The sequence below is a fragment of the Phocoena sinus genome, chromosome 2 (assembly GCF_008692025.1).
Source record: "Phocoena sinus isolate mPhoSin1 chromosome 2, mPhoSin1.pri, whole genome shotgun sequence".
Taxonomy (NCBI): domain Eukaryota; kingdom Metazoa; phylum Chordata; class Mammalia; order Artiodactyla; family Phocoenidae; genus Phocoena; species Phocoena sinus.
This window is the reverse complement of record NC_045764.1, coordinates 162,523,561-162,667,739: the sequence shown is the minus strand read 5'-3', so window position 1 is coordinate 162,667,739 and position 144,179 is coordinate 162,523,561. Positions and strand designations below refer to the sequence as shown.

The window sequence follows — 144,179 nt, the reverse complement described above, 5'->3', positions numbered from 1 at the left end:
TTTTGAGTCTGTTGTTTTGACTCCATGTGATGGCTTTCCCAGTCTGACAGGGAGGCAACTTATCTGTAAATCACAGTGATTAAAGAATGAGGTCTCCATGTGCCCCCTAGAGAGGTTGATTCTTAGAACAGTTTATTTAGATGTCACTTTTAGAAGGGACTTTCATCTTCATGTCCAGAACTCAGTAATACATTGAATTGCTTTTGTCCAGCCTGATTTCAGCCACTTTGGAACTTAAAGGCTTGAGTCCACATGGAAAGGGAACTACTTGGGTGAATCATTCTTTCAAATTACAATACAGTAATTAATCATGGACTTAAATCTCAATTTCCCACATAGTAACTGAGTGATATTGTGCAAGATTTTAACCTCTTTAAATCCATAGTTCCCTTTTCTTTGTAAGGTGAGGATAATAATTGTACTTTCCTCTTTGGGTTGTCCCCTGAATTAAATGAAATAATGTAAAGTTCAAAGCTCAGTTCCTGGAGAACAAGCTGCCCTTAGAAAATATTAACTAATATAATGATTGCAAAAAATAATGGGGGACGGAGAATCTATCAAATTCAGTTTCTTATAGTTCAAAGAGCTGGTAAAACAATTCCGTTTTCTTACTGTAATTGTAGATAGTAAGAATGTTTTGGGATAATGCATGACTTTAACTGGGAAGATTCAGCGGACTATTTTGTAATATAAAAACATAGAAAATAAGAAAAGGTTTAATTTTTCTGAGAATGAGTCCAATGTTGGCATAAATTATTGATTAAGTACAATTTTCTAAGGGTAGAATATAAAAAGAATTTATTATATAGACACATACGCCGCTTTTAGGCATTCGTTAGAAAATAGTAAATTTGAATATGTCTAGGATGTCCATCTTTCTCTCGACATCCTGACTTTCAGCAGAACTTCTCCCTCCCATACCCTGCGGTTGAAACTGAGTCACTGGATCTGTTTTGGCGTAAGCAGAATCCCACACTTTATTCTTGCTATGAAGTGAGAGAGTGACTCAGGTCTTCTTGTTCCTTAAAATTACTGTCTCAGGGTTAGATTTCCTGTAAACTTTGCTGGTTTGGGCTGAGTGGTAGTCTTCTTTGCAGTTCCTGTGAAGGATGATGTTTTATTACCTGGAGAAGTATTAATCCCCCAGATATACAGTCCCACCTAGAGCAATCTCAGTGATTAAGAGAAGCCTGTAGTCTAGTGAAAAGAGCAAGCTCTCTAGAGTCAGCCAGGTCTGAGTTCTTTTTCTTTTTTTTTTATTGAAGTACAGTTGATTTACAATGGTATATTAGTTTCAGGTATACAGCATAGTGATTCAGTATTTTTACAGATTACACTCCATTAAAAGTTATTATAAGATATGGCTATAATTCCCTGTGCTATATAATACATGCTTGTTGCTATTTTATACATAGTAGTTTGTATCTCTTAATCCCTTATCCCTATCTTGCCCCTTTCCCCTTTCCTCCCCTCACTGGTAACCACTTGTTTGTTTTCTAGGCCTGTGGGTCTGTTTCTGTTTTGCTATATACATTCATTTGATTTATTTTTTTAGATTCCACATATAAGTGATGTCACACAGTATTTGTCTTTCTCTTTCTGGCTTATTTCACTGAGCATACTATTCTCTAGGTCCGTCCACATTGCTGCAAATGGCAGAATTTCATTCTCTTTTATAGGTTGAGTAATATTCCATTGTGTATCCATTTACCACATCTTCTTTATCCATTCGTTTGTTGATGGACACTTGGGTTCGGGTTGGGGTTCTGATCCAGATCCCACATTGTCCAGGCTGTGTGGTCACGAGCAGATCTCTGCTCTTTCCGAACCTATTTCTTCACCCCTGACGTGGGAAGATACTATATCACTACATACATGTAAAGCTCCCGAAGGGTCCCCATTTTATAGTAAAAGCTCGACGTATGTTGTCTCTTATTATTAGGATAATTATGCCTCTGGTTATTGTAATCCGGTAAGTTCATTGAGACAACGTTGTGCTGCAATAATGTGTACAAAGCAACGAGCACAATACGTAGCTGCAGAGCAGGCTCTCGATAAACAACAACTCTTAATATTATCAATAATCTACTCCTTGCTCATAGACATTTTAAGCATTGTACTAAGTGTGTGAGGAAAGAGAAGGAAGGAGTAATCCTAATATGTTGATGTCACCTGTCTTAGGACTTTGAACAGAGTCAAACTCAGTTCCCCCGCAAGAGACTGGCGACGGCGATGATCGTGATGATGACGAAGCTGCTGAGGCTAGCTGGCATTTACCGAGCATGTCCTCTGGGACAGAGGGGAAGTTCAGCACGTTCTCTCACTTGTCCCTCCTGACGAACCTGTGAGGTGAGTACTAGCATTACCCCCACACTTCAGCTTGGGTCTCCCCAGTTCACATCTTGAGGCAAGGAATTTGCACGGGAGATAGTCTCAGGAGCATGGCGGGGGACTGGCAAATGACACAGGGAAGGCAGGAGGCCAGGAAAAGGTGAAATAAGGAGATAAGGAGTGAGTCTGCTGTGGGTAACTGGGGTCTAGAAGCACAGATTTCCCATTGGTCACTGGATATTACAGTAAACAAGGCCCCTTGAAAGTCTATTCCTTGGTGCCCAGACCCACGTGTTCTAACTACTGGGGACACAGTGCCATATAATGGTCGTTGATTTGGGGAGCATATTAAATTCTGGAGGATGGCACTCACCCTTGCAGGGTACCATCTCTAATCTTCTGCCTCATCTGTGCATTCAAAAGGCTGTTCCATTGCCCTGATGGTGTGGGATGAGTGATCCCAGCTCAAGTGCTCACTGCTAATAGCCTTTGCTGTAAAATGGTTTCACTGATCTGAAGTGAGAACATTTTCCTAACAAAGCCCCTCTTCCCCTTTTGAGTCCAGGTTAGGGACGAGCATCACATTGTGTATCCTTATCATTTATTGTCAGAACTCCCAAAGGACAGTTTTCCTTTGCAAGACTGAAGCAGCAGGCAGGTATTAGGAAACAATTGCACAGGTGCCTCTGGTGGGAAAGGATATGAATGCAAATGAGAGTGAGCTGGGCAGAGGGATGGACACAGGGTCCTTGGCCAAGAGGGAGGATGCTTGATGCTGTTGGTAGAGGCTCCCAACATAGGGAGTCCAGAGGACGAACATGAATTGGAAAAGAACAAATCCTGATACTCAGGAATTCAATTAAAATAATTATTATAACCAGCACTATTCTTGAGCCAAAGCTAAAGCAAAAAAGAAAAAGAAAAGTAAAATTCCGGAATTTATTCTAGAATTTTGTTGCAGAAAGGGATTCAGTTGTTCCACTTTATTGTATAAATGAGAAACACGGGGTTGGGAAGATGGCCCCACCGTCAAAGCAGAGCCTGTTTCAGGTACTTGGGAGAAGGCTGGGGTAGGAGGAATTTGTGTGGACATGAAATCATCAGCTCGAGAGGTTTCCTGAGTCAGGGGACGAGGTTCACAGAACACAGGACAGGGACTGAGCAAAGCCCAGCACTGAGGGAGCCCGTGGCAACCCAGAATAAAGAATGCTTGGGACACCGAACGGCAAATACAGATTATCATCACCACACCCTTCTCCCTGCTTTGTGCACTTGCAAAACTTTCGATAATAAATAGACAAACATGCAGGGCAGATTTGGTGGGTGAGGTTGAGGTCGGCCCCGGAAGGTCTGTGTACCTGTGAAGTTGAGAGCCTTGTGACCCGGGTTTCTCAGTGAGCGTGAACATTGCAGGCTTGTGTTTGAAAGCACTGCTTGGTAACTGCCTTCTCTCAGAACCATATGATTCAAAAATGAATGTTGGCCTGGAAGCAGAGGTACCCTCAATTTGGCCCTGACGTGTACAACTGAAGTGACTTAGGGAAGACCCCCAGAAAACACGTGTCTGGTCCTTGAGCCTGGCGCTCCGCCATTGCAACTTCAGCCTTTTCAGTGAAGAAGAGGTCCCTTATTAAAAAGGTTAATATGCCTGGGAAGGGCAACAGATAGTAACTGTTATCAGTCCTCAGTTCCTTGGGGCTCATTAATGCATTCACTGATTAGTTATTAAGCAGTTACTGTGGGCTAAACGCTAGGTGCTAAAAGGAATAACTACAAAAGAATAATGGTAACACTTTACATTCAACAGGGACTGTACTAAAGGACTCTGTATGCTTATCTAATCATTGTTAAAATATTAGATATTTGGGAATACAAAGATATATATGAACCAATTCATAGATATCATGGCCAAGTAGGAGAAACTTATGTCTAACAAAAATGAGGATGCAGTGTAGTTTGGCTACCACAAAGATCTGCCCAGGGCATTAGGGAAGCCCAGCAGAAGGACATCTAATGCAGCCTGTGGGCAGAGGGGTGGAGGTCAGCCTTTCCAGAGGTGGTCAGGATAGAGGTGTGTCTTGAAAGACAGCAATGAAGGAGCAAAAAGAGCCTGGCTGTGGAGTCAGCCAGACCCAGCTTCAAACCTCTGCCCCAACAGTAACCTGGTATAAGGTATGAACTTTTGAGCCTCATTTCTAAAAAGAGTTCTAACACCTTCCTTATATCGTTCAGATGAGGGAGCTGGTGCAAAGATGCCAATTGTGGCTGATAGTGTGAGGGGCTCCCTCAACACCCATTCCAACCCCTCTGTAGTATGCCTCCCTGGAAAACCAGGAACTACATTTCCCAAGCTCCCTTGCAGCCTGGTTCAACCTGTGACCCAGGTTCAGTCAAGCATTCCTACCTTCTTAAGAGTAGGAGGCAGAAGTGAGCAGTATGGCCTGCCATTGGGAGAGGGGAAGTAGCCTCTTGTGGCAATCAGATGGGGAGGCATCCGGCTCTTCTGGGGTAAAGGCTGTTGTTGTCTCACAGGAGCCAAGCAAAAAGCAGCAGTGATTCTGCTCCCACAGCGCCATGGAATGGCTGGACATTACTCTGGGCTACTTTGTTCCTGGCTGAGAGCCTTCCAACTTGGGTTTTCTAGCCCTCCCAAAGATTGTGTTGCCTCCTAATATCTTATTAACAAACCGCATTCTGCTTAACCAAAAAAGAGGATCTGGTTTCTACTGCTAAGAACCCAGGTAGATGCCATCCTTCTTCCCCTGCACCTCCAAATCCAATCTATCACCAAGTCCTGTTGATGCAACCTTTTCCATCTGTCCACTTCTCTTCTCTCCCTCTACTTCTTCCCTGGTTCAGAAACCACCATCTCTTGTCCAGATCCCATCCAGAGCCTCCTGCTGGCTCTCTCTGACCCCTGTATCACCCCACACGGATTCATTCTCCTCACTGACACCAGCATCATCTCCCTAAGATGCAATGTGCTCATGACACTTGCCAGTGCAAATTACCTGCCCCCCCCCACAATCTAGGCTTCCACCATAGGGGGTCACTTTCTATTACTAGTGTGTACAGGTGATCCTCTTATCACCAGACTTGTGTGAATTTACCCTTTCTACCTAGAACGCTCTTCTCTCCAATTACCAGGCGGAATTTTACTCATCTTCCAGGTCTTAGGTAAAGTGTTCTCTGCTTCAGGAAGCATTTCCTGACTTCTCAAGTTCAAGTTAGGGGCCTTTGTACTTCTACAGCATCCCAAAACGTATTTGACTTGCTGTTTATTTATCAGGATTCCCTACTACACAAAAAGGGCTGGGAATCTTTTGTTTAGTCGATAAGCATGCCTCCACAATCTGGCACGCAGCCTGAAATATGCGAGCACTCAGTAAAAGCTAATTAAATGAAGAATGGTGTCGAATGTCTTGGAAAGGACTAAAGTGTAAGAATTGACCATCATCCGTGAGTTCTGACAACTTAGAGGCTCCTGATGACCTCAGTAGGGGCAGTTTCTGTAGAGAAGTGGCAGCTGAAACCAGGTCCCATGGGGGCGAGGACAAAGTGGATACAGGAAGTCCACTGGTTTATCACATCGTTCCCCACTCCATAACTTGCCAAGATGTTCTGATGAGATCGGGGGGCAGGACAGGCCATGGAAGCAGGAAGGTACTAGATGCCCAGGATATTTGTGTGAAAAAAACAGCAAAAGAGCTAAAGCACCAACTTAGGCTGGATTCTCTACTAGGCACAGGAAGCAGTGTCTAGGACACGCAATACTTTTAGGGGCCCACAGAATTGTTTTAATTTCATTTTTAATAAGAAGAACAAAAGCTGGTGATGTAAATGTGCTTTTAATCATCATGAATCTGTTCTAGTGAACCCAGTTTGGTTTATATTCTTCTTTATACCAACACAATCATAAAATATAATTTTTTATATTATTTAATGGGGGAAGGGGACCCCATAGATAAAAGTGCCTGCAGCCCACTGCAGTCGTGATGCAGCCCTGAGCAACTTTGTTGACCTCACAGCATAGTCTTGTCTCTGAGATTCATTTGTCATGAATTGGGTCACCCCCTTTCTTCTTTCTCTCAGCCTCTGGCTCTCACGCTGGCTTTGGCTCTCCTACGCTTGCTTCCTGCATTGACCTGATGGGAGCAACCATATCCTCTGATATCTCAGGGGCTGTGGTTTGGAAAGGTCTTGTCAAAGGCCAAAGGGCGATACTGTTTTTCATGATTTTCAAGCAGATATAGGGTTCAGCATTTGGGCATGTCTGTTTGTTTATTTCTGTTTCCGCTCAGTTGTAAGCAAAGTCTGCAAGTAAGATACCATCTTTCCGGAACTGAATAGAGAGAGAGAAGACCAGTCAAATTGCCAACACAGCACAGGATCTGGAGAGAAGTGCTGACTTTGTTGGATGAAACAATTAGCAACTAGTGTACATGACCAGATAGATGAAGAAACCCTGGGAAAGTAACAGGGGACCCCGGTCAATGATTATTTCTCTCAACAAGGACAAAGAAAGCTTATCAGAAAACATTTTAACTTGCAGATGCCTTTCCCAACAAGGTAGCCTTTCTTCTAAAGAGAGGTCTAATGTGCTGTAGATAAATTGGGGAAGTTCTCAACTTTATAAGAATCTCCACCTCTTAGAGGAGGTGAAGTCTCTCTGTAGCCCTTGGTATTTGGGGCTGGGAGAGGGGTTGCAAGCAGAGGCCATAAAAAGGACTTTGTCTCTTAAGGCTTTTCTTTGGGAACCACCTGTAGCCAATGCACAAGGCCTCAGTTTGTGGGAGATGGAACTAAGGCACGCATGCCCCAGCCACCCCATTTCATGGCTGTAGAGCAAATGGTCTGTCTGATCAGAAGTTCTGCAGGTAGAGTTTATCAAATTAAGTCATTAATCCATTCATCCTCTTAAGCTCCTTCAAAGCTCCAAATGCTGGTGACGTAAGTGTGCATAAAACTCCATCCCTGCCTGCTTTGCTGGCACTTTTCTTTGTAACCTGATGTTTTATACGTTTACTTGTTTACTCTCTCTCCCTCCACCCTCTATCCCACAAGACTGTAATCTCCATGAGACTGGGGACTTGGCTCTTTTGTTCACTACTCTAAATCTAGTGCCTAGAACAGTGACTAGCATTGCTAGATAAATGTTTGTTGCACGATTTTTGATGAATGAAATTATTTTATGATAATTCTTAATCCTGAACAAAGAAAAAGAAAAGTCCATGAGCTGCATTCAAAGTAGTTTTGATTACCATTTTCCAAAAATTTGATTTTGAAAACATTTATAAAGACATGGTAAAATTAACATGGAAACACCAACACTTTTCTTTAATACAAACTTGATATACGTATGTAACAGGGCACTACCAAGCTCTACCTAAACTTATTAGAAGTTATTCACTTTGAGGAATTTGAACTTCACTTGAACTAGCAATTGTCTTTAGTAACTTCTAAATACAGCATTCACCAGCTCAGTAATGCAATTCACCTTTTAGTTGTTTGAAATTGTTCGTTCACACAAGTCTAGATCCCTTACTAGGAAAGATTAATCTGTTTGCAATGATCTCTGCATATGTTCAAGGCCTGTTTGGCCTGTTTTGACATTTAAAAAGAAAACAGACTTGTGCTGTGAACCAAATCAAACAACTCTCCAAGACTGAGCCATACGGCTTTGTAAAATAATCTGGTAGACAGAATTCGGCCTTAAGAGCATCAGGTATAGAAAGTCGTATGCAATGATTGTCTCTTGAGTTCCACTCTTAAAGGGTCAATCTTCTGGGTCTCAAAAAGCTTCTTAATCTTTGCGTTTTCCCCTATAAATTTGGGAGAACTAAATACTTTAAGCCGGCATGTCTTGAGCAACCAGACAAAATTATGAATTTGTGAAGTAGGGGAATACATAAAACAGGGAGTTGGTGGGGGGTGGGGTGGGGAAAGTGAACTATAAATGCTTATGCCTCCCGATTTCTGGCCAGCAGCAACTTTAGACTTTATATTTATTTATTTATTTATTTATTTATTATTTTTTTTAAACATCTTTATTGGGGTATAATTGCTTTACAATGGTGTGTTAGTTTCTGCTTTATAACAAAGTGAATCAGCTATACATATACATATGTTCCCATATGTCTTCCCTCTTGCGTCTCCCTCCCTCCCACTCTCCCCATCCCACCCTTCCAGGCTGTCACAAAGTACTGAGCTAATATCCCTGTGCCTTGCGGCTGCTTCCCCCCAGCTATCTACCTTACTACGTTTGTTAGTGTGTATATGTCCATGACTCTCTCTCGCCCTGTCAAAACTCACCCTTCCCCCTCCCCATATCCTCAAGTCCGTTCTCCAGTAGGTCTGCGTCTTTATTCCTATCTTACCCCTAGGTTCTTCATGACATTTTTTTCCCTTAAATTCCATATATGTGTGTTAGCATACGGTATTTGTCTTTTTCTTTCTGACTTACTTCACTCTGTATGACAGACTCTAGGTCTATCCATCTCATTACAAATAGCTCAATTTCATTTCTTTTTAAGGCTGAGTAATATTCCATTGTATATATGTGCCACATCTTCTTTATCCATTCATCCGATGATGGGCGCTTAGGTTGTTTCCATGTCCTGGCTATTGTAAATAGAGCTGCAATGAACATTTTGGTACATGACTCTTTTTGAATTTTGGTTTTCTCAGGGTATATGCCAAGTAGTGGGATTGCTGGGTCATATGGTAATTCTATTTGTAGTTTTTTAAGGAACCTCCATACTGTTCTCCACAGTGGCTGAACCAATTCACATTCCCACCAGCAGTGCAAGAGTGTCCCCTTTTCTCCACACCCTCTCCAGCATTTATTGTTTCTAGATTTCTTGATGATGGCCATTCTGACTGGTGTGAGATGATATCTCATTGTAGTTTTGATTTGCATTTCTCTAATGATTAATGATGTTGAGCATTCTTTCATGTGTTTGTTGGCATTCTGTATATCTTCTTTGGAGAAATGTCTATTTAGGTCTTCTGCCCATTTTTGGATGGGGTTGTTTGTTTTTTTGTTATTGAGCTGCATGAGCTGCTTGTAAATTTTGGAGATTAATCCTTTGTCAGTTGCTTCATTTGCAAATGTTTTCTCCCATTCTGAGGGTTGTCTTTTGGTCTTGGTTATGGTTTCCTTTGCTGTGCAAAAGCTTTGAAGTTTCATTAGGTCCCATTTGTTTATTTTTGTTTTTATTTCCATTACTCTAGGAGGTGGGTCAGAAAGGATCTTGCTGTGATTTATGTCATAGAGTGTTCTTCCTATGTTTTCTTCTAAGAGTTTGATAGTTTCTGGCCTTACATTTAGGTCTTTAATCCATTTTGAGCTTATTTTTGTGTATGGTGTTAGGGAGTGATCTAATCTCATACTTTTACATGTACCTGTCCAGTTTTCCCAGCACCATTTATTGAAGAGGCTGTCCTTTCTCCACTGTACATTCCTGCCTCCTTTATCAAAGATAAGGTGTCCATATGTGCGTGGGTTTATCTCTGGGCTTTCTATCCTGTTCCACTGATCTATCTTTCTGTTTCTGTGCCAGTACCATACTGTCTTGATTACTGTTGCTTTGTAATATAGTCTGAAGTCAGGGAGCCTGATTCCTCCAGCTCCTTTTTTCGTTCTCAAGATTGCTTTGGCTATTTGGGGTCTTTTGTGTTTCCATACAAATTGCGAAATTTTTTGTTCTAGTTCTGTGAAAAATGCCAGTGGTAGTTTGATAGGGATTGCATTGAATCTGTAGATTGCTTTGGGTAGTAGAGTCATTTTCACAATGTTGATTCTTCCCATCCAAGAACATGGTATATCTCTCCATCTATTTGTATCATCTTTAATTTCTTTCATCAGTGTCTTATAATTTTCTGCATACAGGTCTTTCGTCTCCTTAGGTAGGTTTATTCCTAGATATTTTATTCTTTTTGTTGCAATGGTAAATGGGAGTGTTTTCTTGATTTCACTTTCAGATTTTTCATCATTAGTATATAGGAATGCCAGAGATTTCTGTGCATTAATTTTGTACCCTGCTACTTTACCAAATTCATTGATTAGCTCTAGTAGTTTTCTGGTAGCATCTTTAGGATTCTCTATGTATAGTATCATGTCATCTGCAAACAGTGACAGCTTTACTTCTTCTTTTCCGATTTGGATTCCTTTTATTTCCTTTTCTTCTCTGATTGCTGTGGCTAAAACTTCCAATACTATGTTGAATAAGAGTGGTGAGAGTGGGCAACCTTGTCTTGTTCCTGATCTTAGTGGAAATGCTTTCAGTTTTTCACCATTGAGGATGATGTTTGCTGTGGGCTTGTCATATATGGCCTTTATTATGTTTAGGAAAGTTCCCTCTATGCCTACTTTCTGGAGGGTTTTTATCATAAATGGGTGTTGAATTTTGTCGAAAGCTTTCTCTGCATCTATTGAGATGATCATATGGTTTTTCTCCTTCAATTTGTTAATATGGTTTATCACATTGATAGATTTGCGTATATTGAAGAATCCTTGCATTCCTGGAATAAACCCCACTTGATCATGGTGTATGATCCTTTTAATGTGCTGTTGGATTCTGTTTGCTAGTATTTTGTTGAGGATTTTTGCATCTATGTTCATCAGTGATATTGGCCTGTAGTTTTCTTTCTTTGTGACATCCTTGTCTGGTTTTGGTATCAAGGTGATGGTGGCTTCGTAGAAGGAATTTGGGAGTGTTCCTCCCTCTGCTATATTTTGGAAGAGTTCGAGAAGGATAGGTGTTAGCTCTTCTCTAAACGTTTGATAGAATTCACCTGTGAAGCCATCTGGTCCTGGGCTTTTGTTTGTTGGAAGGTTTTTAATCACAGTTTCAATTTCAGTGTTTGTGATTGGTCTGTTCATATTTTCTATTTCTTCCTGATTCAGTCTTGGCAGGTTGTGCATTTCTAAGAATTTGTCCATTTCTTCCAGATTGTCCATTTTATTGGCATAGAGTTGCTTGTAGTAATCTCTCATGATTTTTTTTATTTCTGCAGTGTCAGTTGTTACTTCTCCTTTTTCATTTCTAATTCTATTGATTTGAGTCTTCTCCCTTTTTTTCTTGATGAGTCTGGCTAGTGGTTTATCTATTTTGTTTATCTTCTCAAAGAACCAGCTTTTAGTTTTATTGATCTTTGCTATTGTTTCCTTCATTTCTTTTTCATTTATTTCTGATCTGATTTTTATGATTTCTTTCCTTCTGCTAGCTTTGGGGTTTTTTTGTTCTTCTTTCTCTAATTGCTTGAGGTGCAAGGTTAGGTTGTTTATTCGAGATGTTTCCTGCTTCTTAAGGTGGGCTTGTATTGCTATAAACTTCCCCCTTAGAACTGCTTTTGCTGCATCCCCTAGGTTTTGGGTCGTTGTGTCTCCATTGTCATTTGTTTCTAGGTATTTTTTTATTTCCTCTTTGATTTCTTCAGTGATCACTTCATTATTAAGTAGTGTATTGTTTAGCCTCCATGTGTTTGTATTTTTTACAGATCTTTTCCTGTAATTGATATCTAGTCTCATGGCATTGTGGTCGGAAAAGATACTTGATACAATTTCAGTTTTCTTAAATTTACCAAGGCTTGATTTGTGACCCAAGATATGATCTATCCTGGAGAATGTTCCATGAGCACTTGAGAAAAATGTGTATTCTGTTGTTTTTGGATGGAGTGTCCTATAAATATCAATTAAGTCCATCTTGTTTAATGTATCATTTAAAGCTTGTGTTTCCTTATTTATTTTCATTTTGGATGATCTGTCCATGGGAGAAAGTGGGGTGTTAAAGTCCCCTACTATGAATGTGTTACTGTTGATCTCCCCTTTTATGGTTGTTAGTATTTGCCTTATGTATTGAGGTGCTCCTATGTTGGGTGCATAAATATTTACAATTGTTATATCTTCTTCTTGGATCGATCCCTTGATCATTATGTAGTGTCCTTCTTTGTCCCTTTTAATAGTCCTTATTTTAAAGTCTATTTTGTCTGATATGAGAATTGCTACTCCAGCTTTCTTTTGGTTTCCATTTGCATGGAATATCTTTTTCCATCCCCTTACTTTCAGTCTGTATGTGTCTCTAGTTCTGAAGTGGGTCTCTTGTAGACAGCATATATAAGGGTCTTGTTTTTGTATCCATTCAGCCAATCTGTGTCTTTTGGTGGGAGCATTTAGTCCATTTACATTTAAGGTAATTATCGATATGTATGTTCCTATTCCCATTTTATATATTGTTTTGGGTTCGCTACTATAGGTCATTTCCTTCTCTTGTGTTTCGTGTCTAGAGAAGTTCCTTTAGCATTTGTTGTAAAGCTGGTTTGGTGGTGCTGAACTCTCTCAGCTTTTGCTTGTCAGTAAAGGTTTTAATTTCTCCATCAAATGTGAATGAGATCCTTGCTGGGTAGAGTAGTCTTGGTTGCAGGCTATTCTCCTTCATCACTTTCAGTATGTCCTGCCACTCCCTTCTGGCTTGTAGGGTTTCTGCTGAGAGATCAGCTGTTAACCTTATGGGGATTCCCTTGTGTGTTATTTGTTGTTTTTCCCTTGCTGCTTTTAATATGCTTTCTTTGTATTTAATTTTTGACAGTTTGATTAATATGTGTCTTGGCGTGTTTCTCCTTGTATTTATCCTGTATGGGACTCTCTGTGCTTCCTGGACTTGATTAACTATTTCCTTTCCCATATTAGGGAAGTTTTCAACTATAATCTCTTCAAATATTTTCTCAGTCCCTTTCTTTCTTTCTTCTTCTTCTGGAACCCCTATAATTCGAATGTTGGTGCGTTTCATGTTGTCCCAGAGATCTCTGAGACCGTCCTCAGTTCTCTTCATTCTTTTTTCTTTATTCTGCTCTGCAGTAGTTATTTCCACTACTTTATCTTCCAGGTCACTTATCCGTTCTTCTGCCTCAGTTATTCTGCTATTGATCCTATCTAGAGTGATTTTAATTTCATTTATTGCATTGTTCATCGTTGCTTGTTTCATCTTTAGTTCTTGTAGGTCCTTGTTAACTGTTTCTTGCATTTTGTCCATTCTACTTCCAAGATTTCGGATCATCCTTACTATCATTATTCTGAATTCTTTTTCAGGTAGATTGCCTATTTCCTCTTCATTTGTTAGGTCTGGTGGGTTTTTATCTTGCTCCTTCATCTGCTGTGTGTTTTTCTGTCTTCTCATTTTGCTTATCTTACTGTGTTTGGGGTCTCCTTTTTGCAGGCTGCACTTTCGTAGTTCCCGTTGTTTTTGATGTCTGTCTCCAGTGGCTAAGGTTGTTTCAGTGGGTTGTGTAGGCTTCCTGGTGGAGGGGACTAGTGCCTGTGTTGTGCTGGATGAGGCTGGATCTTGTCTCTCTAGTGGGCAGGTTCACGTCTGGTGGTGTGTTTTGGGGTGTCTGTGGCCTTATTATGATTTTAGGCAGCCTCTCTGCTAATGGGTGGGGTTGTGTTCCTGTTTTGCTAGTTGTTTGGCATAGGTTGTCCAGCACTGTGGCTTGCTGGTCGTTGAGTGAAGCTGGGTGCTGGTGTTAAGATGGAGGTCTCTGGGATATTTCCACCGTTTAATATTATGTGGAGCTGGGAGGTCTCTTGTTGACCAGTGTCCTGAAGTTGGCTCTCCTACCTCAGAGGCAGAGCCCTGACTCCTGGCTGGAGCACCAAGAGCCTTTCATCCACACAGCTCAGAATAAAAGGGAGAAAAAGTAGGGAGAATTAGTAGAAGTATGAGTAAAGAAAGAAGGAAAGGAGGAAAGGAAGGAAGGAAGAAAGAAGCAAAGAAGGAAAGAAAGGAGGGAGGGAGGGAGGGAGGGAGGAAGGAAGGAAGGAGGGAAAGAAGGAAAAAAGACAGAAAGAAAGATGATACAGTAAAAATAAAATAAAGTATAATATAGTTATTGAATTAAAAAATATTTAGAAAAAAAAAAAAAGGACGGATAGAACCTTAGGACAAATGTTGGAAGCAAAGCTATACAGAGAAAATCTTACACAGAAGCATACACATACACCTTCACAAAAAGAGGTAAAGGGGGAAAAATCATAAATCCTGCTCCCTGAGACCACCTCCTCAATTTGGGGTGATTCGTTGTCTAAAGGAGGGAAGGAAGGAAGGAAAGAAAGAAAGAACGAAGGTAAAGTATAATAAAGTTATTACAATTAAACTTAATTATTACGAAAAAGAATTTTAAAAAAAAATCATGGACGGATAGAGCCCTAGGACAAATGGTGGAAGCAAGATTATACAGAGAAGATCTCACACAGAAGCATACACGTACACATTCACAAAAAGAGGAAAAGGGAAAAATATCATAGATCTCGCTCCTAAAGTCCACCTCTTCAATTTGGGATCGTTCCTTGTCTATTCAGGTATTCCACAGATGCAGGGTATATCAAGTTGATTGTGGAGCTTTAATCCGCTGCTTCTGTGGCTGCTGGGAGAGATTTCCCTTTCTCTTCTTTGTTCTCACAGCTCACAGGAGCTCAGCTTTGGATTTGGCCCTGCCTCTGCGTGTAGGTCGCTGGAGGGCGTCTGTTTTTTCGCTCAGACAGGACGGGGTTAAAGGAGCCGCTGATTCGGGGCCTCTGGCTCACTCAGGCCGGGGGTTGGGGGATGGGGGAAGGAGGGGCACTGCGTGCGGGGCGGGCCTGTGGCGTCAGAGGCGGCGTGACGTTGCACCAGCCTGAGGCCCGCCGTGCGTTGTCCCGGGGAAGTTGTCCCTGGATCCCGGGAACCTGGCAGTGGCGGGCTGCACAGGCTCCGCGGAAGAGGGGTGTGCTCGCACACAGGCCCCTTGGTGGCGGCAGCAGCAGCCTTAGCGTCTCCCGCCCGTCTCTGGGGTCCGCGGTTTTAGCCGCGGCTCGCGCCCGTCTCTGGGCTTTGCGCTTTCAGCCGCGGCTCGCGCCCATCTCTGGGGTTCGCGCTTTTAGCCGCGACTCGCGCCCGTCTCTGGGGTTCGCGCTTTTAGCCGCGGCTCGCGCCCTTCTCTGGAGATCCTTTAAGCAGCGTTCTTAAACCCCTCTCCTCGCGCACCAGGAAACAAAGAGGGAAGAAAAAGTCTCTTGCCTCTTCGGCCGGTGCAGGCTTTTCCCCGAACTCCCTCGCGGCTCTTCGTGGTGCACTAACCCCTTCAGGCTATGTTCAAGCCGCCAACCCCAGTCCTCTCCCTGAGCTCCGTCCAAAACCAAAACCCGAGCCTCAGCTCGCAGCCCCGCCCGCCCCGGCGGGTGAGCAGGCAAGCCTCTCGGGTTGGTGAGTGCCGGTCGGCACCGATCGTCTGTGCAGGAATCTCCCCGCTTTGCCCTCCGCACCCGTCGCTGTGCACTACTCCGCGGTCCCAAAACTCCCCCCTCCGCCTCCCGCAGTCTCCGCCCGCGGAGGGGCTTCCTAGTGTGTGGAAACTTTTCCTCCTTCACAGCTCCCTCCCACTGGTGCAGGTGCCGTCCTTATTCTTTTGTCTCTGTTTTTTCTTTTGCCCTACCCAGGTACGTGGGGAGTTTCTTGCCTTTTGGGAGGTCTGAGGTCTTCTGCCAGCCTTCAGTAGGAGTTCTGTAGGAGTTGTTCCACGTGTGGATGTATTTCTGGTGTATCCGTGGGGAGGAAGGCGATCTCCGCGTCTTACTCTTCCGCCATCTTCAAGGTCCCCCTAGACTTTATATTTAGAAGGATGACCATCTAACTGGGGCTGGGGATGGGATGGAGTCAAGGGTACTGGTGCTCGAAGCTAAGTTTGCATGGGAATTTACATAAAATAAACACAGCATCCTTTGCTCCTGTCAAAGCGGGGGTGGGGGTGTGGAGACGGACAAAGTACAGATGGAAATTATATGGGAAGAATAACTGAAGTTCTCCAAAGACCCACCTTGAAGCTATTCCTGTCTCAAGTCCATTGCTTCCCTGTGAAAATTGGGCCCAGTATTGTCAGAGCAGTTGCATTTTCTAAAGAAGCTGAAAACCCCAACTTTTCTGGGAAATGTCCTTGTGCTTGTGGTAAAGGTTTAGATCAGGTAGTCAGAAAAATCCTGATGGATAAGGTGATATCTGAGTAAAGTCTTGAAGAAACTGAGAAAGAGTGAACCACGAGATAACAAGGGATGAGGAAAAGAGTGCACAGCCCTTCAGCAGCAGTGTGCTTGTGAGTCAGCGAGTGGCCATTGTGTCTGGAATAAAACAAGTGGGGAGAAGAGTGGCTGGAGATGACGGCAGAGGAGCAAGGGGGGCAGAACATGGAAGTGCAAACAGGTCTAGTGAGGGCTTTGAAGAGACCATGATGGGAGTAGCATGGGAAGCCCCTGGAATGCTTTGATCACAAGAGTAGCATGAACCAGCCTGGTATTATTCTGGCTGATGCTGTGGAGAACAGTTTATAAAGGAGCAGAAGCAGAGAAAAAAATCAGAAGGCATATTGTCTTGAATGAAGCTCAGCAGGGACAGTGTTCTCCAAATAAGAGAAGCTTTAAGTAGAAGTTGGTTTCTCTCTCATTCATAAGTTCAGAGGTCTGAATCTAGAGGTAGATGGCAGCTTCATTTACCAAGTCCTCAGGGATTCAAGAACCTTCCAACTCATTGCTCTAAGGACTTACATAGGGCGTGAGTGCTGAGAGGAAAGAGTAAACTTAAGGCTGCCACCTGTCTGTGGGTTAAAGAGTTATCTATGTAGCAGGACGCAGGATGAGAAAAAGATGAAGAGGAGGCTACAAAAGGTACCTTATGACTATCTCTTAAGGAACGTTCCTAGAAGTTCCACAGACATTTCTGCTTACATCCCCTTGGCTACACCAAGCTGCAAAAAATGTTAGGAAATCTAGATTCTGGAAGACCAGGTACCCAGTTAAAAATTCTGTCGGTATAGAAGGAGGGACTAGAGATATTGGGAGGAAATAAGCAGTTTTGACCACAGGATACTATCTTAGTAATCCAGTGAGAGATGATGGTGATGGAGGTGGTGAGAAGGGGTCAGATTCTGGATATAGTTTGAGGTAGAGGCAAGAGATTATGCTGATGCACTGGTTGTAGAGTGTTAGGGAAAGAGAACAGTCAAGGAGGATGAAGGTTTTGGCTTAAGCAACTCAAATATGGAGCTACTTTTATTGAGCAGGCTTAAGGATAATCGTGAGTTTGATTTGGGGGAAAGTTAATTTTGATACCCACGTGAAGATGTCAGGAAGGCAGTTGGATATACAAGCCTGGGGTTAAAGAGAAACATCTAGCTTAGAAACAGAAATTTGGGATCCACCTGCATAAATATGGTCTCAAAAGCTATGAAACTTGACAAGATCCTCTAGAGAATGTGTGTACATGGGAAAGAGTAAACATAAGATACTGAGCCTGAGGCATTCCAACATTAGAGGCTGGGGAAGTGGACAAGTGACCAGTCAGGAGGGCAAAGAACCAAGAGAGAAGGGTCCCTGGAAGCCAAGAGAATCAAGTATTTCAAAAAGGAATGAGGGACTATATTAAATGCTGCTAACAGGTTGAGTAACATGTAGATCAATAATTGACCATGGGGTTTGGCAACATGAAGGTCATCAAAGATCATGATATCAGCTGCTTCAATGAAATGGTGAGAAAGAAACACTGTTTGGAGTGGGTTCAAGAGAGAATGAAATTAGAGAAAGAGTGAATATAGACAGTTTTCTTTTGAAAGATATATAAAATCTAGCAAAGAAATGAGATAACAGTTGAAAGAGGGTGTGGAGTTAAGTTTTTTGTTTTTTAAAATGAGATATATTGCAACATGTTTTGTGTGTTGATGGGAAAGATCCAGTTTAGAGGGAAAATTTGATGAGCAGGAGAGAAAGGAGAGAGTTGTTTGGAGTAAGACCCTTGAGTAGATAAGAGGAAATGGTGCCCAGTGCACATATGAAGGTTTTGGCTTTAGAGAGGAGCACAGACAATTCACCCAGGAGGGAAGACAAATTACATGAGAACAGATGAAGGTAGGCAGTAGAGGCCTGGTGGGAGCCAGTGGAAATTCTCCCCTGATTGCTTCTGCTTTCTTACTGAAAAAGAATTCAAACTCCTCAGCCGAGAGGGAGGAGGAGGGTCGAGGACCTGGCGATTTGTGAAGGGAGAAGGAAATACGAACTTGTTCTGTAGGAGACTGGATGAGTGAATGAACTATGGAAATGTAATGAGATTGCTGGGCACCACTACGGACCTATTTTACTTCAGCGGTCATGAATTTAAAGTTTGTGAGTATGGGAGTAGGTAGACAGTTGGGTGTAAGCAGAGCAGGGGATAAGGAGAAAGAGAGAGAGAGAGAGAGAGCAGTGGTGGGAGAGGGAGAGAAGAGATTCAGAGTGGATTATTCAAGGGAATCGTAAGAAATAAAAAGAGATCATGCAATCTAATCTCATCCTGAAGGGATGGATGGTGATGAGGGACAGTGTAAAGGTCTCAGATTCAATGGATCAGCTATAGCCTTTCTTGGAAAAATTGACAAATTGTGCAAAAATAGACACTACTACTTTTTAGCATGATGTGTTAGAGAATGTTAGGCTGTAGTTAAAATAAAATCCAAATATCGGTAGCTTACAAATCAAAAAGCCACTACAATAGCATTTGAGTGGATGGCACCTCTCTTCCACACAGCTGTTTAAGAGCCCAGGTTGACAGCGGCCCTGCCAACTTCCACATGTGATCTCTGGGAGTCATCCAAAACCTTGCCATGTCAGTCAGCCAGTAGGGAGAAAGGGCATAGAGGGACAAGAGTGAGAGGCTTTTATGGGCCATGCTTGGAAGTGGCATGTATCACTTTAATAATATTCCACTGAAGAGAACTTAGTCACTTCTCTTCTGGGGTTGTTGAGAAGCGAAGTCTAGCTGTGTGCCCGGAAAGAAGGGGAGAATGGATTTTGGTAGACCTCTAGTAATCTCTATCACAATTAGCCCTTTTGGTCACCATCATCCCTTACATAAAACATGCATACTCTTTAGGGGAGAAAACCCCAAATTTCATCCAGTTATTATATCTGTCTCAAAGTCTAGGATCTCCAGGTGATGCTCAGACCACTCCTTCAGATCCAGATATGGTCCCTCAAGGTCAGGCACCCTCTGTACCAAAAGATAATTTACCTGTGCTCTATCTGCTCACTTAACATACAAAAGTGGACAGGATAACCATAATAAAAACCCTCAAAGCAGTCCACAGCAATGATGGTCCACAGCTGGTCCACAGCTGGTCCTCAGCAATGATGGTCCACAGCTGGTCCACAGCAGTGATAGAATCCTGTTTGAGGGGGAGATATTGTAAAGAACCCCAATCCTTAGAAGGAAATGTCTTTTAGACTCTGCGTCTGTCCTTTGCAAGGAGCTTTCTTGTCCTTGTTCTTGGTGGCCCTAGTTTTTGCCCGCCTGGAGAATATTCTTGTCCACTGTGCTCATGGTCACCTATGGGGTGGATGTCGTGGAGTATGTTATAAGCTGTACATCTTTCAAAGCTCACTTTCTGCTACTGTATGAGGGTAATTTTACAGACCCAAGCTTGTAGTTTCTGGGTAATACAGTTTGCTCAAAAACATGACAGGCTTCTGACCTACTTGCTTCCAGTCAGTTTCATGTAGAAGAAAATAAGCTCCAAATTCTTTTCTAGATCTGTTCTAAAGTCTGTTTTTTTGTTGTTTTTTGCTCAGCCCATCCACTTTGCCCTCATGGAATCTACATTGACCTCTGAAACAATCGTCTTAGGTGGTAAGGCAACATCCTTGATATCATCTTTGCCACTGGGCTGGGTCTCCCCCCTTTTTTTATGACATACAAATCTTATCTTCTAGTATTTGAGGTACAGAAACCGTCAGTTTTCTCAGCCCTAGGAAACCCTGAAGTTTAAAAGTCTTGTTATTTAATTCCACTTCAGCTGTCAAACTAGACAATTTTTGCCTGAGTTCATTTCTTTCTTGTAATACTTTGCTAACAGTGATAAATAGGAGCCAACATACAATAATATTCTTGCTTTTTCCAATTGCTTTCCCTTGAGCTACAGGCTTCATAGGCTCTTGGTCTGCCTTCCAAGTTATCATAGATGATAATTTTATTAAGTTTTTTTCCCCCATGGATAACACGGGGCTCTAGCTTTCCAGTCTTTGATACCCATTTTCTTCCTTCCTTCGTTCTGAACACTCAGCTAATTCCATACATTTTAGGTGTTTACTATGGCGCTTACTTTCAGGTAATGATTTCAGGAAATTGATTAGGGAGTGTGGTAAACAAATAAACCCTTAAAGTTCAGTGGGTTAAATAGAAACGTGTTCCTCTCTCACTGAGGGAGTTTAAGTCAGCGGCAGCAGTGGCATAGTTTCTCAGGGATCCAGGTGTGATGGTGAGTCTGCCGTTCTCCACACATGACCACCAAGGCTTCCTATGGTCACCTTCCCAGTCACCCAGAAAGAGGAAAGCACGCGGAGGAGCACGAGTGGGGGCGGTTTCATGAGCCCTGGAGGGTGCATATTATTGCTGTTCACATTCCAACGGTGAGAACCGAGTCACCTAAAACAACTGCGAAGGAAATCGGGAAATCTACTCCAGCCATGGGTCCAGGAAGGAGGACAGAATGGATTTAGGTGGCCAGCTTGTGGTATCTGTTACACACAATAATAAGAGTGAGAACAAATAAATGGGACTAATTCTTCCTATAGAACGCCTTAATGTCTTTGAAGTGTCATGACTTCATGGGAAGAATTAGAAGAGGTTATAAGATTTCTAGAAGAAACCAAGGGTTAAATGAAGGGATTTTAAAAAAATCAATGACAGGAATTCATTAAAACAAGTGCCTAATAAAGATAAAACTTTTTGATTTGATCTGGTTTGCAGCAACAGAGATAGACGGGAAAACTATCTTTTGAAAGTGGTTGGTTTTTCCATTTCTAGAAGTTGAGATTTCCTTTGTTTTGAAAAAAACCCTAAGAGAAGATTTGAGAATAAAAACCACAGCAAGGTAGCTCATTTTAAAGGAGAAAACAGGGCACCATACACCTCAATTATATTTCAGAATAAAATGGCAATGCTTTGCTTATGACATGAATTAAGGTCAGCCTTAAACAGAGTATGCTTTGAATAGCTAAAGAAATGATTTTTTGAGACTTCCCTGGTGGTCCAATGGTTAAGACTTTGCTTTCCAATGCAGGGGGTGCAGGTTCTATCCCCAGTTGGAGAGCTAAGATCTCACATGCCTCGAGGCCAAAAAACTGAAACATAAAACAGAAGCAACATTGTGACAAATTAAACAAAGACTTTAAAAGTGGTCCACATCAAAAAAATCTTAAAACAAAAAAAGATTTTTCTTTTAACTGTATAACTGGACTCAAATGGTGGCATCCCCCATGTGGTGTTATTTTATTGAATAACCCAGACTTTGAGAAATATACTAACAGTCATTATAATTCCTTTGCTGCCCTGAGGTCAGGTTACATCCTGTGAGTGGAGGTGAGAGAGCTTATGAAAGGAAGCTGATGTTTCCACTGCCAGTCATTCTGGGGATAAGGATGAATGAATAGACTGGGGAAGGGTCTTATTGATGTGAAAGGGTGGGGAGAAGGTTAAAGAGGCTTACTACATATTTGGCCACGTTGGATTTGAACTAGTTTGCTCCCCTGAAACCCAGCAGGATCTAGACAGGAATGCAAAGGTTAGATTTTGGCTTGTGATCCTCCAAAGTGATGAATTTTAGGAACACTTAGTCATATTTTGAAAGCTTATCCCCTAAGCAACCAATAAAGATAAAAAATTTTTTTCATTGTAAAATGAAAACTTAGATACAAAAAACTCCATGATATAAAATTATACTTTAATGAATTATTAAAAGGCAAATAACTCTTGTAACCACTGCCAAGTCAAGAAATAGAACTTCGTCAGCTACCTCAGAAGCCCTCCACATACTGGATCCCTCTTCCCTAAAAGTAACCACTCTCTTGATTTTTATTGTAATCGCTTTCCTTTTTTAAGAGATCATTTTTTTTTTCACCCAATCTTGCAGCCATCAATGCTATAGTTTATTTTTTTCTATTTTTAGATTTGTCTTTTATTTTATTTATTTATTTTTTTTGCGTTACATGGGCCTCTCACTGTTGTGGCCTCTCCCGTCGCGGAGCACAGGCTCCAGACGCACAGGCTCAGCAGCCATGGCTCACGGGCCCAGCCGCTCCGCGGCACGTGGGATCTTCCCAGACTGGGGCACGAACCCGTGTCCCCTGCATCGGCAGGCAGACTCTCAACCCCTGTGCCACCAGGGAAGCCCTAGATTTGTCTTTTAATCTAATGTTTCTCCCCAATTCCCACTTTATCCCTTGGAAAGCATTTGTTGAAGAATCTAGGTTGTTTGACCTGTAGAGACTCCCATAAGTTGATTATGTCATCATGGTGTAGTTTAAGAGGTTCTTCTGTCCTCTGTATTTCCTATAAATTGATAATTGCATCAGATTTGGGTTTGTTTGTTTGTTTACTTGTTTTGGCAAGATTATAGGGGTTTTGTGCCCTTTCATCAGGAGGCATGGATTGTCTGGTTTCGTCTCTTTTTGTGAAATTAGCAGCTATTCCTGATCAATGCCTAGATCAGTGAATTAAGTAGGGGCTGCAAAAGGGGAATTTCACTTCTTCTTAATTTATTGACTGGAATCTTCCTTTGAAGAGTCACTTCTCCTGATCTACTATTTAGGTACAGAGGTACAATTCATATAGGAAAGACAGGATGAGTGCTTGAGTCTTTCCCCTTGATTAGTTTTCAAGATAATAAGTTAGTTTCCCAAATCCTTCTCTAAGTATGACTAACCCTAAAAACTCATATATTTAAGCACATTTGATATGTACTAATCTATTGTAGTTAATATCTTTATTAAAACTCAAATAGCCCCATATTTGGCCTTGAGGAGCTTCTTCAAGTTGGTTCCATTTAACATGACCCTTATGGGCTAAGAACATGGTCCAGGATCATCTTGTGTATTTCCTGCCACTGTTCTGAAATTAGTCACATCTCTAAGAAACCCTCATTTCAAATCATATTGTGGGTGTTATGGAGGCTCAGTGCTACTGGGTTGTGTCCTTATTTCCAGAAATTTTCAGTGGACAGATTTAGGACCAGCCCATTGACACAGAGCATCCTTTGCACCCAGAGTGTGATCTTGAAACGAGAGCTTCTTAAATATATATATATATATATATATATATATATATACACATACATATATATTCATAAATATAAATTTGAATTCTACTAATATACACTCATTCAATTCAAATTCAGGACAATTGAGTTTTTACTTACTCTCTTCTAGCCTACATCTGTCTCTTCTTTTTTCCATACTAAGAATCCTGGTTCTCCAGAACAGAGGGAATAATAGAATTAGAATAGGTCGTAATTACTAATTTGTTTCATCCTATGTCATACACAGTGTTTGTCCCATAATACTGATATTAATACTATCCATCAGAGGATTATGAAAACAATTAAAAGCTTTTTTGTGATGCTCCCCCCAGGCATTTTTTAGTTAGACTGTGATTACATCTTCAAAACATATAACTATTACACACTATAATCTTGTCTTTTTACTCTCATTTCAACTTAGTTCTATAAATAACTACATGCCAGTATTTATGACAAAGTCCTAGACATGTTGTGTGTCTGAAGGTTGATCTCTGGTAGATTCAGGAAAGGGTTAAGGGTTGAATATTTAGATGTTGATACTAAGTTTAGAGCTTTTGATATTCAAAGTCAATTTGGCTGGTTATACAACCCTTACGGCACATTCTTTTTCTTTGAGTGTCTTAAATATATTGTTTCATTTTCTTCTGGAGCGTTGTTTTTGAAAATCTGATGACAAATTTTCTTTCCGTTATAAGTCACTTGATCATCTCCTCTAGGTGCTCACAAATAAGTTTTGTTAAATAGTTTGGGAATTATGAGAGGGGATCATGTCCAAGCTTGGAGGAATCTGATAAGGATGTGGAATGCTCTGTGAGGTGGCGAGAGGGGCTGTGCCTGGCTTTGGAGAAGCAGTGGTTCAGAGCATGGGCTGCAGGAACAAGTGGATGATTCCAACAACAGAGAACCATTTATGTAGATACATTCCTTAGAGCTTCTCCAAAACCTATTGGAAAGTGAAATCCTGGAGGAAAATAGATTTCTGGTAGTCCATGCAATATGCCTAGTACTCTTTGTATCTTGAATACCAAAGAAAATAAAATATTATTTTGCAGTCACAGACTGCTGACTCTGATAATGTGCTGGATACATTTTAAAGAGCTTAGCAAAGTGATTAGAACTGAATGCAAGCATGCCTCCTATATTCCAGTATTAACTAGCAAGAATAGATAAAATAGAGACCTCATTTTACAATAGTAAGCAAAAATTTTTTTTTTATAAATTAAATTAATTAATTAATTTATTTTTGGCTGCGCTGGGTCTTCGTTGCTGTGCGCAGGCTTTTCTCTGGTTGCCGCATCTTTGTTGCAGTGCACGGGCTTCTCATTGCAAGTGGCTTCTCTTGTTGCGGAGCGCGGCACGTAGGCTTAGTTGTTCCATGGCATGTGGGATCTTCCCGGACCAGGGCTCGAACCCGTGTCCCGTGCAGTGGCAGGCGGATTCTTAACCACTGCACCACCAGCGAAGCCCAGCAAAAAAAATTTTTAAAGGACTAATCCAAGACTCCTGATTTTAGAAAGCTGGTGGGTCAGGTTAATACAAAAACTTGCATAACATGTAGAAATTCAGGATACTATATATAATATATAGAAATTTTTAAAAAGTGTGCTTCCCAGTTTCACATGATAGAAAGAAAATCTGCAGAAGTGAGAAATAAATAAGGAATGAAAAAACAAGCATAGGTCCAGATGATGTTATAGGCAAATTCCAACAGTTCTTCAACAAACAATTCTCATCTTATACAAACTGGTCTAGAAAATAGAAAAAGAGGGAAAATATTCCATCTCATTTTATGACATATGGTAATCTCTGCAAATTCAGAGAAAGCATTCATAATGCTAATACTAATTATTAATGCTAATACTAATTTATAATATGAACTTATAACAAATGTTTTAACCTGAGAAAGGAAATCACAAAGAAAGCCAAGAGCAAATATTACACTTAATAGTAAAATCTGACAAGGATGTCTGTTATGCCAGTTTTAATCAACATTATTATGAAAGACCTAGTTAGCAGAATAATATATGAAAATAGATAAAAGTTAAAATGATAGGTAAGGAAAAATCAAATTGTCATTATTTGTGAGCAAAATATTAATTTCTACATAGGGAACTAAAGGAATTGAAAGGCAAAAACTAGAGCTACTAAGAGACTTCATCGAAGTTGCTCGATACTAGATAACCTTATGAAAAATGAATTCATTCTTGTGCATCAACCACAAACCACAACCAATGAAAGGATAAATTTTTGAAAATGCCATTTGCAGTATCAAAAACTTGTGATAAAATCTAGAAGTGACCTAGCAATAAATCTAATATAGATGTCTAAGATCTTTATGGAGAATATTATAAAACTTTATTGAAAGCCATAAAAGATTTACAAAATAGAGACATATGCTAACTTCCTGGATGAGAAGTCATAAATATGTAAAATGTCCCAAAATATACCTGTAAAATTCAATGCAATTCTAACGAGCATTTCAACAGTTTCCTCCCAGAACTTGATAAATTGGTCCAAAAAGCCCAATGGAAGTGTAATGGGCCAAGAACAAAAAAATTCTTGAAGAACAATTAGTCAGGAGGGGGAGAATCTCCTTACCAGATATAAAGATTTATTATAAAACTATATGGTAATTAACGCAGTGTGGTGATGGTATAAAAATAGGCACAAAGGTTCAGTAAAAGAGGAGAGAGTGTAGATACAGACTTAGGTTCACACCAGAATTAAGAAATACGGGAAAAGTGGCATTGCGTCGTACAGGAGGGATGGCCATTCAATTAACAGTGCCAAAAAATCGGCTCCCCATGTGAAAAAAATAAAGATATTTTAACTTTTATACACATACTACTCATTGAACTAAAGTTTCAGATAGGCTCCTAAGTAATAATCATAGACTCCGCAACCTAAGAAAGTGGCATCCCTATCCACCTACGTGATGATTTATAACTGGGAACATGAAGAAGTGGAGCAAAGATGGTCCCAGGCTGAAGGACCAGCATTTGCCCTGATGCAGAAAGGAGCATGGCGAAAAGCAGGAGGCCGGTGTGGTGGAAGCTTAAGGAAAGGGGATAAGTGGCCAGAGTTGAGATCTGATATATCGTTAGGACTGTGTCAGACCACAAAGCTCTTGTGGACCATGTTATGAGTTTTAGAATCTGCCCTAAGAGAAGTAAAAGCCAAGAGAGTTTTCAGTGGGATGAGTCCCGATCAGAGTTCTTAGAAGATCCCTCTAGCTGCTGTATGAAGAATGGATGAGAAGACACAGGAAAGACCACGCTGGAGGTTCTACCAGTTGTCCAGGGGCTTGAATTATGGAGGGGGCAGTATTATGAGAGAGACATTTTAGAAGGATATACCTAAAATGGGAAAAAGGTCACATGAACAAAAATGTATTCTGTTGCAGTTCTTCCCATAATTTCACACAGGGAGTCTAAAGCCGCAAATGAAATGAACCTTTCAAACACTGCTAAGGTCAACAGAAATGTCCTGCTTCCCTATGTTTAGAGCTAAAGGACCAAAGAAGGAGAGAGGCCTCATGTTTGGGTGGGGGAGTGGAGACATGGAGAGAACGCTAGAATCACATGGAGAGCTTTGTTCAAGTTATATACATCCTGGCCACGCCAACCTTCCAATTCAGACATCAGAAATTCTAATAGGGAGACAAAATTAGGTGAATCATTGAGAATTTAATATGACAGCGTATGAAAATGCAAACATATTGTTGTCTTACTACTTCTAAGGAAAGTTATGCTGACCATTCTTGGGCGATGGGACAGAGGTTGTTGCTCTGGTAGAGACTGAGCTCTTCACAACCCTCAGAAAAATATTTGCCCCACTGTGAGAGCTCCAGTAGTCCACGAGGAAGTAAAGGGCAGAGGGAAAGAAGGTATCAATATGAACTTCAAGTCAGGGACAGCTGCAAGGGTGCAAGAGAGGACTAAGCAGGCGTGGAGACACACAGCCCTGGACACCACAACTGAGCAAGGGAGCATCATGGCTGGACACTCGTGTGAGTGGATAGCAACATCGCGTGGAGACTCAGGGCCTGGACCCCTCAGCCTTTTCCCAGCGTCATGTAACCTTCAACAGAGTAAGAAAAGGAGCCCTAGGAATGAGTAAAGCTTTCTCAAACTAAGCATCTCGCTATCTCTACCCCCAGGCCCACAGAGAATAGCGGCTGTAAAACTTCTGGAGCCTCATTGTTAAGAAGGGGTCTTTCCTAAGGAGGATCCTTTTTGTCCATTCCAAGTTCTCCAAGGTTTTCTCCAGTCACTTTGGAATGGCTTACATTTATTATCGTGCAGTTATCCAGATACACCTAGATTCAAACTGGAAGAGACCTGCAAGAGCATCTAAGCCCCACTTTACAGATGAGACAGCTAGGCATTTGGCCAAGGTCACACAGCAAGAGTATGAATCACTGGGACGAGAATTCAGGTCTCTTGCCTCCCACGCCAAAGCTACATCATCACAGTCTCTCCACTTCAGTAAAGGTGACTTGACCCAGAAGCACAAGCTGTTTCTAACCTCCCGCCAATAAATGTGAACTGCTTCTCGGTTTGCGGTCGACTTGTGAAGTCACATCATGAACGTACGATAGGAAAAAATTCAGCGGGATGAATTCTTTACTTTCGGGCTCCCTACTGTTCTCACATATATTACTTCAACTCTCAACAGGGAGTTGCAGTTTCAAGGAGTCAGTGAAATAACTATGCAGAGCCATTACATCATGTACAACCAATGGGGGATAAGCATCCATGGACTACACAATGCCTCGTGCAGGATAACAGCCTGTTTTTTGTTTTGTTTTGTTATTTTTTCCTTGGACAAACATCTTTATTTAGGATATCAAATAAATGCGGTAAAAAATTATGCTAACAGCTTCACACAAAGATACAAGACCAAACTTAGAATTACTTGCTCGGGTTACTCAGAATGGAACAAAATTCTTTCTGTGCTCGCAATTAGCACAGAAAATACCCAGTAATATTACTTGCTTTTCAATGGACCTTTACTGGTTTACTGTAAGATCCCACGCTGTTACAGTACAAAAGAAGTCACTCCCGCCCCCTCCGGTATGGTATACAGCCTAAATAGCCAAGAGCGCAAGGGTTAATGTGATGCAAGCTTTTCTTTATTTACAATTCTAAAACTGCCGTACAACTTTTTCCTAGTACAGCTATCAACGGGTTCACTTCATCTTTAGTTTACTGTCTGAGGAAAGGAAACATAAGAACATAACCTGTCACTTTGGTCCTAGCCTCCCACTTGACAAACATGGATCCAGGATTCTAGGATTACAGGAGGATCGCCGTTCCCCGTCTCCGACAGGGGCAGGCCTGTGGCATTTGGCAACACAAAGCTGTCTGCTCTGGCTTCTTGGCTTCTTAGTGTACATATACGACTTCTATGTATTCTACCTATACGTTTTCATAACATCTCAGATGTATAGATGAGCCCCTGTATGTGCTATCAACTTCATCCCCTACTGCAGAAGCTTTTGGGTTTAAATCTGCCTACCAAATCTTGACCATGACATTTGGAACAAGATCAAGCTATCTGAATGAGGAAATTCAAAAGCTTATTCTCAATTTTTAAAATAGAAATATTTCAAGATTCCCGATAAAGAACTCTTCATAAATAACACTGTTTACAAGCAAATATCAATCTGTTGATAATTGTAAGAAACTGATATACTATGTTTAAATGTGAAAGCAATTGCATTAGGTTTCGATAAATTGAGACTACAACTAAAACTTTTCCATGCTGTTTAATCAAGTTACTTACAATGTACACATTCCTGAGTATACCCTACTGTAGTGACACTGTCTACTTCCGAATTTTTTGCATTCAGCATAAAAGGTGTTTCTTCCCAAGAAACTGAACTTTTCTGTCAAATGCGCTTGACCAAATAGGAGAATTGGGTTCATAAAATGGATTCATTTCAAACTTTATGTATAAATCATAGACATCGATAAAGAAGTTCTTTATTCCGGCTTCTTGCCTGACGTCATGCCACATAATAAATCTCATATGACCCGCAGTGACGAATGCTGAAACAAACCATTCACTGAACTCGTTCCCCGTCTTCAGGTACGTGTTGTTTGACAGCCACATGTTCTGTCTACGAGGTCGATAGCAGTGTGAGCTACGAACTCGTTCAGATGGTGGTGATCGTCTTTGGATTCTGCTTTTCCAGCTGGCAGAAACTCCATTTCAAAAACTGGATTATCATGTGACCAACAATGACAACGTAGAAGCTTCCAGACATTGTCTTCAATAGATAGGCCCTGCGGTGAGACACCAGTAACGGAAATGCCCAGTGAATTCCCGTGGCCTAACAGTTTGTTTTGATGAAGGCTTATTTCTAGAAAAAGGAAAAACAACTTACTTTTGTTTCTGATTTAAAAAGAAGGCAAATTTAAAATGTATAAGTGCATGTACTTATATCTTTTTGTCTCTGTTCATTTCTTGCAAAAACATCTATTTGTCATCAGTCATTCATACATAGGCCTGTAGGAATGTTTCCCCAAATGACTCTCAGGGAATTGGGGTCTTTGAGGTATTTCATGAGAACATGCAGGAGAGCTGCAGTCTTGTTTCCCCTCTTGGACCCTCACCAGGCTCATTTAGCAAACTAAAGGCTTTGGAAGACCTTTCATTTAGCCCTTCTGACCAACGTCTTTGATCAGGAAACCCTTGTATATTTTTTTCATTTAATGTCCGTAGAACTCCAGTTCCACAGAACACCCTTTGGGAGGTGCTGGTTCATGATTACTCTCAAGAGCTTAGCACCCTGGAGGGGCATTTTTGGTCCCACTGGCTCTCTGTGGAGCCTCATAAGTGTAGCGCTAGCTGTGAGCCCATCACCAAGGTGATCTCCTGACATCAGCAGGTTCTTTTCTGTCACAATGGGACAGACAGCATCTTTCAACTTATTTTTGCAACTCCTGAATGTCTAAAATTACCCTCAGTGAATATTAGCTATTATCACATTGAGACATAGACCTTGGGAGAGACATTCCTGACCATCCAGCTCCTGTTTTCATACTGACCATGTCACCTGGGCAGAAACCTTAACACTTACTACCTAACCCCAAGCACTGGGAGTTGAGTCGTGGAAGATCTGGAGGCTCACAGCAGGCTACTTTGTGCTTTATTCTTTCCTATCCCTCTTCTTTACATTCTCTTTCCCAGTCCCACAAAGGCCAAACAATTCCTCTCCTTGTCATATGCCTGCGATTTTTGGAAACAGTTTTGTTTTGAACATGCCCTTGAGAGGACTCACCTTTTACCCCAAGCATCAAATATAAGTATTTCTACCAAACTGTTGGCATGTTCCTTCAAGGAGAAATCTGATTACTCTTTCCCATATCACTGTTATTGAAACTGCATGTGTATATAAAAAGGGAAGATGCCAATGGTAGTGCTTGCTCAATGAATGTAAGTCACCCTCCACCCTCCCCTCTCTGTTGGTCTGGAAGTGCTGTCATCAACCCTGGCTGCACATTACAACCATGCGAGGAGCTTTTAAAAACACAGATATCTGGGCCCCGCTTTTAGACATTCTGATTTAAATGATGGAGTCCGTACATGCATTGATTTTTTTTTAAGCACTGAGGCAATTCAGTTGTACACATCAGGGTAGAGTTTCATTGATTTAGAGCATGGAATCAATGAAGGTGGAAAATGCCATCAGTTACCGAATCATCAGAAAGAAGAAATGCTGAAATATTTCACAGGGAACGAATACACCTGAGCACCCACAGCACCTATTCAGCTATCCCCCTGATCACCAACAGCTTTCCTTCCATATGTTCAGAAAAGTGTGACAACATAGTAATTTATGCCACTGCACTCCCAGCTTGTGAGAATGGGAAAATGAATCTAGAACATTCAGGCACTTTCTTTATAGCTGTCACTGGTGTGATGTCACAGTTAAAATTTTACAACCTGGATGGATATTCAACCAACTCTGATGCACCCAGTGCAGGGTAATAGTAACTACCACTAGTAATCTAATTTGAAAATCCCATTCTTATGGTTTGCTTTCTAAGCTCACTCCTGATGCCAACCATTTAGCCTGGGCTCCCTTGGAAGCACAGCCTGAAGGCTTGAGAATAATCCCAGAGATCAGGACAAGGGGAAAGTAGATGTAAGGAGAGCTGATATGAGGATTCGTTCGCAAGCAGGCTGCCACTAGGTGTGACTGATCGCTCAATTCTGTGTGTCCATCCCCTGAGAAGACGTAAAAACTGCATCTTAGACCTGTCCGTTAGTCAAGGGAGAGATAGGAAATTACTCAGTAAGGAAGTGATGAACAGCAAGCTTGGTTACCCATTTTGTATGGGTGATTGGCCTTGAGTCTGGAAGGTAAAGGACTGGAGAACTAGGGACAAGCAAGTCCGGGGAAGAGGTATGTAGACTCACCTATAGGAATGGGCACAAAGTATGCAGATATTACTGTCCCCCAGGGAACATCCACTGCAGAGGGGTCTCTCAACGACCAGTGGGGAAGGATGATTCTGTGCTGCACAAAAGGTGCAAGAACAGATTGGGCGTGTGGCAGACGCTTGATGGGTCCCCACTGATCTAGCTAACGCTGCTCTTGAATGCCCAACCTGCCAGCAGCGGAGACCAAGGAGATCAGCCAGCCTTTTGGTAGCAGGTTGTTTACAACAGACATCTTCCACTCCAGGGAGACAGAAATTTGTCCTTACAGGAATTGATGTTTCATTTGAATATGGGTTTTCTGTATGTAGAGTCTAAACATAGCTGTATTGCAACATCTATGGCCCAACAAAGGCAAGGAAAACAAGGACTCAGCTTCCTCAGAGGTGAAGGTCAGTGTCACTGCACCAGCACGCCAACCCAGACCAGCGTCCTCTGGGACCTGGAGTCAAGAGTAATCATCTTCCTAAAGCACAAATTTGATCGTGTCATTCACTGGCTTAAAAATTTTAATAGCTACTTATTGACCTTAATAGAAAAGTCCAAATCATTTAACGGAGCTAAGAGACTCTCTAAGATTTAGCTTCTGCTTCTTGCCATTCTTTATCTTTTGCCACTTCCTCCCTCACAGTGCCAACAACGCTGAACTACTTTCATTTCCTTAAAATGGAGCCAGGCTTTTGTCTGTGTTGCACCTCAGCCTGAAACACCCTCCCCCAGCTTGATTAAGGCCTACTCAGCCATTAGATCTCAAAGGAGACAGCAAGTGTTCTTGGACGTTTTCCTAGACCCTCTGAGACTGAGTCAGTTGTGGTCATGCCCACTCACCCTTCTTACTTAACTCTTACTGTAATACTCACTATATTACATTGCTTGTCCCTGGATCCCCTATTAGACGAGAAGTTTCCCAGTACTCCTGGAACCCAGCAAAAATTAAGCACTTGACAAAAATTCATTAAAAGAATTACTAAATGAGTTGAGTGTTTTTCTTTTCTTTCTATTAAATTGTTCACTATCTCTTATATCATTTAAAAAGATGAGTGTGCATTTCTTCTCATATACTTCTCCAATGTGCTTAAGAAGTAAAAAATGGAATATGAACAGCTGAAATTGATGGGGAAATTCAGCAAGGTAAAGTTTATACCATTGGGCTTAACCTCTTATAGCCGTCATCTAGGAAAAATAGATTAAGTTCCGTATATAGATTCTCAGTCACTGAGCATTCTCCTACATTTTCTATATTAAAAAAAATCCTGGGCTTCCCTGGTGGCGCAGTGGTTGAGAGTCCGCCTGCCGATGCAGGGGACACGGGTTCGTGCCCCGGTCCGGGAAGATCCCACATGCCACGGAGCGGCTGGGCCCGTGAGCCATGGCCGCTGAGCCTGCGCGTCCGGAGCCTGTGCTCCGCAACGGAAGAGGCCACAACAGTGAGAGGCCCGCGTACCGCAAAAAAAAAAAAAAAAATCCTGTGTTATGTTTTTACCACAATAGTATATTGCAAAGCTGAGCACTCTGGCTTTTGACCATTTGTCTTGCAGATGGCCTTGAATTGTGATATCGCAATAATTAGAATCTAGACTTCATGGTGACTAACAGAGAACAGCAACTCAATACAGCTATTCCCTTCTCAGCTGTTAACATAGGGTCCTCAGGGGATAGTGGCTGTCCCTTTCCCAAAAAAGTATCAGCAATGTATCTGCAATGGGTACATAAGTGTCTTCTGAAATGAGAAGAAAAAAACTCCCTCTGCATCTTGAACCAAGTAAGACCCATTCTTCTATGAGGATCAATCGGATTTTACTATAAGAGAGAAAGAACAACATGGAAACAGATAGGCTATAAAGTATGGTGGTTAGGGTCACAGGCTTTGGACTCAGACATTTGGATTCAAATTCTTCTGCTGTAAGCCTCTCTAAGCTTCAGTCCTTTCACATACAATGGAGATAATAACACCTACTTCATCTGATATTGGGGAGATTAAGTAAAATATTGATGTAGAGTTCTTAACACATAGTATACTCTCAGTGCACCCCTGGAAGCTGTCACTGATGAGTTCTCATGAAACTGGGACAATAAGGGAATCTGATCAAGAGAATCTTAGGAACCAGGATATTCATAGAGGGAAAGGGGGAGGTAAGAGGGGATGAGGGGAGTGTTTCCATTTTCTCCAAAGTAGTTTTTATCAAACCACAGCTTCCAATCTGGGGTTTGAAAATCTAGGCAATTGTCCTAGGAGCCAGCAGTGCAGAAATACATTGTGATAAGCCTAGTTATATTATGGAAAATATCCTCAGCAAACTGCAGGGGAGAGTTAGAAGGAAGATCCATGGCTAATGTACAGTTTTTAAAGGACTCACAGAGCTCACTGGGACACAAGGATGTTTTGTGCCTTTGTCTACTCATAAACAGATAATAAGCACAGTGACTCACTTGTCAGACAGAAAACTTGATTAACCTTTTATATTTTTCCCCCAGCAATAAACAGAATCACAGTAAATCATCTCCTCAATGCAATCCTGGAGTAAACTGGAGGTTAATTTCTCATTAACTCATTTCAAATTTCACATGGTTAAAACATACTGCCACATATAGAATGCATCAAATGCACTCTAGAACTTTTCCTGATGTAAGAATTACAAAACTGCATAGCCATAAATAAAACATTGTATTACCTATGCTCACATACAAAGGCTGAAATGATCAATATGAAATTAGTACTTTGTCATTCCCCATACACTTTGTTTTTTGTTTTTTGCGGTACGCGGGCCCCTCACTGCTGTGGCCTCTCCCGTTGCGGAGCACAGGCTCCGGACGTGCAGGCTCAGCGGCCATGGCTCACGGGCCCAGCCGCTCCACGGCATGTGGGATCTTCCCGGACCGGGGCACGAACCCGTGTCCCCTGCATCGGTAGGCGGACTCTCAACCACTGCGCCACCAGGGAAGCCCTCCCCATACACTTTTATATCTAATATTTCATTTGTACTGAATGACAGATACCATCAGGTGGGCAAGGGAAATATTATCTTCATATTGACGATGAGGAAACTCCATCTCTGAGAGATTATCTGGCTTTTTCAAGGCCACAAAGCTAGCAAACAAAGGAACAAACACTCGAGCAAGTCTTATGACCCCAAACCAAAATGAAGCCCCAGTGGGCCTCGCTGTTGCTGTTGTCATGTATGTTCACAATCCCACATGTTTCAAAGGATTTCAATTATAGATGTTTAGCGGGCAATGCTGCAGTATAGGAGTTTAGACAAGGGCATACAGTCAGACATCTCATGGCCCATGAATAGGGTGCAAATGTAACTGAGAAACTGAATACTGTCTGTTCCTCTCTGGACCCAATCTTGATCCTTGTCTGTCCAGCATTGTGCTCTGAGAGGCTGACCTTATGATCCACAATGATGAGATTCCTGCTTCTGGCCTCCTGATGGGTCACCCAATAGAGACCTTCTACAGAAAATTGGATGGAGGGAGGAGAGGAAGGTTTGGGAATTTGTTGTTTCCCCAGCTCCCATTTTGAGACTGTATCCTCACTACAGGTCACAGCTTCAGTCCAGTTGCCCTCTCCAAGCAGTCCTCTGTGCCTCCTGGTTTAGGGGTCACCCCCTCCTCTTGCCCCTTCAGGGCCAGGGGGGTCAGGGAACCCAGACGTTACTACCCTCCAGGTACTGCACCATCTCTGTACCTCCCCTACACCCTTTGCTTTTGTAAATATCTCTTTATTAAACTCTCTTAGATTATCTGAATTAGAGCGAGCCCCTGTTGCCTGCCAGGATCCTTCCTGACATTACCTTCCAGAGTGAACATTGTGCAAGGTGTCTATTCTCCATGAAAAGAAGACCATTTTATCCCCTTTCATAAGATTAAATAAACTAACCTTCCTTTCAATTGAGAATAATACAAGGTGTGTGTCTGATGTCACAGGTGTATCTGGACCACACAGCCTAGAAGGATGCTGTCATAGAAACAGACTCTTTTCCCTCCTCCTTTTGGTAACAATATTCTGATTTTCCATTGAGAAGCCACTCTCTCTTCTCCTTTCAGTCTCTGAGCTTAGGGTGTGACTGTCTTATACTCCAGGAGCATGTGTCATCTATGAGAGAAGCTCTAACCACAGCGACTGGTTTAAAGCAGTGAACAAAGGCAGGGGAACCAGCATCTCGAGTCAGGAGAGAGACTCTTGTCTTCCCACTGGATTTTCTAAGTTGTGGAACCTCAGCCTGGAGGTGCCAGTAGCCATCTTTGACATGATATAAAAGCCAAAATAGCAAAAGGTGGAAAGGAATGATGGTGAAATATGTCTTCCTGGCAAACTGAGTTGAGCATTTGAATTCAGCCATACCCGAAATTGCCCCTGGACTTTACTTCTCTGGGCCAATAATTTTTTTTTCCCCCTCTGACAGTTTGATTTGTTGCCTGCATCCAGAGGAGTCTGCAGTAAAGGAAAAACCTGACCTGGGAGGCTTGAAAATTATTCCAGTCTCTGGCGTTTAGAAGTTGTGTAAATTATTTTACCTTTGTGAGCTCAGGTTCCTCATCCATAATAGGAGGTTTTTGTTCTAGATGTTCTTCAAATGCCTCTCTAGAGCAGAATATGGAGAAGGAGAAAAAGAGGCCAAACTTCCAACTCAGTTGGAACTAAGAGGAAAGTCATGTCTCAAAGCGAGCTCATTCTCTGTTCCCAGCACATCTAGGACAGCAGACAGGTAGCCCTGCTCTCCATCCAATAGCAGCTACTACAAAGTATGACCATACCCAGCCCTTGTCAGCTCCATGGATATTCCTAGGAGCGCTCATCTTGTCTTCCCTTCGTTAAATCAACCAAGTACACCACGTAATTTTCATGATCTCTCTCTTCAAATCTAATTAGCACATCGAATGACCAAATAAATATTCAATGCCTACTGTAAGGAAGCTGAGGTGCTAGGTATTGTGGTTATTAGCATTCTATCTTTGTGTGTATCCTCCTTGGGAGGGGCAATTCATTTCAACAGATGAATGCCAGAGGGGGGAAAAATGAGTTTTGTAGTAAAGAGGAAGGAAACTTTTGAAGAGTAGGTCATCCTCCTTACTATCTATCCATCCAATCTTGCCACACACAGTGTCCTGGATACTGTTTCTGGGCTGTTCCCAGTAGCTCCATTTTCTGCTATTATTTTCCAGTGGAAGAAACTTTAGCTTAAATAAACTAGGCTTATACAAAATGAATGTAACAGCAAAATCCTACACACTTTGTCACATTTTTGTTGAGTTTCAAGGACACATTTTTACATGGACATTTGGATGTGGAGAAGAAACTATTATTATCTTCTTTCTCCCCCCATTCCCACTGAAGGTGGGGAAAAAACTGAAATTTGCACATTGAGGGTATTTCAGGCTCTGCTGCTTAAACAGCCTTTTAGAGATTTGTTTAGTATCTTTTGGATAAATACTCAAAGTCAAGATTCCTGTTTCCTCTTAGGACTCACCTTAGATATCCACAAGATGACTCCTGGGTGGAAGGGAAGCTTAGCTGTCCTCTTTGTGGCGAGGAAAGGGGTGATGTCCACCTACGGGTCCTGATGCTGTCCCCTGGTCCCTTCTAGCCTTTGAGATGATGTCCTGTCCATCCACTGGGGATCCTGCTGGTAGAAACTGCTGACACTGCAGTCAGCATGACTTGCGATGTGGTGGCCTACTGGGGTCCAGGGTTTCTCCGTCACATTGGTCCTCACTAAAGCTGCAGATTCTCTGGGTCTCAGCCACCTCCCTCCATCCTGGGTCTATGGTTTTCCACCATATAGCTTCTGCCACAGGGTCAGTTTCCCCCTGCTCTTCCCACCACCCTCCTCACTCTTCCACACCTTTCCACCTCTGGCAGCATGTCAGAGTGTTTGGATACCTTCCCTGCCCCACATGAGCTGACCGTTCCCAGATACCTTTTTTTTTGCATCTCATGGCATACTACCATGTCTATCTTTCTCTTCTGTTGCCATTTTCTCTTTTTATTTTTTGCAGGAGTTCTCTGAAGGTGGTCTCCTCCTCAGGCCCCAAACAGGAAAGCCCCCTCTGCTCCTGCCTTTCCTCCTTGACCTCTCTTGATTTGACCCCAGGGGCATGTCCTCTCTCCTGCTCTAGCTTTCTCTACCTCATGGCTTCCTCCTAGAATCAGAAGGTATATCTGCTTCAGCTTTCTACCCAGTGGGACATCACTTAGTAATATCTTCTTTCATGAACTATGACTCTTTGATACCTCCCTCTTTTTTCCTGGGCAGTAAACTGAGCTTTAATGATGGATGGGCTTTGAGAGAACATCAGTCATATGAGAATAGAAAGTGTAGCTGTTTAATATCTTCTAAATGTGATTCCTGTTACATCTAGAATGTGCAAAACTTTATGTTCCTTTCTAGCAAGGGAGCTGAGCACGGGCTTGGAAGAGATACAGAGGTGAATAAAATGTGCTTTCTACTCTCCAACAGCTTCTGACCTGGTGGAAGAGACACAGGAGAGCACTATTGGCAAAAGAACCAAATGTAGCCTCCACTTCAGTGCTGTGAGACCGGAGAGGTGAAAGGCTATACAGGCCCTTAAAACCTGGCAGCTTTCAGTCTAATTGCTTCTGTTCAATTCTGCGAGTTAGAAACCACAGCCAGAAACCTACCTGGACACAGTTTTTGAAACGTAATGATTTCTGTCTCTTAGTAAACTGCAGGTAGGGACTGGCCTTGGGAGTGGGAGGGACCCACAGATATACTCCCTGCCTGCAGGCTGTATACATTTGTACCTTCACTGTGGGAGAGGCAGTACTTTTTCTCTGGTAGGTGGTAATTGACAAAGAAGATCCTGGGAGAGAGTGGCATGAGATTAGAGCTGCGGTCTCAGTGTGTAGCTCGCCCACATCAGGGTTACTGGGAAACATGTCAGAAATGCAAATTCTCAGACCCCACCCTAGCCCTACTGGATCCGAATCTCTGGGAATTGGGGCTTTAAAGGAAAAAACATACCCAGTTTTTCCTTTACTATGTGTGTTCCATGTGTCTTCTTTAGCACTCACACAAAACACCACTTCTGACACTTCTGGTCACCAAATGTGTGGAGGTTTTTCCCCCACACCAGGCAAATCCCGGCAACACCAGCTGGGTGTCCTCCAGTTTAACTCAATTCTGATACTATCTACATGGAGAGCGAGTCAGATCCCACACGTTAAGGGGTCAGTCCCAGAAGACGGCTCCTGCCTCACTTCAGAGGCCAGTCACAAGTAGCAGGAGCCCAGGTTACCCACAGCTTCTGTCCAGTTGGACTTCAGATCAGAGGTTCCTATAACCCTCCTTCAGGTTTGATTAATTTGCTAGAGTGGCTCACAGAACTCAGGGCAACACTTAGGTTTACCAGTTTACTAAAGGATATGAAGAAGGATACAGATGAACACAGGTGAAGAGACACACAGGGCGAGGCCTGGGAGGGTCCTGAGCACAAGAGCTTCTGTCCCTGTGGAGTAGGGGTGTGTCACTCTCCTGCCATGAATGTGTTGCCCAACTTGGAAGCTCCACACCCCATACTTCGGGGATTTTATGGAGGCTTCCTCATGTAAGCATGATGAGCTATGAACTCCATTTTCAGCCCTTCTCCCTTCTCAAGAGAAAGGAGGGTGGGGTTGAAAGTTCCAAGCTTCTAATCATGGCTTGTTCTTTCAGGTGACTAACCTTCATCCAGGAGCCGTTCAGGAGCCCACCCAGTCACCTCATTAAAATTCCTATCACCAAGGAAATTTCAAGGGTTTCAGGAGCCCTGGTTCAGGGATGGGGTCAAACGCCAAATATTAGAACACGAGATGCTCCTGGTACTCTTGTCACTTAGGAAATTACAAGAGTTTTAGGAGCTCTGGGCTAGAAACGAGGATGAAGACCAGATATTTCTTACTATAAATCACAATACCACAGGGGCCCAGCACTCTGTTTCAACAAGCCCTCAGGGTGGTTCTGTTGCACGTGAAAGTCCGAGAACCACTTTCTAGACTCTAAAACTGTGCAACTCAACACCCGGACCCAGGGCCTGGCAGCATTGGCATTACCTAGGAATTTGTTAGAAATGCAGTATCTCAGCGTCCACCTAAGATTTACTGAATAAAAATCTTTTAAACCAAGATTCCCAGGTGATTCTTATAAACATGAAAGTTTGAGAACCATTGCACTTGTGATTGGACCTGTAGTCAACCTGGCTTGTAGGTCACAGGTAGACAGGATTATTTTAAAGAAAGATATGTTCTCCTCTCTCTGTTCCAGTGGGCCCCCTTTAGTCAAAACCTGGGCATCTGAGAGACAATGATCACGCTGGTCTGAATCACCAACTTACTGGGTAGCAGGGAGCAAAAAATTATTTTCCTTGTGAATTAAAGATATATCCACTTCTTCCTGCTTAAACTGTCTCATTGGGTTAACTCAGTTACTTTGGGGTAGATGTTCAATCTTTCAAGTATACTCCACTTCTCCTAGCTCCTCCCATGAAGGCTCTGTGAAATGGAAGATGCTTATATAACCTTGTGGTGCCAGGGGAAAGGCAGGGTTAAGCTATTCACATGGCATTCTGTGCAAATTAGAAAAAGATGAGTCTTCCTTAAGACACTCTCCTTCCAGTGTTGGGACATTGTCACACTGATTTTGTTAGAACATGTTGCTGCCATATGCTCTAAAACTGCCATAATAAATGTATGAATCTATGATGTCTGTGAAATGAGTGTTGCCCTACAGACATGGATTTCTTGTGCAGTGCTCAACCTGCACAACTGTTGGCTAATCTTTAGTTTTGTACCACATTGCTGTGTATCAGGATGCATACGGGACTTCTCCCAGAGACTTGCAGCTCCCTGCAGGGAAAGCGGATTATTAGCATTGACTATTCTCCCCCACACACTCTGAAGTTTCTGCTGCTCCTCAGGCCATGAGGTTCCACATTTGCCTCTGCTGTCCTCACTGTAATTTCTACTACCTCCTCCCTACGGTCCACTGGAGTCAGGCGGCCAGGCTTTTCCATTTTCTTGCAAAACAGGAACTTTTGTTTACATCATGACTGCATCATCACTTCCCTTGGCTTAAAGAAAAATCCAAATTTAAATCATCCAGGCCTGGTTCTTGGTATGAAATGGGAGCCCAAGGGATTTTTAAAAATTCTTTTCTTTCTCCATAATGTCTAGCTTTTGAGACTCTGCTCTCGAGTGACTCACAATTAATATTAGCTTCCCTTTCTAGCTAAAATTCCCCCTTTTCCTGAAGCATGAAAGCATATTGCTTCAGGGGATAGGTCCCTCGGGCAGCAATATTTTCTAGATTTGAAAATATATCAGGAAAGGTCTCACAAAAAATTGTATTATTGTACCTTTCTCTTGTGGGACCTTATTGAGGGCTATAAAAAGAAGCCCAAAGACTCCAATGTCTTGAGTTTTTCCTAACAATTCCTTAATGGGAGAGCCTTGGTAGGCATTTTCTGAGTCCCAGGACATAGAAGAAAACAGTTGATGAAGCAGTTATTTTGCTACCATTTAGTAACAAGGGCTGCCAACATCGTTCTCAATGGTGAAAAATTGAAACCATTTCCACTAAGATCAGGAACAAGACAAGGTTGCCCTCTCTCACCACTTTTATTCAACATAGTTTTGGAAGTTTTAGCCACAGCAATCAGAGAAGAAAAAGAAATAAAAGGAATCCAAATCGGAAAAGAAGAAGTAAAACTGTCACTGTTTGCAGGTGACATGATACTATACATAGAGAATCCTAAAGATGCCACCTGAAAACTAGTAGAGCTAATCAATGAATTTGGTGAAGTTGCAGAATACAAAATTAATGCACAGAAATCTCTTGCATTCCTATACATTAATGATGAAAAATCTGAAAGAGAAATTAAGGAAACACTCCCATTTACCATTGCAACAAAAAGAATAAAATACCTAGGAATAAACCTACCTAAGGAGACAAAAGACCTGTATGCATAAAACTATGACACTGATGAAAGAAATTAAAGATGATACAAATAGATGGAGAGATATACTGTGATCTTGGATTGGAAGAATCAACACTGTGAAAATGACTATACTACCCAAAGCAACCTGCAAATTCAATGCAATCCCTGTCAAACTACCAACAAACTAGTTCTGTTTGTTCTACAGAACTAGGACAAAAAATTTCACAACTTGTATGGAAACACAAAAGACCCCGAATAGCCAAAACAATCTTGAGAAAGAAAAACGGAGCTGGAAGAATCAGGCCCCTGGACTTCAGACTATACTACAAAGCTACAGTAATTAAGACAGCATGGTACTGGCACAAAAGTAGATATATAGATCAATGGAACAGGATAGAAAGCCCAGAGATAAACCCACGCACATATAGTCAACCTTATCTTTGACAATGGAGGCGAGAATGTACAATGGAGAAAAGACAGCCTCTTCAGTGAGTGGTGCTGGGAAAACTGCACAGCTACATGTAAAAGAATGAAATTAGAACACTCCCTAACACCATACACAACAATAAACTCAAAATGGATTAAAGACCTAACTGTAAGGCCAAACACTATAAAACTCTTAGAGGAAAACATAGGCAGAACACTCCATGACATAAATTACAGCGATATCCTTTTTGACCCACCTCCTAGAGAAATGGACATAAAAACAAAAATAAATAAATGGGACCTAATGAAACTTAAAAGCTTTTGCACAGCAAAAGAAACCATAAACAAGATGAAAAGACAACCCTCAGAATGGGAGAAAGTATTTGCAAATGAAACAACTGACAAATGATTAATCTCCAAAATATACAAGCAGCTCATGAAGCTCAATATCAAAAAACAAACCACCCTATCCAAAAATGGGCAGAAGACCTAAATAGACTTTTCTCCAAAGAAGATATACAGATGGCCAACAAACACATGAAAGGATGCTCAACATCCCTAATCATTAGAGATATGCAAATCAAAACTACCATGAGGTATCACCTCACACCAGTGAGAATGGCCATCATCAAAAAATCTACAAACAATAAATGCTGGAGAGGGTGTGGAGAAAAGGAACCCTCTTGCACTGTTTGTGGGAATGTAAATTGATACAGCCACTGTGGAGAATAGTATGGAGGTTCCTTAGAAAACTAAAAATAGAAGTACCATATGACCCAGCAATTCCACTACTGGGCATATACCCTGAGAAAACCATAATTCAAAAAGAGTCATGTACCAAAATGTTCGTTGCAGCTCTATTTACAATAGCCAGGACATGGAAGCCACCTAAGTGTCCATTGACAGGTGAATGGATAAAGAAGATGTGGCACATATATACAATGGAATATTACTCAGCCATAAAAAGAAACGAAGCTGAGTTATTTGTAGTGAGGTGGATGGACCAGAGACTGTCATACAGAGTGAAGTAAGTCAGAAAGAGAAAAACAAATACTGTATGCTAACACATATATATGGAATCTTCAAAAAACAAAAAATGGTTCTGAAGTAGCTAGGAGCAGGACAGGAATAAAGAGGCAGACATAGAAAATGGACTTGAGGACACAGGGAGGGTGAAGGGTAAGCTGGGATGAAGTGAGAGAGTGGCATGGACATATATACACTACCAAATGTAAAATACATAGCTAGTGGGAAGCAGCCACATAGCACAGGGAGATCAGCTTGGTGTTTTGTGTCCACCTAGAGGGGTGGGATAGGGAGGGTGGGAGGGAGATGCAAGAAGGAGGAGATGTGAGGATGTGTGTGTATGTATAGCTGATTCACTTTGTTATAAGCAGAAACTAACACACCATTGTAAAGCAATTATACTCCAATAAAGATGTTAAAAAAAAAGTAACAAGGGCTGCTAATTTCATAAGCTAGAGCTGTCCCCATTGTCCTTTCCTTCAGACCTCTTCAGCCCTATTTCTTCAACAATCTTAGTCTGTAACTTACATCACCTTCACCTTCACTTCCATGTGCACTTCCACATTCCATTAGGACCCTAACGGAACCCTTCGGGGTTCAAGAAAGGAAAAAAAAATCTGACTCAGACTGATTTACAGAATAAGGAGGCTGATGTGGTCCACATAACTGCCATGTGCGGAGAATCATTGTCTCAGAAGACCCAGCTCCAGTGCTCTGATTCCCTGAGTTCTTTCTTCCGTGTGTTGGCTATTTCATGACCACAAAATGGCCACGGAGATTCCAGGAAGCTCATCGTCATTTGACATCATCCAGAGTGAAACAAAGAGCCTTTGTCCCAGCATTCTAAGCAGGTTAAGCCACCTGGACACCACGGAACCAATCATAGTTCCAGGGAATTGATCTATTTTGATTGGCTTAAGTACATGCTCCACTCCTAAGAAACCACGTGGATTTTGAAGAGAATGTCGACCTGATGCACAGGACTCTGGGTCATTAGCTGGCTTCTAGTCAGTCTTGTCAATGAGCCCTGGCCCCAGGATAATCAGGGAGGCAGCAAAGAATAACTGAGGTTCAAAGAACCACTGAAAGCTTAGATAATGTCATTGTCAACTGTGATCGTTAGAGACTGGAAGTCAAAGGTCCCTCCTCCATTTTCTTAACATCATGTAAACCTCCCTGATTCTGGTGTGAACCTGAAAAAGGACAGCCCAGTAATGACTGAGATGGAATTTCCTATAGCTTGGCGGTATGTGGGCTGGGAGTTATATATATTTTTTGTAGCACTGAGTCAGTGAATAGAGGCAGTCATGTCATCGTATAGTCTGCAACAAAATTTAATCCATGTATAAACAGCTGACTAAAAATTTAAGGGAAGAACAACCTAAAAAAAAATTTTCATGAGCACAGAATGATAGATGTTAATCAATATAATACCTATTTTTACCAATTTAAAATGAATGTCATTGAAAATATTTGTTTCTATTTTACTTTAACAAATGTAAGAAATATTAATAAAATCTTTCTTAAAACTATTTCTCCATAACCTCATTTTCCCATATAATCTTAAAGTTATTCAACTGGAAGTACAAGTAGTTCCAAGGGTTTCAGAAACCGAACTCTGGGGTTAGGACAAAGAGTGAAATTGTACCATTTTTAGTTCATTCCGTTAAAGAACTTTATTCACTTAACAAACAATTCCGATTACCAGTGAGAACACCCTTAATAATAGTCCTTTTAGGAGTCAGAACAAGATTTGTAGAGCAAGAATCTCTGCTTATTCCAGACCCTGATTTGGCTTGGCAATTCTTTCATCCAAAGGGAACTGGATGAGTGCTGAAAAGCATTAGGTCTTTCTGTCCCATAGTCTTTTTTTCTTTTTTCAAAATATAAATGTATTTAATTTTGGCTGCGTTGGGTCTTCGCTGGTGCGCGTGGGCTTTCTCCAGTTGTCTCGAGTGGGGGCTACTCTTTGTTGCAGTGCGTGGGCTCTAGGCCGCTAGCTCAGCAGTTGTGGCTCGCGGGCTCTAGAGCGCAGGCTCAGCAGTGTGGCACACGGGCTCAGTTGCTCCGCGGCATTTGGGATCTTCCCGGACCAGGGCTCGAACCCATGTCCCCTGCATTGGCAGGCGGATTCTTAACCACTGCGCCACCAGGGAAGTCCCTGTCCCATAGTCTTTTTGAACACAGGGTGTCACATGCTCCTTTCTTGGGTGAACTGCCAGAGAAGCACAGAAGGCATTGCCCCAAAGATTCAAAACAGATTTCCTTAGCATCAGCGAGTGTCACTTCCATGAATGGGTGAGTGGTATGACAGAGGATTTTTTTTTGTATATATATATATATATATATATATATATATATATATATATATATAAACATCTTTATTGGAGTATAATTTCTTTACAATGGTGTGTTAGTTTCTGCTTTATAACAAAGTGAATCAGCTATACATATATCCCTGGATCTCCTCCCTCTTGTGTCTCCCTCCCACCTTCCCTGTCCCACCCCTGTTATATATATTTTTAAAACACTAATAAAGCTTAACAGAGCTGGCACTTATCATGCACACGCTTCTAAGGTTGCCGGTATGCCGCTCTGTGGCATTCCTACAGAGGCACGTTTTAGTCCATTATCTCAATTCTTTGATTTGATCCATTTAACTATCAAAAGAAAACAGGGTTTCCAAGTTAATCTATTTGTTAGTAAGTGTCAGTAGTCTTAGAAGCAAGACCAGAAATTTTACAATAATTTTGAAAAGGATTCTTTTAGAAGGATGTTTACAATTTCAATCACATTTCCAAGAAGGATTGATGAAATGCTGAGAACTGAAGTTAATATTTTTCATATCATGGGCAAGTCCAGTCATTGCAGAACAAGATTTCTTGATTGTATTTGATTTTGAAATTAACTGAACACACATTTCCTAGATAATGAAATTTGTATTTTTTTTAAAAGTTTGCACTGAACAATGACATGCAGACTTCCCTAGCCCATTTCTGTATTGGCTTGCTTTTTGAACACCTAATTACAACATTATTTGAGGAATCATAACCTATTTTTTAAATGTGTAAAAACCCACTGGTGCTTCATAAAGAGCTTAAGAAAATTATAGGCAGAAGAAAAGTAGATTATAGGCCATTAATGTGTTTAATGATATGCAAATGCTGTTAAACTAGAACATAATTGTATTACTGTTCTTTGGGGAAGAACAGATTTAAACAATTCAAAATAACAGACGTAAGTTTTTAGTGCTGAGATCTAACAGTAATAAATTAGAAATGAAAGTCATACATATATTGAATTACATCTTGACTTTCATAGATTGTAATTTCATCACAGTAGCTGTAAGCAAACCGCTTACAGCTCATATGTTTTATGTTTCTCTTCATGTGAAAGGTGGCCAGTACTTTCTTCCGTGGGTAAGTTAGCTGAATTAGAACAAGTCATCAGTGTTATACCCACGATCCTGCAGAAATTATATGATTTAGCCTACGTTCTCTCACATGTAGACTAACCAACTTAACTGACTGGAAAAAAAAAAGTTAGAATGACATAGGGAGCTTAAACCAAGTGAAATTATCTGATGGTTACTGAGCTTTCTAGAAAGCAGAGAAATAAATAATGCAAACTGAATTTCAGCAGTTGCCCCTATTCATTTCCAATTCATAGGGAATCTTTCTTGTTTCTTGGATGGAAAAATGTCATTCTAAGCTCCTCTTTGCTTCTGGGGGGTGGCAGCTAGCCGTGAACTACAGGGTCCTGAATAGAACACGATCAACACCTAGTGGCCACAGACAAGTCTTGAGTGTGATTTTTCTTGGCCAGCAACAAGTGATGTCGTAAGAAAAGGATCTTTGGAAAAGAAGAGGAATCTTAGCTCCCACATCACTTTTCCCTCACCCAAGTTTGACCCGATGCTGCCATTGCCACCTTATTCCTGCAAACAAGGGGCATTCAACTAATGCGACTAACAAATGCTACCATCACACTGTCGTGATGGGTAAGCTGTATGAAATGCGAAAGAATAAAAGAAATAATAGGGGTCAAAATTTTTTTTAACTTGAATTGAATCAAGTGTTTATACCATGAACGAAGAATAAAACAGGACATCCCTGCTTTCGTTTAAATTAACCTTCTGTTATTTTCCCCCCAGGACGTGTAAATAAAACGTCCCAGTCAGAACTAGATTTTTCCAGAATAGTAGAGCAATGGAAACAATGCAGATACAAGTTTTCTTACCATGGCTTCCTTGGCAGCCACTTCTGGTTGAAGGAAAAAGAAGGGAGGAGGGAAGGGGAGGGAAGAATCTCAACAGTGTCTCCCAGCTGCTGACTCAGTAAACAAGAAAATAAAACACTCATGTGTGCATTATTTCAGAAGGCAAAGAGGCCATATGTGTTCTACTTGTTGCTATTAGATATCTTGCAAAAGAGTACAAACATAGGTTAAAAGGTCCCAAGGAATTTTTGTTTGTTTGTTTTTGTGAGGTGAGGCAGGGTGTTGGAGTCTATGTGTTCTTTGTGTGCTGTAGCATCTACTGGAGGAACAGACTTCTGATTCACAGCAGGGTCACCTGATGGACCTAGACAAAGAAGTCTCTAATCAAAAAGGCCTTCATGGGTCAGGGTGTTATTGTAGCTGATGTGTTTCCATAGCAACCTGTGAATGGGTTTCACCAGAAGAGAGGCCCACGCGTAAATGACAGAATGATGACAGTGACGTCTGGGCAAAAAAGAAGCCCAGGGCAAGATAAACATGTTTTAAACAGAAATGCCTACAAGCTATGTATCACAAATTCTATTTAAAAGTAGGTACTGTCTAGTTAAAAACAGGTGAAGTCAACAGAAGCAATTGGTAAATAATTATGTATTTGATCATAACATTAAGGATTGGAAATATAATTTCTTGGGGAGAACATTTAGCTTAAACTAAAAAGAGAAAAGGGAATAAATCAGGTCGGAGAGACAGATTTTCTCAGGATGCTCCTAGGGAAGTGATGCTATGTAATTTGAACAAAATGAGGTGATTTTTTTAATGTCTTTTAACTTTTTCACCCATGAAGCTTCTCCCAGACTAGGTAGAGAAAAGGGAGGTTTTAAAAAGCTCTTCTCAGTCTCTTCACTGACCTATCCAAGATGTCTAATTGAGTTCATTCAAATAAAAAATAACATTCTGAATAAAGAACAAAAGGTCAAAAACTTAAATTAAAAATGGATCTCTACCTGTTTATGGTGATGTACATAGCATGTGTCTCCTCAGAAGTGTGAACTCCTAGAAGCAGGCACTATCGAGAATGTGGAAGCAACAATAAAGGCCCTTAAGTTACCATAATGGACTTGTTGAACCATCTGGGGGAAGTAACCATAGCAGTGGTGTGTGAGAGCCAGCCACTACTAGCTCACGGCGCTATATTCCTACCCTCAGAGTGCCTCCAGGGACTGTTCTATCTTGTGGGTAGCTATCCACTAATCATGATGAAGATGAGAATAACTGATAGTAAGAAACATTTAGAAAACTCATCATAGTTTACAAAGTGTTTTCACATCTACTTGTTAAAAGCAAGTGATGCTACTGTCCCTGCTGTTTATAGAAACTGAGCCTTAGTGAGAGCGTGAACATTTTTTGAGATCAAACGGTTCGTAAGTGGATAAATGCTGGTGTTCTAATCTAGGTCTTCTGACAAAGGCGTCCCAGGTAATAATAGCTACAAGGTCTTATTCCTTCCAGAAATCCTTTTAGTTTAATGGAGAACCGTAATCAGGAACCTATAAAGCCGGTTCAAGACTAAAGGATTAACTTTCCAATGTTGGGATTGTCGATAATTTTAGATCATGTCTAGAGTGCTTTACCCTAAATCATGTGAGCAACCTCCTAATGTGGGTTCTCCATGGTTGGCCCTGCGTAAAGGTTGTGGCGGCCTGGTTCATTTTGGAACTTACATGTTAGATCAATGGTTTTGCTGTTAATTTTTTTTTTTTTTTTTTTTTTTGGCGTTACGTGGGCCTCTCACTGTTGTGTCCTGTCCCGTTGCGGAGCACAGGCTCCGAACGCACAGGCTCAGCGGCCATGGCTCACGGACCTAGCCACTCCGCGGCATGTGGGATCTTCCCAGACTGGGGCACGAACACATGTCCCCTGCATTGGCAGGCGGACTCTCAACCACTGCACCACCAGGGAAGCCCTGCTGTTAATTTGTAAGTAGAATGTTCTTACTAAGGGGACCACAAATTTGTATCTGCCACATCTCTTGATATAACCAACTGAGGTCAAGTTCTAACCAGTTCTCTGTAACAGATCAGCTTAATTGCTATCTATATGACTTATTTTATTTCCAGAGATATTAACTTATGAAATAACTCTCCTTTTCCTCCTTATTCTTATCTTGAATCCAATGACTATCTTGAACAACTCTCCATGTATATATGCTTTTCACATCCCTAAAGAAAGAAATGGTAGAAATGTCAAAAAAAACAAAAAATAAACGCACGAAGGAGGAATAGCAGCTCTGGAAGGAAGTCGGAGTTTCTGGGCTCAAGATGTGGCTCTGCTTCAACGAACTGTGTGATCTCAGACAAGACAATCTGCATCTGAGTTTCCAATGTGGGCAAAACTGTTCCTGGATCTTTTACTTTCACACGTATTCAATGTAGGTGCTGCCAATAATGTATCAGGAAAGAATCGAACAGCCCAAACTATTTTAGTTCCTTTTCGTTTCATTGGTGTATCTTTAGCCTTTAAGTATGTATAAGTGTATCTCAGGGTGCCCAGACTCAATCTATTAATTCTCCAGAAACTTTATGATGTGAAAAGTGCAAAGAGCAGAGAAAGCACATAGGGCCTCAAAGCAAGGTGGTTTTCTCTTGTGCACCCAAACTGTCATGGACAACTTTAATAGAAAATGGAATCAGTTTGTGCACTAACTGAGTTTTCTCAGTGTATATCTAGAAATTCATTATTTGTCTCTTTTGTTATCAGATTTTTGTTTTCTAATATGAGGGCACAAATGATACCAAGACATTTACTATCTGATCAATTTTGGGGACTGGAAGGAACAGATAGTAAAGAGAAGGGAGAGAAGGAGAAAAGGAGAATAGGAGGATAAAAACATCTTCGAAAATCTTAAAAAATACTTTGGTTAAGAAAAATGTTTACCTGATGCTTACTTAAAACTAGGCGGAGTAATTTCTGTAGTGAGAAAATATAAATATAAAAGAATATATTATACCAAGATTCTCTAAATACTCTAAACCCCCAAAGAAGTCTCTGAATGTAAGATTTAATAAAATAAATGTCTTTTTTGTTTATAGTATATTTTTGTCTAAACATTAAACTTCTAATAATTTCACCCACACTGTATTCAACAGCAAATTTTGAAAGAATCAAAATTTTAAAAATTGTGATTTTAAAGAAAGTAAAAAGTTCTCTGATTAACTGAAAGAACTTTCACAAAGCTCATGTCCTTTATATCATGGATGAGGCCTTCAGACTCTCACTCAGAGACTACTGACTTTTATTTTATAAAGAACACTTACAAGCTCAGTGGCTATGTTTCCAAACTGATATAAGCTTCAAAAGGCTTATGAGATCATTTCTGTTGTAACCCCAGTACTTACCACAAAACCTAGCACATAGAGTGGGCTCAATAAATGTTTGTTAACTAATGAGAAGATTAGAAGCAGTATTTAGTAGTTGGTGTTGTTGGCTGGGAGAAATGATAGCCTGAGATCCATAGAAAGAGTGAGAAAAATCACAACAACCAGACACGAAGCTCACCAATTTAAAAACACACAGTCCAGTACATCTTACTAACCTCTGAGTGATTAGAGCACAGATACAAAAGCAATTGCCATTCTACAGTGATGATCCTGAGTCATTAGGAAAATATTCAATTTTGTTTAATTCTTGTTTAATAAAAGTCAGGGAGCTATAGAGCACACGTTTGAAATATTTCCATCGGAGAGGATTAAGATAGTCCCTCAGTGGGAACTTTTACTCCCCTCTCATGCTGAGATTTCCTTCTGAAAATATAATCTTGATGGTATAATATTGCATATCTTTAAAAAATTAGACCTTGGTTCTATTCCAGGATGTCTAATTCCACAGTATCTTTTGTAGACATAGAAAGTATGCTTTTTCGTTGTCTTTTGGATTTATTAAGCTTCTCAGTAAAGACTCTGAATACATTCCACATATCCGATCTTCCTGTTTCAGTTACGAAGCAGTACAGAATTGGATCAGCAACACAATTTAAACTTGTTAATGCAACTGTGATTCTATAGATTTTATAACTCTGCTTCCCAGGCTTGTTACGGTCAAACATACGTTCATCCAAGCTCACATCATGCTCTAAAACGCTGCGAATCAGCAACATCACATGAAAGGGAGTAAAACACAAGATAAAAGTCAACGTGATACTGACAAGTAGTTTCATGATTCTCTTCTTTTCACTGTTTCCTGTAGCTTGATTTTGCTTCACAGCTTTGTAGACTTTCTGGTTGCAAGCCATTATGATGACCAAAGGTATCATATAGCCTACACACGTCCTAACAAAGTTAAACCGGATTTGCCATTTCTCCAAAGGATATTTGTCGTAGCATAAAGTAAAGTTAGACTTTGTGGCGTCACAATATTCAACAGCTGTTTCATCTTCCCACAGAATGACAGCATTGAAGATGGTTTCCAATATCCAGATAAAGAGGCTCACCATGAACGCACATCTTCTTGACCTTAGAAAAGAAAACTTCAAAGGGTAGACAACTGCTAAATACCGATCAATCGCGATGCAGGTGAGGAAAGCTGTGCTACTGTAAAAGTTCATGTACATGAAGAAGGCACTCCCTTTGCACAGGGCAGGAGAGAATGTCCAGTTGTCTTTATTCCAAGTATAATCAATCCATAGAGGGAGAGTTAAGGCATACAGCAGATCCGATAAGGATAAACTGAAGAGGTAAATGCCTAATTCATTTTCCTTCTTTGCTTGCAGAAAAGACACACATAGAGAACCGATGTTGGCTGGAATGCTGACTATTATCACAAAGATGTAAACAACTGGAAACAAATAGTGATCCAAGTCATGCTGTTCTTCAATACATGTGCTGTTCATGTTTCCTTTTTTAGGTGATGATTATATGCGTTCTTAGATGGTAAGTACCAAGATAAGCCTTGTCTCTTGGGAGTTTGTTTCCAACACCTAACTCTCTTTCACTAAGATTTCTTCAGTTGTCCTTTGCTTTCAAAAGTTCTGATGGATTCATCAATGGTCTTAAAGGATGAGTGGAGATCAAGTTTCACACAGGTATCGATGGCTGGAAGTCAGGATCCAGGTTCCCGGGAGTTACTAAAGTGATCAGTGATTTTAATGTGCAGAAGTCCATGTGCTTATTCTCACAGCATGCTGATGAAGAACCCTGGAGGATTCGCCACATTATCCATCAGCTTTCATAGAATGCTGTCTTCAGTTTGGTTTCCTTCGTGAAACTCAGAGGAGATTGGTGCGAACGTGAATATAGAAGGCTTTACTTTCACAAAGGTTGACATCTCTTTTTAAAATGCCTTCGTTTCTGTAATGAAAGACAAACTAGAATAGTTCGGATGCTTAAAAGAGACATCATGATTTTTGAAACAATCTTATTTTATTTCATTTATTGAGGATATCAAAATGCATGAAATTGCATACAATGAAGGTGTTTAAAAAGGGAAACTTGTCTAATTGACTTTGGTAAATGAAATCAGGCTGAGATATTTGACCTTTTTCAAATAAGAATTATCCAAGGGATGCCAGGTTAGAGGGAATTATATTTCTCACTAGACACAATCTAAGCACGCAAAACTAAAGTTAAAAGTCATTTTAGAAGCTAATTAAAAAAAAAGATGGCGAATTCAATTATTTGTTTGTAATCAGTAAATGCATTTGAGTGTATGGTAAACTGTATGATTATAGGATTTCAAATTTTTTATTTCGTGTGCAATCTATGTATAAGGCACTTATTTTCAAAATATGCTTATTAGCCAAGAAAAAAGTTGTCACAAGAAGTTTGATAAAGTGAAGCACTTGAAAATATAGCAGTTTGCTGAAACTTCGTAAATAATTAGACAACACTTCCTCATTTGTTTCTCCTTTGCTTTCTTTGTGGGCTGATTTACTTTATCTTTCTCATACTCTTGTGAAAGAGAGGGCAGAATGTGCTGCATTCTGGGTAAAACCTATGATCATCAGTTTCTACATTTATACCTGATTGTTTACTAGGTTAGCTTTTTAAAAATGTACATCTGATGTACATCCATGTAGGAACAGAGAATCCATCCTTCTCTCCATATTGGAATAGAGAAATACTAGCTTTATTCCTTTGCTAGTGAGGCCTGTTGGTGCTTTGGATGATTTATCTGAGGGGAATCTTCACAGAAAGCTTTGTAGAGTCACCATGTAGGGGAAGGAAGACATGTCCTCTTCCTGTGTGCTGTGAGGCCTACAGGACCTCAAAACCGTCCCTTTCCAAGTGTTGATGCGCCCTTAGCACAAAAGAGACCTGCCACCACAAGGCACCAGTATTCTGCTGGGAGAGTAAACCATATCCAGAGCCCATAGGATATGTCACTCTTAACACAAAATGGAGAACTAAAATTCCTGAAATCACCTAATTTTTCCACACCTAAAAATATGAATAAACAGCCTTTTATTTTTAAAATTTTTATTGGAATATAGTTGATTTACAAATGTGTTAGTTTCAGGTGTACAGCAAAGTGAATCATTTATACGCATACATATAGCCACTCTTTTTTTTCTTAAGATTCTTTTCCCGTATAGGCCATTACAGAGTATTGAGTAGAGTTCCCTGTGCTATACAGCAGGTTTTTATTAGTTATCTATTTTATATATAGTAGTGTTTATATGTCAATCCCAATCTCCCAATTTATCCCTCCCCATCTTAAACAGCCTTTAAATAAATAGGAAAACCTTCCAGAGAGGAAAAAAAGGAAGCAGGAGCTAATATCAGAGAGCTAAGTGAGCAGTAAAGCTCTGGGTACCCTAAGGCATACGTGGATCTGGAGGAACTAACTAGAGCTTTGACTGCAGAGAACCAGTGGCAGAGCATGGGCCAGTGACAGGGCATGGGCCAGTGGCAGAGCATGGACCAGTGGTAGAGCATGGGCCAGTGACAGGGCATGGGCCAGTGACAGGGCATGGACCAGTGGTAGAGCATGGGCCAGTGACAGGGCATGGGCCAGTGACAGGGCATGGACCAGTGACAGGGCATGGGCCAGTGGCAGAGCATGGACCAGTGACAGGGCATGGGCTAGTGACAGAGCATGGACCAGTGGCAGAGCATGGGCCAGTGACAGAGGATGGGCCAGTGACAGGGCGTGGACCAGTGGCAGGGCATGGGCCAGTGACAGGGCATGGGCCAGTGACAGGGCATGGGCCTGTGACAGGGCATGGACCAGTGGCAAGGCATGGGCCAGTGACAGGGCATGGGCCAGTGGCAGAGCATGGGCCAGTGGCAGGGCATGGGCCAGTGACAGGGCATGGGCCAGTGACAGAGGATGGTCCAGTGACAGGGCATGGGCCAGTGACAGGGCAAGGACCAGTGACAGGGCATGGACCAGTGGCAGGGCATGGGCCAGTGACAGGGCATGTTCCAGTGGCAGGGCGTGGGCCAGTGACAGGGCATGGGCCAGTGACAGAGCATGGGCCAGTGACATGGCATGGGCCAGTGTCAGGGCATGGACCAGTGACAGGGCATGGACCAGTGACAGGGCATGGGCCAGTGGTAGAGCATGGGCTAGTGGCAGAGCATGGGCCAGTGGCAGGGCATGGGCCAATGACAGGGCATGGGCCAGTGACAGGGCATGGGCCAGTGGCAGAGCATGGACCAGTGGTAGAGCATGGACCAGTGGTAGAGCATGGGCCAGTGACAGGGCATGGACCTGTGACAGGGCATGGACCAGTGACAGAGGCTGGGCCAGTGACAGAGCATGGGCCAGTGGCAGAGCATGGGCCAGTGTCAGGGCATGGACCAGTGACAGGGCATGGACCAGTGACAGGGCATGGGCCAGTGGTAGAGCATGGGCTAGTGGCAGAGCATGGGCCAGTGGCAGGGCATGGACCAATGACAGGGCATGGGCCAGTGACAGAGGATGGGCCAGTGACAGGGCATGTTCCAGTGACAGGGCATGGGCCAGTGACAGGGCATGGGCCAGTGGCAGAGCATGGACCAGTGGTAGAGCATGGACCAGTGGTAGAGCATGGGCCAGTGACAGGGCATGGACCAGTGACAGGGCATGGACCAGTGACAGAGGGTGGGCCAGTGACAGAGCATGGGCCAGTGGCAGAGCATGGGCCAGTGACAGGGCATGGGCCAGTGACAGAGCATGGACCAGTGACAGGGCATGGACCAGTGGCAGGGCATGGGCCAGTGACAGGGCATGGGCCAGTGGCAGAGCATGGGCCAGTGGCAGGGCATGGACCAGTAGCAGGGCATGGGCCAGTGACAGGGCATGGACCAGTGACAGGGCATGCACCAGTGACAGAGGATGGACCAGTGGTAGAGCATGGGCCAGTGGCAGAGCATGGGCCAGTGACAGGGCATGGACCAGTGACAGGGCATGTTCCAGTGACAGGGCATGTTTCAGTGGCAGGGCGTGGGCCAGTGACAGGGCATGGGCCAGTGACAGGGCATGGGCCAGTGACAGGGCATGGGCCAGTGGCAGGGCATGGGCCAGTGACAGGGCATGCACCAGTGACAGAGGATGGACCAGTGGTAGAGCATGGGCCAGTGGCAGAGCATGGGCCAGTGACAGGGCATGGACCAGTGACAGGGCATGTTCCAGTGACAGGGCATGTTTCAGTGGCAGGGCGTGGGCCAGTGACAGGGCATGGGCCAGTGACAGGGCATGGGCCAGTGGCAGGGCATGGGCCAGTGACAGGGCATGTTCCAGTGGCAGGGCGTGGGCCAGTGACAGGGCATGGGCCAGTGACAGAGCATGGGCCAGTGACATGGCATGGGCCAGTGGCAGGGCATGGACCAGTGACAGGTCATGGGCCAGTGACAGGGCATAGACCAGTGACAGGGCATGGGCCAGTGGCAGGGCATGGACCAGTGGTAGAGCATGGACCAGTGGTAGAGCATGGGCCAGTGACAGGGCAAGGACCAGTGACAGAGGATGGACCAGTGGTAGAGCATGGGCCAGTGACAGGGCATGGGCCAGTGACAGGGCATGGGCCAGTGACAGAGGATGGGCCAGTGACAGGGCATGGGCCAGTGACAGGGCATGGGCCAGTGGCAGAGCATGGACCAGTGATAGAGCATGGACCAGTGGTAGAGCATGGGCCAGTGACAGGGCATGGGCCAGTGGCAGAGCATGGACCAGTGGCAGAGCATGGGCCAGTGGTAGAGCATGGGCCAGTGGTAGAGCATGGACCAGTGGTAGAGCATGGGCCAGTGTCAGGGCATGGACCAGTGACAGGGCATGGACCAGTGACAGGGCATGGGCCAGTGGCAGAGCATGGACCAGTGGTAGAGCATGGACCAGTGGTAGAGCATGGGCCAGTGACAGGGCATGGACCTGTGACAGGGCATGGACCAGTGACAGAGGCTGGGCCAGTGACAGAGCATGGGCCAGTGGCAGAGCATGGGCCAGTGTCAGGGCATGGACCAGTGACAGGGCATGGACCAGTGACAGGGCATGGGCCAGTGGTAGAGCATGGGCCAGTGGCAGAGCATGGGCCAGTGGCAGGGCATGGGCCAATGACAGGGCATGGGCCAGTGACAGAGGATGGGCCAGTGACAGGGCATGTTCCAGTGACAGGGCATGGGCCAGTGACAGGGCATGGGCCAGTGGCAGAGCATGGACCGGTGGTAGAGCATGGACCAGTGGTAGAGCATGGGCCAGTTACAGGGCATGGACCAGTGACAGGGCATGGACCAGTGACAGAGGGTGGGCCAGTGACAGAGCATGGGCCAGTGGCAGAGCATGGGCCAGTGACAGGGCATGGGCCAGTGACAGAGCATGGACCAGTGACAGGGCATGGACCAGTGACAGGGCATGGACCAGTGGCAGGGCATGGGCCAGTGACAGGGCATGGGCCAGTGGCAGAGCATGGGCCAGTGGCAGGGCATGGACCAGTGGCAGGGCATGGGCCAGTGACAGGGCATGGACCAGTGACAGGGCATGCACCAGTGACAGAGGATGGACCAGTGGTAGAGCATGGGCCAGTGGCAGAGCATGGGCCAGTGACAGGGCATGGACCAGTGACAGGGCATGTTCCAGTGACAGGGCATGTTTCAGTGGCAGGGCGTGGGCCAGTGACAGGGCATGGGCCAGTGACAGGGCATGGGCCAGTGGCAGGGCATGGGCCAGTGACAGGGCATGCACCAGTGACAGAGGATGGGCCAGTCTTCTAGCATGGGCCAGTGGCAGAGCATGGGCCAGTGACAGGGCATGGACCAGTGACAGGGCATGTTCCAGTGACAGGGCATGTTTCAGTGGCAGGGCGTGGGCCAGTGACATGGCATGGGCCAGTGGCAGGGCATGGACCAGTGACAGGGCATGGACCAGTGACAGGGCATAGACCAGTGACAGGGCAAGGGCCAGTGGCAGGGCATGGGCCAGCAACAGGGCATGGGTCAGTGACTGGGCATGTTCCAGTGGCAGGGCATGTTCCAGTGGCAGGGCATGGGCCAGTGGCAGAGCATGGACCAGTGACAGGGCATGGGCTAGTGACAGAGCATGGACCAGTGGCAGAGCATGGGCCAGTGACAGAGGATGGGCCAGTGACAGGGCGTGGACCAGTGGCAGGGCATGGGCCAGTGACAGGGCATGGGCCAGTGACAGGGCATGGGCCTGTGACAGGGCATGGACCAGTGGCAAGGCATGGGCCAGTGACAGGGCATGGGCCAGTGGCAGAGCATGGGCCAGTGGCAGGGCATGGGCCAGTGACAGGGCATGGGCCAGTGACAGAGGATGGTCCAGTGACAGGGCATGGGCCAGTGACAGGGCAAGGACCAGTGACAGGGCATGGACCAGTGGCAGGGCATGGACCAGTGGCAGGGCATGGGCCAGTGACAGGGCATGTTCCAGTGGCAGGGCGTGGGCCAGTGACAGGGCATGGGCCAGTGACAGAGCATGGGCCAGTGACATGGCATGGGCCAGTGGCAGGGCATGGGCCAGTGGCAGAGCATGGACCAGTGACAGGGCATGGGCCAGTGACAGGGCATAGACCAGTGACAGGGCAAGGGCCAGTTGCAGGGCATGGGCCAGTGACAGGGCATGGGCCAGTGACTGGGCATGTTCCAGTGGCAGGGCATGTTCCAGTGGCAGGGCATGGGCCAGTGGCAGAGCATGGACCAGTGACAGGGCATGGGCTAGTAACAGAGCATGGACCAGTGACAGAGCATGGGCCAGTCAGTGACAGAGGATGGGCTAGTGACAGGGCATGGGCCAGTGACAGGGCATGGACCAGTGACAAGGGCATGGACCAGTGGCAGGGCCTGGGCCAGTGACAGGGCATGTTCCAGTGGCAGGGCGTGGGCCAGTGACAGGGCATGGGCCAGTGACAGAGCATGGGCCAGTGTCATGGCATGGGCCAGTGGCAGGGCATGGGCCAGTGGCAGAGCATGGACCAGTGACAGGGCGTGGGCCAGTGACAGGGCATAGACCAGTGACAGGGCAAGGGCCAGTTGCAGGGCATGGGCCAGTGACAGGGCATGGGCCAGTGACTGGGCATGTTCCAGTGGCAGGGCATGTTCCAGTGGCAGGGCATGGGCCAGTGGCAGAGCATGGACCAGTGACAGGGCATGGGCTAGTGACAGAGCATGGACCAGTGACAGAGCATGGGCCAGTCAGTGACAGAGGATGGGCCAGTGACAGGGCGTGGACCTGTGGCAGGGCATGGGCCAGTGACAGGGCATGGGCCAGTGGCAGGGCATGGGCCCACACAGGTAGCACGGGGTGCTCGACATCCCACTCGTGCTGCGATCCAGGAGCCTCAGCCATCAAAGTAAACAAAATAACAAACTTTACAGATATTTGCAGACTGACAGCAGGGAAAGTTGGCAAGTTCCCTGTCTTATCTTTGTTTCTGTTAGGAGCTATCATAAAAAAAAACAATCCCTGAGTACTCATGGCCTCTGGCTGGTCCTCACTTGGGAATGGGGTCTGAGTCTATACTATTAATCTGGTTCCATAAACTTCAGGCCAATAGTGAATTAATATTGGATCTATGTGCTCAACTTCACTAGTCGTCAGAAATCTACAAACTAAAACCACAGAGGGATACAACTACACACCCACCAGAATAAACGAAATGAAAAATTTAGCAAATACCAAGTCTTAGTGAGGACGTAGAACACCTGGAACTCTCATATACTGTTGGCTAGAAAACTGTTTGGCTCTTATGCAAATCATATGGTTCAGCAACTCTACTTCTAGGTATATGCTCAATAGAAATACATACATGTGGTCCCAAAAGACGTGTGGTAGAATTAGAATGTTCACAGTGCAGTATTTGTAATATCCCCCAACTGGAATGCCTATTAGCATTAAGAGAGGTAAACAGATTGTGGTATATTAACACAATAAAATCTATACATTAATGAAAATGAACAAATTATTGTTACATGCAATAACATGGTTGAGGCTCAGAAACAATGCAGAGGGATAAAAAAAGGCAGGCAGAAAGGGTACATATTATCTGATTAAGAACCAGGTAGTGTTAATCTATGCTGTCAGAAATCAGGGTAGCAATCCATTTACTGAGGGCTTTCTGTGTGCTGGACTCCATGTAAAATGGCGTGCATATTTATTATAATTTATGTTTTATTGTAACTGTGTCCTGTTTATTACAGTCCTATGTTACAAAGAAGAGTTGAGCCACGTATTAGGCAATTAGCCCCTATTGCCTGTCTAATCTTGGTAGAACTTGGCTGCAATCCTAGGTTTAACTCTAAAGCCTCTTGACTCAACTATTTTGTCTTCTGCCTTTTACATAAAAATACCTCAGATGTCTGAGGTATTTTTGCTACGGCATAGACTAGCTTTGTTGAAAAGGAAGAGAATATTTTCTACTTTCCTCCTAAATAGTAGCACTGAAGGATTAGTACAGGTCTTTCAACTATAATGGCTCTTCTAATTAAAGAAAACGACGTGAATGAAAACTTCTGCAAACTAGATATAAAATAATCAACCCTACATTTTCTAAAAGATGTCACTTTTATGTTCTCTATTAAACTGTGTGGACTTCAAATAAACTTGTGAGAATCATCACCTTACATCATGTCTCACACTCTGACAATGTGTCCTTATGTTTCCGTATATCTGTCAACACATTTTCTTTGGAAGGTTAAACATGTTCCTTTTCAGTAATTTATATAATGGATAAGGCAACATTTTATTTAGGCTTTTATTTTTCCTGTACTTGATTTTAGAAACAGATGGCTAAAAAGGAGCAAATATCCTGCTACCACGGGGGGGCGGGAGCGGGGCGGGGGAAGATCTCCCAGTTTTTTGAGTCAGGAGGCTGAATTTTGAAGGGTCTATTGTTTAGATCAGGAATCATCTGTGAATTGGTTTAAAGCCGAAATTAATTATCTTTCACCACTCACAATGTGGTAATGAAAAAAATGTAAATAAGACCAACTGGAAGTGGGAAAACCATCATGCATTCCCGTTCTTCTCAACAAAGCCCACCTACATTGTTGCAAACAACTATGTAGAATGTCATATTAATTATTTAGTTATAAAAAACAGAGAAAGAGGGCTTCCCTGGTGGCGCAGTGGTTGAGAGTCCGCCTGCCGATGCAGGGCACACGGGTTCATGCTCCAGTCCGGGAAGATCCCACATGCCGCGGAGCGGCAAGGCCCGTGAGCCATGGCCGCTGAGCCTGCGCGTCCGGAGCCTGTGCTCCTCAACGGGAGAGGCCACAACAGTGAGAGGCCCACGTACCGCAAAAAAAAAAAAAAAAAAAACAGAGAAAGAGGAGTCAGATGGCTGTTATCTTTGGCGGTGGGTGGGTGAGTAATGACAGGAAGAGGGCACCAGCAGGACTTCTGAGAATTGGATAATGTTTTGTTTCTTGATATGAGTGTTGATTCCATGAACAAGTTCAGTTTGTAAAAATGAATCATGCTGTACACTTAGGATATGTTCCTTTTTGCTGCATGCAGATTATATTGCAATTAAGGTTAAAAAGTGAAATCGAAAGGCTATGTGAGATGAGATGTAAAGAATCTCGACAACTAACATCTGAATAACCGGCAGATACAGCATATATGTCTTCCTAAGAAATGATATGATGTCACTTCTTTCCTCACATATAAAAAGTAATTTATAGAAACACAACAAAACAAACAATAAACAACTTAAATAATCTGAAAATAAATTCACCCATAATAAAAGTTTACCATATGAAAGAATAAGTATTCTATGCACGTGGAAGAAGTAAATACAAACCATGCCTTGAGGAAAGCTCCCTCAACCCAGGCTTTAAAGAATTCTCACAGATCTCGTTCTAACAAATATAGGCTGATTAAAACCCCCCAACCCCACACACACTTGATTTTAAAAATAGATGGATAAAAAGAACAAATATCCTGCTACCACACTAGAAGAAAACACACATACTTACACACATACAGAAATTAGCTTCTATGTGAGAGTCAGCAAAAGCAAGAAAGAAGAGTACTAGATCCACGAAAGCTTTAGAGATAAAATTAATAGATATATAACACAAAACAAGTATGTTTAATACATTTAAAGAAATAAGAGAAGGAATCTGAACACATGAGTAAGGCTCAAGAGACTATAAAAGATGACTGGGCATATTTTTTAAAAGATTGAAATAGACCTTTCAGAAATAAAAAATACAGTAATATAAAATTAAAAATTAACACAGGGACTAACCAACTGCCTAGCTCCAGCTGAAGAGAAAATTAGTATATTGTAAGACAGAGCTAAAGAAATAACACAAAATTATCAGAGTGCTAAAGAGACAGGAAAATACCACAGAGACATGGAGGATAAAGTGAAAAGGTCAGTGTATGTATAATTAAAGTTCACAAGGACAGAAGAGAGAAAGTAGGGGAGAGGCAATGTTAGAAAAGATGCTGACTGAGAGCTGTCTGAAAGTGATGAAGGACATGGCATCCTCAGATTTATGAAGCTCAGCAAACCCCAAATAAGATTAGAAACAAACAAACAGAGCTGGAAATCTATACTTAGCCAACATTGCAATCAAGCTGCAGATCACCAAAGACTAAGAAAAAAAAGAGCCAGAGAGAAAAAATGCACTACCTACAAAGGATGAAATTTCGACCGACAAAGACATTTTCAACAACAATGATAACATAAACCAGAAGACAGTGGATTGATATTTCCAAATTGTTATGAAAATGTATGTCATCCTATAACTGAATACCCAACAGAACTAAATTTCAAAATGAGAGCACAAATAAGGATATTTTAAGATAAACTACCACTGAGAACATTGACCCCCAAAATCCTCATTAAATAGACTTCTAAATAACATAAGCGAAGAAGGAAAATGACACTTGAAAAATGTCTGAGATGCACAAAATTTAATAAGCTACAGAGGATGGAACTCTGATGGTTACGCAACATCACGTCTATCACTAGGCTCATGCGTCTGGGGAAGAACACTTAAACCATGAAAATATTCTTCCTTAGAACAAGGACTTGGGAGAGCTGGGTGATGAGCAGGAAGGTGCCCCTGCCTGCTTTGTCCATGTTACTCAACAAATACTCATCTTAAAAAAAAAAAGATAGGAAGGGTCAAATGGAAAAATAGTTTTGAGAGGACTTACAAAATTCTCAGTGGAATAAATTTCTTTCTCTGTAGAAATATTTCCTGCCTTAACTAAAACAACCATAAGACTGAATGGTTTAATGAAGCAGATACTGGGTGTCTTCTGGGTTGGGCAACAGAGGCAGTGTTTCTGGGGGCTTGTGGTTACATGTGTGAGGGCTCTGGAGACTCAAAGGTTCTCAGCAGCTCTTGGGGGATTTGTGACCATGTGTGTTCCTTCACCTAAGTTTCAATTTTCACAGGCGTAGATAGCAACCATTTCACAGAATTCTTGTGAGGATTAAATGAGATAACACATGAAACTCAGTACTGAGCACATGGTAAACCTTCATGACATGTTAACTGATATTGTTCTAATGACGACACTGGTAGCCTGTGTTGTCCCCTACATTTCCTGAAAGCAGATCATCTTTGGCCACCTATCCAGAGCATAGCAGAGAAACCAGAGGCATTCAGAATATAATTTATATAATAACATTTCACATATGATACCAAACACTGCAGAGGAGAGCTGTTAAATTAATTTGTGTGAATCTGAGATTTTAACAGAATACATAATTCTTATTATTCATACATCTTGTCAGATATTATTTTGATTGCTTTAATCATATTTTGAGAAAACTGTTTTTAGATCCAGTGCTGAGAAATTTGGATAAGTTTTAAATTCTGATTTTAATTTTTACCTGATACCCAAAGAAGATAATCCACAGCTCCTAAAACAGTACCAACCATTGATGGTTGGTAAAAATCAGAATTAAAACAGTACCAACCATTGATGACAATGATCAGAAGATAAAATGTTATAGGAAACATTTGCCTTCATTTATCAGTTGAATAGCTACTTATTAACACTCTACTGTGTGTCAATGTGATAGTCATCTCTTAAGAATTATTAATTAATTAATATATACTAGAAATATTAATTAATACTGGAAATATTATTTTCAAATTTCACATAGTTTCTGATGGTATAAAAACATATCACTAGACCTTTACACTGCTGAGGAAGTGGTGCTAGATAGCTCTACAGCCAGGAGTTGGTACATTTCTTCCCTAACCACTTAATTTTCATTTTGCCAATATACTGTTTCCTGTAGAGGAGATGGAGCGTAAGCATTCCTCTTTTATATTTTGATAGTGTTACCTATTTCTAAATGTAAAATTTGACATCCTTTACTACTGCTCAAAGTAGAGAAGCCATGTGTCGTCCTCATTTCTCCCCGTCTTATAATACTTTGCATGACCACATTTATACAGCCCAAACTAGAAAAAATGTTGCAAATATTACTGACGATCATTCAAAAGTATGTTATCTACTTAAAGTCTTATTTCTTAATCTTACACTTACCCATGTTTCTTGGGATGATGATTTTGTTGACCGAGGAGCAAGATAAATCTGCTTGCACCCAGAAGAGAAACCAATATTATTGAGGGGACAGGAAATTGCACTCATATTTCATCACAAACCAATGAGGAAGCAGCGTATTAATGAGAAGGAAGTGCATTATCCAAGTTTAAGCAACAGAAGTCTCCTAAGTATTTTAAAAGAGGTTTTATGTATTATTTACTGTAGTATAATTTTTATTACTCACTTTTCTCTTTGCATCTTAATCACAATTGTATACTGATACTATATGTGCTTTATTTGATAGAATATGTACTAGAATCTCATTCATTCATTCACTCCCTCCCTCACTCATTTATCTGTCAACACATATATCTATCCTCCTCTCCTAAGAGACCACTGTGCTGGCAGATATATAGGACCTGGCCCTAACCCATAAGGAGCTTATCACTTAGTGAAGGAGAAAACGCTAATAACCGCAATGGTAAAAATGGTAAAAATGGATAAATACTCCAAGAGAGGTACAAAAAGATAGGATGAGTCGTTGGATGTGTAGAATAGGAGAGGATGTTGTAGATGGAATCAGGGTGATCAAGATCCTGGGCGAAAAACAACAGAGAGCAAATGCGGATGTGTGTATAGAGAGCATGTTCATTGCTTAATGGCATGATGGTGGGGTTTTTTATTGTTGTTTTTGTTTTTTTTCAAAGGGATTATATATTAGCTATACAGTATTTTATTGTAGAACCATTTTCTCCTTTGATTTTCCTCTTGGAAGAGAAGATTCCATCAGAAATTGCTAAACCATGCTAAAGCCACTTGAACTAACTGGCTTAGGCAAATCAATAATTTTATGAGACTTGAAACTTTATTTGAGAAAGACATGGGATGTTATAATGAAAATTCACTTAGTATAGTAACACCTGGACAGTTGTTGCCAAATCTGTAAGTGATTTTTTTTTTTTTCGCGGTACGCGGACCTCTCACTGTTGTGGCCTCTCCCGTTGCGGAGCACAGACTCCGGACGCGCAGGCTCAGCGTCCACGGCTCACGGGCCCGGCCGCTCCGCAGCGTGTGGGATCTTCCCGGACTGGAGCACGAACCCGCGTCCCCTGCATTGGCAGGCGGACTCTCAACCACTGCGCCACCAGGGAAGTCCTGTAAGTGATTTAATGTGAAGTGAAATTAGCTCCTGGAACTTCTGAGATATAAAAAAGCCAGAGACTTCACTTTTGAACCTCGCCTTAATAAACTTTTATTACACACGAAGAGGAAATGTTTACTTTATAAGGACAGAATTAATTTGGGATGGAAAAATTTAACTTCATTTTAAAACCTGTAATCATGACAATTTGAGCCTGCCTTTGTAAAATGACATTAGAAGTTCCTGTTGGTAGGGTTTTTAAAATTTCTCCCCAGAACTGGAAAAGATGATCTTGTGATATAACCAAGATTTTTAACCTTGACGTTATTCAGGATGTAACAAGAGTGTAATGGGTTTCCTATACTTCCTTTGTAGGTCTTTTATTGAAAATAATAAAAGTAATCATTTAGGTTTATAAAGTACATTTGCAAAGTAATTTAGTGTATAGGAACTTAAAAATTCAGAATACTTTCTATTTTTACTGAAATAATAAAAATTTAAGTACAATGTAGAAAATTAATAGTAAGACAAGCCTTTAAAAAAAAATGAAAGCAATGACTTCAGTTTACTTGTCACTCTAATCCAAAATTCTCATTTTTGTTTGGTTTTGCACATCCACTTATCTGTGGCTTCTGTACATGGGTATCTCATGACACTCACAATTTCTTATTTTACCTAAATAGACTATACTTCTGCTTTTAGGGAAATGGCATCTTAATATCCACATCAGATTTTTATGTATTTTGCTCCTCAGAAGAAAAAAAGGATGTTGTTATAAAACACAGGAAACGCAAACTTTCATTTCTGATTAATTAGGAGAAAAACTGTGGCTGCCCTATGCTGAAACGTTGTCAGTTCCACATAATAGGACATTTAAGAACCTGTAATAACTCTGCTTCTTATTTAGTCCAGAATATTTGACAATACTGTATTTTCAACTACAGAGCTAGCTGATGAAGAGATGGAAATTCCAGAGCGTTGAGTCTCTGACATTTAAACAAATCCAAGGTGAGAAAAAGCCAATTAGCAGCATTCAGAATACTACCTTGAGGGGTTTGGTGTTCTTGGCATGTTGGTATCTGGTTTCCTGAGACCACAGAATGGACACCCGACACTGGCCCGTGCAGGGCACTTGGGCTGCCCATGGGGAAAAGGGGAAGTGAATGTGGTCTTGCTTGGCTCCAACTTCTCCGTGGGGCAGCCAGTGGAAGAATCTAATCTGCTGATGAAGGGTCCTTTGCATCCACATTTTCCACTTGCTGCAATTTCACTAGTTCAAATAGCAGCTAAACATGGCAGGGAACATTCTGAAATACTGATTTATTTCCCCAGCCTTACTTCCTTTTACCCCATCCCTATTCCCCCTCACACTCAATTAGTCATTTTGCATTTATTGCCTCAAGAGAAGGAATTCTTGGCAGAAAAATACGGGGTTGGGAGGAGAAGACAATCCTAGGTTTAGAGTTTCAAAGGATTCATGCAACTCAGGAGAATGAAAAGGACTGAGGTGCAGACAGTCTGCTTGGAAGAATATCTGTTGAGCTAAAGCAAGTCTTCCGGCCCCCAAGAACAGATAAAAGATTTTTCCTGCCAGCAGGGCTGGGGCTTAGGGTTGTGAGAAGGGAAGTCACAAGAATTCAGATGTGGTGGCCTGATACAGGGACACTGCATCCTGACTGTTTGTACCCTCTCCCCTGCAATCCCTGAGGTGGGGGTGGGGTGACAGTTACTCTGCTGAACTGCATGATGTGGGGAGGAGAGTGATCCTGTCTCTCATGTCCAGGGTGAAGTCCAGATAGGAGGCTATCTCAGGACTACATGTGTGAGAGGCCTGAGACAACCTTACCATATTCCCCTGTGCCCAGCACAGAGCTGGTCAGGGCACACGAGGGGTGCACAGAAGTGATGCAAGGACTCAGCCCACCTCATGGCGCTTCCAATGGCCCAGCGTGTCATAGAAGAAGCCTTGTCCCCATTGATGGGGGACAACCCAGGTGAGTCCTGCATGGGTTAACTACTGAGGACCAGAAGGGAATGAGGACATCTCACGAGAGGCCAGCATGCACAGAGGGCAGCCTTGAGAATTGGGGCTTGAGCTAAACCTCTCCAGCCTTACCTACATACAAACTCCCTGGATTCTAGATGGTGTTATGGGCTGACTTGCATCCCCTTACCTCTCTGCCAAAATCCATATGTTGAGGTCCTAATCCCTAGTATGTCATAATGTGACTGTACTTGGAGTTAGGCTCTTTAAAAAGATGACTAAGTTAAAATAAAACTGTTAGCATGGGTCCTAATCCAATCCGATCGGTGGTGTCCTTATAAGAAGAGGAGATTTGGACACACAAAGAGACACCAGGTATGCGCATGCACAGAGGAAAGACCAGGTGAGGACAGAGAGAGTAGGAAGACATCTGTAAGCCAAGGAGAGAGACCTCAGAAGAAACCAACCCTACTGACACCTTGATTTTGGACTTCCAGCCTCTAGAACTGTGAGAAAATAAATTTCTGCTGGTTACACCACCCAGTCTGTGGTGTTTTGTAATGGCAGTCCTAGCAAAGTAAACACAGGCAGAATCCAGAGGAAGAAGACGTAGGATCCTGAATTGACTGTGATTAAGTGTCCACCAGTTTGGTAGAATGGGGTATTGAAATGGAATTTTAGTTGAGTTACAGAAAGATAAAGAATATTTTATTTCTGGCATCTCTGATTATGGCCTGAGATTGGAATCCACTTCATGTGTTTGATCTAAAATGTGTAATTCAACAAACATTTGTTAAGCCTTTGAATAGGACTACTGAGCAAAAATATTTTTCTCATTACTTGTCAAGGAGCCTAAAATGTAACTATTAGATGACTTTTATTTGGGGGGGGGGGTCTTGAAACTTTTACCAGCAGGCTTCCTTTCTAAGGATGCAAATATATTCCTTGTGTTCGGGCGGGGGGTGGGGGGTGCGGAATATTAAGTTGTCAGATAAAACCTTACTTGGCTTCTACATTATGGCAAAGCTCCCTGAGATCCATTGACATCAATGGTTCTCCAAGTATGCTTCTTGGATTAGCAGCATCAATGTCACCTCTGAACATTGGAGAATTAAAATTCTCGGTCTCACCCCAGGCCTGGGGAATCAGAAGCTCTGGGGCTGGAGTTCAGTGATGTGTGTTATAAAAAACACTCCAAGTAGTTTTGATGCCAAAAGTTTTGTTTTTTTTTAAGGAACAAAGTTATTTTTTAAAATAAACAAATAAATTTATTTATTTATTTATTTATGGCTGTGTTGGGTCTTCGCTGCTACGTGAGGGCTTTCTCTAGTTGCTGCGAGCGAGGGCTACTCTTCCTTGCGGTGTGCAGGCTTCTCATCGCAGTGGCTTCTCTTGTTGTGGGGCACAGGCTCTAGGTATGCGGGCTTCAGTAGTTGTGGCACGTGGGCTCAGTTGCCCAAGGTTTGAGCACAACTGGTGTACAGGATGGTTGCCTGGGTAAGAGACTGTTGGGGTGGGTGGTGGAGAGGCAGGGAGAACAGAACCTCCAAAAAGGGAAGAGTAAGGAAACACTTTATGTTCAAATTCTTGCTTGTTTTTGGTACTTTAACCCTGTCTGAAAGGAAGAAATTTTTCTCTACCCTTCTGTGTTCCTCTGGCTGGTCCAAGAATGAAATTGACATGAGACAGATTAACAGGAGAAAATAAAACAAAAATTTAATAGCATGTATGCACTGGAGAGGCCCAGGAAAACTGAGTAACTCACTAAAATGGCTGAAATCCTCACCTTAAGTATTATCTTCAGCTAAAGACAAAAGAGGATGTTGGGGGTAGTTGTTCAGGACTGCAAAGGGGAGGAAGGCAATTCATATGGATATAAAAAAGCAAATGTTTGGTAAACAAATGTTTGCTGGGTCGTGCAGAGACAATGGGGCAGGCAGAGGACTCTGATCTCTAGGCTCTGCTGAGTTTCCCCCATCACAGTCCATATTTGCAGCTATCTCTGGTGATAGCTCTAATCTGGGAACAGGCCCTTTATCCAAATCCTCTTAGACAGTTAAGGGTGGAGGTAGCAAGAAAAACTTCCCAAGTCTTCTGTTTCTTAAAAATAATCAGTCTAAATCAATTCTCATACCAAAGAGACACATTTTGGGGTGGCAGATTTTGTTCCCCTACAGCCCTATTATCCCTTCATCAGTATTTAAATTCCATTCTGCATCATTGTACCATTAGTTCACTTGGCTCTGCCCTTTTCAAAACAGTTGAGCTAATACAGCCTCTCATTTCAGACTTGTAAATGATTTTAACTTAAAGCTTAAGTCAGAATGTAAGTATAGTAACAGTTAAAATGGAGATATCAAACTAAGGACTAGAGTCTTTAATATCTTAAATACCTTTTCAGAAGATCTAATATGTATTTCATGATGTCTGTAAATTACATATATGCCTTTTAATTCCTTTGTTATACTCATTTATTGAAATAACCAAATTTAAGAAGATTAACTCCAAATAGTTTCCTCTGATGTATTGTGGATGTGCAGACTGCTGATTAGCTTAATTTTTAAAGTCAGGATAAGAAGTGTAAGTCCTTGTGGAATTATCTGTTGAGTTTGCTTATGGTAGGGATAACCAGCTAATCGTTTAAGTTTTAGGATCGAAAAAATATTTCATGAACTTAAATTTAACCAAGACATGTACTAATATTTAAGGAGGTTCAATCCAAAGGATAGGGCAGAGAAGTAGAAATGATTGGCAAAAAATTGAGTCAACTGGGGCAGAGGGGCTAGGGACAGACAGGAGGGAGGATCTGAAGCCAGCTTAAGGGTTGTGGGTTCTATGGCATCTGGACTGGGGAAGGCAGGTTCTGTTACCCAGAGCTGTGGGTCATACCAGAATCCACAGAATGAGCAGAGCAGAGCAGAGATTATAGTGAAAACCCAAGAGTGATAGGAATACCTGCCATTTTACAGAAAATAACGTTAAAGTGTTTATTTTCCTTGGTGCTTTTTTAGAGGATGCTAAAGTATCTTTGCAAACGTGCAGTAATTGAGTAAATCCCTTATATCATACCCATTTCTATGAATAAGCCCTCAAAATATTAGTTACTGCAATATTTAATACTACATCATATGAGTGGTTTGCTGAAATGCATCATGGGTAAGTGTTGTGATTTTAAAATATGTTCACAAATTCCTTGGCACCCCTCCTTTCAAGAGGTGGAGCCCAATTTCCCTCCCCTGGAGTGTGGGCTAGACTAAATGACTCATTCCTAGAAAATAAAGCAGAAGTGATGGTGCACTATTTTGGAGACTAGGTCGGAATAATCCTGTGAATTCCTCCTCATGCTCTCTCTCTCTCTGCTCACTTGGTCTTGAGGGACGCCAGCTGCCCTGTCGTGAGAAAAGGTCCACGTGGTGGGGATCTGAGTGAGCCAACAGTACTGAGTAACCATCTTGGAAATACATCTTCAAGCCTCCAGATAATTACAGCTCCTGCTAACATCCCTACCGCAACCTCACTAGGGATTCTGAGCTAGAACCACTCAGTGAAGGTGATCCAGAATTCCCAACCCACAGAAACTGAGAGATACTAAATATTTGTTGTTTTCAGCTACTGAACTTTGGATACTTTGTGACACAGGAACAGATAACAAATTCAGTATATATATTGTTGAGTTGATGTGAATGTTGTGACATGGAGACTGGGTGCCAGTAGTCCAACGTAGACATAAATTATGAATTTGGGATTAATTCAGGCAATTGTCAGTGTTCAAGAAATTTTCCCTTTTTATAACCAAAATACTCTGTTAACTCTCTGGGTTTATGGCATATACTTAACTCATTTTAAACAAAATTTCCTAATAATCACGGTTACTTATTGCTGATTAAAAGACAACTGTCTGAAAAAAAAAAAAAGAAATTTTAATCCTATGGTTTGGACATGCAAGCAGTACAGACAGACAGTAGGTGTATAAGTCAGCTCAGGCTGTCATGACAAAATACCGTAGACTGGGAGGCTTCAACCGTAGAAGCCTTGATTTTCTCATACTTCTGGAGGCTGGAAGTCCAAGATCAAGGTATCTGCCATTCAGTTCCTGGTAGGGTATCTTTTTCTGTCTTGCAGACAGCTGTCTTCTCACTGTGTTCTCACATGGTAGAGGTGGTGGGGTAGAAGGGATGAAGTGAGACAGAGAGAGGATGCGAGGGCGGGGGGCGGGGGGAGAGCCCGCAAGAGCACACTCTGGTGTCTCTTCTTATAAGGACCCTAATCTTAGTGTATCAGGGCCCCATCCTTATGATCTCATTTAACTTTAATCACCTCCTTATTGTTTCTATCTCCAAATCCAGTCACAATGGGGGTTGGGGCTTCAATATATGAATTTTAGAGGGAAACACTTTAGCCAGTAATCAAAGTCTGAGATGGGGCGGGAAAGCAGGTTGTTGTCCAAATTATCCTCTCCTGAGGTTGGGGAGAAGTGCAGTGAGTGGGGGATGGAAACCAAACAGCATTTGAGGCTTCCATGGGGCCAGAATGCAGGAGGGGGAGGTCTTTCATCCAAACTGTTGGTGTCAAAATCAATTAAGCAAAGTGAGAAGCCAGGGCTGCTGAAGTAGCCTGTGACTGGAGGGATAGAGCCCAAAACAATACTGGCAGTCAGAGTATGGAGACAGGAGTCGGAAATCTAGGGAGGAAGATCACAGCAGTGAATGTAGAACAAGTACTGGCAGGTAATTCTTACAAATAGGCATGAATGCACATGGTGGGGTTATGTTTGCTGCACGCTGGTGCCTGGGACGACTGGCCACTACCGTTCTGTTTCTCCTTGCAGGACACCTCTGACACCCAGTGTGTGTGGGTTTTCATTCCACCAACAACCAGTTCTCCAGTACTCCAGACACCAGCTAGAAGTCCTTCAATTTAGTTCACTTCTGACACTAATTACCTGGAGTACGCACCAGATTCCACAAGGTAAGAGCTCCATCCCACAGGGCTGTTTCCACTTCAGATGCTGGTCACAAGACCTCAGTCTCCAGTACTTTGGACCAACTGGCTGTCATTTGGGGGTTCCCACAACCCACTCCTCAGGTTCAATAATTTGCCAGAATGGCTCTTGGAACTCAGGAAAGCATTTTACTGACATTTACCAGTTTGTTACAACTGAACCACTGTTAGATATTGTTACAGGCTGAATTTTGTCTGCCTCAAATTCATGTTGAAGCTCTAACCCCAGTGCCTCAGAATGTGACTGTATTTGGAGATAGGGCCTTTATAGATGTGATTAAGTTAAAATGAAATTGTTAGCATGGGCCCTAACCCAATCTGACTGGTATCCTTATAAGAAGAGGAAATTTGGATACACAAAGAGACACCAGGGATGCGCACGCACAGAGGGGAGACCGTTTGAGGATGCAGAGAGATGGTGGCCACCTGCACGCCAAGGAGAGAGACTTCAGAAAAAGCCGAAGTTCCCACCACATTGATGCTGAATTTCAGAACTCTGAGAAAATAAATTTCTGTTGTTTAAACCACTGTTTTGTTGTATTTTGTTATGGCAGCCCCAGCAAAGAGTGGATATCCTTCAATCTCATCTTTAGCAGCCAGAGGCAACCCAGGGCCTGGCATACATGAGATCTGCTCAGTCCAACCCCGGCACCACTGGCCACATGTGGCTATTGTACACTTGACATGAGGCCAATCTGAATTGAGGTGTGCTATCTGTGTAAGACACACTCTAGATTGTTGAAACCTTCATATGAAAAAACCCCCACAAAATCTTTTATTAATATATTTTCATATTGATTACATATTTATCAATAGTATTTTGGATATCTGGGGTTAAATAAAATGTATCATCAAAAATTAATCTCACCTGCTTTTTTTTTTTTAACGTTAATGTGGCTACTAGAAAATTTCAAATTATGTATGTGCTTTGCCTTACATTTGTGGGATGGAATTGTACTAGATGTTTAAAAAAAATCTTTTGAGCCATGGGAACCTCTTGTACTCTTATTTTCTTCATGCCTAAGACTTGAAATTAGGTGGACTCTAGAATTCTTCCCCTGGTAGGAGTGCAGAAAATGGTATTGACGATCCAAAGAAGAATAGACATATCACAGGTGAAATAGGAGGACAGCAAAACTTCCTGGAGTTCCTTTATTGGAACTAATCTATGCATTAACAATTACCAACAGGGACTTCCCTGCCGGTCCAGTGGTTAGGACTCCACGCTTCCACTGCAGTGGGTGTGGGTTCAATCCCTGGTGGGGGAACTAAGATCCCACATGCTGTGCAGTACAGCCAAAAGAAAAACCAAAACCCAAAAACAACAACAAAACCCCCCAAAAAACAATTACCAACAAAAGAACTACAGGTGGTGAAGGCAGTGTTTAAAGTGGGGTAAATGCAGACCCAGAGGCTGAGAATTCTCTGCAGTGATCACATCTGGTCTTGATTATTACCTGGTGTATCAGTCAGGGTTCTCAGCTGCAGATAACAGCACCGTCTTTGGCTAACCTGAGCAAAAATGAAAGACTTAGAAAGAAATCAAGACAAGGCACAGAATTGCTGCTGAGGCTGCAGAACCCGTCTTGTGAAATGGGCTAGGGCCAAAGGACTAGAAAGGCAGCCCAGGTCATCCTGCCTGAGCAGTAGGTTAGGATGGCACTTCTCACCCTACTGCTCCTGGCACTTGAAGCCCATCTGGTGGAGCCTCTATGCCACCACCTCCTCTGCACTCTGACACTGCTCCAGGGTGCTTTCTCAGCTGTCCATACATCTAATCACTCTTCCAAGATCAAAGTCACAGGTTTGGGGAACTGACTGAGGGAGCTGGGTCACTGGGGCTCTAGAGCCCATGCTGCTGGGGGTGAGACGAGGGAGGATGTGGCGCCTTAACTCCTGAAAGAGGTGGAATCTGCCTCCCACCAAGACTCGCATGAGTGGAACCAGCCACACGGGACATGGATTTGGATGAGTGTAGACAACAAAAACAGAAAAAAAATTCAGACCAGTACAAAGACAGGAAGAATCCTTTTCCTCAGGACTGTCTTAGTTTTGTGGAGAGCAATAAACTCAAGAGCTACACTATAGTTAATCTGTATTCTATTTATGTTATTATTTATATAATAAACCCTTTCATAGCATGCAGGATGATTATATATATATATAAATATAAATATGGTGGTCACTCTTCTAAATGTTTCATAAATATTAATTCTGCTAACCTTCATATCAACTTCTCTACCATCATCTCTATTTATGGATGGTTAAACTGAAGCCCAAAGAAGTAAAGTAACTTGGCCAAAATCACACAGCTAGTAGGTGGTAGGAGAGATTTGAAGCTATGTAGTCTGGGGCTCCAGGGCTGATCGTTTAACTACTATACCACACTGCTCCTTACTACAGCAATTTTTATCTGTAGTTATGCCTAAGAAGATGTTTAGTAAGCAATATATAATTTATTCCATCATGTGGGTTCTGTCCTTTGAACCATTTTTACTGCCTTTATATATAAAGCCCTGAGTTTACAGAGAGAAGTCTTTGAATAGCGGGCGATGTAATTAACAACTGCAATCAAGCAACTTACCTACAAGTTGTAAAGATCAGATAAATGACAGATGTTACAGGATAGTTCATGATAAGAAAATACTTCATACTTTTGGCCCCAGAGGACTCTTACTTTAAGAAATGTTTCCAACTTCTTTTATAAATAATTCTTTTTTCTTAACCCCTTATATGATTTTTCAGTGATTTTCTAAAAATCAAACTTTTATTTTGTTGTGTCAAGATATTGAGTCCTATCCAGACCCCTGGTTATACAGGAATTTACTCATGTTTTCTAATAGAACTTGTAAGGTTTCATTTATTTACATTTAGAGCTTTATCCATTTGGCAGTTATACTTATGTGTGGTGTGAGGTGTAGATCTAAAATTTGATCTTTTCCCAAATAGTTATCCAGTTGTCCCAATATCATGTTTTAAAAATCCCATCCTCTTCCAGTGATTTAAGACACCATCACCACAGTGATTTCTGTTTCTTTAAGTTCAACTTAACAAATATATATTGAGTACACACCATGGGTTGGACACTGCACTTAAGAAGTACAAAGAAGAAGACTTTCAAGGCCTCTGGCCTTGAACTTGTGGCAGCCTAATTCAGACTTCTAAAAGTAAAGCCATTTCTTAAAGTGAGACAACAGACTTTATCAATAACGTTTCATTAAAAGGCAAGATCGCTCACTTTTCTCAAGACCATCTGATTTTGATCACTTCAGAAAACTGAGAAATTTGCTGTGGCTGAAGTATAGCTGTGATACTCAGAAACGTTGCTTATTTAAGAGAAAAAGTGTCCTTACTTTTTAAACTCATCTGACTTTTGAGAACTGAGAAATGCTTCTTTCCTACTGTCTGGTGTATATCAGGGACCCTGAAACCACAGAAGAAAGGGAAGCCGAACACACAATCACTTGTCTGATAACGGCCGTTTCCCTTTATCTCATGTCTTGAGCACATCTGAGTGCCGTGCCCAGCAGTTCAAGGATCTCTCTTTCTCAGCTTGTATTTACTGCTTTTTTATTAGAAACTTTTTTTTTTTTTTTTTCCCGGTACGCAGGCCTCTCACTGTTGTGGCCTCTCCCGTTGCGGAGCACAGGCTCCGGACGCGCAGGCTCAGCGGCCATGGCTCACGGGCCCAGCCGCTCCGCGGCATGTGGGATCTTCCCGGACCGGGACACGAACCCGTGTGCCCTGCATCGGCAGGCGGACTCTCAACCACTGCGCCTCCAGGGAAGCCCTATTAGAAACTTTCTCGTCTAATGGTTTCCTGAGCGTAGATTAGAAATTTGCAACAAGAGACATTTTCCCTGGTAAGGAATTACTTTGGTTATGAACTAATGGGAACTAGTGGTACATATTTACTGTTAAATATTCTGTTTCCTCTTTTACAAATATCACACATTGCACAAATATTTGTGGTGTGCCTTCCAAATACAAGGTGCAACAGTGTGTTACGGAATGACATATGCTGGGTTCTGGTTTCAACTTCCCAGTTTCGCTTGTATGGTATTTTTTCCTCTATTTTCTTCTAGTTACATGATTATGCAGATGTTACATGCATATCCCAGATATAAAATCTCAGGGTTGGTAGGAAGCTTAGCAGTTACTTGATTTATCAGCCACGTCTTGCATCCACTGGTGCTCCGCTCACGTTTAAAATTTTATTAGAACAGATGGATCAGAGTGAGTTCAGAGAAGGTACGTCTATGTAACTTGACTAGTAACTGACTTGAATCACAGTATGGTGATTGTAAGGAAGGTAGTTCAGATAAGTGCTGTATGGGGAAAAGAAGAAATGGAAGAAAACAAGTGGCCAATATACAGGGAACTATATAATTTATCATACAAGCCAGAACATTTTTGAGGGTGAAAGGGATACTATTAATAATTATGTTAGGACAATAGACACAAGCTGGGACTGTCCTTGGTAAATCATAATAGATCTATAGTAATTTAGGAAGATGGAAAGAGTAAGCATACTGTCCATTAAGAACCTAGAGATATCATAAGGGCCTGACGAGTGTGTTTACGGGACTGCCCAGATAAATTTTTCCTCCTGGTATAATCGTAGTCTTGACACTTAAATTTACGTTTGCAGTTAAGGGGCAAAACAATCAGATCTGGGGATCAGAGATGCTTTCTCTGCAGCCTCTCAATAGTCTCTTCAATTTGTTTCAATACCAAGGAAATCAGAAATCTCAGACCAATGCCGGATGTGGCAGGAACCCCAGGACAATCCACAACTTCCCTGCCAATTTAGGGTTATCTGCCTGGAACCATTTCAACTGGCAGCGGCAAGTACCTTATGAAGCAACCAGGATGAAGTTGTTACCAGGATAAAGTTGTTACCAGGATGAAGATCCATGTCAGCTAAGGCTTGCTGAGTGTGTCACGCATTCAGCTAAGATTTACTGCCTGTCTGTTGCCTTACTCGTATTTCATTTAATCATATGTCCCCATGCGGCTGCTCTTCTTGCTTCATCTTACGTAAGAGGAGACTCAGGCTCATAAAGCTAAGTGACTCCACCAAGGTGACAGCCGAACAGGGACTAGGATAGAGACTCAAGCCTGCTCCTCTTTCTCGTTCTGCCACGTACTGGCAGGTGGCAGAAGCGCCCGGAGACGTTCGGGGAGGTCCATAGTAGGCCACGCACTGCCCTGCTCCCTTGGCCTTGGACATCCACCTCCCCTTCGATAAAGTGCTCCAGTGGGTGAAGCCGAAGGAGAGGCAGCGAACGGATACACGCGAAGGCTTAACCCGGACCGTGAACTTAGGCCGAGTAGGAAAGGCTCGCTCCGCCCTCCCCCGACATTACGGCGGCTGCGTCAACGAGCTGCGGCCCACACTCAACATGGCGGCGGCGGCGCCAGCGGCCTCCTGCCCTTCTCCATCATGGCGGCAACCGGACCCGCCTCCGCGGGCGCCGGAGTCATGTGACCCACACAATGGCTGAGCACCTACTCCAGGCTTCCTGGAAACGCCAAGTGAAAGCCATGACGGCCGCCGCGGGTTCGGCGGGCCAAGCCGCGGTGCCTCTGCTGCTGTGCGCGCTCCTGGCGCCCGGCAGCGCGTACGTGCTCGACGACTCCGATGGGCTGGGCCGCGAGTTCGACGGCATCGGAGCTGTCAGCGGCGGCGGGGTGAGCAGCGGGGGGTGGGACGCACGGGTGGCGTCAGGGCACAGCTCCGTCTCGCCCCACAAGCCCCCGCGGCGTAGCCCAGCGTTTCGATGCTCTCCCGTTGCGGCCCGGCTCCCGGCGGGCGCCCTTCGCCTGGCTGTCCAGACCCGCCGGCCGCGGGGCTGGAACCTGCGTTTACTGGTTTAAAATGAACCTGTAGAGCCAGTTAGATTTAACAGATCCGGGGGTCCACCGAGTAAGTGACAGGTCTAGATAGCGACAAGGCTGGAGCTCAAACCCTTCCTTTCTCTGGGCAGCGGGGCATGTGTGTGTGTGGGGTCTCTTCGCCTTGGAGAGGGCACTCTGGGAGGGTCGCTCCAGAGACGGCCAGGGAGCCGAGGAGCATGCGTCTGCTGAAGAGGATGCCCCAGTGGGATGCTTTGGCTGTGCCTCTTCTTTTTTAGGGAGGGGGTTCGGGAGTCCTGGACTAGTACTGCAGGATGCGGTTGGGCTCTTTCAAAGGGTCAAGTACCGAATAAGTTTGTTTTTTTTTTTTGCGGTACGCGGGCCTCTCACTGTTGTGGCCTCTCCCGTTGCGGAGCACAGGCTCCGGACGCGCAGGTTCAGCGGCCATGGCTTACGGGCCCAGCCGCTCCGCCGCATGTGGGATCTTCCCGGACCGGGGCACGAACCCGCGTCCCCTGCATTGGCAGGCGGACTCTCAACCATGGCGCCACCAGGGAAGCCCCCGGATAAGTTTTTGTTTGGAGGCACAGCAGGTATCTCAAGGCCTCTTTAGGAAGGTGAGAGGCTAGAAACTGTCTGGGACCTTTTTTTTTTTTTTTCTTTTTCTAATGGCAGCCTACACCAGTTATCAACTGATAGTTTAGGATTGTTTACTGTTGGAGGATTGTTTTCCCCTGGGATGGCAAAGGCCTAAGAGGGTGAGTTGCCCTCTGGAAGGGGCAGTGCCTCATTGGTGGCTATTTATGTGTGTGAGGAGAGGGAAACGATGGGTCACCAGTCAAGATAGTGACTCACCACCGTTAAGATGCATAAGAATCACCTGGTCGTTTGTTTCCATGCAGACTCTGGCCTCCCCGCCAGCTCCCATTCTGACTTTACAGTTCTGGAGTGGGGCCTGAAAATCTGCTTTTTAACAAATGCGCCAGTGCCTTCTCATACTAAATGTTGAGAGAACTATTTTCCTGATTCAAGGATATCTGGAGCAAGCGGTTTTTTGTTTTTTAAATAAAATTTTAATTTAAAGATAGTTTCTGATTTACAGAAAATTTGCCAAGACAATACAGAGTTCTCATATACCCTGTAGCCAGTTGTCTCCTGTTATCAGCATCCCACATTAGTACGGGACATTTGTCCCAACCAATATTAATTATGTTAATGAAAGTCTGTACTTCCTTTCATATTTCCTTAGTTGTTACCTAATGCTCTTTTTCGGTTTCAGGATCCTATCCAGGATACTAATTGCATTTAATTGGCATGTCTTTTTAGTCTTTTTTAGGCTGTGTCACTTGGGATAAGTTTGTATTGTCTGGGCATTTTAAAATACTTACGTTAAGGGAGACATGAGGGCCATTCCAGCTTAATGCAACGTTTGTGTGGGCACAGCTGGTAATTTCCTTAGTTCCCTAGTCATGCTGATGGGTGGCTCCTAGGCCTGGGAGCTTGCCACAGTAGCTTGATTGTTCTTGGCTCCTAAAAATTTACTTAGTCCTGTCTCATGCTCTTTGTAACCATTGTCTTGTCTTTGTTTTATCCCCTTGTGTTTATAGCTTTTGGGTCCATGGGGTTTATGGTGGCAGATCTTTGGGTGAGAGGGATTTTCTTTTTTGTACCCCAGATCATAGCTAAAACTGATTTTATTTGAAAATGGTAAGGCAGAATTCTTGAATTGGTTGAATGGGTTGTTTGTTGGGTTGAGTCAGATTGGTGCTTGTATCCTTAGATGCAATTCAGAACCAGCTTGAATGCTTGCTTGCTGGGTGGATGTTCTGGGCTGGTCTCAGCCTATTGATAACCAGTGCTTTGGAGGGACTGGTCCTTGTGCTTCTTTTTATTCTTTTTTTTTTTTAACGTTTTTATTGGAGTATAACTGCTTTACAATGGTGTGTTAGTTTCTGCTTTATAACAAAATGAATCAGTTATACATATGCATATATCCCCATATCTCTTCCCTCTTGCATCTCCCTCCCACCCCCCCTCCCTATCCCACCCCTCTAGCTGTTCACAAAGTACCGAGCTGATCTCCCTGTGCTATGTGGCTACTTCCCATTAGCTATTAATTTTACATTTGATAGTATATGTATGTCCATGCCACTCTCTCACTTTGTCCCAGTTTACCCTTCCCCCTCCCCATGTCCTCAAGTCCATTCTCTAGTAGGTCTGCGTCTTTATTCCCATCTTGCATCTAGATTCTTCATGACTATTTTTTTTTTCAGATTCCATATATATGTGTTAGCATGTGGTATTTGTTTTCTCTTTCTGACTTACTTCACTCTGTATGACAGACTCTAGGTCCATCCACCTCACTACAAATAACTCAATTTTGTTCCTTTTTATGGCTAATATTCCATTGTATATATGTTCCACATCTTCTTTATACATTCATCTGTTGATGGACACTTAGGTTGCTTCCATGTCCTGGCTATTGTAAATAGAGCTGCAGTGAACATTGTGGTACATGACTCTTTTTGAATTATGGTTTTCTCAGGGTATATGCCCAGTAGTGGGATTGCTGGGTCGTATGGTAGTTCTATTTTTAGTTTTTTAAGGACCCTCCGTACTGTTCTCCATAGTGGCTGTATCAATTTACATTCCCACCAACAGTGTATGAGGGTTCCCTTTTCTCCACACCCTCTCCAGCATTTACTGTTTGTAGATTTTTTGATTATGGCCATTCTGACTGGTGTGAGGTGATATCTCACTGTAGTTTTGATTTGCATTTCTCTAATGATTAATGATGTTGAGCATTCTTTCATGTGTTTGTTGGCAATCTGTATATCTTCTTTGAAGAAATGTCTGTTTAGGTCTTCTGCTTTTTTGGATTGGGTTGTTTGTTTTTTTTGATATTGAGCTGCATGAGCTGCTTGTAAGTTTTGGAGATTAATCCTTTGTCAGTTGCTTCATTTGCAAATATTTTCTCCCATTCTGAGGGTTGTCTTTTCATCTTGTTTGTGGTTTCCTTTGCTGTGCAAAAGCTTTTAAGTTTCATTAGGTCCCATTTGTTTATTTTTGCTTTTATTTCCATTTCTCTAGGAGATGGGTCAAAAAGGATCTTGCTGTGATTTATGTCATAGAATGTTCTGCCTATGTTTTCCACTAAGAGTTTGATAGTGTCTGGCCTTGCATTTAGGTCTTTAATCCATTTTGAGTTTATTTTTGTGTATGGTGTTAGGGAGTGATCTAATTTCATTCTTTTACATATAGCTGTCCAGTTTTCCCAGCACCACTTATTGAAGAGGCTGTCTTTTCTCCATTCTGTATTCTTGCCTCTTTTATGAAAGATAAGGTGACCATATGTGCATGGTATTATCTCTGGGCTTTCTATCCTGTTCCATTGATCTATATTTCTGTTTTAGTGCCAGTACCATACTGTCTTGATTACTGTAGCTTTGTAGTATAGTCTGAAGTCCAGGAGCCTGCTTCCTACAGCTCCGTTTTTCTTTCTCAAGATTGCTTTGGCTATTTGGGGTCTTTTGTGTTTCCATACAAATTGTGAAATTTTTTGTTATAGTTCTGTGAAAAATATCAGTTGTAGTTTGATAGGGATTGCATTGAATCTGTAGATTGTTTTGGGTAGTATACTCATTTTCACAATGTTGATTCTTCCAATCCAAGAACATGGTATATCTCTCCATCTATTTGTATCATCTTTAATTTCTTTCATCAGTGTCTTATAATTTTCTGCATACAGGTCTTTTGTCTCCTTAGGTAGGTTTATTCCTAGGTATTTTATTCTTTCTGTTGCAGTGGTAAATGGGAGTGTTTTCTTAATTTCACTTTCAGGTATTTCATCGTTAGTGTATAAGAATGCAAGAGATTTCTGTGCATTACTTTTGTATCCTGCTACTTTACCTAATTCATTGATTAGTTCTAGCAGTTTTCTGGTAGCATCTTTAGGATTCTCTGTGTATAGTGTCATGTCATCTGCAAACAGTGACAGCTTTGCTACTTCTTTTCCCATTTGGATTCCTTTTATTTCTTTTTCTTCTCTGATTGCTGTGGCTAAAACTTCCAAACCTATGTTGAATAAAAGTGGTGAGAGAGGGCAGCCTTGTCTTGTTCCTGATCTTAGTGGAAATGGTTTCAGTTTTTCACCATTGAGGATGATGTTGGCTGTGGGTTTGTCATATATGGCCTTTATTATGTTGATGTAAGTTCCCTCTGTGCCTACTTTCTGGAGGTTTTTTATCATAAATCGGTGTTGAATTTTGTCAAAAGCTTTCTGTGCATCTATTGAGATGATCATATGGTTTTTTTCCTTCAATTTGTTAATATGGTGTATCACATCAATTGATTTTGCATATATTGAGGAATATACATTCTTGCATTCCTGGGATAAACCCCACTTGATCATGGTGTATGATCCTTTTAATGTGCTGTTGGATTCTGTTTGCTAGTATTTTGTTGAGGATTTTTGCATCTATGTTTATCAGTGATACTGGTCTGTAGTGGGTTTTTTTTTGTGACATCTTTTTCTGGTTTTTGTATCAGGGTGATGGTGGCCTCGTAGAATGAGTTTGGGAGTGTTCCTCTCTCTGCTGTTTTGGAAGAGTTTGAGAAGGATGGGTGTTAGCTCTTCTCTAAATGTTTGATAGAATTTGCCTGTGAAGCCATCTACTGCTGGGCTTTTGTTTATTGGAAGATTTTTTTTTTTTTTTTGCGGTAGTGGGCCTCTCACTGTTGTGGCCCCTCCCATTGTGGAGCACAGACTCCAGACGCACAGGCCCAGCGGCCATGGCTCACGGGCCCAGCCGCTCCGCGGCATGTGGGATCCTCCCAGACCGCAGCACGAACCCGTGTCCCCTGCATTGGCAGGCAGACTCTCAGCCACTGCGCCACCAGGGAAGCCCATATTGGAAGATTTTTAATCACAGTTTCAATTTCAGTGCTTGTGATTGGTCTGTTCATATTTTCTGTTTCTTCCTGGTTCAGTCTCGGAAGGTTGTGCATTTCTAAGAGTTTGTCCATTTCTTCCAGGTTGTCCATTTTATTGGCATAGAGTTGCTTGTAGTAATCTCTCATGATCCTTTGTATTTCTGCAGTGTCAGTTGTTACTTCCCCTTTTTCATTTCTAATTCTATTGATTTGAGTTTTCTCCCTTTTTTTCTTAATGTTTCTGGCTAATGCTTTATCAATTTTGTTTATCTTCTCAGAGAATCAGATTTTAGTTTTATTGATCTTTGTTATCGTTTCCTTCATTTCTTTTTCATTTATTTTTGATCTGATCTTTATGATTTCTTTCCTTTTGCTAACTTATGGTTTTTTTCCTTCTTCTTTAATTGCGTTAGATATAATGTTAGGTTGTTTACTTGAAATGTTTCTTGTTTCTTAAGGTAGGATTGTATTGCTATAAACTTCCCTCTTAGAACTGCTTTTGCTGCATCCCGTAGGTTTTGGGTTGTTGTGTTTTTATTGTCATTTGTTTTTAGGTATTTTTTGATTTCTTCTTTGGTTTCTTCAGTGATCTCTTGGTTATTAAGTAGTGTATTGTTTAGCCTCCATGTGCTTGTATTTTTTACATACTTTTTCCTGTAATTGATATCTAATCTCATAACATTGTGGGCAGAAAAGATACTTGATACAACTTCAATTTTCTTAAATTTACCAAGGCTTGACTTGTGATCCAAGATATGATCTATCCTGGAGAATGTTCCATGAGCACTTGAGGAAAAAGAGTATTATGTTGTTTTGGGGTGGAATGTCCTATAAATATCAATTAAGTCTATGTTGTTTAATGTATCATTTAAAGCTTGTCTTCCCTTATTTATTTTCATTTTGGATGATCTGTCCACTGGTGAAAGTGGGGTGTTAAAGTCCCCTACTATGATTGTGTTACTGTCGATTTCCCCTTTTATGGCTGTTAGTATTTGCCTTATGTATTGAGGTGCTCCTATGTTGGGTGCATAAATATTTACAATTGTTGTATCTTCTTCATGCATCGATCCCTTGATCATTATGTAGTGTCCTTCTTTGTCTCTTGTAATACTCTTTGTTTTAAAGTCTATTTTGTCTGATATGAGAATTGCTACTCCAGCTTTCTTTTGATTTCCATTTGCATGGAATATGTTTTTCCATCCCCTCACTTTCAATCTGTATGTGTCCCTAGGTCTGAAGTGGGTCTCTTGTAGACAGCATATATAAGGGTCTTGTTTTTGTATCCATTCAGCCAGTCTATGTCTTTTGGTTGGAGCGTTTAATCCATTTACATTTTAGGTAATTATTGATACGTATGTTCCTATTACCATTTTCTTAATTGTTTTGGGTTTGTTATTGTAGGTCCTTTCCTTCTGTTGTTTCCTGCCTAGAGAAGTTCCTTTAGCATTTGTTGTAAAGCTGGTATGGTGTTGCTGAATTCTGTTAGTTTTTACTTGTCTGTAAATGTTTTAATTTCTCTGTCAAATCTGAATGAGATCCTTGCTGGACAGAGTAATCTTGGTTGTAGGTTTTTCCCTTTCATCACTTTAAATAGTCCTGCCACTCCCTTCTGGCTTGCAGAGTTTCTGCTGAAAGATCAGCTGTTAACCTTATGGGATTCCCTTGTATGTTATTTGTTGTTTTTCCCTTGCTGCTTTTAATATTTTTTCTTTGTATTTAATTTTTGACAGTTTGATTAATATGTGTCTTGGTGTGTTCTCCTTAGATTTATCCTGTATTGGACTCTCTGTGCTTCCTGCATTTGATTAACTATTTCCTTACCTATATTAGGGAAGATTTCAACTATAATCTCTTCAAATATTTTCTCAGTCCCTTTCTTTTTCTTTTCTTCGAATATTGGTGCGTTTAATGTTGTCCCAGAGGTCTCTGATACTGTCCTCAATTCTTTTCATTCTTTTTTCTTTATTCTGCTCTGTGATAGTTATTTCCTCTATTTTATCTTCCAGGTCACTTATCCGTTCTTCTGCCTCAGTTATTCTGCTATTGATCCCTTCTAGAGTATTTTTAATTTCATTTATTGTGTTGTTCATCATTGTTTGTTTGCTCTTTAGTTCTTCTCGGTCCTTGTTAAACATTTCTTATATTTTCTCCATTCTATTTCCAAGATTTTGGACCATCTTTAATTATTCTGAATTCTTTTTCAGGTAGACTGCCTATTTTCTCTTCACTTGTTACGTCTGGTGGGTTTTTACCTTGCTCCTTCATCTGCTGTGTGTTTCCTTGTCTTCTCATTTTGCTTAACTTACTGTGTTTGGGGGCTGCAGGTTTGTAGTTCCTGTTGTTTTTGGTGTTTGCCTCCAATGACTAAGGTTGGTTCAGTGGGTTGTGTAGGCTTCCTGGTGGAGGGAACTAGTGCCTGTGTTCTGGTGGATGAGGCTGGATCTTGTCTTTCTGGTGTGCAGGCCCATGTCTGATGGTGTGTTTTGGGGTGTCTGTGACCTATTATGATTTTAGGCAGCCTCTCTGCTAATGGGTGGGGTTGTGTTCCTGTCTTGCTAGTTGTTTGTCAAAGGATGTCCAGCACTGTAGCTTGCTGGCCATTGAGTGGAGCTGGGTCTTGGCGCTAAGATGGAGAGCTCTGGGAGATTTTTGCTGTTTGATAATACGTGGAGCTGGGAGTTCTCTGGTGGACCAATGTCTCGAACTTGGCTCTCCTACGTCAGAAGCACAGCCCTGATGCCTGACTGGAGCACCAAGAGCCTGTCATCCACACGGCTCAGAATAAAAGGGAGAAAAGAAAGAAAGAAAGAAAAAGATAAAATAAATAAAGTAAGATTAAATTAAAAAGTTATTAAAAAACAAAAAATTATTTAAAAAATTTTAAAGTAATTTAAAAAAAAGAAAGAAGAAAACAACCAAACCAGAAAGCAAATCCACCAATGATAGCAAGTGCTGAAGTTTATTAAAAAGAGAAAAGAAAAAAAAAAAAAAAGGACAGAACCCCAGGACAAATGGTAAAAGCAAAGCTATACAGACAAAATCACACACAGAATCATACGCATACACACTCACAATAAGAGAAAAAGGGAAAAAAAAATTACTCCCCAAATCCACCTCTTCAATTTGGGGTGATTCATTGCCTGTTCACGTATTCCACAGATGCAGGGTACATCAAGTTGATTGTGGAGCTTTAATCCGCTGCTTCTGTGGCTGCTGGGAGAGATTTCCCTTTCTCTTCTTTGTTCGCACAGCTCCCGGGGTTCACCTTTGGATTTGGCCCCGCCTCTGCGTGTAGGTCGCCTGAGGGCGTCTGTTCTTCGCTCAGACAGGATAGGGTTAAAGAAGCAGTTGATTCGGGGGCTCTGGCTCACTCAGGCCGGGGAGAGGGAGGGGTACGGATCCGGGGTGAGTCTGCGGCGGCAGAGGCCACTGTGATGTTGCAACAGCCGGAGGCGCGCCGTGCGTTCTCCCTGGGAAGCTGTCCCTGGGTCACGGGACCCTGGCAGCGGCGGGCTGCACAGGCTCCTGGGAGGGCAGGTGTGGATAGTGACCTGTGGTTGCACACGGGCTTCTTGGTGGCTGCAGCAGCAGCCTGAGCCCATCTCTGGGGTCCGCGCTGTTAGCCGCGGCTTGCGCCCGTCTCTGGAGCTCCTTTAAGTAGAGCTCTTAATCCTCTCTCCTCGCGCACCAGGAAACAAAAAGGCAAACAAAGAAAAAGTCTCTTGCGTTTTCGGTAGTTACAGACCTTTTCCCGGACTCCCTCCTGGCTAGTTGTGGCCCACTAGCCCCCTTCAGGCTGTGTTCACGCAGCTCCCTCCCACTGGTGCAGGTCCCGTCCCTATTCTTTTGTCTCTGTTTTTTCTTTTTTCTTTTGCCCTACCCAGGTACATGGGGAGTTTCTTGCCTTTTGGGAGGTCTGAGGTCTTCTGCCAGCGTTCAGTAGGTGTTCTGTAGGAGCTGTTCCACATGTAGATGTATTTCTGATGTATTTGTGGGCAGGAAGGTGATCTCCACGTCTTACTCTTCTGCCATCTTGAAGCTCCTCTCTGTGCTATTTACCATGATTGCAAGATGCCCTCAGTGATAACCGTCAGAAAACCTTGAAAATAAAAAGTTTATTACTCACAGGTCCTGGAAAGCACATGGCACACCTGGGCCACACAGGGAGGTTGTAGGTAGAGAGGGGGGTGTGGGCCTGGGGTTCTGCTTTCATTAGGGTCAAGGGTGAGGCCTAGGGTTTTGTGGGCTCACTTTTTATTGGTGAGTTCAAAACTTAAGAGTAGAAAATTAAAGTGCAGGAAGAGAAAAAAAAATGACCCTAATGATGGTCAGTTATCGAAATCAACCAAGATCTCAAGCAAAGAATCCCCCCCACCCCCTCCCGCCAACCCCAGCCTGGCTCTTTATCTAGTTCTGTGGCTGGCAGTGTGTTTATTTGAGATAGCTATCTCTGAAATGGATAACTCTGGAGTGGATGCCTTGCAATCAAAGCTTAAGTCCTGCCCTTCCATTACAAAAAAGGAAAAACCAACTGTTGGGGATTACACTACAATCCACCCTTGATGCCTAGGCATCAGAGTCAGTGGTGAGGACATTAACTGCCTGAGTAGCTGATTTACTAAAAGTCAGGGATAGGGCATGTTGTAACCTAGAAAGGATTTTAGTAGCACTCCTATAATAATTATATTGAACAAGCAGTAGTCCTGAAATCCAGCTGGTAGCCATTGACCCAAGCTTAAAGGGTCATACCTTGAAACGAGATCAGTGATGTTGGGGCCCTAGGGATCCATTCAAAGATTAGATAATGTTATGATTAACATCTTGGGACATCTGGTGTAAGTAGGTTTGAATCTGTGCTGAGTTGGTGGATTGCTCCATATCGCACCCAACCACTGTCTTAGAATAGGTCAGTTCAATTAATGGATTGTGTCTCATTTGAGGAGGCAGCGATGCAGGTGTGTTTATAAAGTTAGGCCTCTATGGTGCAAATATTTGATTCAGGTTATTTCATAAGAGGCATTTCTATGGAAACAAAAGAAAAACAATGGTTAGTGGTTGGAGCAGATTATAAACCTAGTCTGAGGCCTGAGGGTAGCCAGTTGAGATTTCTAGATGTAGGACTTGAAGCATATTCAGATGGGGTGGGGACAGATGGTGGCAATCATAGATTTTCCTGGTTTGTAGTCTGAATATCTCTGGTGGTGGGGGGGTTCTTTCTGAGTGGTCCATGCAGCAAGAGGCGCAAAGATTGTTCATACATGAACTGTTGTAGTGATTTCTCTGGAGTTTATATCTAGTTGTCCCACTTCAGCTTGCATGGCTTCAGGAAAAGGGCAATTTTAGTTCTCAATAATTCCAAGTCAGAAAGGTGGGAAAAAGTTGGAAACAATATCTGGAGAGTTGTAGCCAGATATTAGAGGAAGTGAGAAGAATTCAGTATTCAGTCCAGTTTACAGGTAGAAAACAAACCTCAAAGGCAATTAACAGGACTAAAATCTGATATCCACAGGGTGTCCTATAGTTTCCCCTTCCCCCCACCTTTTATCAGAGATAACCCAAATAAGGCTAATTTACTTGCAAAATAAGTCTGGCCTGATTATTTAATAATTAATTAATTTATTATTTATTAAGTGCAACAAGAATAGTGATAGACCCTATAGGCTCTTTCAGGTATACTCTGCTGGACCTTCACACAAGGAATCACAGATTGGACTCTTAGAAGTCTCTCTTAAGGTAGGAAGCCAAGCTATGAGCTTACCATCAGACCTTCCCTGCAGTACTGATAGATTTGGGTGAATTCCTTTCTTCTCGAGGTCCACCGAATATCCTGAGGTTCCTACATCTGCCAGGAAGCGACCTTCCTTACTCACCTGGTAAGGCTTCTGTAAGCAAGTTGCCAGGCTGATTTTTCCAAGGAGCTTTATTGGCTCCATAAGTCAAGTTTAGTTCCTTAAATCTGTCTGGTCATATCTGAGTCTATGTTCATCTCTCTCAGATATGACATTCCAGTTAAAACCTTAGTAATATAATCAATGTTTCCAATTGTGTCCTGTTACAAGGAGGACAGATTCTTAGGAACTTATGCAAATAAATATATTGCTATGAAAATGAGAATACTCACTAAGAGTTTCTAAATTCTGAAGGGATCAGGTAGGGAGAAGTTTGTTTTATCTTTGTTTATAAGGGTACACTTTACCAAATTGCTGTAAGTCATAGACAGCTTAGGAAAACGGGTTTCCTTAAGTCTGGGGGAAAAAAAAACCGTTCAAGAACTAATAATGTTTCAGATAAAAAATCATAAAGGGCTTCCCTGGTGGCGCAGTGATTGAGAGTCCGCCTGCCGATGCAGGGGACACGGGTTCGTGCCCCGGTCCAAGAAGATCCCACATGCTTGCGTACAGCAAAAAAAAAAAAAAAAAAAAAAAAAAAAAATCATAAAAATTATAATTATCCTCATCAGTTCATTCAGTTCCTTGTAATTAATTCTGATTGATCTTGATCTTTAGTTAGCAGTTTTATGAATCTTTTTTTTTTTTTTTGCGGTACGCGGGCCTCTCACTGTTGTGGGCCTCTTCCGCCGCGGAGGACAGACTCTGGACGCGCAGGCTCAGCGGCCATGGCTCACAGGCCCAGCCGCTCCGCGGCATGTGGGGTCTTCCCGGACCGGGGCACGAACCCGTGTCCCCTGCATCGGCAGGCGGACTCTCAGCCACTGCACCACCAGGGAAACCCTGAATCTTTTTTTACCTTAGAGTTCTGTAAATTCTTACCCAGTTGAGCAGTATGATCTGAAAATTATCAGAATCCTGTACTTTAAGTTAGAGTCCTTTTCACAAGTCTTCTTGAAGATGAAGCACTTTTCAAAGAACACTTTTGCAAAAGCATCAGAGTAAATAATTGTCTGTAAATGACAAAAAGACTTAAACACGACCATGTTAAAGATCTGATAAAGTTTATTATAATGCAAATGACAAGGAAATTAGGTTATTTCTGTGACATACAACATTTTAAGTTAATAACTAGAATTACAAGTGATAACATTATACCAGGATATAGCAGGTATCTAGGAATTTTATGTAATTTCTGGAACACATATATTAGTAACATATATCAATACAAATAAAACCTAAAGAAGGTTTAGTATTATGTCTTTGACAGTGCTTCCCATGCAATTTAACATACCAAAAAAGCCTAATTAGTTTAACGTCTGTCTTTATAAGGAGAAAGACCACATCTTTTGAGATGTTCCAGGGCCCATCTGGAAAATCTCAAAGTTATTTTGAGGTCAGAAAGACTTCATTTAGAATTTGATTTTGGGAAGTTTGTCAAAATATCAAAAGCTGTTAAAACACTTGATTAAATAGGATTGTTGGTCACTGTGAAATAATACTTGGTTATCCATTTAAGCAAAATCACAAGAACTTCACAGGCAAATACATAAAGTTACTTATTTTAATCCCAGTTTAACCCCCACCCCCACCCCAAACACACAACCTTAGCTCTTTTAATAGAGAAGACTCACTTTTTTTTTTTAAGTAATTAAAGATTAAGTAAAGATAATGTGAAGCATAGAATATTATTTTGATAAAACACAGAATCTTTATTTCCTAGGCAGGTTACTTAAAAGGTAAAGAAAAACCTTTCACAGGTTTATCAAGAGCAGACCAATAGTCTAATAAAAATTTGTCTTCTTAGCAGATGAAAGATAATTAAGTTTTAGTTTTACATAAGTATGCTATTAAAGTTTATTTTAAAAAAATCCTTAAAATAAATTTATTTCATTTTTAGCTAGCTTGACTACACAGGTAAAATTCCCTCTCTTCTCTCTCTCTCTTTCCCCAGCTTCTATATCCATTCATTTTGTCTACTTTAGGACAAAATTACTTTCATTTCCCTAACAAAAATACATCTCCCTACCTCATACCTTTCCTTAGCCAAAATACATCCTACTTTCCTTGATAGAATTGTTTCCCTTATTATTTCCAGTATTTTAATTACATATATTAGTTAGAATGCTTGACTCTTATAAACCTTAATTTCTAGTGAAAACTAGGAAGTAAACAATTGTGAACTGTTATACCAGTATTCTGTAGGTTGGCAAATTTATGAATATATTTTATAATTTCTAGAAGCATATGCTTCTTTTTTGGTACAGTTTTTCATTGTAGCACAAGACATGTTTTCTAACAGATCTAAATATCTTTTGTTTCTCTGTGATAAGAAACCAAAAGTAGATAAACCTATGTTCAGTAATTAATGTTTTAGCATTTTATATTATTTGGAAATTATCTATATATTTAATTAATGTCCATCATTTAACTTAGCAAAACTCTAAGGTTTCAAGTTACCGACGAGATTTGGGTGACTATTTTTAAGTAGACGTACCAGAAAACATAATTATTTTTGAAAAGTGGATGCTTTGGTGATCAGAGATTAAGTTTTGCATTGGTATTACAAGAAGGAAAAGCCAGTGGATAACTTGGTCTGTAGTCTGATCACAGATCTGACCTTCTACTGTGGAAAAAAAAATCTTTTCCCTAACCCAGCTGATTTTTACATTTTTATTTTCTAATGTTGCAACCTTACTCATAGATGCTGGTGCATATTTCAAGGTAAACAGTAGACTAATGGGCTAATGTATTTATTCTTTACTACTACCATTCTCCTTTCTATTTTTGTGGTTTAAACCTGGAATAGCCAGTATTTCTTAAAATGAGGACTCATAATGTCCTAATATCTTTACTTTGATATTAAATCCATTGTTTAACTTGCTGAAAATGGAAATGTTTTGTTATTTTATGTTTATTAACTAAGTTTAAAATGAGAAGAATTGTTTCGTAACTCAGAATAGGAGACTGTTATCTGTTCTAATAGTGTCCTTATGTGTAATGCATCACTCATCTTAGAAGTTCGGTAAATACGATTGGATGAAAATGGTTGCAAGACTATATTTGTACACCACTTTAAGCTTCTTTCTGAAGTCCCTGGTACCTAGCACAGTTTGTGGCAATAAGTGTTTGGAATCTTCATATTTGATAGGGAAGGCAGTATGGTGTACGTGGACTGAAGAGCAGATTGCTCGGGATCTGTTCTGGGCCCTGCCACTCACTGTACAGCCTTGGGCAGGTTATTTAACTTCCCTGTATCTCAGGTTTTTTTCTGGGGACACAGTGATACCTACCTGGTGGGAACATTGTGAGGATAGATGTCAAAGCACAGGATGGCATCTGTCACACGACTAATTTTGGTTAATATCATTCTGTTTCATAGATTAGTGGGGAGGAAGCTATTCCAAGGATTTTAAATGAAAAACGTGTTCCAGTTTGGGTATACAATGCCTGCCATTTGTTGAGAGCTTACTATGTTCCAGCTACTGTGCTAAGGCTTCCTGGGCTGCTTGTAAAGAGCTCCAGGCCTTATTCAGGGAGCGTGATTAGTAATTTGGTAATTTGCTATTGCTTAATGGTACCTTTCAACGTTTGGCTGTACTGCTCCTAGCTGACTATTGCCGTTGACTAAGGCTTTTGCATTGGGTGTGACTGTAGGCTTGCAATAGAGTCATGATGTGGTGTGGTTACTCAAAGTTGGCCCTTTCTGTGTTAGGGATAGAAGAGCACAGAGAGCAAAATAACCCCCAAACAGTGAAACACACTGTTCTAACAACAATGTGTATCGTTAGCATAATGCAGAGTAGGCAGCATTGTTTACCTTGGGTCAAGGATAGGCTAGTGTGCGTATACAGCATTCATTCACTTTAATATTTGAGCCTCTGCTAGTCTGTAAGCTCTTTGAGAAAGTGACTCTATGTTTAAAAACAATTCGTGTATACAGTGCCTGTCAATTCTTGAGAGCTTACTATGTGCCAGCTACTGTGCTAAGTCCTTTACATATACTTTATTTTAGTCTTGGGACAGCTGAATGAAGAAGATAACCCACTTTATGATAAATTGCCCTTGGTCACATTGCTTGTAAATGACGTAATCAGGATACCAGCTTCATGGATGCAAAGCCTATATTATGCTGCCTGTGCAGTGCAACCAATGATAACATAAAAGATATTAAATAAATGGTTATTGAATAATAGACTAAATGAGGATATGAACTTGAATAAGACACAGTCCTTGTCCTCAGGGAACTTAGAGGTGAAACAGAAAAGTAAAGCAGTGATGAGAGTGCAGGGATAGAAGAGTTACGGCAGCCATGTGGACCTTGTGCCGAGGGAGTCCACAGTCCAATCTGCATCAGTGGTGTCCGACCCTTTTGGCACCAGGGACCGGTTTCATGGAAGACAATTTTCCCGTGGACCGGGGGAGGGGGATGGTTTCGGGATGATTCAAGCGCGATACATTTATTGTGCATTTTATTTCTGTTATTATTACATTGTAATATATAATGAAATAATTATACAACTCACCATAATGCTGACAGGAGGTGGAGCTCAGGCGGTAATGAGAGCGATGGGGAGTGGCTGTAAATATAGATGAAGCTTTGCTCGCTCACCCTCCACTCACCTCCTGCCGTGCGGCCCCGTTCCTAATAGGCCACCGACTGTACCGGTCTGTGACCAGGGAGTTGGGGACCCCTGACTTACGTCAAACTTATGGGGAGGAGCAGAAGGTATTCTTCCTTGAAGAGGTGGAGTTTGATCTGAAAGCTAAAGGATGAATTGGATTTGGCCAAATGAGGGTATAGAATGCATTCCAGACAGAAGAAAGAGAAAAATTAGTTTGTTAGACCTAGATAGATGGTGTGAGAGTGATAAGGGGTAAAGTGTCAGAGGTAGAATCCAAATAATTAAGGGATTTGGGTATAAAACTGAACAATCTGAACTTTATCCTGAAAGCTCTTGGGGGAGGGAAGTCTTGGCATGTTTAAACAGAGTAGTTTCATGGTTAGGTTTTTGTTTTGGGAAGATTAATCTGACAAGTAGTATTGAGGATAAAATATGGGGAGGCAGATGGGAGACCCTGAAACCATTTAGGCTGTTCTAATAATTGAGGAGAGCCTAGGAAGGTAGTGGGGTTGAAGATGAGGGGATGAAGAGAGATATTAAAGAGGTCTTGGTGACTGAAGATAGATGGAAAGTTTGATGAAAAGGTGACCCTAAATTTATGGCTCAGACAGGTGTTGTTCTTTACTAAGATGGCAAATACATGAGGAGGAAACAGATTTAGGAAAAAGTGCTATGTTTGGTTGGGGATGTGTTGAGCTTGAAGTGGCTAGAGAGTAGCTCCATGGGCCTGTGTGTCAGTGGCAGGGGCTGAGACACCAGCAGAATGTCAGTGGTAGCATATATGAGAGTAAAATAGAACATCAAGCCCCATGGAAGTCAAGTCTTGCCCTTGGCATACACCTGGCAAGGTGTTGGTTGTTTCATGTTAAAACCTATCTCTTTATTCCCCTTGCTACTGTTGCCCCCCAAAGTATACATACTTGGTGGGTTATTGATTTTGTGATTTCTTTGTTCAAGCAGTCATCAGCCATGGTTTAGGTATGATCAAGTGTTATTTCCTGCATCTTCCACCTCTCTCTTTCTATTCTGATGGAAAGTCTTGTGTGAGGTTTCCTTAGTACAGCCTGGCCTGGGGAATCACTGTGTGGTCGTTCTTAATAGCAAGAGGTAGCACCTATAAATCTCTAATAAGAATGAGGAGAGTGGAGGTTCCTTTAAGCAGTGCTGCTTGTAATATTTTCTTGCAAGATGTTGAGGGGAAAAATTACCTGAGATTCATCTTTCCCATTCTGGCCCCCAGATACTGTAGTTGACAAACAGCCTTAAGACAGAGAAACTGTTTCATTTCTTCTAAAAACCACTCTGTGAGTCAAGGTCCTCAAGATAAATTTGTAGTAATGAGATTCATCAATAGACTTAGCAAGCTTACCTCCCAGCCAACCCTCATCTCAGTAGAAGAGAAACCTGGTTGTTGCTTGGAACCTATGTTTTAGCTATGGGACAGACAACAGCCGTATTTGCCCAATGATGGGCAAAACCAAGACAGGCAAACAGATAACCTGGGAAACGGCTTTCCACAGCTCAACGCTGCCCAAGAGCTGGCTAAATACGGGCATGCTAGTTGGCACGTATAAGCACTCTGAAAAGGTGTTCATTATTGGATTTGTTTTATTCATACTTTTGAAAACTTTTTATTTTTTAGGCAACCTCCCGACTTCTAGTAAATTACCCAGAGCCCTATCGTTCTCAAATACTGGATTATCTCTTTAAGGTAATGAAAAAATAATTATTTAATGGTATCTGTGATATCTTAGAAACTGTGGTGAATTTCACCAATAGTCTTTAGTGCCTTCACAATTCTAGTTTTTAAAAAACTAGGCAAATTACTTTTGGAATAAGTTGCTGTTTATTTGAAGTTTTGCTTTGGTTTTCTCATCTGCAAAACCAAAGGCAGTGATTAGTAATTGTCTTAAAGTGTTTTGTCCTTCATACAATGAATCACAGTGTTAATATTGTTACTTCTTTCCCCAGCCGAACTTCGGTGCCTCTTTGCATATTCTAAAAGTTGAAATAGGTGGTGATGGGCAGACAACAGGTAGGAGTATTTGTGGAATGGCATCGTTTTCCCCCAGTATTTAAACCTATACTTAAACTTATGGACTGTGGTTTCAGAATATAAAGAATGCCAACATTTTTGATGTTGATTGCTGCTTAGATTGTTCTTTATTGTTCCTTCTTCATTCTAATTATTTTTAAAATATTATATCAAAATATGCATTTTTTCCATACAAAGCAGCTTGTGGACTTTAGATTGCTTATTTAGTTGAAGTACTAAGTAGTAAACAAATCCACAGTTTTTTATAAACTAATATTTACTAGACAGAGCATAGGGAGAGTTTGGAATTTTACTGAGAAGTTAAAAAAAGAAAGATTTTAATGTATAAAATATGTAAGATGTTATTAGCTTTAAATAAAAATATGTGGCAAAAATATAAGTAATTTCAGAGATATTTCAGAGATATAGCTTTTTCGTCTTTTAAAAATAAAATCATTTTCAACCACTAAATTTTCAATCTTCATTGTCATAATTTTGGCTTTGTGTAGTACATGTAGTCAATTAAAAAATTTATAGGTCTCTGGTTTTCAGGAAGAAGAAAATTCTCTCAATGATTGTATATAACTTATTTTTTATCAGTTGGATTCCATTATAGTGAACCTTAGAGTATTGTCTATATACCCGTGTACCTGTTAGTGACTTGGAAGTGGCTTTTGTTAAATAGATATATCTGCGTAGTGGAATTGGTATTTAATTCATGCTGAAAAGAAACAATGCAAATGAAAAACAAAAGAAAATCCCATAACAAAACTATCCCCAACCTATTATAAAAGACATGCATTTTATTGTCAAACCCTATTTTGCAGAAGTGATAATGACTGGCCACCTTCATTTGCTGAAGCTAAATTAGAGGTAGAGATACAGAAGCAGGTAGTTCTTGTGAATTCTGATGTTCACCTTTAAGAAGAAAAGGGCTAGGGCCCCTCTCCTTCTGAGGCCCTTCTTAACAAGGGCAGATGTTTGTGAAATGTGGTAACATGTGAGGACTGGTGTCACTTACCTACCTTGACACCCTGTAGAGGTTAGTATAGAATTTTCTTACAGTGGGAAAGTGTACTCGTTCCTCTTTTCTCAAAATTCTGTTGTCTTGATTTAACAAGGCATGTTACAGGCTCAAGGCCTGGGGTATGGAAATTGGGGCTTTGGAGCCCAGGATTCACATCTAGGATTGAGAAGCTGGAAGCTGAGGTGATCTAAACTTAAAGTTGGACATAGGGATTTGAAAACCCCAGAGAGACCAAATCCCAGCAGAATATAGTCCTAGGAATTTTCAATTATTATGAGTTGATAACACTTTTCTTAACACTGCTTACAATAGAAAGTTGTGGTTTTATAATTTAAGACCTTTACGATGCTTATGGTAATGAAAAAATGAAATAATATGCTTTGATCATCCATCCTTAAGTTATATAAGATTATTCTTATGTGCCCTACATCAGGATTGGTTCTGGAATACTGCTTCTCTGAAATGTGTGTATGTGTGTAGGGGAGGGTGGCCTACAAAGCACCATTAACAGATAGTTTCCTTTCTGTTTTGCTCTCTCTCATTCAGATGGCACCGAGCCCTCCCACATGCACTATGCATTAGATGAGAATTATTTCCGAGGATATGAGTGGTGGTTAATGAAGGAAGCTAAGAAGCGGAACCCTAATATCACACTCATGGGTAAGAAGTGAAGTTTGATGTACTTTTGTAGTCTGTTTTCCTTTAATTTTTAAATTCTGAATCATGTGTGTGGAGTATCTATTAATACTGTAGTATTAATAATGTTGTTAATACTACCAGTATGCTACCAGCAGCAAAGCATGCGCCAGGCATGATTCCTTCTTTGCTCATGTATATTGTGTCTGATATTTATCATACCTCTGGAGTAAGACATTACTTTTCTCATTTTACAGAAGCAGTGGAGGCTTAGAGAGCTTATAGCACTGACTTAAGGTCAGAAAATTAGTAAATGTCAAAATCAGGTTTAGAACCTTATTCTGTTGTTTTCGATTTTTTGTTTTTTTTCTTTTTTTTGTGGTGCTACACTAATTTCCTCAACAAAATTTCTCATCAAAATTTGTAAAAGGGCAATACTATTTATAAAATTGTATACTGTATGCAGCAGTATATCCCAACTATTTGCAAAAATTGTGTGCTACATGCAGTAGTAGACCCCATTTCTAGATGAGGTACGTACAAAAGTTTTTTTTGGTGTGTATGTGTGTTTGTTTTGAACCTCAAGGATGTGGTGGTCACTGTTCTAGGCACTGGGGATGCCTAGAACAATCCAGCCCCCAATTCCTGTCCTCGTGGAGCTTAGATTCTAGTGGCAGGATGGTTTCTTAAATGGGACTGTACTCCTTGCACTGTTCTCCTGTAGCAGTGCACAGACCTATAAAAGATTTCAAACATACACAGTGGTGACATACTTTTATCATTTGAAATGAATTTGATTTTTTTAAACAGGCTTATACATTCAGGCTAAATTACATGAGTTGGGATCCATTTTATAGGACTTAATTTCAAGTTATTTTAAAAATCATTTTCAACCATCCAATTAAAGGGCAAGCATAAGTTTTTCTAAGTTAAAAAAAAATGAGGAGGTCAGTGTGTTCTTTCTAAATGGACTTTTGTAAGAGATTCCAGAAATGTTTTGAGCAGTAAAAAGCATCACTGACTTCAGCACATACTTGCCCATTGTGCTGTTTTCAAGGTCAGTTCTAATTTAAATGCAGAAAATCTGGCATGCTGAACCATGTCCTAACAAAGACTTCACATGGTGGGCCTTCAGAATGTATTTGGCATTTCATTGTTTTAAAACATTCCATTATTTTAATGTCACATTTATTATGTGGATACACTTAGGCATTCTTCTAGAGTTTAGAAAAATAAGCATTTTGGCACTTTGATTTTAATTTTTTTCAATGGTGAACTAGATTGGTAATATATATTAACAGTTAAGGAACTTAATGTTGACCTTATTTTAATATTAATATATTAGTAAGAGAATTAGGATTTAGAATCTTAATTAGTGCTTCTCTACTCTTCTCATATTTTTTTTGAGTTAATAATAACTGGGGTATTGGAAGAATGTGGATTATTTGTTCTATATCGTGTAACAAAGGTATATTTCCCTATTGAGTCAATGGCATTTGTATTGACATAGGACAAACTAGTTTTGTTAAATTAGATTACCTGACTAATTAGTCTTTAAATAGCTTCAGGTTGTAAGAAGATGTACTAGTGAATAAGGAATTTGTATTGTACTTAGCTCACAGAAATAGTTAAGCATAAGCCTTTCAAAACTCTTTGATTTGACCTTAGAGGACAAAAATTGAACATTGTATATCTTTTTAGCAGGAGGTGTGGAAGTTAAATTAAATTGTAGGTTACATTTCTTTATATTGGTAAGTATCATTGAGAGAGGTGTTTGTTTTTGTTTATTTTTATTTGTTTTTCTTGAAAGAGCATTTGGAATTATGGAACCTGACTCTCGGGGTCAATAGGAATTACTGTGTTCATAAACTGGAAGGGATTTTGAGAATTTGTGCATGATGTGTAATCTTTCCTTTAGTCAGATCTTTATTGGCTCTTTGCTTAGCCTGTGTTTGTTCTTTTTGATTTATTTTGCTTTGTTTTTAATAGTGCCAGCACTCCTATACCTACTCCAACTTTGCCTCTTCCTCTCTGCAGGGCTGCCATGGTCGTTCCCTGGATGGCTGGGGAAAGGTTTCAACTGGCCTTATGTAAATCTTCAGCTGACTGCCTACTATGTCGTGAGTTGGATTGTGGGCGCCAAGCATTATCATGATCTGGACATTGATTATATCGGAGTTAGTAATATATTTTTTAGAACATGATTAACCTTTGGACATTTATTTATAATTTTTAAAGTAATTTGTGGCACTTTGTTGACTACTTTGTGTCATGAGACTAATTTGTTCTATTGATGTCTATTAACAAATTAACTACATGTCGCCATTTATTCTTTCTCTCTGCCCATCCAAATTCTTCCCACTTTAGAAAACTATACTTAGTATATGCCTCCTGGAACTATTTCTTTGTTTTTGTTATTGGTACTACCCCAGGTCAAATTCTCCTTCTTCCAAGCTTTCCCTAGTTTCTCTAGTTCTTACAACAGTATTGTGTTTACTATATAGTTTAATGAATGATTAATCTCATTTTGCTCCATGAGTCTTCCGTGGTCCTAAACCAGAGGGTGGCCGACTTCTTCTTAAAGGGCCAGAGAGTAAATATTTTAGGCTTTGTGGATCAAAAGGCAATATTAAGGATATTATGTAGGTAATTATATAATCATTTAAAATGTAACCACTTAAAACTGTTAAAATCCATTTTTAGCTTTCAGGCTGTAAAAAGTACAAATGGTGGGCCAGATTTGGCAAGCTGGCAGAAATCTGCCTACCCTTTTCCTAAACCGTTATTTAACACCTTTTAATGATTTAAAAATGTAAAACGATATCTTGTGTTTCTAGCTGGTCTGTTGGCAGGCTGGAGGGATACGTCACCCTGCACTGTACCCCATAGAGCCTCACACACACTCATAGTGGGTCTCTATACACTTTTGCTTGTTAATATGCTGTCTGTCAAAACTGATGTTAAAAGTTTTCATGCAATTAGCAAGCAGTTATTGAGCTTCTACTGTGTTGAGGCATTGTGACTATTATGTTTTAGGGATACCAAGATTAGTAAGCTCTTGAGGAGTTCAGTGAAAGAGGCAGACACGGGAACAGATAAAACTACAGTAACACAGGACATGATATAGGACATGAGGATGAGCCAAGGGCTCTAGGAAGCCAGAATCAAGAATATACTTGTTTTTGTTATCCTTCCCCAGATTACAACAAAATTGTTTGAGAACTTTCTTAAATGTCAGGGTATGTTTAACCCATAGTGAAACTAAATGTAGGTTTGGGTCAAACAGCATTCTATTATGGTAAAGTCACACTTAGAAATTGTTTCTGGTAAATAATGGGTTATTCACATCTCTTTTAGACTCTTGATAATCACAAGCTATGGTGAGGAAGCTTCTTTGATAAGAACACTTTCCAGTATCACTGGAGGCTGAAAAGAGTACCTGGAGGCTAGGCCCATCTCTCAGCTACAGACTGAAAGTCGTGGAAGTTCTCTTTTAACTCTAAAACCTCCTGCTACATGATTCTGAGCCTGAGAGATTTGTGCATGTTCCATTTATCTGTCTTCATTAAGAGTTTGCTTTTGTTATGTGGCACATCATTGTGATTCTCTGTGTGCACTAAAAAAATTACTCCTGTACATTGTCCTTATTAATACTTGGCTTTGGGGTGTGTGTGTAGGGATCTTATAAGAATTATTACAACAATCCCGTGTCTGTTAGGTCTCCAGTGCCTGCTATAGTCCTCGGCATACATTGCCTTGTCAATCTTTGTTGAATGATTGAATGGATATTCCATTTTTAGAAATCTCTGGGATTAGGTGACTTTTTGAAAAATACCCACCAAATATTTTAAGGTTTTTAAAAATAACATTTTAATTAAAAATTATGTTGTCTTATAAATATCTATAAATTTAATAACAGGACATTCCCTTAAGTAAGAAAAATGGATTTTCAGATGATAAGAAAGATGATGAGAGATAATATTAATGGAGAAAGGTTAATATTAATGATAATATTTGCTTTCTGACACAAAAACTTTCAGTTCTGACATTTTGACTTTCTGTTTTGCAGATTTGGAATGAGAGGGCATTTGACATCAATTATATTAAGGTCTGTACAACTTTAAAGTCTTTTTATCTTTAAGTTATTAGTGAAAAATTCTTTTATGGTTTCACGGAAATTAGTAGTAGGAACACCATATTTTTTATAGCACAGTTATTTATTTTGCTAGTTATAACATAAAATCCAAGCAAAATGTTAATAATATTTATATTCCTGATTAAGGCATATGTAATTCCCTCTATGCACCAAATTGCCTTTGTCTGTAGAGTTGTGTTGAGTTTTCCTACTTAAATATTCATTATTTGTGGAATTATGATAATCGTTATAAAAACAATTGTATCATTTTAGATTTTTAGGACTTCAAGAAATGTAGATTTTTCTTTCACCGTCATATATCAAAATTTATAGTATATAATCTCATTCTTGTTTTCTGTGGAATGCCTATTGGAGTGTGTTAGATGTTTCTATTTGTGATTAGCAAATAGGTAGCAACTAACATTTGCAACGTGTGTTACTTTTTGAGCCACTTTCCCTAAATATTTATTTCTATTTAATTCTTACTACCTCCTTTATGAGGTAACTACTATTATTTCTATTTTTCAGAAAAGGAAAATCTGAGAATAATAATCCCTTCTGTCATTGGAAAACAAATGGCAGTTTAACTTTTCAGGTGGAGATATTCTTTAGTTTATCCTTATATTTGTCTTGTTTTATGTGTCTTTTCTCCAAGAAATATAATTTTGTGGTTATATTTTCTTTCAGTTTAAAATTTTTTTTTCTTTAAATTGAGTGTCTTATGTTTTTAAGCAGGTAATATCCACTAAATTTCTTTCATTTGTTTATTCATTCAGTCTGCCAGGAAGCATTTACTCAACACCTAGTTTGTCAGGCATTGTGTACATGCTTGGAATACAAGGATAAAAAGTACTGTTTCTGCTCCAAAAGAGTTAACATCTGGGGACTGTAGAGTCCCATATGAACAACTAAGATATCAGCTATAATTTCTTTGGCACAATAATGCACAGGGTTGTCAGAAGGTACAGAGAGGGGGTGACACCTCTGCATGAGGATTTGGGAAGTCTGTTGGGAAGTCTGTTGGAAGACTAGTTGGAATCTTCAAGGTGGGATGGATAGGAACTCCCCAAGTTGCTAAGGCAGGACCATACCTTTGAGAAGTGAAGACTGGGAGGTAAAGGGATTTGGGGGAAGAGCAAGTGGAGAAAGATGGATTAGACAAGTGGGGGCACTGAGCCATCAGTAGGCCATTATGTTCACTGCAGTAACAGCACAATTTAATCACTAGTTGTGGGGAGGAGAAGGTATAGATTTAGAGGACTGAATGCAGCCAGAGCCAGGTAACTCAAAGTTAACTCCATGCTGTAGGCATTACCAGTGAAGTGGTGAGTGTGGTGGTGTGAAGGTGGGACAATGGAACTAGTGTAAGATTGAAGCACAAGAGTTGTTCATGGAAAGTTATGACTGCTGTGAGTGCAGGTAGGTCTGATGAGAGCAGCAGGGGGACAGAGCAGAAGCCAAGTTAGTGGCTGTGTCCTGTGTAACCCTATAGTCAGGTGGACCATGTTGCCGCAGTCATGGACTTTCATCTTCCCAAATTTGACATTTCATAGTTTTTTTTTCTCCTTGGGATTATACATGTCTCTTTAATTGTGTTCATTTCATTTGATGGAAGAATTAGAATTTAGTTCCCTTTTTCTTTTAAACTAATGGTCTGCAACTAAGGTGGTTATTTTATTTTATTTATTTATTTTTTTACTATTAAGAGTCTGTTGCTGGTTCCATTGCATTCTAATTCAGCTTACCTGATTTGAAAGACTGTAATTCCTGTTCTAAGACTCATCATCAGCGTTTCAAACAGTTCAGACTTCATTTCCTTCCCTGAAACTTTAGTTTACCTGCAGTAACATGTCTCAGGAAATAACTTTTAGTTTGCATTTGCCATTTTTGTAGCAAGATTTTATTGGAATCTGCGTCCTGTTTGTTAAAATGCCTATTGAAAGGGTTCAATAATGGCAGATGAATGTAGGTGTTCAGGTTCGATAAGCTTAATGAATATATATTCCGTATAGTATAATAAGATGGCCCCTGGAAATAATGAGGATTTGTTTTTAAGAGTAGAAATAAACACAGTACAAACAAGCAATTTATGTAAAGGTGGCAAGGCTATTATTTCTTTTATTTTTGCTATTTACATTGTATTTATGGTTTACTCTGGTTTTCAGTGATGTTTTAAAATTGTGTCTGGAAAATCCCGTCTAGGATCTGAGGGTGGTGGACGGAAATGGATGTGTGAGTCTCTGGACTCTCATTCAGTCCAATCAGAACAGTTTCCTTTTCATTTCTCTTATAGGTAGGGTTTCTATCTAGGCTTTTTAGGGGGCAGAAAGGGATGGGTTCCACAGCAAGAACATTTGGAATACATTAGATAAAACTTTGCTCAAAGAATGCTGCTATTCATACTGATTTTGGCAATCTATTATAAAACATAGATTATAGGCTTGTATAGTTTGGAGTATTATTTGAATATATACTTAAAAGTAAGCAATCTTAGAGGTGATGGTCTAGGAATAGCACTAGAAAAACTAGATATAATATTGCGATAAATGCAAATGTGACTAAGTTGTTCTCCTTCCTCTCTGTAGGGATAAGAAAGAATTTCAGGGTGATGAAACTCAAGATTGGTCTCCTAATAGAGAGCTTGGGAATCTCAATCCTACTGAATCTTGAGAGTTGGTCTTTATTTACTATTAAGGATCTGTTCAGATTTCTTCCAGAGTGGAATTGATTTATTATTTGCCTCCTAAAAGAGCACATTAATTGGAAATTTCTTTAGTTCAGAAAAGTTAGAGAGTGAAAAGAGAGCTTGTGAAAATCTTTGTTCTTTCTTATCTTAATTAATTCAACCAATGTTTATTGAGCACCTGCTACTATGAACCTGACAGTTCAGAGTGCTTGGGGGTATAGCGGTGGGTTTATTCACACCCATTCATCAAGAACTACTTCTGTTTTGAAACTAACACGGTATTGTGAAGCAATTATACTCCAATAAAGATCTATTTAAAAACAAAACAAAACTACTTCTGTTTTGAAATCTGAACCTCCTTCTCCTAGGTGAAATAATGACTTCTTTTCTCTTGTCTTGTTTTATATTTTGGCAATCCATACATTTCAGTATATACTACTCTCTGATTTTCTAGGACATTCTGTTAGTTTTAGTGTCCTGGTGAGTGTGTTTGCCACCTAAGGGTGAGAACCCCATCTTGTGCTTTTTTTAGAGTCCTCATGGGTCCCAGATACAGAACTAAATACCAGAGTAGGCACTCTGTGCTTTGTTCATTTATTTCCTGTTACAGTTAGCTTGTTACTTTTAATCTGGTGGGTGGATAGTCCTACAGGCAGATTTTATTGCCTGCCCTGTGTATACCTATTAAAGACTTGAGGGTAACAGCAGAATATTTCTTATTTCTACTTCTAGTATGGTACAAAATACTAAGAACTGTAATCTTTTCAGTAATGGCAGAATATTTAAAGACATTGGAAAATACTCAAAATAAACTAAGTTAAAGCATTTTATTTACCAAATAGTGTATTTAATTTGATCCCAATTTATTGTGTCTGTATAAGAGAATTCATGAAAAAATGCATACCAGGGTAATAGTGGGTTTTTTATGGGTAGTACTGCTCTGATTTTTAAAAAAAAATTTTCACCCTTGCACCCAAATTTTCTATGGCTAAACATAATTTTAAATTCAGAGGGAAAATCCCTCTAAAACATTTTTACCTCTTGTTTTTTTTTTTTCTCCTTACATTCCCATGAAGTGGGTTATCTTAGTGATAATGCTTTTTCCCCCCCACACGGGGCACATTTCTATTGAGAAATAATATTGACACTATCATCCAGGTTGCTGAGTTTGAAGACATTTTAGCTTTCTTCAGTGTAATTCAGCCGCTGAAAACTCATTTTTAACCTTTCCTGTGTTCTGCTTCTCTCTCTGAAAGGTGTTAAGAAGAATGCTGAACTATCAAGGTCTCCAGCAAGTGAAAATCATAGCGAGTGATAATCTCTGGGAGCCCATTTCTGCTTCTATGCTGCTTGACTCTGAGCTCTTGAGGGTGATTGATGTCATAGGGTAAGGAATGTTTTACTTTGAAAACTAAGTTTCTGACTGCTTGCTGTGGATATTGACTGTGCCTTTGTTTTTGCCTGCTTCTCCCCATTTGATTATATTTTCAGAAGGTAGCTTTCTTGTATTTATTTAACCAAAGCATGTATAAATGATATTTCATTCCTTTTTTCTTTGAAATGTATATACTTTGGGAATCTTTCTATGACAATGGAATAATGTACTGGTAACTTAAAATATTGTTTTAATGTTTGGAGTAATAAAACATGGCTTTGTTTAGATTAAGGGGCAGAGTAGTGTTTACATTTTAGAAATTATAAAGGCAGTGTTGTGAAATTAGTTCCTAACCCTCAGACTTCCTGTGCTTGGGCGTTCATGAACACTTAGGTAAATGGTATGGTATGATCACTGACCGTGACTTTTGTTACATATCCTAAGCAGTATGGCTTTGACCCTGCTCCTTAGTCCAGTTCTGCCTTTCAGCCTTTGGGGCCTTGACCTCACTGGGTTCCAGCAGTATTTTTTTCTTTTAAGTGTATTTGAATTTTGTCTATCATGATAATGTATATAAACATTTGAAAAATAGAATACATATATATGTGGAGTTTGTTCTTTATTCAGTGTGAAGGCTCTGCTTGAACTATGTGTGCTTTTTTTTTAATGAAGAATTTTCAATGTGCACAAAAATAGGCAGAATAATATGGTGGATATTCATGTTCCCATCATTCAGCCTCCATAACTATGAACCCATGAACAATTCTCCATTCACATGCCTATCCATTCCTCTTTTCTTCCTCCTCACATTATTTTGAAGCAAATCCCAGACATTATATTATTTCTTCCATAAAAATTTTACCATTTATCTCTCAAGATAAAAACTCTTTCATTTCACCATAAATAATACTATTATCACAAGAAACTATGTGATAGTTTCTTGATATTATCAAATATCTGTTATTGTTATTTTATAGTTTTATTTGATTGAATCTGGATCCAATTTAGATTCATATATTATGATTACTTGATACCTAAGTCTCTTCTAATTTTTTGGTTCTTACTCCATCTCTTTTTTTTTCCTTTCATTTGTTGAAGAAACTGGATTGTTTGTCCTGTAAAGCTTCTCACAGTCTGGATTTTACTGATTTCATCTTTGTAGTTAAGTTTAAAATGCTCATCTATCCTGTTTCTTGTTAGAAATTGATAGAGGCGTGATTAGATTAGATTTAGGCTTATTTATTTATTTATTTTTTGGCAAGAAAAGTAAAATGTATTTTAATATTTTATATATTGACATTAGAATGTAATTTTTGCCTTTATTGTTAAAACTTGCATAAATAGGTCAAATCTTGAGGGAAAAAAGTTGTGTTGATCTTGAATATATTTGGCTAGGAAAAAATAAATGAAAATTTGGGTTTCACTGTATCTTCATGAAGAAGTTGGATGTTTAGTTCATTTTATCTTTATTGATGTTGGTATCTTATGCAATGAATTCTCCTTTGAGCGCTGCTTTAGGTCTATCTCATGGAGTCTGTTTTTTTAATCATTATTTTCTAATTTACTGCATTATGGTCATTTAATGCTGAATGTATTATTTGATTTTTTTCATAAAATTTCCCAAGGTCTTCTTTTTATCTTATTAGGGTATATTTTCTATCAGGATACGAGAACTGAGTGTATATTATCCACCTTACTGATTGCATTGTTTCACTATTCTGTATTCTAATTATTCTGTTCACTTAAACTATCCAAGGTTACTAAGAGTGTTAGTTTCCTCTTATTAGTGAGTTTCTATTTTTCCTTTCAATCTCATGAAATTTCTGCTGTTAGAAAGTTGTTGCTGTGTTATTTGGTACATACGTATTCGTAATGTTTTATCTTTATTATGGTTTGTAACTTATTATTAGAAAAAGTCATTCTTTGTCTCATATTATGCCTCTTGGTTGAATTTCGCTTTGCATGTAACTAAGAGAGAACTCTGCCTTTTTTTTTTCATTTGTATTTGCCTGATAGAATCTTTGCCCATACTTTTATTCTTTACCTTTCAAGGTAATTTTGTTTTAGGTGTGATGCTGCATATAGCATAGGTTCAGATTTTGTTCTGAAAATCTCCATATTTTAGTGAGTTTAACTCATTTATATTTATTGATTTACCTGAAGGTTTTGTTTTCTTTTCTACTGTGTTTGTCATTTAATGATTTGTACCATATATATATATTTATATATATAATACACCCCCACACACATTCTTTTGCTACGTGATTTGTTTTCTTTGCTCTTTTTAAATGAAGTGTCTTTTTTGTTATTTAACAAGTTTTGATTCTATTGATTACATTTATGCTGATACCTTTATACCAGTAGCTCTCAACTGGGGATAATTTTGCCTCCTACAGAACATTTGGCAATAACTGAAAATATTTTTTTTTTTTTTTTTTTTTGCGGTACGCGGGCCCCTCACTGCTGTGACCCCTCCCGCTGCGGAGCACAGGCTCTGGACGTGCAGACTCAGCGGCCATGGCTCACGGGCCCAGCCGCTCCGCGGCATGGGGGATCCTCCCGGACCGGGGCATGAACCCGCGTCCCCTGCCTCGGCAGGCGGACTCTCAACCACTGCGCCACCAGGGAAGCCCTGAAAATATTTTTGACTGTCACTGGCGTAGGTGCTACTGGCATCTGATGGGTGGGGGCCAGGGTTGCTTCTCAGCATCCTCCAGTGCACAGGATAACTCCCCCACAACAAAGAATTATCCAGCCAAAATATCAGTAGTGCTGAAGTTGAGATCTGCTCTATATTAATAATCTTGGTTCTCTCTCTATTTAGACATTGTCTATTCGTTTACTATAATTAATATTAAAATTATTTTACAACCATTTCTTCCTCCCCCTCTCTCCGACGATGGAATTTTAATTACCAGAGTTTCTTAATCTTTGTGCTCTTACATGAGCATAAGCTTGTATGATCTTGATTTGTCAGCTTCAAGTTGTAATCTTTTACTCCCAGCTAACTGGCAAACTTAGTTTACATTTCACTTTCTTTCCTCCTTTTATTTTGTGTCAACTATATTAGTTATACATTATTAGAAAATGTAATGTTTATATACTATTTAATTACCCTTTCTTTTAGTCAAACTCTACTGTTAAGCATATTCAGTGCTCACCTGTAAGTCTTTTGCTGAAGTATCTCCTTTAGTCTCTTGAGTGTCAGAAGCTTAATATCTGCTATATTTCTCAGAAAGTGCTAATGGAAACATATTTCTTGAACTTTTACATGTTTATTACTATATATCTGTGGCCTTTAGACTCAAAGGACAGTTTGGCTGGGTGTAAAATCCTTGACTCATATTTTCTTAATTCTTGAGTATCATAAAACTTGCTCTGTTGGTTACTTACATAAAATGTTGCTGTTGAGAATTCTGATGCCAGACTTATTTTTTCTTATAAATGACTTGGCATAATTCTGGTATGTCCAAAGAATATTTCTCCTTAACTTTAGAGTCTAGTACTTTTATACTGTTTACCATTTCCCAGTAAGTAGTGTGCACCCTTTGAATATCTATATTTCAGTATTTTCTTTTTTCAGTAAGTTTTACTTAAATCTTAATTTAAATAATCATCCTGCTCCATTACTTTCTTTGTAGAAAGCCCAGTTACACATATTGGATCTCCTTTGCATATTGTCTTTATTCTATATGTCTCTCAAGTTTTTTTTATCTCTTTATTTATTAGACAGTGTCTAATCTGTGTTCCTTCTACTTTAGTCTTCATTTCTAAAATGCTTTTTCTTTTTAAAGTAATTATTCTGTAATTCTCTCTTTAGTTTTATATATCTCTGTTGTCTAATAATTTCATTTCCTTACAAATTATTAAGTATAACATACAAACACACACACATACATACATATAGAAGATCATAAGAGTATATAGCTTAATGAATTATCGTAAAGTGAACATACCTATACAATTACCACCTAGGTCAAGAAATAGAAAATTATCAGTATCTATGAAGCTCTCCCCTTGGAAATCTTTCTAAGCAGTAGCCTCTCATTTTGCACCAAAGGCAACTACTAATCTGACCTCTATCACCATAGACTAATTTTTCCTGTTTAAAAACTATTTAAATGGCATCTTAGAGTATCTATTATTTTGGTCAACACTATATTTATAAGATTATGTTGATTTTAATTACTGTTTCGAATTCAGTTGTAGGAATTACTGATTAAGTCATGTTGATTTTAATTACTGTTTCGAATTCAGTTGTAGGAATATAACACAATTTATCCATCTAGTCTTTGTTAAAGGTCATTTGGATTGTTTCCAAGTTTTGGCTATTGTGGTACAATGGAATTTTGTTCAGGAGATGTTTATTCTGTGGCTCCCACCTCCATAGAAAGAGTATGCCTCCCTGCCCCATTCATGTTGTGCTTGACCTGCGCTATGTTTGCAGATTTTTGTTTTGCAGTTACAGTACTTTCTGGGGTCTTCTTCCTCTGGGCCCCATTCTCCCTACTGTCTAAATGTTGTCTCTCTCATCCTAAGTGTTCCTGTCTTATTCAATTTGGATTCTAATTTAAGCAGCTTATTCTTATGGTGAGACTCTACCATTGCAGAAAGGATTGTTTGCTACCTATTTCTGAAATAGTTAAGGGTTTAAGCTTGTATTGCCCAATATGGTAACCACTAGCCACATGTGTTTATGGAGCACTTGAAATATGGCTAGTCTGAATTTAGGTATGTTATAAGTGTAAAGTATGCACTGGATTTTAGAGATGTAATATAAAAAAGTAAGTTATTAATAATTTTTATATTGATTTTATGTTGAATGATAATATTTTGGATATATTGGGTTAAACAGTATATAATTAAAATTTCTCTTCTGCTTTTTTAAAAGTGTAGCTACTGGAAGATGTAAAGTTATCTGTACACTTCACATTGTATTTCTATTGGACAAATCTGGTTTAAACTGTCACAGTATTGTGTTTGATCTCTTAGTGAATTTACTGTTTTTGGCACTTGGGCCCAATTTAAGCCTGTAAAGACATTTTCACTTTAGCCAGTTGTTCTCAATTCTTCCATTCAGGATAGAGTCTGCTGCTGGGGGGCGGTGAGTACCTATTAGTCCCCTTTCACTTCCACTGTTTCCATATTCTGTCTGTTGATCCTGGCCAGTCCTGATGCTGCAAGGCTCCTGGGGATTCCCTGTCACCTAGATTTGACGTGGATATTGTCTGTGGGTTTTTACTTTCTGTCATCAGGTGGGTCTGTTTGGTTTCAGGAGGAGTACTGGAGGAGTTTCAGAAAGTGGGCTACCATGATCCACCTCATTCATAAGTTCTATTTTTCTTTCAATACACATATATTTTTCTGTTAGGATAAACCTTGGTTTACTTTCATTGATCTTAATCTTGTCATTTAAAGTTTGAAAAATCATGCCATGAAATGATAGAGATGTTTTTGCCTAATTATATGCATTTAAAAAATTATATTCTTAAAGAACTTATACATTTTGTTGAACTATGGATCTGGACATTGGGAGAGACCTGGATTTTAGTATCAGTTCTGCCCCTCTTTTCTCAGATCATTTGATAAATCAATCAGGTTTAAAATGTAACAGTTTCATTGTTTTCTGATTGAGGGATATAATACCTATTTCTGTAACTTTAAGAGATACTTCTTCAGATTTTAAAAATAGTGCATGCTCATTATAGAAAATTTGGAAAATGTAGAAAGCCATAAAGATAGAATTAGAACTTACTCAAAATCTTAATATCTAGAGATCATTAATAACATAATAGCCTATTATTTTCCAGACTATTTTTTTTATATAAGTATTTTTTACCAGAGACACACCAAATATACATTTGGCTGAGTGATAACTAGATGAGTCTTAAAATTAGTATTTGATTGAGGTGTCAAAACCAAATATCATGACCATAGAATGAAGTTCTGGGATATAGAATAAATCTAAAATGTAAAAGTTTATTAAAATTATATAATTTCAAAGAATAGTAGTCAGATTTTCCAAGTTGGGAATTGTAGTACCAGAACAATAATTTCTTAATCCTGTTAGGTGCTGGCTTGCTCTTGGGGTCTCTGTTGTCTATATTTACAATACTGAATAGATAGATGCCTGTTTTCAACTGAGTTCAGTGACTCAACAAAATCTTGGTGGAATCTCATTTTTTCCCTAATTCTTTATATTCTTTATTATTTACCTATTTCTTCCTTACAAAATCCTGGAATGCCAAATTAATGTTGTGCCTTAATTCGTCTTTACTAGTATAATTAATTCCCAAGTAGGATAATTTTTTCTTAAAAGATTCATGATCTAAATGGAATTAAATAAGTAAAAACTAAAGTAGGTTTTCACAATCATTCTTTTAATGTTATGAATACTACTACACCAAACCACAAAGATTAGAATTATGACATAATCCAATCTCTGTTATTCTTCTTGTATTATTGTTAATTTATTTGTAAATAGTTGTTGGCCTAGAAAGTATACACTCTTGTCCCTAAAGTTATTTGGTTCATATGGTCTCTAATTCTTATACTAACTGTTGGTCTGTTTTCTGTTTTCCATTTGAAATTTCTTAATTGTTTTTATATTCAAGAATCAGTCACTTCCACAATCATCATTATGGCAGTATTTTACTCTTAGAACAATAAATATACATTTATATTTAGGCTGACTCCTCTCAAATGCTAGAACAAGGGAGGGGTTCATTAGTCTGGGGCAGGGTTTCTCAACCTCTGCACTACTGATATTTTTCACTGGATAATTCTTTGTTGTTGGGACCTGTCACGAGTGTTACAGGATGTTTAGCAGTATCTCTGGCCTCTACTCAGTAGATGCCAGTAGCAAATCCTGCCCTGCCCTGCCTTCTCCACCAGGCAAAAAGCATTCAAGTTGAGAACCACACTGCTCTGGGATAAAACTTATAGTTTTCCCAAGATAGTTTATTCTTGTTATTCAAAGAAGAATTCTCTGTGCATTTTTGTTTGTTTTAGTGTTTTTGTTTTTGCCTGGGAATAAACAATAAATGCCTCTCTGTCTAGGAGGAGTGGGAGCAGGGGAGGAGATACTACATTACATAATAGACTCATTAGTCTTATTTTTCATTTCTTTCTTACTCCTTCCTTCCTACTGTCCAAGCTCTCTGTTTCCCCTGGGAAGTCTGAATCCTGTCTCCACCTCATTCATCTTTGGAGTGTTCTAGGCCTCTTCTGCTGCCTCTACCTGTCAACATCCTTCCCTCCATGTTATGGTTTCCAGAAAGAAATTTCTCATCCATTGCTATCTTCCTTCCCATTCTGTGTGTTATAGGTTTATCTCATTCTAAGGGTGTTCTGAGACACAGGGTGGGAAGAGGATGCTTACAGTCTGCCAGCCACCTGGAAGCTGCCCATTATTTTAAAATAGAAATCTTGGAGAAGATGTGTATTTTTATTCACTCAATAAATAGATATAAGTGCCATGTTCTGGCCTTTTTACATTTTCTCCCACCCTTTCTTTTCTAGAGCTCATTACCCTGGGACCCGTACAGTAAAGGATGCTAGGTTGACTGAGAAGAAACTTTGGTCTTCTGAAGATTTTAGCACTTTAAATAGTGATGTGGGTGCAGGCTGCTGGGGTCGCATATTGAATCAGAATTATATCAATGGCTACATGACTGCGTAAGTTATTAGAAACTTTTAAAGGTTTTTATTTGGAAAAGTTTCAAAACACGATAAGTAGAAAAAAGTACAATGGACTTCCATAGTCTCACAACTTAAATGCAATGATTTTAAACATTTGCCTTATTTCCTTCATACCTATATCTATACCTAAGCTGTGTCAACTCAAAAAAGAAAAAGCAAGAAGCTGCAAATAATAGAGCTTATTTGGGGTCTGATATATTGTCTCAGATATGGTTAAGTTATTTCCCTGGCCTGATAATAGCTGTTTGTTCTTATGTTCTTTTATTCCCTTAAAATCACTTACTACTGAGACCTGTTCTGTAAGGGCAAGCATTGTGGCCAGGCTTAGATCACAAAATGGCTTAGGCCTAAAATGGCTTCTCTTACGTCAAGAAAGTTATGTCTGGTTCTCTTCCTCTGGGGAACCCTTACCCTATTTGCCTACACCATCATTTGAACCCTGGCAGTCTGACTCTAAGAGTTCTCATTTGTAAAACTTTGCAACAGCTCAGAGTGAAGTTCATAAAATTATGTCTTGAAACTGGGGCATTTAGAATGCTGACCGTCAAAAGGAAAGCAAGTATGGATAAAGCCTTTATTTGTATTTGACTCACATTTGTGACATGTCTGGTACTGGTAGGTCATGATTCATCTTCTGGTTACACCATTCGTCAGTAAAACTGTACACCTCATATACATTTGTATTTTTTATTATATGATTCACCATTAAAAATATTTAGATGCATCCAATACTTGATTTTTCAAAGTGTGGGTGAACTTTAGGCAACTTATGTTTTCTTGTTTTTGGTGGTAATTTTTTGTCATTTACATATGTTTGTGTAAACTCTGATAAGGTCTTTTTTACTATAGGCTTGTAGATATTTACATTTCTATTACAAGCTGCTTTGGTGTTTCATTTTTATCAAACAAATCTTTTAGCACAATTGCTTGGAATTTGGTGGCTAGTTACTATGAACAGTTGCCATATGGGCGTTGTGGACTGATGACTGCTCAGGAGCCATGGAGCGGGCACTATGTAGTAGAAGCTCCTATCTGGATATCAGGTATGGTTCAGATTCCACCTCTCAATCCCTAACTTACTCTCTAAGAGACAAAGCAGAAAACACTTAGAGGGGATTATATGAACACTGTGTATGTGTGTGTGTGTGTTAGTTTTAAGTGTGTCTCTGTTTCAAGCAAGATTTGTCATAGTGTTTTGTAAGAACCTTTTGGGTAACTAGGCTACTTTCTGTATTCCATTCTCAATTATTCTAAGACCAGGCTTTTTTTTAGTTGATATATTTTTCTCAGAGATTTGTAGTCATGACATTATGTAACCATGACATTATACTAAACTCAGGTTGTTATTTCAAAAATATGGAAATATTAAGTTGGATTTGTATATCCTGGTTGGTTATCCCCTTAAATGCTGAAATAATTGGTCCCACATTATCTACATGAACTAATGTACTTTTCTAATTTTGTCACTGGTTAATTGTGTCACCTCCCAAAATGGACAAGGAATATTGCTCAGTACATTTTCAGGACCAACTTTGGAGGTGCCCAATAAATACATATTGTGGAAATAAACTTGTTTTAAACCATAAAGCTTAGTTTTTGGAATATTTTGTTAACTTTTTAAAAACCATATTCTTTGTAGTTATATTAGCATGGGTTAAATAGAGATCATCAAAAGTTGGGAGGGGATAACTTTATTTTTTACTCTTGGTAAAAAAAGGTTTACTCAGTAGTCTTGAACTGACAGAGTGTGGTTCATTTATTTTCACCAGTCATTCTAAGAATATTCCCATAATTGTACCATTTAACTAGAAGTTGAAACATGAGACTGGTGAATATTCTTCTCCAAAATAGAAGATGGCTGTTAGACTCAATCAGACTTGGGGTGGAGAAGTTTTCCTTCTACCCTTCTAGGTTCTTTGGCTAATCTAATAATTAAATGGATGTAAGACAGATCACCAGGAAAAAAAGCACATTTAATTTTGTACATAAAAATATGAGACTAGTGCTTCCCTGGTGGCACAGTGGTTGAGAGTCCGCCTGCCGATGCAGGGGACACGGGTTTGTGCCCCGGTCTGGGAAGATCCTACATGCCACGGAGCAGCTAGGCCCGTGAGCCATGGCCGCTGAGCCTGCACGTCCAGAGCCTGTGCTCTGCAGTGGGAGAGGCCACAACAGTGAGAGGCCTGCGTACTGCAAAAAAAAAAAAATGAGACTCAAATTTGCAGTCAGGCAGTCGAAGTTTATAATGCCATCCTGAGCTAAGGAATGGGATAGGGACCTGGAGCTTCGAAGGGTAGGAAGACAGTTCATAGGAAGAGAAGAGCAGATGTTTGCCCTGCCATGCAGGTGAATCTTTCAGATACAAAGTTGTCTCTGGTAGTAGCTGTCTTTCTGTGCCAGGTCCCCTATCTAAATTCTTTCAGGCAGTTAAAGGAGAGAGAAAAGTTTTTCTTTTGTCTGCTAGGTCTTGATTGCCATCAGCTCAAAATAATCCACATGCTAAAGTGGCACATTTTGGGGTGGCATGTTCTGTTTTCTTTCAGACTCAAATCAGTAAACAGCTTTTTATTTTTTGACGGAATCCTATTATCACAGTTTTAATCTTATTTGGGTCTTTCTCTGCTTGTCTATAGCTCATACCACTCAGTTTACTCAACCAGGTTGGTATTACCTGAAGACAGTTGGCCATTTAGAAAAAGGAGGAAGCTATGTAGCTCTGACGGATGGCTTAGGTAACCTCACCATCATCGTTGAAACTATGGTAATTCTTTGTTGTTTTTATTGGATTAATTCACTTTGTTAGTATTGGAAAATATAGCCTAAAACACAACTGAACACCTTCTTAAAAAAATAAAAAAACAGGGGAGCTATTCTCCTCTGCATAGGATCCCAGGACTGGGACAGCCAGTCTGTGGCTTGAGCTACTCACTCTCCAGGTTGAGAGCAAACCTTCTCTTCCTTTCAGATCCCTTCCAGGGGTGGAGGACCCAACCTTATGCCTTTTTTGCCATTCTACCCAGTTACGTGGAGATCCTTCTTGCAGCTTTGGTTGTATAGAAGTTCTTCTGCCAGTTCCTAGTTAGTTTTCTTTGAGAATTGTTCCACAGGTAGATGTACTTTTGACACGTTTGTGGGGGGAGGTGAGCTCCGCATCCTCCTACTCCACTATCTTGATCCAGCCTCCTCTGTTTGTTTCTTTGAATCTAAGTTGTCTTTCTTTTTGACAGCATATAGTTGGATCTTGCTTTTTGAAAAATTTAGTCTGACCTTTTGATTCAATTGCTTAATCTATTTACATTTAATGTTAATATTGATATAGTTGGATTTACATCTTTCAGCTTACTTTTTAGTTTCTATACGTCTCATTATTTTGGTTCATCTATTCTTCTGTTACTGTTTTCTTTTGCAATAAGTCAATATTTTGTGATGTAATATTTAAATTCTTTTAATTTTTTTTTACTATATTTTAGTGAGTTATTTTCTTAAGTGGTTGTTCCAGGATTTAGTGTAGAAATCTTGACTTATTAGAGTCTACTTCAGATTTCTATTAACTGCATTCCAGTGAGATATTCATTTTTCAAAAGGTAGTTTTGCTTAATATAAAATTCTAGGCTGACAGTTTTTCCTTGAATGTGCTGTCTTCCATTGTTTCTGGTGATAAACCAACTATTAATCTTATTGAGGTTCCCTTGTAAATGATCTTGTTCCTTTCAAGATTTTCTTCTTTTCTTTGACTTTCAGCATTTTTACTGGGTGTCTGTATGTGCATCTCTTTGTATTTATTCCTCCTGGAGTTTGTTGAGCCTCTTGGATCTGTAGATTAATGTTTTTCATCAAATTTGTAAAGTTTTCAGATACTTTTCTTTGAATATATTTTCTGCTCCTTTCTCTCTCCACTGTTTTCTACTGTCCCATTGTATATATGTTGGTGTACTTAAGGGTATCCCACATTTCTCTGAGGTTCTGTTCATTATTCTTTATTTTTTTTTTCCCCTCAGTTCCTCAGGTTGCACAATTTCTATCGATAGTTTTCAGATCCTCTAATTCATCTGCTATTTCAAATCTACTGTTGACCCCTCTCATGAATTTTTCATTTCAGTTATTATATTTTTCAATTTCAGAATTTCCATTTGGTTCTTTAAAAATTTTTTTGTCACTTAATTGATATTGTCTGCTTGATGAGACATTGTGATTATATCTTCCTTTACTTCTCTAAGCCTTGTTTCCTTTAGTTCTTTAAATGTATTTATATTGGTTACTTTGAAGTCTTCAACTGTTAAATCCAGCATCTGGTTGCTCTCACAGGTGGTTTCTGTTGCCTAGTTTTTGTGTATGGGCCACACTTTTCTGTTTCTTTGAATGTCTCCTAATTTTATGTTGAAAGCCAGACCTTTTATATAATATATTGTGGTAATTCTGGGTACTGATTCCCTCCTTTCCTGGGGTTTGTTGTTTGCTTGCTTGTTTGCTTAGTGACTGGCTGGAGAAATTTAGTGAAGTTTATTCCCTCCACCCACCCACCCACCCCCCCCTCCCTCGCACTGAGAGGCCTCAAATGTTGCTTCTTAGACAGTGCAGCTTTGGGCAGGTGCACCTCTCTGTTATTGCCTCACTGATTACTGGTGGATTGCTCTGTTGTTTTCAGCAATGCTCAGGGGCTTAAATTGCTCCATGAGCTGATCCAATTAAATTCCAGCTTATTTGCAGAGGTGGATTTTGAGGTTAGTGTTTTAGGTTTATTCTGACATCAGGAGGGTTCTTCTTAGTTTTCTTTTTTTGTGGTTCTCCCTGTCAAAATAGCTGGGCAGTGGTTTAGCTTATGCATCTAATGAAGCTGACAGTCTCTTTTTATTTGCTTGCCACCAAAACTTCCATTATTTTTAAGAGCACCCTTACTCTTGAACTTCCCCATGCTCTGCATTAAGTACAATCAATTTCTTTGGGGAGACTTTCTGAACTCTTTGTTTTATAACCTGTCTCTCTCCCTGGACGAAATCTCTGAGCTGAAACTTGGAGTTGGGGATGGGGACAAGGGTGTGTTTCTCTCTTAGTGACACCTCTGATTTAGGAGTATGGTGCTGGGTGGGGGTTTGGAATCCCCATATTCTCAGTGTGCCTTGTTTAAGGTGAGTCTGTGAATGGAACCTGGACAGAGGAAGGGAACCCTCAGCCTCTTGGCCACACTCATGGCTACTTGTCCTCAGCATCAAGTAGCTGAGGGGAAGGGGGGTGAGAAATGCTGATAATTCTGCTTCTCTCACGAAGATACTGTTGTCTTCATCTGGGAGCTGGGAGGGAGGGAACCCTGTGTTCTTGGCTGTACCTACTTGGCATGGAGTTTCTGTCACTCTAGGCTGAGAGGGACAGGGAGGGAGTCGATCATGGTTTAAATGCCATGAGTTTTAGTAGATTTTATTGAATAAATGTTTCTATATTTGTTGCATGGCCTTAGGACCATTTCCAGAGACTTTATTGTAATAATTATTTAAATAGTTTTCACCAGGTTCACTGGGAGCAGGTTCATGGAGCTCCTCCCATTGCCATTCTGGAAGCAGATCTCTCCTTTATTCATTATTCATTCAGTGTTTTGAACATATTTAAATACCTGATTTAATGTCTTTGTCTAGGAAGTCTAATATCTAATAAGCAATGACTAGGGTTTCTCAGACATAGTTTCTGTCAGCTGCTCTTATGCCTGTGTATGGGCCTTTCTTTCCTGGTTCTCTGCAAATCTCATAATGATTTGTTGAACACTAGACACATTACATAAAATAACATGGAGACTGTGGAGATCAGATTCTTCCTCCTATCTAGCATTTGTGGTTGTTGCTGTTTATTTGCTTTGTGACTTTCCTGAACAAATTCTGTAGTTTGTTAGCTTTATCATTTGTGGCCACTGAAGCTTCTGCTCAATTATCTTAGTGGTCAGATCATGACTGTACAGATTTCCTTATGTTTGGAACTAGCAAGTGTCCCAGCCTTTGCTGATGGGCTCTGTGTGCACAGTTGGGGCATGCCTCAATACTCAGGCAGGCAGTTTACAACTCTGCCTTAGCTCTTACTTCCTGTTTGAGCAAAGCTCCCAGGTTGACTTGAATTTCCCAGTAAAGCCATCTGGCACCACAATTTTCTCTGTGGGAAACTTTTAAACTACAGTTTCAACTTCTTTTACAGATATCGGGCTATTCAGTTTGTCCATGTCTTCTTCAGTGAGCACTGGGTTTTTGTGTCTTCAAAGAAATTTGTCTTTTTAAGTTGTTAAATTTCTGGGCACAAAGTTATTGATATTATTCCCCACTATTCTTTTAATATCTATATACTCTGTATTGATGTCACCTTTCTTAATGTTCATAATTGCAATTTGTGTTTTCTTTTTATCCTGATTTCTTGATTAGTCTGGCTAGAAGTTTATTCAATTCTGTTAATCTTCTCAAAGAGTCAACTTTTGGTTTCTCAATTATTCTCTCTTGTTTTTCTGGTTTTTGTTTGATTTATCCTTTCATCTCTATTATTTTCTTTCCTCTGCTTACTTTTTTTAAATTTAATTAAATTTTTTTATTGAAATGTAGTCAATTTACAATATTATATTAGCTTCAGATGCACAGCATAGTGGTTCAGTATTTTTATAATTATGCTCCCTTTAAAATTATTAAAAAATAATGTCTATATTTTCATGTGTTGTACAGTATATCCTTGCTGCTTATCTATTTTATACATAGTAGTTCGTGTCTCTTAATCCCATACTTACCCTGTGCTTACTTTGGTTTTAATTTGCTCTTCTTTTCCTAGTATCTTAAGCTAAAGTCTCAAATCCTTTCTTCATTTCTAATCTAGGTGTTCAGTGCTCTACATTTTTTTCTAACTACTCTTTTAGTGGCATCCCACAAATCCTGATGTGTTGTGTTTTGCTTTTCATACAGCTCAAAATTCTTTCTAATTTCACCTTTTATTTTAAATTTTTTCTTTGAGGCATGAATTATTTAGAAATTTGTTATTTAGTTTCTAAATATTTTGGAATTTTTCCAGAGATTTTTGTTATTCATTTCTGATTTAGTTTTATTGTGGTCAGAGAACAGACTTTCTGTGACTTGAATCTTTTTGAATTTATGGAGACTTCTTTTATGGCTAAGAATATGGTGTACTTCGGTTGATGTTCCCTGTGCACTTGAAAGGAATATGCATTCTGCAATTGCTGGATGAAGTGATCTGTAGATGTCAGTCCAGGCAAGTTACTTGGTAGTGTTGTTCAAATCACCTGTGTCTTTGTTGATCTTCTGTCTAGGGGTATATCAGTTATTGAGGAAAGGTATTGAAATCTCTAACTGTAATTGTAATTTAAAATTTTCCCACAAAGCCTGTCCCAGAACCTTATATTGTAAGTCCTCTGTGATTGTTGAATCCCCTAAAGTCGGGATGATGTCTCAGACTTCTTTTGATCCCAGCCCATTGTACCGATTATTTTGAAAAAAATGATGCTGGCAGTGAGATTTGTTATATGTATTTAGCTGACCTCAGTTGTGTATTTGAAGGTTATATATAGGTGAGATGCCTTTTCAGTGAAAATGTCCCAAGATTTACTTTTGTTTTGATGTATATTACTTGGAAAACAGAACATAAAAATTAATCTGTGTGCCATCAAATGACTGGAATTCAAAGTTTGATTCAGTCAAAATGCCATTGAGTTTTACTTTGACTAGGCATACACATTCAATAAAGGTTTTTAAGAAAAAAGTCTTTAAAAGTTTGAAATAAACTGTTATTTGTCACCTATTATTGTGTCATTTCTGTTAATCTATAGGCATTAAATGTTTGTTTGTTTTTTCCCCCCCCCATGGCTTGTATATCATTCGGATAACTTACATGATTCTTTTTTTTTTTTTTTTTCTACTCAGAGTCATAAACATTCCATGTGTATACGGCCACTTCTTCCCTATTTCAATGTTTCACGACAATTTGCTACCTTCATCCTTAAGGGTTCTTTTGTAAGTAAATAAGTGGAACTTTTATTTTGATTTTGATTTGAGAATTTATATATTTTATCACGGGCTAGCAGTTCTTAAGTGAAGTCTTACAAGTGATTAAGAGTTTGCATATGAATGGGTAAATGCCTTGGTGTCTTATGTCTGCTGACTAGTTTTGGAGTTTTGGTCAAACATACAGAAGCCACTAGGAGGTAATGCTCTTTGTGGTTCTGAAGAATCCTAACAAAGGTCACTTGCAAGAAAGTTGTTCTTTTTGGTAGAGCATCATTTGTGCAGTTGAGGGAACTTTAAAACGTTGATCTTTACAGTACTCTGTACAAAAAAAAGAGACAAGATTCTTGTTATTTCTACCTATTGTTAGATTTGAATACAGAAATACAGTGCTCTTTCTACTAATCGTGTAAGAATTGTTTTTTAATGCCAGAAAATTCTTAAAGAACTTTTTTTTTTTAAGGTTTTATTTATTTATTTATTTATTTAAGAACTTTTTACATAGGTATAATAATGAGTATTTTTGAAGCAAAGACACTAAAATCTTTTTGAACATTTGCCAAAAATCTGCAGTATTTTTAAGAAATAAAGTATTTGCTTGAATAATGTCTTCCTACTTTCAAAATGTTTACTATTTAAGATTTGAGGTGGATCTTTTGGTAAATAGAAATAGAATGCACCTTGTCATTGATTGATTCTTGCTGGTACAGATTTTAGAAATCCTCAAAGAGGAGATGATGAATCACTCAACTATGCTTTCTTTGTGTTTCCTCCTTAGAGTGAAATACCAGAGCTGCAGGTGTGGTATACCAAACTTGGAAAACCATCGAAGAGATTTCTTTTCAAACAACTGGATTCTCTATGGGTAGTTTTAAATCAATTCCTATAGTGCGAGCATTGCAACAGTAAAGGGAACAGAAATTTGATCAATGAATTAATTTTTAATTTCATAACTGATTTTATGGCTGAAGCATAATAGAGGTAAAGTTTGCCCCCCATTCTTTTAAATAGAAGTCCTCTTCAAGGCAGTATGGTTTGGTAGATGTGTTTCTTCTTGGTATTTAGTTTGTCTTGGTGAATGGTAGCAACCATCACTTGGTTGCTCGTCAGAAATTTGAGTCTCATTTGAGACTGTCATTCCCACTCACCCTTTGCATACCATCAGTGACCAAGTATAGACAATATCATCCACATATCTCTCCTACCCACTCCTTATTTTCCATTCCCACAGCTACTGCTTGTTTCAGTTCCTCATTATGTCTCTCTCGGATTTCAGAAACGGTCTCTTGTTTTCTCAGTCTCCCCGCCACCCATCACACTACTACCAGAATGATGTGTCTAAATGCAGATCTGATTTTTGTCAGTCCCTGCTCGAATGCCTTAGTGATTTTTCCTATAAGTTCACGTTCCTTAGTGTGGCGTGTGACCCACGTTATCACCTCATGAGGTAAAAGACTGCTTTCCTTTCTAGATGCATGTCCTACTAAACTGACCTTTCCTCACAGACTAAACATCTTGCATTTTTCAAAGCATGGCATGCCAAGTTAATTACTTCTGTGACTTTGCACATGCTTTTTCTTTGTCCTAGAATGCCTTCTGTTCATCTTTGTCATCCTTCAAGACTCAGCCCAAGTGTTGCTTCCTCTGAAGCCTTCCCCACCAGTCTTAGGTCATAGCCACCTAGGGATATGTACTTACCTAGTAAACACTTTCCCCACTACATTGGATGCCTCGAGGATTGGGTCCCAGCCTTTTATACGTTTTTGTCCCAGGTGCCTAGTGTAGAGCTTAGCAAATGGTGGTTTCTCATGAGTAAATGTTTCAAAGAATGAATTGGCCCACGCAAGCACATCGCTTCACCTAACTGACACAAATCTGCTACTTTTTATGGTAATTATTAAAGTTGTGTGACTCAACTAGTCAGTATCAATAATTGAACGCCCATTGTATATTAAATTTGAAAAAAGGAATAGTCTCTAATTTTTGCACAACACATTGCTAGAAATAGCATAATAAAACTGATTTTCCCCATAGGAAAAATATCATTTGGAGTTCTTCCTAAGCCAGAATATGGTATTAGATATTTCATAGATCTGACCAACAATTTATTAAAGCAAAGGTATGATATAAACCTCTAATGTAAAGTAGAAAAAAAGAGCTACTCAGATGTCATCAAGTGGACATAATGTTTAGCGCCTGTGACAGTTATGCAAAGGACTTCAGTGTCTTCAGAGGCCTGCTTTTACCATAGGACACCTATGATGTAGGAAAGGTTTCTTGTAGGTCACTCACTGAGCTTAGAACTTTATAAACATTTTCTCATTTAATCCTCACAATAGCCCTATGAAGTATGTTTTCTTCCCCTCATTTTATAGATGAAGAGATTATGGCTTTATATGCCAAGGTCATAAATGTGACATAAATGTAATTTGTTAATTGAAATACGTATTGAACATGTAATGAGTAGGACTTTTTTTATATAGTAAACGTTTTCTGTGTTTAACAGCTGAGTCAACAATAAGATTTTATGGATTTTTCTACCTTAGCAAAGTTCTAAAAAATAAATAAGCAGATCTCTTAGTTGCATGTATTGAATTATACACAGGTGTTAAGGATAGTACAGTCTAATGGAAAAGACAGAGTAATGGAAATAGATTTGGGGATCATCTAGTCCTTCTTCCTTCTGTGAAAAGAAATGCTTTTAATATCCTTTCTAGAATGTTTAATTGTATAAAGTCTTATAAATAACTTAAGAAAAATGATTCCAAGGGCCTTGATATTGAGTGTGTCCTTCACAAGTAGTTAGGAAATTCTAAAAGAAATGAGTTTGGCTTATCTTAAGCTTATTTTTTAAAAAGCTATTTGACCCAAATGAGATGAGCCAAAGCACTTGGCCTGAACACAGCATCGTTTCTTTCTCAGCTCCTAGACAGCGGTGGCAGCTTCACGCTGGAACTGCAAGAGGACGAGCTGTTCACACTCACCACGCTCTCCACCGGCAGCAAAGGCAGCTACCTGCTGCCTCCGAAGTCCCAGCCCTTTCCCTGTGTCTATAAGGATGACTTCAATGTCGGTACGTTTTTGTACTAAAGCTTAACTTGGTTTCCAATTTCAGCAGTAGTGGATAGATTTCTGCCTGTCAAACTGGTGCCTGATGGAGTGGTTGTGAGAACTACATTAATTTAGCTCTAAATCTCTACGTGGTAAACGGGAACTAGTTTTTGTGTTACTTCAAGATAAATCTCAACTTGAGGGTCCTGTAAGGTTCAGTGCCAGAAAAAATGTAGAGGTTATTGTTGGAATGAAAGTTATACAGATCTTACTCAACTTACGGTGGGGTTAGGTCCTGATAAACCCATCATAAGTTGAAAATATCATAAGTCAAAAATACCAAACCTCATCACTCAGTCTAGCCTACCTTACATGTGCTCAGAAAACTTACGTGAGCCTGCAGTTGGGCAAAATCATCTAACACGAAGCCTAATAAGGTGTGGCATATGTCGTGTTGTTTATTGAAGACTGTACTGAAAGTGAAAAGCAGAGTGGTTGTCTGGGTACAGAATGGTTCTGAGTGTATCTGTTGTTCACCCTCGTGATTGCATGGCTGATGGAAGTGTGGCTCACTGCAGCTTGCTGCCACTACCCGGCATCACAGGAGGGCATCCTGATCAAAATTCAGAAGTTGAGGTACAGTTTCTGCTGAATGCATACTGCTTTCGTACCTCTGAGAAGCTGAAAACTTGGTAAGTCAGGGCCGTTAAGCAACTTGCCTGGGGAACCGACTGAGCTAGAATCCGAACCCAGGTCTGCTTATTCCACAACTCATGATCTTTCCTCTTAAGCAGTTACATGGATTAAGTATGTAAAGTCTGTAGGTCAAACTGATCACATTGATACTTAATAAAGATGATATAAAAGTCGATAGCTCTTTAGTAACCTAAACCCTAAACTTTGACTGTTTATAAGTATCATTTACTTATTTAAAACTTTTCAAAAGTATATCAAAATGTACCAGAAAATATCAGAGAGGAGAGATTCTGTAAGATTTGATACTAAACAAAGAATTTATTGTGTTCTGAACAGATTACCCATTTTTTAGTGAAGCTCCGAATTTTGCTGATCAGACTGGTGTATTTGAATACTTTATGAATATTGAAGACCCTGGAGAGCATCGCTTCACACTGCGCCAGGTTCTCAATCAAAGGCCCATTACTTGGGCTGCTGATGCATTCAGCACCATCAGTATTATAGGAGATTACAAATGGTATGTAAAATTGACATCCTTATGTAGATCTGACTGAAATAACCTTGTAATGTTGTCAGGTACATTCTGAAGCCAGGACTTTTCAACAGTTCTCCTGTCCAAGAACCTAATAGGTTTGTTATAATTGTTGAATATCACGGTGGCCGTAAACCAGCCAATTGTTTTATTGCCTAAGTGTCCTTCCATCAGATTTGCCCAATTTAATAGTAATTGTTGCAGGATCAGATTGATTTTAATATAAAAATTGAGGACTTTTGGACCCAGTGATAATTTAAAATTTATTTGTAAGCAGACTTTGTGATTTGCGTGTTTTTTTTTAAGCTTTTGTTTTTGCTGGAGAGTTGATTTGTTGAAATGGTGTTGCCACCTGCTGGATTCATACTTGAATTACATTGTTTTAGCTTTTGTGGAAAATCTATTTACCAGGTGACAGTAGATGGCAACAGTAAAAAGCAAATCAGCTTTTAGTTGGCTAGAGAATTCCACTCTTTTATTTAGGCATTTGATAAAGAGAGAAGATGTATTTATTCTTCACTCAAAATATAATGGCCAAAGCAAAACTGAGAAGTCAGTTATGGAATTCCAAGGTACTGACTAATTATAACTGTTTTAGGTGTTTCTTTTCTATTTTTTCTTTTAACTAGTATAATGCTACTGTGAAACATAAAACACAAGCATTTCAGGCTTAGTGACAGTAACTATTAATGTCAGGTCACCAAACAGCCGTATCTGTAGCTTGGAAATTGGGCAGGGAAGGGAAGATCATTTGGAAAAGAGCTTTGAATTGTTTATCTGTAGAATGCTGCAGAAAGTCTCTATCCTTTCTGTATTGCCTTACTCCCTGTTATAAATCCCAATTCTAGTCTCAAGCTCAGATAGTAAGTCTTAAGAAACTCCTATCCAGAGTTTCTAGAACCCTTACAGCTCCTTGGAGAGTTATTGGGGGTAAAGAATTCTTGCCTAATTTAGAATAACTTCAATGGCTTATCTTCTTATACAACAGAAATACTGTTTATCCAAACATCTCTGTACCAGACACTTTATCTGGACATTCTGGTCATGTCAGTGGGGTTTGTGATTTTGTCATTTGTTACTAATGGTCTTACAGTAAGACAGGTGGCTGCCTTTAATTATCTAAGGGATGGTCCCTGTTATTTTGATCACCGGTCTGGAAGCCAGCCACCATAGAAAACCTTTAAGTTTCTGTGACAACCCATATCCCCCACGCTCATGAACACTACATAGGGCTCTCTCTGAACCCCAAATCTATTGTTTCTGGCTGGGACTCCAGAAAGACTGGGAGACTCTTTCGTTGTAGTAGAGAGATGATGTAGAGCACCATCTACAGATTAAACAAAGCTCTTCATACCTTTGAAGGTTTTGCAGTATTTAAATAGCATTACTCAATCTTTGCTATTGCAGTGTGTAAGGAGGTGAAGAGGAGGATGGGGGAAAGTGGGGAGAGAAGGGAGGAGTGACATATTCTGAAAGAAAAAGAACCAGGAAATGGCAATTATGCATGTCAAGAAAGGACTATTTTTGTCTTTCTTAAGCCCTGCTTTCATCATGTTCTTTCACTGCTCAAGAATATGCAGTGGGGCTTCCCTGGTGGCGCAGTGGTTGAGAGTCCACCTGCTGATGCAGGGGACGTGAGTTCGTGCCCCGGTCCGGGAAGATCCCACATGTGGCGGAGCGGCTAGGCCCGTGAGCCATGGCCGCTGAGCCTGCGCGTCCGGAGCCTGTGCTCTGCAACGGGAGAGGCCACAGCAGTGAGAGGCCCACGTACCGCAAAAAAAAAAAAGTGTGCAGTGACTCTTTCCTGCTACCGAACCAGATCTGCACTTCTATGCCTGACTTCCAAGATCATTTAAAATTTGGTCTCATCCTATTTATTTTGTGTTATTTCCCATTATCCTATCCTGGATTCAAGGGAGCCAGACCTGTTTAGCGATGTACACACATCCCATGTTCATTTCTGTTCTCTGGCTGTGATGCCCATTTATTGCAGGGAAAGGAGGGAATGAAAACTGGGTAACACTAAACACTGGTATGAGTTTCCTATAGCTACCTTTTGGCAAAGGTAGCATCCTCTTTACCTTATAGATTGGGAAACTGAGGCTTCGGGGTGAGATTTGTTCAAGATCCCATACTTTTAAATTCCAGAACCAGGGCAAGAGGCCAGGTCTGTTTGGTGCTGTAGCCCATGCTCTTGGACTATACCTCACAGCCTTGTTTTAATCATTGTCTTCTTCCTGAGAGGAGGAAAGGGAAAGTTAGTAAGTTAGTGGAGTTTATCCATAGTGCTGTTCTAGTAAATCGGCTCTATGTGCGCACAGTGCCATCAGTTCTTAGAACTGTGTTTAGGACAGACCTTCTTTCATATTTAGATTTAGTTAAGTATCAGCACAGTAATTTGACTATAAATGGTAGACTTTACCAAAGCTGTTAAAGACTTCCATCTTGTTAGTAAGCTTTGGTTGGGATCTGAGGACAATCACAAAATTATCTTTCGCTGCACAGACCTGAATTCTGCATCCTTTTGATCAAATTTGCTTAATTATGTTGGCTGGTTTTTGTTCTCTCAGCACTTCCAAGAGATTATGGCTGTGGAAGACTAAACCAAACTTTTATTCTATTTTATTCATTATCTGTAAAATTGCCTGTAAGTTGTGATGCAAGAATCACTTATTCTGGACTGTAATGTATAAAAGGAAAACGTTTGATCTTCTCTCACTCTAACTCTAAATAGAATAAGTTTTTGGTGCTGACAGGATCTGTAGCACTTTCAAACTTCTGATGAGCCAGCAGGGAGGTAGGGGATGTAAGGAACAAGGCTGATCCTTGGTGGTTTCATGCTGGTGATAATCTACAGAGAGAAAAACTCCCTCTGCTGTGGGAGGACATACAAGAGAGACTGAGCTTTAGTTACTTGGCATTTGATTTTCCCATAAAGTAGCCCAGCTTTGATTAAATGATTAAATGTCGATTTTCCTGATTGTTGTGTACCTGCTGTAGGCGCTTCTTTTTTATATTTTCCTTTACAAAGTAAAATTTCACTGTGCAAAATTCACTGACAGGAAACTCTGAGAAATGTAAAAGTCACATAATTCTGGATCCAATTTCTCCCCATTTCCAAAATATATTTCTTGGCATTCTTAGTTTTATTTTAGATAAATTGCTTGCTTTATTACATGACTGTGTGCAAGTTTTCTAATTCTTTTCCATTTGCACTTAGAATTTGAGTGGGAGGGGAATTATTCTCAGAGGTCGTATTGGATTGGGGTGGTTATATCATTGCAGAAGGAATCCAGTAGCGTTTGTAAAAGGAAGCCTGGAGGAGATCTCATCGTTAAAGCTCTGGTAGTTCCTGGTTGGCTGAACCTTTCTCGTCCTTTGATCTCCTGTCAGTGATACCAAAACCAGGGTTTTACTGCCTCTGCACAGACTTAGGTACTTTGTAGGGGAAAACGGTCCTCCAAGTGAGATTCCTGGACCAGAAGCATCAGCATCACCTGGCAATTTGTTAGACATGCACACTCAAGGGGCCCACCCTAGACGTACTGAATCGGACCCTGAGGGGTGGGGCCTGCAGACTGAACTGAATAAGCCCTCCAGGGTGATTTCAATACTGCTCAAGTGTGAAAAGCCCTACCGTAGAGTCAACGTAGAGTTGACTGTGTCTTGTTGGGGTTAAATATAAAAATTAGCCTCAAAGCAGCTTTTGTTCTCCCAGAGGTTCCTAGCAGTCTCCACTGCTTCCCTTTGCTGATGGAAATGTAATAAACCTTTTTGTTCAGAATGATGTGGAAACTTATCTTTTACGTATTCCTAGAAAAAATGGCTTCTCCTTATATTCTTAGAATGAGAAGTTATTTTATTGTAGAAAGACAGGAAATATATTCTTAAGAAGCTTGAAAACAGTAAATATTATTTTCCAACAGTAAGTCATTAAAAGAGGCAATGAAATGACTTGACTTCCGTCATGTAAAACTTGAAACCATCATCAATGAAGCCCATCCCTGGTATAAGTGTGGACTTAGCAAATCACATACCTTGATTAGAAGTTTGGAAGCATGTGACTGTGAAAAGAGCCATTTGTGCTACATTTGAAATGACATAATTAAAAGCACTAACACTTTGATTTTGCAGGTCCAATTTGACTATAAAGTGTGATGTGTACCTAGAGACCCCTGAGAAGGGAGGTGTGTTCATTGCTGGAAGAGTGAATAAAGGTGGCATTTTGATTAGAAGTGCCAGGGGAGTTTTCTTCTGGATTTTTGCAAATGGAACCTACAGAGTTACAGGTGATCTAGGTAAGTGGCTTCTTCTATAGCACATGGTTACTGTATGATATGTTGCTATATCTGTCTGTTACTTATGGGAGTAATGAAGGAGCTTTATACCTCATCGTGTTCGAACATCTAATTGAGAAGAGATTCAACACGTGTAAGCAAACGCCAAACGATTCAAAATTATAGTGTTAATTAGTACAGACAGAGGCAGCTCAGTGAAAGAGAAAATTGTGCAAAGCTTATCGGCTATTGTAGAGTTGAGCTAGGCTGTCAGAGTAGGATTACCAGAGATTGGGGTGTGGTGCTAGTAGTAGGGAGAGAATACTCAGGAAACACTATAACTCAAAGCAAGACTATAAGAATGTTGCTGGTGTGCTTATGGAAATACAAAAGGAAGGATTGATTTGTTTAAGACGGAGGATTCCTATTTCCTAATTTAGTCAATATTTGAAAACAGCTGGACTTTTCTCATTCATCTTAACAGCCCTTGTCTTATGTAGAATAGTATTTTATCCAGAATAGGTGCTTAGAATCCGTTCAAGTTGAATCCCATCCACTTCACTTTGGTTTGGGTACACACCGCTCTGTTGAAACTAGACCTTATTGGTGGTGACTCTTCTTGATTCATAGTCTCTTGACTTTCGTCCTGCATTAATAAAAAATCTTCTCTCCTACAGTTTGTTCCCCTATGCCTCTTCCTAAGGTGAAAAGGGCTCCAATAATAAAATAAAAATTAAAGAGGGAGTGGGTAATGAGGACATTAGAATAGGAATTGCATAATCATAGCATGACTGATCTGGAAGGTACCTTGCATTTTCCAATCCAAAAGAGAGTGGCAGAGAGGTTAATTGCTTTACCCAAGGTCTCAAAATGAGGTAGTGGCAGAATTGGAACTAGGGATTTAAATCTCTGACTTCAGTCCCCACTGCTCTGTGTCTTAAACTGCCCACTGGACATCTCATCCTGGCTTTCTCTCAGGCATTCAAATATAATACGTTCAAAAATTAGCTTATTATTTTCTCTCTAATTCTCAGCGAGTGCTATTACCATGTAGCCAGGTACACTAGCTGGAAATCTTATGGTAGGTTTTGACTCTTCCTCCTTATCCTCCACATTCAGTCCAATCAGGTGTACATGCAGACCTGAACTATACACGCTAATGCGTCATTGTACCGTGCTTGGTTTGTAAGTTTATTTTGCTCGTTCTCTTGTGAGCTCACATATGGCTCAGAGTAGGATCTCTCTGCATGCTGGATGGATGCCAGAATGAAGGATGTTTTGTTTTAAATCAATTGTAGGTATGGAAATGTCGATCTTTATTAAGGCTGACTTTACTACATACAAATGCGCCTAAGAACCCCCACTGAGTTATGGGATTCTGTGATTTAGATTCTAAAAATACATCAACCGGGGTAATCTCTTTGTGTTACAGCTGGATGGATCATATATACTTCAGGACATGCTGACGTTACAGCAAAAAAATGGTATACACTCACTTTAACTATTAATGTAAGTATTGCTGATCAGAATGCCTGAGGTAAAAATATTCTTTTCTTGTGCTTTTCTAACGTTTTCTGTTATCAAAGGGGGAAAGTACGATAAATAGTGGAAAATAGGCAGAGAGTCTGCCGTGATACCAGCAAACCACCAGTCCCTGGGATGATAGCGTGTGTCTGGGTAAACGCACCTGAGAACCATCAGCAGCTGACTTTATCACCCCCAGTATTTTGTTTTGTTTTGTTTTTGTTTTTTAAACTCAGGAGTAATTGGCAGAATCAATAATTGAACTATTTTTTTTTTAAAGTTTTCTTAAACCAAGATTCTTATTGGAGCTAATAGGTATAAGCAAAGTCACATAAATTTATTTTTTGATGGTTAAGAATGATTTGGTTTTCAGCTATAAGCACACTTTTTTAGAAGTTAGTTTCCATGACTCTTTATCAGAGATGATACCAGATTGACGGTAGTATCATGGAAATCTAAAAATATTTGTCAAAATTATTGGTTGATCATGAGTTATTGATTGACCTGCTTCCACGGGATGCTGTGTAGAGAAATCCTTCTGTATAATATACTGCTCTCTGCCAAGACAGTCCTGTCATAATTTTCTTTAGGTTACAATAGAGATAAAAAATGGAATTCAAATAACTTTTTGAACTTGTTCTCTTCTCTTACTCAACCACCAAAAGTGACAGTACTAATTTTTCTGGCAGTAACAATATTTACTGAAAATCCAGTTTGGGTGTGACACAGTTTATATAACTAAAACCACACTTGATGGGTGTAACCTCGTTCCTAGTTCTTCCCTTTTGCAGTGAACTGAGGCAGTAAGGGCTGGCTTAACTGCAGATAGAGGGGAGGCATCTTTTATGTGCCTTTGGTGTGAGGTGGTTCCTGCTGGAACAAATAACAGTACACATGTGCTGTTATTTGTTTAGGCAGATACTAGGTCTTGGAATTGGATTTTAAATTTTAACAGATCCTGCCCCTATTGCTAGCCAAACTATATCAATTTTTATAGCAGTTATAATAATATTTGATATTACTGATTTTAAAGATTTTTTTCAAATTAATAGACATGAATTTTATTTCCTTGATAATTAGGGAGGTTGCACATCTTACTATGTTTATTGGCTGTTTGTGTTTTTTCTTCTCTGAAGTTACCCATTCACACTCTTTCCTCATTTTCCTATTGTGTTGTCTTTTTCTGATGGATTTGTATGAATTTATTATATATTCTGGGTAGTAACTCGTCTGTTATATGTGTCACAATTATTTGCTTCTATTCCGTCATATGTATTTCAATTTGCTTATGGTATATTTCGTGAATAGAAGTTTTAAACTTTGCTACTGTCATATATTTCACTTTTTTTCATTGCTTTTATGTTTTACTTAAGAAGGGCTTCCCCTTTCTCAACGTCAGGAACATTTTTTCCCCAAAACCAAAGTTTAGGATTTTTTTAAATGTTTAAGTCTTTAATCCATCTGGAATGTATTTGTGGTTCATAAGGAGAAGAGCCCAACATAATTTTTTAAAAACAAGTGGATAGCCGTCATATTTAGTACATAGACTGTCCTTTTGCCCATGATTTAAAAGCCATGTTTTCGACATAACAAATCATCATGTGTACATAGGCTTATTTCTGAGCTTTTTTTCTGTTTAATTGCTTTGTTTGTTATTATCCAATATCCCACCTTAAATTGTGTTTACTTTCTGTAGTAAAGATATCTTTGGTTACATGGTTTACTTCCTTCAGAGTTCCTTCCTGACCACCTTCTATAAGATAGCACCCCGTCTCACTCTCTTCCCCTCTTCTCTTCCTTAATTTTTCACTGAAGCTCTTGTTAACCTCCTGACATCTTACATGTTCTGTTGATCGCTGTGTGTTTGTCCTGCTCCATTCACTAAAACCAAGCTCCTTTAATGACGGGCGTCTGTTTTATTCATTGCCGGCTCTCTGGCACCTAGAAAAGTGCCTGGTGCACACACAGTCAGAGCAAGAACCCTTGTAGAATGAATGAGTGGATATCCGGTGAGGCAAGTTCCTCATTATTTCTTTTTAAAAATTACCTTTGCTATTTCAATAGTATATTTACTCTTCTATTTGAATTTTTAAAACATCTTTTCAATCTCATGAAAAATGCTACTAGTATTACTCTGAATTTATACATCAATTTGGGCAAAAATAATATATTCTTTTAGAATAATGTGTTTCCAGGGACTTCCTTGGCGGTCCAGTGGTTAAGACTTTGCCTTCCAATGTTGGGGGTATGGGTTCGATCCCTGTTTGGGAAGCTGGGATCCCATATGCCTTGTGGCCAAAAGGCCAAAGCACATGATAGAAACAACATTGTAACAAATTCAGTAAAGACTTTTTTCCTAAAAAAAAGAATAGTGTGTTTCCCATTCAAGAACATGGTAACAAGAACATGCTGCCTCTCACCATTTATAAGATCTCCCACTGTGTCCTTCAGTTTTATTTCTATAGTTCTTCCACATTACTTGAAGGGCTTATTTTTAGTAATTTTATGAATTTTTTGAAATTTTGAATAGGATTTAAAAAGGTAAATTTCCTTAATTTTATTAGATATTTTGCATACATGTTTAAAAAAAGGGCTTATCGAAAACACCTGCCTCCTTCCTCACTGCTGTTCCTGCCGCCTCACCCCATTCTGTGTTCTGCTCCTCTGACACAGCCACTTTGAACTATTTCAGCTGTTTTCTTCTGGTATGTCTTTTATATAATGTGATTTACTACTTTTAGAAGTTAGCTCCAGTCTTGCTACTGGGATGGGCGGGGATATTGCTGACTTACACCTGCTCCACCCCCTACCCCATTATTTCTTGTTCCACCAACTCTGGGCACATAATCCAGAGCGGTCTCTGAGGCACCCACCATCACATCAACCTGTTTCAATTCTTCACAGGCCACTTATCTCTTAGGTATCATGCGTGTTTGTGTGTCTCCTTCTACTAGAATGTAAGCTGTATAAGAGCAGGGACCTTGTTTTTCTTGTTCGTCCTAAACTCCCAGTGACTTAAGCAACATTTGACATATAAATATTTGTCGCATACATGAAAAACAAAACAAAACAACATCTTTTATGATGTTCATTTTCCAAATTACTGCTAATATGAGGATTTTATGATTTTGAAATTGGCCATTTTTGAATTCTTCTCAGCACACATCAGATGCTTTATCTTAGCGGTGTTGCGTGGGGGTTAGAACGATAAACTTTGAAGTCTATTAATAGTCACTTGCAGATATTTTATGTTGCTCTGCTTCTGTTTTACCATCATAACCTCATGAAGACACACCCTTATGTAGATTGAATGGTATCATATATAAATATATACATATGAAAGTTTGGTACAGTACCCAATATGTGGTGAGCACTTTAATGAGTCAAGTTAATATTCTTAGGAGTAGGTGTGTTAGGAACCAGACAGGTCAGCATTCACATTTCCTTACTGATATATGCTGAGACTTCCAGCAAGTTATTTCACGTTTTTGAGCCTCTGTTTCCTCATCTGTAAAATGGAGGTAGGCTCTGTAGATTGTTTTAGAGTTTTTTATTTTTCATTCGACACATTTTTATTAAGCATCTGTTACATGCACTGTTCTAAGTACTGGGGATACAGCAGTGAACAAGACAGAGGAGGTTCCAGCTCTCTCAGAGCCTGTATTCTTCTAGGACAGGGATTATTAAACTTTTTTTTTCTTTAAAGAGCCAAAGAGTAAATATTTTAGGCCTTGTGAGCCCTTTGGTCTACATTGCAGTTGTTCAGCTCTGCTTTTGTAGTGAGAAAGGAGCCGTAGACTATAGGTAGATGAATGGGGGTGCCTGTGTGCCAATAACATTTAATTTATAAAAATAGGTGGCTGGCCTGTGGGCCACGGTTGGCTCACTCCTGCTCCAAATAAACAAATAAATAAAATTATGAAGGAAAAATGAGATAATGAGTTAAAGTAGCTTCCCTGCCAGATTCTCTAGATAGAGAGGTCAGGCAAGGCCTCTTGAAGTGGGTGATGTTTGAGGTGAGAGCTGAGTGGTGGGAAGAGAGCAGTCTGAGCACAGGACACTGCTGTGATTGGCCTTGCGTGACGAGCTGCCAGAGGATAGGCTGGCTGACACCTGGGGGGCGAGGGGCAGGGGGAGGATGAGCTTTAGTGCTCAATATAATTTGTGTGTGTAAGCTCCTTGGCTCAGTGTTAATATTCACTGTCCCCTATGTGGCAGAAGATGTTCAGGAAGCACTTCCAGAGCTGAAGGTGGCTGTGCAGGTGTGTAGTAGCAGAAATGTACGTGGCTCTGAACGTGGAGTTGCGCAACTCAAATTCAAGTCCTAGCGTTGCTGGCAAATCTGTGACTTTGATTTTTAGTCTCATTAAGTCACCGTGTCTCCATGCATAAAATAAAATAAGTAAATGAAGGCCCATTCCAGTATAATTTTATGACTTAAGAGCAGATTTTATTTTGATCCTTGGCCTAGTGCTTTGGATCTTTTGCTCTTCACTCTTTGAAATTAGCTAGTTTTAAATGTAGCTGGAATGAGTGTGCTGTGGATATATGCTCATAAGCATGCTATAATAATGATAATAAGAGCTGTGTGCCAGCCACTTAGCTAAGTAGGAATGGCAGCTGTCTGAGGAGGACATTATTTTTATCTTTCTCTGTCAGTGACTAGGAAGTTGTTGCTGTGGATATTTCTCTCCTTCCATCCACTCAACCCCCCACCTCTCCCCAGTCATCAGTTTAACTGATAGTTACTGTTTTTCTAACTAAGTGTAGGCTCTTGATATAACTTTGAAGTGGTATTCTGTACATGAGGATAAAGCAATAAAACGAAGGTTAATTACTCCTCTCCCAGCTGGGCTGAGGCTCCTTAATGAAGACCTCAAATGAACATTTTGAGGGACTTCCCTGCTGGCGCAATGTTTAAGACTCTGCGCCCCCAGCGCAGGGGGCCTGGCTTCGATCCCTGGTCAGGGAACTGGATCCCACATGCATGCCGCAACTAAGAGTTCGCATGCCACAACTAAGGAGCTGGCGAGCTACAACTAAGGAGCAGGTGAGCCGCAACTAACACCTGGTGCAACCAAATGAATGAATGAATGAATAAATAGATAAATAAGAAAAGCCTTTAAAATAAATAAATAAATAAAACATTTTGACCCCAGCAGTCCTGTCTGAAGAGCTGGTGGCTGTAAGCTGTCAGTACAATGCATGTACATGCCATTACGTGTAAATGACAAATGGTTTTTTTTTTTAAGTGAACTTTTATCTAAAATTTTATCGTAATGTTATGAAAAGTGTTACATTTCTGCAAGTTTTACAGCATTTTGGTGGAGTACAAGGAAATACTGAGGTATTCTTGTACCTTGGAAACTGTTTATATAAATAGATAAGAATTTCCTTTGAAAACATTTTTTCTGTATTTCAAACTTTTGCTCAAACTTGTGGAGTCATTTTGCTGTGGTAAATCTTAAGTGAGAAGGATATTTGTTGCACTAAGTAGGTTGGCCATCCATTAAGAAACAGACTTCAGAGGATCAGTTTCACGTGTCTTTAAGGGATGTGTTTCTCCCCACTCCAGGGTGGTTTCTCTTCTGGCACGCTGAATGGCAAGCCTCTCTGGAAAAACGTCTCTGTGAACTTCCCAAAGAATGGCTGGGCCGCGATTGGAACTCACTCCTTTGAATTTGCACAGTTTGACAACTTTCGTGTGGAAGCCATACACTAATACCCACAGAGTGCCATAGAACACTCTCTGGATTTTCTTTCTTTTTGGTTTTGGTTCAGAGCCGTTTCTGGTTTTGATGGATCAATATAGGAGCCTTTTGGAAGCTACAAAAAATGGAGAGTAAATGAGGAGAAAAAAATATTTTTGCTTGACCATCTTGAAGATTTTTTTTTTAGAATTCCAAGGAGAAACAGATGAATCTTTAATATAACCTGATACGTCCCGTACATAGGGCACTAGGTACGTTGGTCACATCCTGCAGAGTGGTTTGGGTGTTCAGACCTCGAAGCCTTGTGTTAATGCTGAGGTAGCTCTCGTCATCTTATTTGCACATGACCATGCAGATGGCAAGGACTTGATCGTCACTGTGATGTATCTATTCATGCTGACTGTGTGTCTAGTGAGCTGGTGTCCTCGTCGTGGGTAATGCTGCCGTAACAGGAAGCTGAAGAACACTGGATATACTGCTTTTTTTGTTGTTGTTCGTATTACCTTTATTTCATTTTTATTAAAACAAATTTTTTAAACGTCTTTATTGGAGTATAATTGCTTTACAATGTTGTGTTTCTGCTTTATAACAAAGTGAATCAGTTATACATATACATATGTTCCCATATCTCTTCCCTCTTGCGTCTCCCTCCTTCCCACCCTCCCTATCCCACCCCTCTAGGTGGTCACAAAGCACCGAGCTGATCTCCCTGTGCTATGCGGCTGCTTCCCACTAGCTATCTGTTTTACGTTTGGTAGTGTATATATGTCCGTGCCACTCTCTCACTTTGTCCCAGCTTACCCTTCCCCCTCCCCGTATCCTCAAGTCCATTCTCTAGTAGGTCTGCGTCTTTATTCCCATCTTATCCCTAGGTTCTTCATGACCTTTTTTTTTTTTTTTTAGATTCCATATATATGTGTTAGCATACGGTATTTGTTTTTCTCCTTCTGACTTACTTCACTCTGTATGACAAACTCTAGGTCCATCCACCTCACTGCAAATAACTCAATTTCGTTCCTTTTTATGGCTGAGTAATATTCCATTGTATATATGTGCCACATCTTCTTTATCCATTTATCTGTCGATGGACACTTAGGTGGCTTCCATGTCCTGGCTATTGTAAATAGAGCTGCAATGAACATTTTGGTACATGACTCTTTTTGAATTATGGTTTTCACAGGGTATATGCCCAGTAGTGGGATTGCTGGGTGGTATGGTAGTTCTAATTTTAGTTTTTTAAGGAACCTCCATACTGTTCTCCATAGTGGCTGTATCAATTTACATTCCCACCAACAGTGCAAGAGGGTTCCCTTTTCTCCACACCCTCTCCAGCATTTATTGTTTATAGATTTTTTGATGATAGCCATTCTGAACAGTGTGAGATGATATCTCAATGTAGTTTTGATTTGCATTTCTCTAACGATTAATGATGTTGAGCATCCTTTCATGTGTTTGTTGGCAATCTGTATATCTTCTTTGGAGAAATGTCTATTTAGGTCTTCTGCCCATTTTTGGGTTGAGTTGTTTGTGTTTTGGATATTGAGCTGCATGAGCTGCTTGTAAATTTTGGAGATTAATCCTTGGTCAGTTGCTTCATTTGCAAATATTTTCTCTCATTCTGAGGGTTGTCTTTTCATCTTGTTTATGGTTTCCTTTGCTGTGCAGAAGCTTTGAAGTTTCATTAGGTCCCATTTGTTTATTTTTGTTTTTATTTCCATTTCTCTAGGAGGTGAGTCAAAAAGGATCTTGCTGTGATGTATGTCATAGTGTGTTCTGCCTATGTTTTCCTCTAAGAGTTTGATAGTGTCTGGCCTTACATTTGGGTCTTTAATCCATTTTGAGTTTATTTTTGTGTATGGTGTTAGAGAGTGTTCTAATTTCATTCATTTACATGTAGCTGTCCAGTTTTTCCAGCACCACTTATTGAAGAGGCTGTCTTTTCTCCATTGTATATTCTTGCCTCCTTTATCAAAGATAAGGTGACCGTATGTGCGTGGGTTTATCTCTGGGCTTTCTATCCTGTTCCATTGATCTATATTTCTGTTTTAGTGCCAGTACCATACTGTCTTGATTACTGTAGCTTTGTAGTATAGTCTGAAGTTGGGGAGCCTGATTCTTCCATCTCCGTTTTTCGTTCTCAAGGCTGCTTTGGCTATCCGGGGTCTTTGTGTTTCCATACAAATTGTGAAATTTGGAAATTCTGCTTCTTGAAAACTACTTCAACATGTTATGCTTACACTCTAAAAAGTATTTTTTTCCTTTCCTTTTTAAGATGAGGCTTTTGAATTATAGATATATGGAGTGGGATAATTTGAAGAATGCCCCATTAATAAACTACCTCTAAAGCTATTTCTACAGTAATAAATATTAGCAGATTAATTGGGTTATCTGCATTTTTTAATTCTCTTGAGTCCGACTTTTAGTCTCGTGACCCTTATAACTCTCTGTGATCATTTTCCCAGGTGACTGGAAGGAGGAAGAAAACCCCATATAGCCAATGCTGTGAGTGGGTCCAAAGGTAAAATTGTAGCAATTTTCTTGTGTTTCATTTTATTGTGCCTTTCATTGTCTGTCTTTACTCTGTCCCTATCATTTCCAGTATGTCTGCTTTATTTCTGATGTTCTTGTCTTGTTGCACTGGTTAGGACTTCCAGTACAAGGCAGGGAAGAAGTGATAAGAGCAGATGTCCTTGCCTTATTCCTGATCTTAGGAGAAAAGTGTCTTTTGTCATTGAGTGTGATGTTAACTGTAGAGTTTCTTTTTTGTAGATTCCCTTTATCTAAGGAAGGTTACCTTCTATTTACAGTGTGCTGAGAATTTTATTATGAATAGAGATTTAATTTATTAAATGCTTTTCCTATACCTAATAACATAGTTATATGATTTTTCTCCTTTATTTTATTAAGGTGGTATGTCATATGTTTGATCTTCACGTATTAAAACAACTTGGCATTCCTGAGATATAGCATGACCAATTGGGGTTTATTACCCTGTTTATATAGTAGTGAATTTGATTTCTGGGTATTTGGTTAAGGGTTTTTGGTTCTATATTTATGTGGAATATTGGTCTAGTTTTTTTTTTTCGTATAATGTCTTTGTCTGGTTTTGGTAACAGGATGATGCCTTATAAAATCAGTTGGGAAGTGTTCCCTCCTCTTCTTTATTTTTTGAAAGAGTTTGTGAGTTTCTTAAATCTTAGATGGAATTCATCAGTTGTATTGGTCAGGGTCCAGTCAGGAGGCAGAAGCTACACTAGGAAAAACTTAACGTAAAGAGATACTAACTAGTAATAGGATTAACTACTGAGGAGTAAAGAGACACCTAAAGAATACAGAAATGGCAGCTGTAGAGACCAGCCACTTCCTTGACTGGGGAAAAGTGCTCAAGGAAGGAGCACATTTGGAAGAGGGCTTCCTTGCAAGGCCGGGATTCAGATCTCATTGGAGGTGGTTTGGCTGTGGCACTGTGGATGGCATAGGAGTTTGCTGGGATGGTGAGCACTGGGTCTGGCAAGCAGGAAACTGCCTTCCGGGCTGTATTTGAGACTCATTGGGAAACTACCTCCCGGGATGCTGCTGAAACTCTCTAGAAAGTTACCTTTTGTGGTGCTGGTGAAACTTTCTGGGAAAGCTCTTGGAGTGTTGGTGAAAACTACTGGAGGGTAAGTACTGGCTGTCCCAGCCCTCACTGGAAGGGGTGCATCACAGGGTGTCCCCAGGGCTGCTATTAGCCCCACACCACAGGAGCAGGAAGAAGAAAGCACATGGTCTCAAGAATGAAAGCTCCTTTCCTCTGAATGTCCCTGCGGTACCCTCCTTGCTCTCTGGCAAAAGAGAAGTGTTTACAGGCCCCAGCTCCAGTATCACAAAGCAGGTCAAAGAAGAGGAGTTGGGGCTGAGAATCTCTAACAGAAACAGGGTTCTCCAATTTTAAAATTTCTTATGTCAGTTTTGGCAATTTATGTTTTTCAAGGAGTTTGTCCATTTTATATAAATTGTCTATTGGCATAAACTGGTTTACAGTATTTCCTTTTTATTGTCTGTAAGACATTCCTGATATGGCCACTTTGTGCTTTTTCTCTTTTTATATTTATTAGTATAGTTAGAGTTTTGTAAATTTTATTTATCTTTCAAAGAACCAGATTTTGGTTTCTTAGATATTTTTCCTTAGGTTTCTTTATTTTCTATTTTATTGATTGCTGCTTGTACCTTTGTTATTTATTTTCTTCAGCTTACTTTGGGTTTATTTTCTCTTTTTCTAGCATCTTAAGATGTCAGCTTAGATTTTTGATCTTCTTTTTCTTAGATATAGGCACTTAATACTAAAATTTTCTCTAACCACTAATGTAACTGGATCTCCCATATTTTGATATGTCATGTTTTTATTTTCATTCAGTTCAAAATGTTTTCTAATTTCCCTTGTGTTTTTTGACCTTTGTGTTAATTAGAAGCGTGGTGGTTGGTTTCCAATTATTTGAGGATGTTTTAGATTTCTTTTTTATTATTGATATTTAACTTCATTATGTTAGAGAATATGCTTTGGTCAGAGAATATTCTGTTTGATTTCAATTATTTTAAATATATATCAACTTGTTTTATGACCCAATTTATCTTAGTTGATGTTCCCTTGAAAAAGAATACAGATTCTGCGGTGTATGACTGTAATGTTTTAAAATATTAAGTCATGTTGGTTGATAGTGTTGTTTAAGAAGTCTATGTCCTTATTGATTTTCTGTCCACTTGTTCTATCAATTATTGAGAGAGGAGTGTTAAAGTCTCTGAATACAATTGTGTTTTCTATTTCTCCTTTCAGCTCTGACAGTTTGATTCTTTTGGAGCTTTTAGAGCTTTGTCAGGGCAGATCCAGAGTAGCCTTTACTGCAGGTCTGGAGTAGCCCTGTTCTTAAAGTGTGGAATTCTCTGGAAGTTGAATGAGTTCACCACTATACAGCTCCACTATAGTTCAGATCTTGAGGATCTCCCAGCTCTGTGAGAATTTTAATAGTTGTTCAGCTAATAGGTCCTTTGTAACTGTTCTCTCCCTGGTGATGCTTTGCCTGGCCCATGGAGAGTCACACTATGAATACATAGCTTAGCCTAGAGCCAAAGATGCAAATGGACCCCTCTGCAGATTTCTGGACCTCATTCTGCGTACCTTCCTTCTCTCAGGTGCTCTGCACTGCAAATTTCAGGTGTCTCAGCCTCCTTCAACTCTGAACCTTATCTCCACAGCTCTATAAGAGCCCGCCCCCATACTCTGTATTTCCCCTCTGTGTACTGGAATCTGATAAATTCCTCCACATAGAAATAGGAGATCACAGGGCTTGGCTCATTTATTTCCCTTCTTTCAGGGATCACAGTCCTGGGATGTGTTGTCTACTTTCTGAAACAGTTGGTTACAGCGGAAGGACTGGTCCATTTCTAGTTACTATTCTTTCATAGCTGAAAATGGAACTCTCCATTCGTTTAATTTAATATTTAGCCTTCATGGTCTTTTCCAAAATCCTTTAACGCTAATAATATGAACCACGTGTTATTATGACTTGGACGCTGTTTCAGGTGGCAGCTTGATCTTCTTAAGTAGCTTTTAACCCTTTGGGTAAAGAATGCCTCATGCTTCTGCATTCCCTGTATTGGTGCACAGTATTAATAGGTGCTCAGCAAGGACTTGATTTCTGGTCAGGTTTGATTTGATACACTGTGTTTATATATGGGTACTGGGAACCGTGAATTGTATTTATTAAAGCAGACAAACCAAACCTCTAGATGAAAACACTTTGTAAATGGCTAAAGTTACTTCACATACTGTCTTAGCTATTTGGCTGCTAGAACAAAGCACCACACAGTGGGTGGCTTATAAACAACAGACCTTTATTTCTTACAGCTCTGGAGGCTGGGAAGTCCAAGATCCAGGCAACAGCATGATCCCCTTCTGGTGAGGGCTCCCCTTCTGGCTCATAGCAGCCCTTCAGTGAGTCCTCATACAGTGGAAGGGGCTAGGGATCTCTCTGGAGCCCTTTTATGAAAATAATAATCCCTTACCCTCATGACCTAATCACCTCCCAAATGCCCCACATCCCAGTACCATCATATTGGGCATTAGGATTTCAACATATGAATTTGGGGGAGACATAAACGTTCAGATCATAGCACACACCTAAAAGTCACACTTGGAGGAGCGCCATGATAACAGTATTGAACGTGAGTCCTAAGGTCTGGGTTCAACGCCTGCTCTCTTACTCATTGGCTGATTGAATCCCTTAAGCCTTCTGGACAAGCTGCTGTTCCTATAAGCAAAGAAACGAGGCTGGTTGCTGAGACTCCTTCCGGCTCTTGCTCTGTAATTCTGTGGCTTGTAAATCTGCGTTTCTTTATTTAATTCAGATTTTGCTTATCTGAAGAGGTAATTTCTTTTCCAAATCAGTATGGTTTGCTATCCATTGTTTCCCATAGAGCAGATGATCATACAATGCCTTGTACATTTTCACTGCAGCAAAATGGCTTCATGGAGTGAAATCATTTTGCAAATGTTATTTTACTTCATTCTAAAGTAATATAGATAAGCTTTGTGGCAGATTCCATTCTTCGAGATATGTGACCTGCTTAGAAAAGACTAGTTTATCATTCTCACAGGACTATTAGTAATATTTCAAACTATCACGGTGTCCACACATTGTGATAAGTTAGACTAGAGTCAAGTGGTAATCAAGAGGCATGATTTAGAAACCACAGTTTTGCTCATAGGTGGATTCTTTCTAACACTTGATTTTTCTTTTATCTTGATATTTTTCTTTCACTTGAAAGAAGTACTTGTTTTCTCTGTATGTATGTCAGAAATATTATAATTTGATTTTATTATTCTGAAAGTAGCCTTTTGGCTTTACTCTAGGCCATGGGTAACTTGAAACTGTCTTAAAACACGG

General features: G+C 40.3%; 3 protein-coding genes and 1 pseudogene across 9 annotated transcripts; 1 reads left to right on the top strand and 3 right to left on the bottom strand.

Moving 5' to 3' along the window:
- Positions 1–24,855: 24,855 nt before the first annotated feature.
- On the bottom strand, positions 24,856–39,131 carry LOC116748347 (annotated as a pseudogene).
- Positions 39,132–39,272: 141 nt separating this feature from the next.
- Positions 39,273–64,548, bottom strand: GPR65 (G protein-coupled receptor 65). Its single transcript, XM_032621094.1, has 3 exons — positions 64,468–64,548; positions 51,110–52,859; positions 39,273–39,381 (listed from the first exon to the last, which is right to left on the bottom strand). The coding sequence occupies exon 2, from the start codon at positions 52,400–52,402 to the stop codon at positions 51,377–51,379; it is 1,026 nt and encodes a 341-aa protein (XP_032476985.1). The 5' UTR covers positions 52,403–52,859; positions 64,468–64,548; the 3' UTR covers positions 39,273–39,381; positions 51,110–51,376.
- LOC116748654 lies at positions 54,176–77,826 on the bottom strand. The gene is made up of 4 exons (XM_032621754.1): positions 77,634–77,826; positions 58,776–59,098; positions 57,273–58,140; positions 54,176–57,092 (listed from the first exon to the last, which is right to left on the bottom strand). Exons 1-4 carry the CDS (start codon positions 77,824–77,826, stop codon positions 54,352–54,354), a joined length of 4,125 nt encoding a protein of 1,374 aa, XP_032477645.1. The 3' UTR covers positions 54,176–54,351.
- Positions 76,297–137,798, top strand: GALC (galactosylceramidase). Of its 7 annotated transcripts, none has more exons than XM_032622586.1 (18): positions 76,297–76,456; positions 77,332–78,287; positions 95,540–95,608; positions 95,869–95,932; positions 97,506–97,619; positions 99,633–99,715; positions 101,665–101,703; positions 105,673–105,803; positions 113,313–113,468; positions 114,411–114,535; positions 116,126–116,253; positions 121,385–121,474; positions 122,244–122,330; positions 124,388–124,538; positions 125,549–125,729; positions 129,879–130,042; positions 131,454–131,530; positions 137,121–137,798. In XM_032622586.1, the coding sequence occupies exons 2-18, from the start codon at positions 78,093–78,095 to the stop codon at positions 137,265–137,267; spliced, it is 2,001 nt and encodes a 666-aa protein (XP_032478477.1). In that variant the 5' UTR covers positions 76,297–76,456; positions 77,332–78,092; the 3' UTR covers positions 137,268–137,798. The 7 variants fall into 7 exon arrangements, with proteins under 7 accessions (XP_032478477.1, XP_032478475.1, XP_032478476.1 ...); XM_032622584.1 differs by having other exon boundaries at positions 76,298–76,456; positions 99,633–99,772; XM_032622585.1 differs by lacking the exon at positions 76,297–76,456 and having other exon boundaries at positions 77,315–78,287; positions 99,633–99,772.
- The last annotated feature ends 6,381 nt before the right edge of the window (positions 137,799–144,179 follow it).

What these genes read in the sequence shown, in the direction of transcription:
- GPR65 (XM_032621094.1), bottom strand. Translation starts at nt 52,402, where the DNA reads ATGAACAGCACATGTATTGAAGAACAGCATGACTTGGATCACTATTTG.
- LOC116748654 (XM_032621754.1), bottom strand. Translation starts at nt 77,826, where the DNA reads ATGTCCAAGGCCAAGGGAGCAGGGCAGTGCGTGGCCTACTATGGACCT. An exon ending in GAGCCTGAGTCTCCTCTTAC is followed by an intron (nt 59,099 to 77,633) that starts GTAAGATGAAGC and finishes CTCTGTCACTAG; the next exon opens with CCCATGCCCTGTCACTGGTC. An exon ending in TGGCCCAGGCCCTGCCACTG is followed by an intron (nt 58,141 to 58,775) that starts GTCCATGCCCTT and finishes GCCCTGTCACAG; the next exon opens with GCCCATGCCCTGTCACTGGC.
- GALC (XM_032622584.1), top strand. Translation starts at nt 78,093, where the DNA reads ATGGCTGAGCACCTACTCCAGGCTTCCTGGAAACGCCAAGTGAAAGCC. An exon ending in TACTGGATTATCTCTTTAAG is followed by an intron (nt 95,609 to 95,868) that starts GTAATGAAAAAA and finishes TTCTTTCCCCAG; the next exon opens with CCGAACTTCGGTGCCTCTTT. An exon ending in TAAGGATGACTTCAATGTCG is followed by an intron (nt 124,539 to 125,548) that starts GTACGTTTTTGT and finishes TGTTCTGAACAG; the next exon opens with ATTACCCATTTTTTAGTGAA.